This window comes from Oncorhynchus tshawytscha, linkage group LG12, assembly GCF_018296145.1.
Source record: "Oncorhynchus tshawytscha isolate Ot180627B linkage group LG12, Otsh_v2.0, whole genome shotgun sequence".
Taxonomy (NCBI): domain Eukaryota; kingdom Metazoa; phylum Chordata; class Actinopteri; order Salmoniformes; family Salmonidae; genus Oncorhynchus; species Oncorhynchus tshawytscha.
In genome coordinates, this window is record NC_056440.1 from 33,353,659 (window position 1) to 33,497,837 (window position 144,179).

The 144,179-nt window shown below is 42.7% G+C and overlaps 2 protein-coding genes and 2 long non-coding RNA genes across 4 annotated transcripts; 1 reads left to right on the plus strand and 3 right to left on the minus strand.

Annotated features, from left to right (window-relative positions):
• Window positions 1-2,949: 2,949 nt before the first annotated feature.
• Window positions 2,950-70,066, minus strand: LOC112262988 (transmembrane protein 132D). Its single transcript, XM_024438909.2, has 9 exons — window positions 69,548-70,066; window positions 60,498-61,383; window positions 33,781-33,918; window positions 13,668-13,857; window positions 10,410-10,553; window positions 6,009-6,214; window positions 5,413-5,680; window positions 5,080-5,271; window positions 2,950-4,977 (listed from the first exon to the last, which is right to left on the minus strand). Exons 1-9 carry the CDS (start codon window positions 69,618-69,620, stop codon window positions 3,595-3,597), a joined length of 3,480 nt encoding a protein of 1,159 aa, XP_024294677.2. The 5' UTR covers window positions 69,621-70,066; the 3' UTR covers window positions 2,950-3,594.
• Window positions 70,067-87,028: 16,962 nt separating this feature from the next.
• On the plus strand, window positions 87,029-92,964 carry LOC112262991 (E3 ubiquitin-protein ligase TRIM39-like). Its single transcript, XM_042331602.1, has 2 exons — window positions 87,029-90,767; window positions 91,489-92,964. Exon 1 carries the CDS (start codon window positions 87,309-87,311, stop codon window positions 89,100-89,102), a length of 1,794 nt encoding a protein of 597 aa, XP_042187536.1. The 5' UTR covers window positions 87,029-87,308; the 3' UTR covers window positions 89,103-90,767; window positions 91,489-92,964.
• Window positions 92,862-94,093, minus strand: LOC112262990. The gene is made up of 2 exons (XR_002955432.2): window positions 93,962-94,093; window positions 92,862-93,575 (listed from the first exon to the last, which is right to left on the minus strand). It is a non-coding gene; the product is annotated as an uncharacterized LOC112262990 (long non-coding RNA).
• Window positions 94,094-96,087: 1,994 nt separating this feature from the next.
• On the minus strand, window positions 96,088-97,287 carry LOC121847939. The gene is made up of 2 exons (XR_006084823.1): window positions 96,488-97,287; window positions 96,088-96,155 (listed from the first exon to the last, which is right to left on the minus strand). It is a non-coding gene; the product is annotated as an uncharacterized LOC121847939 (long non-coding RNA).
• Window positions 97,288-144,179: the final 46,892 nt, after the last annotated feature.

A 144,179-nucleotide genomic window follows, 5' to 3' on the forward strand; every position in this document is an offset into this window, starting at 1 on the left:
AAGGAAGACCCAGAGTTACCTCTGCTGCAGAGGGTAAGTTCATTAGAGTTAACTGCACCTCCGATTGCAGCCCAAATAAATGCTCCACAGAGTTCAAGCAACAGACACATCTCAACATCAACTGAAGCCAGGCCTTCATGGTCAAATTTATGCAAAGAAACCACTACTAAAGGACACCGATAAGAAGAAGATACTTGCTTGGGCCAAGGAACACGAGCAATGGACATTAGACCGATGGAAATCTGTCAATTTTAGATTCTTGGTTCCAACCGCTGTGTCTTTGTGAGACGCAGAGTAGGTGAACAGATGATCTCTGAATGTATGGTTCCCAACTTGAAGCATGGAGGAGGAGGTGTGGTTGATGCTTATTTATAAAACTCCTCTTAGGCCTCACTCCCCCCTATCTGCAGCCCTCATCCTCCATATACAACACTGTTCTGCCAGTCACATTCTGTTAAAGGTCCCCAAAGCACACACATCCCTGGGTCGCTCGTCTTCTCAGTTCAATTGCAGCTAGCGACTGGAACTAGCAGCAAAAAACACTGAAACTGGACAGTTTTATCTCAATCTCTTCATTCAAAGAGTCAACCATGGACACGCTTACTGACAGTTGTGGCTGCTTTGCGTGATGTATTGTTGTCTCTACGTTCTTGCCCTTTGTGCTGTTGTCTGTGCCCAAAAATGTTTGTACCCTGTTTTGTGCTGCTACCATGTTGTGCTACTGCCATGTTATGTTGCTACCATGTTGTGTTGCTACCATGCTGTGTTGTCATGTGTTGCTGCCATGCTATGTTGTTGTCTTAGGTCTCGCTTCATGTCGTGTTGTGTTCTCTCTTGTCGTGATGTGTGTTTTGTCCTATATTTGATTTATTTTTTATTTGTAATCCCCCGTCCTTGCAGGAGGCCTTTTGCCTTTTGGTAGGCCGTTATTGTAAATAAGAATTTGTTCTTAACCGACTTGCCTTGTTAAATAAAAAAAATGGTGTGGTGGTGCTTTGCTTGTGACACTGTCAGTAATTTATTTAGAATTCAAGGCACACTTAACCAGCATGGCTACCACAGCATTCTGCAGCGAAACGACATCCCATCTGGTTTTTGCTTAGTGGGATTTTTATCATTATCATTTGTTTTTCAACAGTACAATGACCCAACACACCTCCAGGCTGTGTAAGTGCTATTTTACCAAGAAGGAGAGCTGCATCAGATGACCTGGCCTCCACAATCACCCAACCTCAACCCAATTGAGATGGTTTGGGATGAGTTGGACTGATGGATGAAGGGAAAGTAGCCAACAATTTCTCAGCATATGTGGAGACTCCATCAACTTTTGGAAAAGCATTCCTTATGAAGCTGGTTGAGAGAATGCAGAGTGTGCAAAGCTGTCATCAAGGCGAAGTGTGGCTTCTTTGAAGAATCTCAAGTATAAAATATATTTATTTGTTTAACCCTTTTCGGTTACTGCATGACTCCATGTGTTATTTCATAGTTTTGATGTCTTTACTATTATTCTACAATGTAGAAAATAGTAAATAAATAAATAAGAAAAACCCTTGAAGGAGTCCTGGTACTGTATGTTTAATGAAAAATCATATCCGACATTATCAAAAATCAAATCAAACAAATGTACACAATATAAAGACAAACAGTGCATATACAAAAATTCCTTGTTGGGTTGCTTCGCTGTCGGATGAATCTCTCATATCCAACAGAAATGTTTCAGGAAATTGAAAAAAGTAATATTGTCCCATTAACAAACATACAGTTATGAAATGATTGAGGCTGTTTTGAATAAATTTTATTGTTCCTAGAGTACTTTCAGAATACATTGAAGGGAGTACTGCTTTCAATACATGTCAAATTGAGTTATGAGGTTTTCATCAGACAGCGCTGTTATGGTTGTTTACTGGCGGCCCGCAGGTGATTTTTATTTCCAAAGTACTCCCACGCATTATAGATTGACACTATATATATATACACAAAGGTATGTGGACACCCCTTAAAATGAGTGGATTTGGCTATTTCAGCCACACCCATTGCTGACAAGTGCATAAAATTGAGCACACAGCCATGCAATCTCCATAGCTTAACATTGGCAGTAGAATGGCCTTACTGAAGAGCTCAGTGAATTTCAAAATGGCACCGTCATAGGATGCCACCTTTCCAACAAGTCAGTTTGTCTTTTTTCTGCCCTGCTAGAGCTGCCGCGGTCAACAGTAAGTGCAGTTATTGTGAATTGGAAACGTCTAGGAGAAGGAATGACTCAGCTGCGAAGTGGTAGGCCACACAATCAGAATGGGCCCGCCGATTGCTGAAGCGAATAAAAATGGTCTGTCCTCAGTTGAAACACTCACTACCAAGTTCCAAACTGCCTCCGGAAGCAACGTCAGCACACAAACTGTTTGTTGGGATCTTCATGAAATGGGTTTCCATGACCGAGCAGCTGCACACAAGCCTAAGATCACCATGTACAATGCCAAGCTGGAGTGGTGTAAAGCTCACCGCCATTGGACTCTGGAGCAGTGAAAACACGTTCTCTGGAGTGATGAATCACGCCTCACCATCTGGTAGTCTGATGGACGAATCTGGGTTTGGCGGATGCCAGGAGAACGCTACCGGCCCCAATGCATAGTGCCAACTATAAAGTTTGAGAGAGGTGGTCTGGGGCTGTTTTTCATGATTCGGGCTAGGCCCCTTATTTCCAATTAAGGTAAATCTTAACACTACAGCATACAATGACATTATAGACAATTCTGTGCTTCTTCCAACTTTGTGGCAACAGTTTGGGGAAGGCCCTTTCCTGTTTCAGCATGATAATGAATTGGAACGCCGACTGCGAGCCATGCATAATTGCCCAACATCAGTGCCTGACCTCACTAATGTTGTTGTGGCTGAATGGAAGCAAGACCCCACAGCAATGTTCCAACATCAAGTGGAAAGCCTTCCCAGAAGAGTGGAGGTTGTTATAGCAGCAAAGGGGGACCAACTCCATATTAATTCCCATGACTTTAGAATGAGATGTTCGACGAGTGGTCATGTAGTTTATGTGATTGTGTACAAATGTAAGCAAGGTTTGAAATGATTATGCTATAGTCAAATATATCTGTTTCGGCTTCTTGAAGTCAATTTGCATTCTACCAAGAAAAGAATTGGCCGGTGGCTGAATCTAGTTGAAGATCCCTGCTTTAGGGCGTACCACCATGTGAGTGTAAAAGGTAAGATAATGACATTTTTCACATGCAACAAGACCCTCTGTTTTTTTGTTTAAAAAAATGATATTTCAACTGGCCTGAGTCAAACGTTTTATCCTGTCCACCACACAAAGTGCCATTAGTCGGTTGATGAGAAGCATCCAACACGTATTCACAGTGTTTTCTCTAATATCTAATACAAAAAATGTCTCTCACAAAGCATTTAAGATATTTACATGTAAGACGCCTTGACAGATATTTAAAACTAACCACAAATAATGAATAAGTATAACCACTTGCGGTGATGCTCCTTATGTTATGTCTGCTTTTATCCATAAATAAAGGCATTGAGGAAATCAAAGCCACATACACACCCACAGTTGGGGTGAAACGGTCCCTTTATGTATTATAAATGGTCCACAGGTTCTGTGATGGGCACTTGGGGTTCAACATAGTTCTCCTCCTTCCCCACCCAGTGGATGCCATGACCGTTCTCTCTGGGGAGGTGTGGGGAGTGCTCACGGTCCAGAGAGGCAAAGGTGGTGAACTGGACCCTCTTCCTCTTGCTTGTGGGGGAGTGGAGGGACTCAGTGCGGTTCATGGGCTTGGCCCCGAGGGAGCCCCCACAGACCAAAGGAGAGGAGGGTCTAGAGGAGGCTAGGCAGCTGGGCTGCCTGGGCAGAGAGGCAGTCTTATCAGGCCCAATGTCTATGACTGTTGTGGTGCTGTGGTCGTCTTGCTGGAGGGGAGTGCCAGGCACATTCATCACCAGCTCTGCATCAGTGCCCAGCCACACCCAGTCGTGCCTGTGCCCTGTGGGCTCCTGGCCATGAGAGGAGGGATGTTTGTGCCTGAACTTTACTACGTAAGAGATGCAGTTCACCAAGAAGACCAGGATGGCCAGGCAGAAGACCCCCAGCAGAGCGTACATGCCGATCTCCAAGTCTGAGAGAGGCCGGTTAGACAGCATGTCCTCATTGCCCATGTCCACCTCGACTCGCTCCTGGTCAGGCACCTCCACCTGAGAGGGGAAGTTATTGTAGTTGATCAGGTTACCAAGTGTCTTCATAGTGCTACTGACTGCAACACTACCTATACCTCCAATTAGCCCATTGTCTGTCCCCTCAGCTGTGCCATAGTCACTAGGGCTGCTAACATCACTGTCATTGATGGGGCTGGCAGGACTGTTGATGGTTGCAGCATTTAAGAAACTTCCTGATTCCCTCGCCCTCCCCATTCCACCGTAGCTGCTGCCACCGCTGGACATGCTCCCCGGAGCGACGTCTGGCTCACTGGATTTGGTTGTTGTGGTGACCTTGCGCATGGCGCTCTCCTCCCGCTCTGAGGTTGAGCTGCTGGGCAGGGGCTGCTGTGGCTGCTGTTGCTTCCTCTCAGTGTCCACCTCCTCCCCATCATTCCCATAGTCACTGCTGCTGTCCTTACTACTGCCACTGCCAACCCCACCTCCACTACTGCTGCTACTGTTGCTGCTACTATTGCTGGAAAAGCGCCGGCTGTTGACCTGGAACTTGACCTTGAGGCTGCCGCTGCCCACGGCCAGCGAGCTCTTCCGTTTGGACTTCTGGCAAGCCTCACAGATGGCCATCTCCACCCTGACCAACACACCCTGTCCCTCGCCCTCTGCCACCACTGCAGGCGGGGAGCCCTGCACCGACACCACGCCCTGGTCCAGAGAGGTCAGTGTCACGCGGTAGTAGGCCGGGTCATAAATGTCCAGAGGGGTCAGGGAGCCATCGCTGAACTGGACCCAGGAACTAACCACAGCCTTCTGAGGAGACAAAATGACAAACAATATTTAATATCATTAAACTCAATCTAAAGTATACCTGTGTCTGATCTGATTGTCATTCAAGAAGATCATAAACAGCACCTGTTTGGGGCTCTGCAACACTTCCTGTATGGTTGCCGTGGCGAGGATGGCCCTGTTGCTTCCTGGGCTGAGCTGCAGGGACAGAGCCAGGCCGGTGACCAGTTGCACCCCCAGCTCTGTGATGGTCACTTTGTCATTCACTACCGTCACGGTCTTCTCTGCCAAGATGGAGTCTGAGAGGGGGGAGAACACCTTCGCGGGCACAAAAAAACAGAGTGAATTAAATATCACAATGTAAATATCACGTCATGATAATATCGAATGTCGCCTCTATAGTTAAAGGCCCATTTAAACATGCAGTCAGTCAGGCTTCCCACCAGGCCTGATGGTTACCTGGATGGAGGTGGTCCCCATGTCTTGTCCTGACAGCACCCTGCCTGCCTGCAGTCTGGCGATGCGAGGGTCCTCCACCTTGAGGAAATGGCGCACAAGCCTGGTGACGTCCACCTGCCAGTCTGAGCCCAGAAAGTAGACCTGGGGCTCCCGGGGGTCCGACTGCTCGGCTATGAAGTGTGTGATCACACGCACAAGGGCATGCTGGAACTGCAACATGCAGCCTTTACCCTTCTTATCCTCCTCCTCATCACTGTTCCAGCTGAGCCTAGGGAATTAATAGAAACACTCTGAATTAGGCTACAGCACACGTCACACCTGTCACAAAACACACACGCAAGCATTCACACACACATATCCTGTGCCCTGTCCCTAATCACTGTTTCCCATTTTAATTCTCTCACTCTGTAGATTGGATCACATTGAGTTATTTTAATACATTATGTAATGGTATTAAAACACAAGCCTGATCTCGTTGAGAAATATTATTTGTGATAAAAACATACACTAATTTTAGAGTTAGGGCTTCCTTTTAAGCCACTAGACTTCACTGTGTGCCAGGAATGGGGGTGGCTGGTGGGTGGGCTCTACTGTACCTCTTGCTGGTCATGATGGGCACCCTCCATCCCTTGATTTGGCTGAGCTCTGTGTCAGACACCTCAATCTGGAGGGGCAGCTGTGGGATCCACACATTCATCTCCAGCTGGGCACTCAGGTAGCTGTAGGTGAAGTTCACCATCATCCTCACCTTGCCCTTCATCTCCTTCCCATTCACAAACACGTAGTCACACCTGTCTGACACCTGGACAGGGGACGAGCACAAATAACAGCAATAGTTAAACATCAGAACAGGCCTTACCAAAACATCCATTCCCTGTCATTTATGCTATTTATGGGTGAATATGTTATACTATATATTCAGATTAAGCATGTGACCAGCTTCTAAATTAAACTACTGTATGTACAGATTTGTTCTATTAAACATTAAATATAGCATTTATTTGTAAATCAGTGGTGTGAAAGTGGGACTCTCTTGGTCTTTAAATGATAGAGAGATCTTATATGATGCTAAATTACACCAATGAAAAGGAGAGATAATGAAACCAGACATTAAGTTATCCTTAACCGAGGACAAATAGTTCCCAGAGCTTTAATGAACTCAACAAATGGTTCTGCCGTATCTTAGCAGTGCATGCCCCACTATGGTAATATAGTCAAACAGCTGTAAGAAACTGCTACACTGAACACAAGGCGAAGGCCATAATAAGATATAACATTGAAATGTATGTTAATCCAATAACACACTGTGCTACATTGGACAGAAATCCTTCACAACCTTATCCAAGAACACATTCATTACATTTTAATTTCTTATGTAACCTTGGTAAGCAGTTTCTGTCAGCCCATTAAGAAATGTCATGCATTTTTTTAAACCATGGAAAACATACTGCAGGTTCAGCCCGGTTCTATCAAAGTTCCTTGCTTGAAGGAATTGGATCATTTATGGAGCATTGAAATTCCGTTATCATTGGCTCCCTCCTGTAAGTGCTCAGGGGGGTAAAGAAAAATGGCCTTGACTTTGACAGACTCAAGGGAGGAATGCAAATAGAAGAGATTCCTACTCTACCTATCCATGCACTCAGCAGTTAGAAGATGCATCGTCAGAGTAATGTCCTGTTTGTTGTGGGGGATCCTGTGATATCATAGTCAGCAAGTAGCTGACAACAATTACCTTGCACACTATCTAAAACTCTGTTTTTGTTAAAAGACTATCGAATGTTCCACATGGCAAATTGAGTTGGAAGGGGAGTAAAAGTGTTGCTGCAGTTTCTCATCCAAGCAAATGTATGAACAATTGTACAACGGGTGGTTCTAATCCTGAATGCTGATTGGTTAAAACCATAATCCAGCAGGTGTCTATTACACAAGTTACCACCGGCTAAATCTATGATGTTAAAATGTCTATTTACTCTGTTCCATCTGACGGAGCAATCCACTGTCTCATCAGCCCAGCCAAGCAATTAATCAACTTGATCTCCACTATAAAAAGCATCTAGACATAATCTCACATTTCTTTAAGACTAGGATTTAGTTTTCAACAGTGGAGATTTGCATAAACCTTGCTGTCTGTCTCTCTGACATTAGCAACATTGTTTCAATATTCAAATTCGATCTCCAGCTGTCCCATAGTAATGAAAGTGTCGGGACGAGACAGGCAGCGTTTCTCGGCCAGTCGAAATCATTAATCAATTGCCATAATTTTTAAGGATATATACAAAGAAATGTCAATTGAAAAAGGGTCAAATGAAACAACTTGCAGCTAGTTTGCAGTCTTTCCATCTTCAGTTTGAAGTGATTATGTGTTGTTGGCTAGCTCTTCTGAACAACAGTGTCCTGACGAGAGAGCACATTTTCTATGCCAGGCAAAATCGCACCTCATTAGCTGATTGTTATGGATGTATCCAAATAAATGTCTCTAGAAAACAGATCAAACAAATGCAAAGGCAGCTACTGTTGTTATTCTGGCTGCACTGTTTGACTTGACTGTAAATTAGCCATTGTTGGCTGGCTAGCAAGCATGGGATAGGAACGTTGCCAGCCAGTATGGCAATCGAACATTTAGAACGAATGACTGGGTCATGTCCATAGATACAGAACAAAAAGACTGAACGACTGGTTTGCGTCCAAAGATACAGAACAAAAAGACTGAACGACTGGTTTGCGTCCATAGATACAGAACAAAAAGACTGAACGACTGGTTTGCATCCATAGATACAGAACAAAAAGACTGAACGACTGGTCGCGTTTCTGGCAACCGAACCGATAGAACAAACGACCAGCCAGCTTGGGTAGCATTCTTAGATTTGTGTCGGGACTATATCTTGTGGAAGGATGAAATAAATTCATCAAAATAACATTTTGTATGAAAATATGTCAATCATTATTTGAATATGTTGGTAACTTCGTTTTGGGCCTAACACCTGTGCTGATATATCCTCCAGACACCGTCTTTCCAGGCATTATCACTTAATTGCCCGTGCCAGTATGCACTGATCTTTTTCCAATAAGGTCATGAAGAGTTTTCATGAATAGTTTTCATCCAGAGACAGTAGACAAGGTCAGACAATCATCCTTAATCTAAGAGCCCAGTTACTTTCTTAGGTAAGAGCTCTCTTCCTCCCATCTCCAAGCTACTCCATATTAGTTCAATCTCACTGACAGCCTCAAGCTCTTCCATGTTTACATGGCAACATAACTAAATCATTTTCCAAAGATATTTACTTCAAAAGGTGTTTTGAAGTGCTGATCCAAGTCTCTTGCAAGTCTCCAAAGACATAATCTCAGCATGGAGCACATAATATCACTCAGTGTTCTACCATGAAACCATGTCTGAAATGTACGTTTCATTTGATCTATGCCATTTGTCTTTCATCACTTCATGCAGTATCAAGGCAGAGTGAGAAAATCTCTCTTTCAGGTCAACAAGATTCATTTCATTTGCATCTTTCTCTTGACTCACAAACATTTATCAGTAACTGTGCTGACAGAGTGAATACCAACTGCATGGATAAGTGATCTCCACCCCCAAAAATCTAAGGTTGCAGTGAGTATACTGTATTCATTACACAAGAAGCTACAAATTGACAGAGAATATACTTTTATTAATACCCATTTTAAAGCTAACTGTTTTTTAATATTTGACGTGCCAGATTCATCTTAATCTCAAGGCATTTCACACAAGTACCCAAGTGTCCATTACTCACAACTGACAAAGCAAATGTTTCTATACCTCTGAAAAGCCTTTTCATCATGGCAGATTTGACTTTGTTTTAGCATTTCAGACCAGAGAAAATAAAATGGAATAAAGCCTTGCCATTTATCATCGGCAGATTTCATACTCTTTTCATATGCGTCATAAGAGCAAAGATATCTGAGTGGAGCTGCTAAACTAAGAAGCTTAGGGAGAATTTTTGCTACTAAAGCTTACTTATACATCTGATCAGCAAACAAACACTATAAGCTTTAAGTCTAAGCTTGGGCCAACTATAAAGGGTCATTCATCTTTTAAATGCATGAATAGTGATTTACATTTTGTTGTCACTATCATAATCCCAATGATCTCATATCTATTCCATTACTTTACAAAACAGACATCACTTATTTCCTGTGGTCATGTACTAATGGATTTCTTCAAATACAAAACAACAGACAAATGGGTGGATAAGCCGTTGTTTATGTTAAACTTATGTAAGGAGGTATGTTAGTACACAGAGCAAGTTGCATAATTACACTTACATTGACCGAATGTAGATTAATGGCTGTAATAAAGGGATATTGTGCAACAACAACACGCACTGTGAAGTGTTTGTTCTTCCTTTGTTTCCCTGTCATGTCCTGTTGTGTTCATTACAGTTCAGCAGCTGATGGGCATGATGGAGGACGTCACTGGAGCGTCACTCACTGTTTGTTTTGTGATGTGGAAGAGAGCATGTGCAGAGGTGACTTTGGTACAACTTCTTTGCCTTTAGCAGTCACCCCCCCCCCCTCTTACACCCACACTAAATGGCCCTCCTCCTGTCTCATAGTCTTGGGGCAGCTAGACAGGACACACACTCTACCGGCACTCTAACCACAGTCAAAACAGGCTGGTAACCACATGACTAGAAATCTTCTCCTTGGTTGTTGGACATGTTTATTCACACCACAGATCTGCAAAGTATCCTGGCAGTGACACCTGTGTAAAGTAAGGAAGCTTTCAGTAAAAGAAGTGAAGGTGAATGTTAGAGTAGCCCCATAATCTCGGTGTTGCTCTGTGTTTAGCAACGGAGTCTGACAGCTTCATATCAACACCTTAGAGAAACACACTCACCTTATTTCTGTGTTAAAGCTCTAAGTACCTCCATCACTAAGCCATGGTTTTAACACACATACACCCTTTACCCAAGGATAAATTCCAGGGGACAATGTGGCATCAACCGGCAGGCAGCCGGCAGTACCTTCAGGATGTCCTCATCAGTGGAGCTGCAGTTGGTGAAGTCTGAGACGTCAGTGACTGACCCGTCCTCCTCCACAGCCACAGTCCTGACAGGCAACACCACCTTCTTCCCAGTCAGCACCGCCGTGTTCAGGATCTCTGTGTCCTAAAGGGAAGACATCATCAGTCTGGAAATAGGTTTAATAAGATATCAACCTAATGTAACCACTCATGGTTAAGATATAAACTTGTTGTAGGCAGGGGGAGCAGGGGAGAAATTGTGAGTGGAAACAACATGACCTGAAGTTCTCAATTCCCATCACCTGTACAAATACATATTTGATTAATTAAACGGTCAAATTGAATGCTATTAGTCACATGCTTCGTAAACAAAAGGTGTGGATTAACAGTGAAATGCATTTCCCAACAATGCGGAGAGAAAGAAAATAGAGAAATAATAGAAGCAATAATCAATACACAGTGAGTAATGATATATTGGCTATACATGAGGTACAAGTACCGGGTTGATGTGCAGGGGTACGAGGTCATTTAGGTAGATATGTACAGTACCAGTCAAAAGTTTGGACACACCTACTCATTCAAGGGTTTTTCTTTATTATTACTATTTTCTACATTGTAGAATAATAGCGAGACATCAAAGCTATGACATAACACAGGTGACTACCTCATGATGCTGGTTGAGAGAATGCCAAGAGTGTGCAAAGCTGTCATCAAGGCAAAGGGTTGCTACTTTTAAGAATCTTAAATATAAAATATATTTTGATTTGTTTAACACGTTTTTGGTTACTACATGATTCCATATGTATTATTTCATAGTTGTGATGTCTTCACTATTATTCTACAATGTAGAAAATAGTACAAATATAAGAAAACCCCTTGAATGAGTAGGTGTGTCCAAACTTTTGACTGGTACTGTAAATATATATAATTCTTCTTTTATTGGCAATATAAATGTAGCTCCAACCAATATTTAACCATTTTCAGCAGCTCATAGTGCTGAGTGCTAGATCAGTACAGACCTAATGGCCCTCTTGCCAAACATCTATTATCCTCATGTTTGGCTCTCAGCCTGAGGTCACCATCTAATCCGTGATTGAGATGAAGGAAGTCAAAGTCCTGAAAAAAAATCACAGTACCAGTGCCTTCATATTTTAATGCCTTTTATCTGTATTATATTTTCAGATACTGTTTATTGTATGATACGACAAGATTTATTGAAAGACAATCAAGGTTTTTCCTGTTCACAAACATTAATTTACATGAAGCCATTAAATACATTTATGAACAAAATGGCCAAAAGATGTATCACAAAATAAGATTTTTTTTTTTTGGAAGAAATGGTTTTGAAAAAATTATTACTACACAGAAATGCTAAATCTCCCATGACAACAAACAATAGTGGTTTAAGAGGTCAGCAGGGCCTCTTGATTGCAGTAGCACAAAGGGCTAAGAGCAGATAGAGTATTGTAATGACAACTGCTCATAACATTTCTTATTTAGTTACGGTATAGAGATTATATGATGTATTAATTGCAGAGATCCTATATTAAGAGGAAGAAAACACACACAAAAAACAACAATAGTGAAGCATCGGTCAGAGACTGGCAACCTCCTTGTACATCATTATGACACAAAGGCATCAATGTCATGAGTGCACAGTGAATTAGGTCCCGTTACCAACAATAGATCTCATAGATACAATTGTTGTTGGAGGCCTCGTTCAAGGCAAACATAATTTACAATAGCACATTTCACAGGTGAAAATAATACATGTATATTCAAATCAGGTATAAAATCATTGGCACGCTTGATAAAGATGAGAAGAAAAAAAACAGTATAAAATTATACAAATACTGAGCTTTATTGTACGCTAAGGCTTCGAGTTCCTCCTTAACCTTATTTAATGGTGAGAAAGTGGAAAATATCTGTACCTTTTTTATGAAACACCATTTTCTACCACCATGCTAGAGTGGCTAAACGCTAAATACATCAAGGATTAGCATTTAGCCACTCTAGCATGGTGGTGGAAAATGGGGTTTCATAAAAAAGGTACAGATATATTCTATCTTCTCGCCTTGTCCTGTCTTCTTTTCAGTCTTCTGTCTTCTCGCTGCAGCTGTACATAGTCCATCGGTATATAGCCCACCCAATTTACCTACCTCATCCCCATACTGTTTTTATTTTATTTACTTTTCTGCTCTTTTGCACACCAGTATCTCTACCTGCACATGTTCATCTGATCATTTATCACTCCAGTGTTAATCTGCTAAATTGTAATTATTCACTCCTATGGCCTATTTATTGCCTACCTCCTCATGCCTTTTGCACACAATGTATATAGATTCTTTTTTTCTACTATGTTATTGACTTGTTTATTGTTTATTCCATGTGTAACTCTGTGAACTCTGTGTTGTTGTCTGTTCACTCTGCTATGCATTATCTTGGCCAGGTCGCAGTTGCAAATGAGAACTTGTTCTCAACTAGCCTACCTGGTTAAATAAAGGTGAAATTAAAATTTAACATTTTTAAATTAAATAAAGTTAAGGAGGATATCAAAGCCTTTGCAGCCTGAATGGAGATTATTTTAAGTACGAACTGGTCGCCGGGGCGAACAAGTGTATTATTGGCTGGCCACATCAAGCCCAGACGATAGTTGAGATCCATGAAGCCCACTCGGGTCTGCCCATGCTAATTGGGAGGGATCTTAGACCATTCCTTCATACAGAATCATACATATCTTTCGTCTGCACTTACGGACTACCCTCTTCAAATGAAACCACAGGTTTTCAATGGGGTTTAAGTCCAGAGACTGAGATGGTCAAAGCAAAATGTTTTGCAATGTCCTTTTCAGTCTCCGGACTTTGAATACCTTGGAAAGGGCAGTCCATAAGCACAGATGAAGGATATCAAGGATCTAGAAAGATGTATGAAGGAATGGTTTAATTTCCCTCCCAACGTGTTCTCCAATCTCATAAAACCTTTTAGAAAAAAGTCTCAATAGCGTATTGAGAACAGGGGTGCCAATAATTCGGAACCCTATCTTTTTTAGATTTGTGTTACTTGTTAAACAAAATATATTTCTCTGAGCAATTGTATTAGTATTAAATAATATAATTTCTTCAATTGTTTTGCACACATTATACCTTACTATTTGAATAATTTATTTTATACAGTCTTTTTTGCTAATCTTTATCAATGGTGCCAATCATTTTTTGGCCTGACTGTAGATGCTAGAGATGAGTTGTCAGTCGGTGCTCACCATGACGAGTGTGGCCAGGCCCACAAAGTCTCTCTGGGTGGTGTAGATCTCCATGGAACCCTCCTTCCCCCCATCCCTGGTGTCTGCGAGCAACTCCAGGCGCCATGTGATGACCTGGCTGTCTGATTGGCTGCTCTGCTCCTCCACCTGAAAGTCCATCTGTAGGACCTCCAGTAGACTGCTGTCCAGCCTGAGAGAAGATAGAAGAAACAGGATCAGACTGGGACTGTCACTGCCAGAGGAACTCATTCAGCGCGTCTTAACTCAAGCTATTATATGTGGTTGTTTCGGTAAGCAGAGATAAACATTATTCATGGCCGGGAAGTAAACATTTTTAAAAGAAAGGAGATGAATGGTGCTACCATAAACAGTCAAGGTAGGACAGCAAAGCCTAAAGTAATCAAGATGACACAGCAGTGATCCTGACACAGCAGCCACAGTGTAAACAGAGACAAGAAAAGCAATAAAGAATTGATAGAGGGTGGGAGGATCTGGGTTCCTCAATCAAATATGCCCTGGGACACTAGGAGGCTGTTATCATTAGTGTATGGATAGCATTGTTTACACTCAAGAGAAATAAGGAAATACTCATTTGATTAATGTCTGTTTCATCATGCAATAATAATGATTTAATTCCTTGGTATTTTGCCCTTCATCAAAATAACAACAAAAACGTATCTTCCTTCCAAAGTCGGCAGAAGCATAAAACAAGATTATCCACACAAGGGGGTCATTTAATGTTCTTTCCCACATTCATTTCCTGTAGGGCATGACCAGCGGAGCATGACAAACGAGCATCAGGGATTTGATTGTGTGTGAGACACCAGATTAATGAGATGAACAATCCTCCTCCCCTGTAACCTATTATCTCTAAAAAGACACATGTGCCACTGCAGGCGCCAGGCAGAGGGAGGATGGACGCATGAGCTAAATAGGATAGATACTCAGCTCATACCTGTAAAGTTCTCTGATAGCCTGATGCTCGCAATGTACACTAGAATGCCTTGAATAGGACTAGGATAGGATCCCCTCTAATCTGATGAATCTGTCCAAAGTCTCTAAAGTGAAACATCTGTAAAGCATTACAGAGAGAGTGTTAGGCCTGTTTTAACTGAAAGTATGTTAGATCATCATCATTAACATGGGGATTGACAGTAATGGGTGAGTGCAGTGAATGGGTTTAGACAGCTTTTAACTATGGACTTTGAACACAGAGTCAAGTGAGGTGTCATGAACTCATGAGATCTCACTTGACTCATAATATTGCACAGCTGGAACTTTGACAATACAAAGTATAATTTCTATTCCTTTGCAACTCCCTATGAAACACACTACTGAATAGAACCTGCTCCACTCACTCTCAAGGCAGTCCTGTATCCAGCACACCCCCTTCTTCCCCACCTCAAGCCCTTATATTTGCACACAACCAACTGTCAAATATTTTCAAATGTACCGTGCGTGTTGCCTTCAAAGTTGAATGCAAGCACAAAGCACCTTCTAATGAGTTCTCTAAGAGCTTTTTAAAAATTCTACACACCATATGTAAAGACATAAAAAAATAGATTTACTGTAATTAAATAATATTAGCAAATTAAACAAAAATAGAGACACAAACTACAACAGTATTTTAATGTGAATACTTTATGTAAATGAGATATTTCTTTATTTCATTTTCAATACATTTGCTACAATTCCTAAAAACATATTTTCACTCTGTCACCATGGGGGATTGTGTTTAATCAATTTTGAATTGGGGCTGTAACACAAAATGTGGAATAAGTCAATAGGTATGAATACTTTCTGAAAACACTTTACGCCCCCCCCCTCCCAAAAAAGAAATAATAATTATGACTTGGGTGGCCAAATAAAACCTGTGGACCAAATTTTGCCCGTGGCCCGCCAGTTGGGGCACTCTGCCCTAAAGTATACATTAAAATGGATTACATTGAATTGTACACATTACAATAATTGTACCAATTACAGAAAAAAGATCAGCATTGTCAAAGTGTTTTCATACATATTGTTAAGAAACCATGAACCATCCTGTTCATATGGTTGCACTCGCAAAGTCTAGAGGTCTTTGTCCTATTTAACTGCTCTGTAACCTGATTTAAGATGTGCAGCTATGGGGGAAATCAGCGTATGTGCCTAGGTGTTCAATGTACATGTTCCCAGGGAGACAGCAACCTTACATTGGTCCAGGGCCAGCCCTGTCTCTGTTGATCTCTTGGTCGGTCAGTCCAAGCGGATTATTATTTGTTCAGCTGGTGACAAAACATAAATAGTGTATGTACAAAAATGAAAAAATATCAAAGGCATGCACAAACTAAAAAACAAACAAACTACCAGCCTGAGGCTGTGGGATGCGATGGATCCCAAATGAATACAACCACTAACATCAAAAAAACTTTTTTACGCAATGTGGCTGAGGCAACAGATCAGAACGTTTAGATTAAAATGTTGATAAACTATTCAGTTATTTCTTCACATTATAAGGGCAGTAATGCACACATAGTAAGTAGTAGGCTATAAGCGTGATTGTTTCATTAGCAGAAAACACCATTATCAAAAGTGAAAGCAAATGCAATTATGCATGTAATGCTTCCAATATAAAGGTTCATTTTTACGGTGAAAAGGATCTTCCTAAACTTGAACCTCACGCGCTGCTTATGTATGCCAGTTAGGCCCAACACCCCTTCTAAAGCCGATTAATGTGCTTATTTTTAAGAAGTTATTTGGCCACTTTTAGTTGTGATACAAACCTTATTAAAACATATAGGCCTATGGGCTAGGCTACATGAGGTGTGTGACTATGATTCATGAGGTGTGTGACTATGATTCGAAAAAGTTGCACAAAAAAAGGCATTGTTTCTTATGACGGGCATCATTCACAAGTGATAATATATCATTCACAAGTGATAGGCTAATATTTTCACCCATCAGACTATTCTTGATTTAATCTTGTCTTTACATATACTAAATAATATATTGTATGTTTAAAATTTGTTTTGATTTAGAATGGACCATTAACATGCACCTGTATCGAAACATGCGTGTCATTTCTGCACTTAAATAGCTAATGGAGTACGCTTTTCCCGTGGTTTATTTTCCTGCCAGCCAGGTAGGCTATACTCCTGTTGTAAAGACAAGCAATGTGATTAATATTAGGAAAGTTGAGAAATAAATATAGTAGGCCTAGTCTATAGAAAGCTGATCCTTCTCTTTTTAGTAGAGGCCATCACTGTTTTCTCCTGCAATTTCATAGCCTATAGAAATGTAGCACAACATGAGCTCATGGGTTCTCATGAAGTGTTTGATTAGATTTTCAAATACATTTTCATTGATGTCATAGTGATAAGAGGGACAATAGAGTGCTGAGTACCAGGCAGTTATCAAGTTTGGTAGGCTACTAATGACCATCAGCAGCATCAAAGCTTGGAGATGCCTAATTACAGTGACTAAACGGTCACATGGAATTTGAGTGCCTTCATGACTCATGACCGCCAATGTGGTGGTAATACCGTCACCGCAACAGCCCTAGCAGGCTCATGGCTTGTAAGCTGGGACACTGACTGACGAACACCTATTTTGCAGCACCTGATGTGCTTATCAACCAGGCTCACCACCTGGACAAGGTTGGAGCTGCCCCCTGGGGGAATGAAGTGTGGAAGTGGTTGTGAGCTGTAGTGTGCTGTCTAAACTACATATTCCTTAACAATATGGATAATAAAAAAACACTCATTTAATTGTTGTCTCGTTCGTCATGCAATAATAATAATGACTTAATTCCTTGGTCTTTTGTCCTTCATCCAAATAACAACAATGATGGGATTTTCCTTCCAAAGCCATCGGTAGCATGAAACAAGATTATCCACACCGAGGGTGTCAATTAATGCTCTAACATAAATGTCCTGCTACTCTAAAGTAATCACTTTGTTTGTGCACATGTAAGGTATGACCAGTCGAGCATGGCAATTGAGCATCGGGGATTTGATTGTGTGAGACAACAGATTAATGAGATGAGCAATCTCCCTCCACTGAAACCTATTAACTCTAAACAGACACACGTGCCCCTGCAGGCGCAAGGCTAAAGGTGGATGTACGCATGGGCTAAATAGGACAGCTCATAGCAGTACATTTTTCTGATAGCCTGATCCTCTCAATGTACACTAGAATGCCTTGAATAGGACTAGGATAGGATCCCCTCTAATCTGATGAATCTGTCCAAAGTCTCTAAAGTGAAACATCTGTAAAGCGTTACAGAGAGTGTTAGGCCTGTTTTAACTGAAAGTATGTTAGATTATTATCATTAACAGGGATTGACAAGAATGGGTAAGTGCAGTGATGGTGTTAAGATAGCTTTTAACTATGGACTTTGAACTCAAGAGTCAAGCGAGCTGTCATGAACTCATGAGATCTCCCTAAACTCATAATATTGCCCACCTGGAATATTGTGCTGCTGGAACTTCGACAATACAAAGTCTTAATTTTATTCTTTGTCATTGCAACTCCCTGTGAAACACACTACTGAATAGGAACAGGCCCACTTACTTTCAAGTAAGGCAGTCCAGTAGAGATGTTGGATCTTAACTTAATCACTCTTGTCACAGAGAATTTTCCTGTTGCATCAGAAAATTCAAATGAGTCTCACGAATGAGCAGTTCTCTTTCTCTCAATGCGGGGGCAGTCAAGACATTGGGAATAGGCCTGATATCAAAATAATGTTCTCTCTCGCTCTCTCAAATGCTAGGCCTAGATTTACATTTAAGAATGTGAAATGTCAGAATAATAGTAGAGATAATTATTTATTTCAGCTTTTATTCCTTTCATCACATTCCCAGTGGATCAGAAGTTTACATACTCAATTAGTATTTGGTAGCATTGCCTTTAAATTGTTGAACTTGGGTCAAACGTTTCGGGTAGCCTTCCACAAGCTCCCCACAATAAGTTGGGTGAATTTTGGCCCATTCCTCCTGGCAGAGCTGGTGTAACGGAGTCAGATTTGTAGGCCTCCTTGCTCGCACATGCTTTTTCAGTTCTGCCCACAAATGTTCTATGGGATTGAGGTCAGGCCTTTGTGATGGCCACTCCAATAGCTTGACTTTGTTGTCTTTAAGCCATTTTGCCACAACTTTGGAAGTATGCTTGGGGTCATTGTCCATTTGGAAGACCCATTTGCGACCAAGCTTTAACTTCCTGACTGATGTCTTGAGATGTTGCTTCAATATTCCACATAATTTTCCTGCCTCATGATGCCATCTATTTTGTGAAGTGCATCAGTCCCTCCTGCAGCAAAGCACCCCCACAGCATGATGCTGCCACCCCCGTGTTTCACGGTTGGGATGGTGTTCTTCGGCTTGCAAGCCTCCCCCTTTTTACTCCAAACATAACGGTCATTATGGCCAAACAGTTCTATTTTTGTTTCATCAGAGAAGAGGACATTTCTCCAAAAGTACGATCTTTGTCCCCATGTGCAGTTGCAAACCATAGTCTGGCTTTTTTAATGGTGGTTTTGGAGCAGTGGCTTCTTCCTTGCTGAGCGGCCTTTCAGGTTATGTCGATATAGGACTCGTTTTACTGTGGATATAGATACTTTTGTACCTGTTTCCTGTTGTTCTAGGATTGATTTGCACTTTTCGCACCAAAGTACGTTCATCTCTGAGCGGTATGACGGCTGCATGGTCCCATGGTGTTTATACTTGCGTACTATTGTTTGTACAGATGAACGTGGTACCTTCAGGCATTTCAAAATTGCTTCCAAGGATGAACCAGACTTGTGGAGGTCTACAATTTTTTTCTGAGGTCTTGGCTGATTTCTTTTGATTTTCCTATGATGTCAAGCAAATAGGCACTGAGTTTGAAGGTAGGCCTCGAAATACATCCACAGGTACACCTCCAATTGACTCAAATGATGTCAATTAGCCCATCAGAAGCTTCTAAAGCCATGACATCATTTTCTGAAATGTTCCAAGCTGTTTAAAGGCACAGTCAACTTAGTGTATGTAAACTTCTGACCCACTGGAATTGTGATTCAGTAAATTATAAAAGTGAAATACTCTCTCTGTAAACAATTGTTGGAAAAATTATGTGTGTATATGTAAACTGTTTATGTAAACTTCAGACTTCAACTGTGTATACTATTACAAAGGCAGACAGCCATTAAAGTGTAACTTACCTCTGATCGCATCTGACTACAAACACCCCAAAAATTGTCAGGAGTGAAGATGTGCTCTTCACTTCAAGAGCGGTGGTGGAGATACAGGGTTCGAACACATTTCATTGGTCAAGGGGTCATGAAACATTTATAGAGACGTGAAGGGGAACCAATAATATCGATCCATGTTCAAAAATGAAATAATCCGACAGCGATGATATAATTATATAAATTTATGTAACTGAAGTGATTGGTAAAATGTAAGTCAGTTCCTTCAGAAATTACTTGAGTAACTTGCTAACCAAACTGCTCGTGCCGTGAGCGTGCAAAATAAACTTAAATCTACGTAATTGAATTATTGGACCCACACTCCTCGCGCGCGCCAATGAGCGTCTGCGTTGCCAAGCACTAAAATAGAAGTCAGTTCTACTTGTGACGCTGAACGCGGTGCAAGTCCTGCCTCTCCCATCTCCTCATTGGTTCATAGAAGCAGATACCCACGTGCCATCTCCCCATTGGTTATACCCACATGAGTGATTGAAAGATGAACTGAGTTTATTCAGTCTTCGTGGTAACTATGAAAGTTAGATGCCAATCGCCATATAAAGTCCAAAGAAGAAAATGCCTGGAAGGAGGAGAGATGACAAGAAACGATTCGGTTGACCGTTTTGTGTGTGGACTAATTGTCAGAGTAGAGGACCTTGTGCGTTTCAGGTAAAATAACAACTCAACGTTTAAATCCCAGAACAAATTATCTAGCAACAGCAAGCTAGCTAAATAGGCCAAATTAGCTAGCAACTGCAAGCTAGCTAGCTAAATTGCCATAAATGGTTAATGCTTTTCGACCTGTCCCCAAATTAATCTAATTGGTTCAGAGTTTGTTTTGATATTTTAATCATTTGATCGCATTTGGTGTGGGGGGACAAAATGAATTTGTGCATGATGGCGCGTGAACGGTTTGGCTACGGTGTCAGTATGCGTACAAGTACAGCCCACGGAGAGTAACTAAAAAAGTACTAGTTCCTCCAAAAATTCAAAAGGCAGTGTCTGGCATATGTCTTTCGGGGTCAGCAGCTGTAACCACTGAACCACACAAGCACTGAGATTTAAATCGGCCTATTCCCTGACTTGAACATATAATGCAAGAATATATCAAAAACATTTTCCCTAACAAAAAATATCTAATGCATACAAATATAAGAATTCACATGAGACGTGCCATAGCTTGCATGTAGCCTCCTATTTGAACTGACAACCAAAGGACCTGTAATTATAGCCTACAAACACCACTTCCAGTTGCCCCTGACAGTGATTCTAACTGTTCAATATTATTAAAATCCTCCTGTTGTAGGATTATTTTCCTGCTGCTATGAAAGGGGTCAAATTAAGATCTGACATCTTTATCTGGCACACACCCTCCCTTTTACACATCAAGCACTCACAGGACCTTCAGAAAGTATTCACAACCCTTGACTTTTTCCACATTTTGTTGTGTGACAAAGTGGGACTAAAATTAAGAGAGCTGGCCGCCTGGCCAAACGGAGCAATTGGGAGAGAAGGGCCTTGGTCAGGGAGGTGACCAAGACCCAATGGTCACTCTGACAGAGCTCCAGTTCCTCTGTGGAGATGGGAGAACCTTCCAGAAGGACAACCATCTCTGCAGCACTCCACCAATCAGGCCTTTATGGTAGAGTGACCAGACGGAAGCCACTCCTGGTGGCAGCATCATGCTGTGAGGATATTTTTAAGTGGCAGGGGCTGGGAGACTAGTCAGGATCGAGGGAAAGATGAACTGAGCAAAGTACAGAGAGATCCTACAAACCAGTTATTGCTTTGTCATTATGGGGTACTGTGTGAAGATTGATGAGGAAAAAGTCATATTTAATCAAGTTTAGAATAAGGCTATAACGTAACAAAATGTGGAAAAAGTAAAGGGGTCTGAATACTTTCCAAATGCAATTTGATTAGATACTGTAAGTATATAACCCCCTCTGTCAGTACATGTTAGAATCATCTTTGGCTGCAATTACAGCTGTGAGTCATTCTGGGTAAGTCTTTAAGATCTTTGCACACCTGGATTGTACAATATTTGCATTATTATTATTTTAATTATTCAAGCTCTGTCAAGTTGTTTATCATTACTAGACAGCCATTTTCAAGTTTTGCCAAATTAAGTAAAAACTGTAACTAGGCCACTCAGGAACATTCAATGTCATCTTGGTAAGCAAATGAGTGTACCGCACATTAGGTAACATCAATAAGGGATCATAGCTTTCACCTGGATTAATCTGGTCATTCTACGTCATGGAAAGAGCAAGTGTTCCTAATGTTATGTACACTCAGTGTATATTTGGCCTTGTGTTTTATGTTATTGTTACATGCGCCAAATACAACTGGTGTAGAGTTTACCGTGAAATGCTTTCTTATGAGCCCTTCCCAACAAGAGAGTTTAAAGGAGGAATAAAATAAAATGGAGGACACTAACAAACTTTTTTAATGCTACAAGAGCTGTGTTTATTTTTGCTTTCTTCCCGGACAATGTGGACCACCCAGACAATCAATGTTTGCTTGCAGAGGACTACAGGAGATAAGTGACTACACTTAGCAAACAAGTAGTGAACTTAGAAGAAAAGGGTCTGAGTCTCATAGCAAAGGGTCTGAATACTTTGGTAAATTAGGTTTTCTGTTTTTGCAAAAACTTATGGGGTATTATGGGGTATTATGTGTAGATTTTTTCAAATCCATTTTTAGAAGACTGTAACGTAACAAAATGTAGAAAAAGTCAAGCGTTCTGAATACTTTCCGAAGGCACTGTATGTGATATTAACAGAACGGTATATTTTCTGGGTGACCTTAATATTGACTGGCTTTCATCAAGCTGCCCACTCAAGAAAAAGCTTGAAACTGTAACCAGTGCCTGCAACCTGGGTCAGGTTATCAGTCAACCTAGCAGGGTATTTACAAACTGCACAGGAATGAAATCATCAACATGTATTGATCACATCTTTACTAATGCTGCAGAAATATGATTTATTATTATTTTTTTAAATGTACCCCTTTTTCCTTCCCAATTTCATGATATCCAATTGGTAGTTACAGTCTTGTCCCATCGTTGCAACGCCCGTATGGACTCGGGAGACGGGAAGGTCGAGAGATATGTGTCCTCCGAAACACGAACCTGTCAAGTAGAGGTCGACCGATTAATCAGAATGGCCGATTAATTAGAGCCGATTTCAAGTTTTCATAATAATCGGAAATTGGTATTTTTGGGTGACGATTTTGCCAAGTTTTAAAAAAATTTTTTTTTTTACACCTTTATTTCATCTTTATTTAACTAGGCAAGTCAGTTAAGAACACATTCTTATTTTCAATAACGGCCTAGGAACGAGGCAGAACGACAGATTTTTACCTTGTCAGCTTGGGGGATCCAATCTTGCAACCTTACAGTTAACCTTACAGTCCAACGCTCTAACCACCTGCCTCACGAGGACCCCGCATGTTACGCGAATGCAGTAAGCCAAGGTAAGTTGCTAGCTAGCATTAAACTTATCTTATAAAAACAATCAAATCAATGACTGTCGTTGCACCAATGTGCACTTAACTATAAACATCAATGCCTTTCTTAAAATCAATACACAAGTATATATTTTTAAACCTGCATATTTAGCTAAAAGAAATCCAGGTTAGCAGGCAATATTAACCAGGTGAAATTGTGTCACTTCTCTTGCGTTCATTGCACGCAGAGTCAGGGTATATGCAACAGTTTTGACCGCCTTGCTCTTTGCGAACTAATTTGCCAGAATTCTACGTAATTATGACATAACATTGAAGGTTGTGCAATGTAACAGGAATATTTAGACTCATGGATGCCACCTGTTAGATAAAATACAGAACGGAATAAACGTTTTGTTTTCGAGGTGATAGTTTCCGGATTTAACCTAAGGCTCGTATTTCTGTGTGTTTATTATAGTTAAGTCTATGATTTGATATTTGATAGAGCAGTCTGACTGAGGGGTGGTAGGCAGCAGCAGGCTCGTAATAGTCAAAGGTATATGGTTTAGAGAGAAAGAGAGAGAAACGCGTTATAATTCCTGTAATAACTTGCGGTTGAACTTGAAAGGGGTTCCTTCGTTATTTTACCGTTCATGTCTTCCATACAGAATGTCTTGATCTACTTCAAATAAGGTCTGTGTTTCGTGCTTAAACCGCCTCAGCGTTTTGAGACCCGTGTAAATCTCACTAGGATAAGGTAACGTTTGTCAAAACCTTTTCAGAAATCCACTCTACAAAATATATTAGCCAATATTGATCAGAGTTACCTTGTCCTATGGATATCTACACAGTTATAAAATTGGCAAGGTGGTGTAAGCCTACACGAAACACAGACCTTATTTTAAAGTGAATCTAAAAATATCCTATGGAATAAATTAATGAAGGAACCGCTTTTCAGATTTTGCTAGGTGTCATGGGAATTATGACTCGCACTTTTGTAGTCAATTCTTACCATGTCCATTATTAAAATAGGATTTCCTGCATATAGAAATTACAGTTTTTGTTTTCAACATTCATCACAGGTAACTTAAACTCTATTTTTATTCAAACAGTTGAGAGTATTTGTCTTCTAAGCAGACTCTTCAGTATAATTGTCACTTCAGAGCTGTGTGTGTGTTTTACAGATGGCAGAGAAAAGCAGAGCACCAGTGTGAGACTATTACATGGAATTGGCACCGGGGAAAGCAAGGTGTCTTATTTGTGATAAATATGTAAGCATGGGGTCAGCAACGGCTAAATAAAAAAATACCACCAACCTGTGGAATCACCTTAAGAACACCCATCCAAAAGCCCATATGTATTATATTAAGTTAAAATAAAAGTGGTCATTGTTCATTCAGTATTGTTGCAATTGTCATTATTACAAAAATGTGTGTATATGTGTATATGTGTGTGTATATATATATGTGTGTATATGTTAATGTGTGTATATGTGAACATGCTAAAAATTGGCTGATTAATCGGTATCTGCCTTTTTGTCCTCCAATAATCGGTATCGGCATTGAAAATTACTGTAAAAACTGTTAAATCCCCGAGGATTGATGAGGAAATAAACAATGGTATGGTTGAGAAGGATGAGGCAAAAAGGAATGGCAAATAAGTCTGGCTGCATGACTGATTGGCAAACGTACTGCAAACTGAGAAATCATGTGACTAAACTGAATAAAAATAAGAAACTATACTATGAAACAAAGATAAATTATATAAAGAATGATAGTAAAAAGCTTTGGAGCACCTTAATTGAAATTTTGGTGAAAAAGACAAACTCAGCTCCATCATTCCTTGAATCATATGGCTCATTCATTCCAAATCCCACTGATATTGGCAACTAATTTAATGATTTTTTCATGGGCAAGACTAGCAAACTTAGGCATGACATGCCAGCAACAAATGCCGACACTACACATCCAAGTATAACTGACCAAATTCTGAAAGACAAGCATTGTAATTTTGATTTCCGAAATGTGAGTGTGGAAGAGGTGAAAACATTATTGTTGTCTATCACCTGGGTCTGACAACTTGGATAGAAAACTACTGAGGATAATAGCAGACGTTATTGCCACTCTTATTTGCCATATCTTCAATCTAAGCCTACAAGAAGGTTTGTGCTCTCAGACCTGGAGGGAAGCAAAGTAATTCCGCTAACCAAGAATAGTAAACCCCCCTTTACTGGCTCAAATAGCCGACCAACCAGCTTATTAACCCTTAATAAGTCAGATATCAATTTGTTTACCGTAAAATTGAATTGTAACAGACTTTCAGCGCACTTATAGGGACAGACATTCAACATACCCACGGCACTTACACAAATGACAGAGAAATTGATGATAAAAGATTGTGGGAGCTAATTTGTTAGACTTCATTGATTATGGGAGCTGTTTTGTTAGGCTTTTAACATTATCGATCACAGTCTGCTGCTGGAAAAATGTAGGTGTTATGGCTTTACACCCCATGTTATATTTTGGATAAAGAGTTACCTGTCTAACAGAACACAGAGGGTATTCTTTAATGGAAGCCTCTCCAACATAATCCAGCTAAAATCAGGAAATCCCCAGGGCAGGTGTCTAGGTCCCTTACTTGTATGCGGATGACTCAACACTATAAATGTCAGCTACTACAGCGAGTGAAATCACTGCAACACTTAACAATGAGCTGCAGTCAGTTTCAGAATGAGTGGCAAGAAGTAAGTATTTCTAAAACTAAAAGCAGTGTATTTGGGACACACTATTCACTAAACCCTAAACCTCAACTAAATCTTGTAATGAATCATGTGGAATTTGAGCAAGTTGAGGAGACTAAACTGCTTGGAGTAATAACTGCCTGGATTGTAAACTGCCATGGTCAAAACATGAAAACCACAGTTGCTAAGATGGGGAGAGGTCTGTCCATAATAAAGCGCTACTCTGCCTTCTTAACAACACTATCAACAAGGCAGGTCCTACAGGCCCTAGTTTTGTTGCACTTGGACTACTGTCCTTTTGTGTGGTCAGGTGCCACAAAGAGGGACTTAGGAAAATTCCCAATTGCCTCAGAACAGGGCAGCACGACTGGCCCGAACTGTCTCAGTACTTTTTTTGTAAGAGGTATTGGCATGCTGAATGCACCGAGTTGTCTTTAAACTACTAACACAGCTCGGACACCCATACATATCCCATAAGACATGCCACCAGAGGTCTCTTCACAATCCCAAAGTATAGAACAGACTATGGGAGACGTAAAGTACTATATAGAGCCATGGCTACATGGAACTCTATTCCACATCAGGTAACTGATGCAAGCAGTAAAATCAGAAGAAAAAAATACACCTTATGGAACAACGGGGACTGTGAAGAAACACACACAGGCACAGACACATGATAAGACATGCACTCTACACACATGTACACATGGATTTTGTATTGCAGATATGTGGTAGCAGAGTAGTGGCCTGAGGACACAAATTCATGTGTTGTGAAAAGTAATATGAAATGTAATGTCATGTAATATTTTAAATTCTGCCTTAATGTTGCTGGACCCCAGGAAGAGTAGCTGCTGCCCTGGCAGCATCAAATGGGGATCCTTAATAAATACAAATACTCCACAATACTGACCTCAATGACAGAGTGAAAAGAAGGAAGCCTGTACGGAATAAAATATTCTAAAACATGCACCCGATTTGCAATAAGCCACTTAAGTAAAACTTTAAAAAATGTGGCATAGAAATGTACTTTATGCCCTGAATACAAAGTGTTATGTTTGGGCCAAATCTAATACATCACTGAGTACCACTCTTCATATTTCTAAGCAGGCTGTAGGCTGCATCATGTTATAGGTATGCTTTTCATTGGCAAGGACTAGGGAGTCTTTTAGGATAAAAAGAAACGGAATAGAGCTAAGCACGAGCAAAATCCTAGAGGGAAACGTCCTTTAGTCTGCTTTCTAACAGACACTGGGAGACAAATTCACCTTTCAGCATGGCAAGAACCTAAAACACAATTCCCAGCATACACAGGAGTTGCTTACCAAGATAACATTGAATGTTCCTGAGTGGCCTAGTTACAGTTTTGGCTTAAATCGGCATTAAAATCTATGGCAAGACTTGAAAACAGCTGTCTAGCCATGTTCAACAACCAACTTGACAGAGCTTAAAGAATTATAAAAATAATCATGTGCAATCCAGGTGTGCAAAGCGCTTAGAGACTTACCCGGAAAGACATACAGCTGTAAGCACTGCCAAAGGTGATTCAAACATGGGTGTGAATATTTATGCAAATTAGATATTTCTGTATTTCATTTTCAATAATTTTTCTAAATTTTACGCAAAAATCTTTTTAATGTGTTTTTAATTCAGGCTGTAACACAAAAACAGGTGGAATAAGGCACTGTACAGTGGGGCAAAAAAGTATTTAGTCAGCCACCAATTGTGCAAGTTCTCCCACTTAAAAAGATGAGAGAGGCCTGTAAGTTTCATCATAGGTACACTTCAACTATGACAGACAAAATGAGAGAAAAAAATCCAGAAAATCACATTGTAGGATTTTTTATGAATTTATTTGCAAATTATGTTGGAAAATAAGTATTTGGTCACCTACAAACAAGCACGATTTCAGGCTCTCACAGACCTGTAACTTCTTCTTTAAGAGGCTCCTCTGTCCTCCACTTGTTACCTGTATTAATGGCACCTGTTTGAACTTGTTATCAGTATAAAAGACACCTGTCCACAACTTCAAACAGTCACACTCCAAACTCCACTATGGCCAAGACCAAAGAGCTGTCAAAGGACACCAGAAACAAAATTGTAGACCTAGACCAGGCTGGGAAGACGGAATCTGCAATAGGTAAGCAGCTTGGTTTGAAGAAATCAACTGTGGGAGCAATTATTAGGAAATGGAAGACATACAAGACCACTGATAATCTCCCTCGATCTGGCCCTCCACGCAAGATCTCACCCCAGGGGGTCAAAATTATCACAAGAACGGTGAGCAAAAATCCCAGAACCACACGGGGGGGCCTAGTGAATGACCTGCAGAGAGCTGGGACCAAAGTAACAAAGCCTACCATCAGTAACACACTACGCCGCCAGGGACTCAAATTCTGCAGTGCCAGACGTGTCCCCCTGCTTAAGCCAGTACATGTCCAGGCCGTCTGAAGTTTGCTAGAGAGCATTTCGATGATCCAGAAGAAGATTGGGAGAATGTCATATGGTCAGATGAAACCAAAATATAACTTTTTGGTAAAAACTCAACTCGTCGTGTTTGGAGGGCAAAGAATGCTGAGTTGCATCCAAAGAACACCATACCTACTGTGAAGCATGGGGGTGGAAACATCATGCTTTGGGGCTGTTTTTCTGCAAAGGGACCAGGACGACTGATCCGCGTAAAAAATGAACGGGGCCATGTATCGTGAGATTTTGAGTGAAAACCTCCTTCCATCAGCAAGGGCATTGAAGATGAAACGTGTCTGGGTCTTTCAGCATGACAATGATCCCAAACACACTGCCCGGGCAACGAAGGAGTGGCTTCGTAAGAAGCATTTCAAGGTCCTGGAGTGGCCTAGCCAGTCTCCAGATCTCAACCCCATAGAAAATCTTTGGAGGGAGTTGAAAGTCCATGTTGCCCAGCAACAGCCCCAAAACATCACTACTCTAGAGGAGATCTGCATGGAGGAATGGGCCAAAATACCAGCAACAGTGTGTGAAAACCTTGTGAAGACTTACAGAAAACTTTGACCTCTGTCATTGCCAACAAAGGGTATATAACAAAGTATTGAGATAAACTTTTGTTATTGACCAAATACTTATTTTCCACCATAATTTGCAAATAAATTCATTTAAAATCCTACAATGTGATTTTCTGGATTTTTTTTCTCATTTTGTCTGTCATAGTTGAAGTGTACCTATGATGAAAATTACAGGCCTCTCTCATCTTTTTAAGTAGGAGAACTTGCACAATTGGTGGCTGACTAAATACTTTTTTGCCCCACTGTATATGGTTTGTATATAGTCTAGTACAGGTATTCCCAAACTGGGTACCCCCAGGGGTACGCGCAATGCCGCCGGGGGTACGCCAAATACAAATGTGATTTTGGGGATTTTTTTTTCTTCTCACATTTTCAAACAGTCAATTTATATTTTCCAACGGGGCTATACATTTGGGCAAGTTTTTTTCCCCGCCTGGGTAGCCTCGTTTCACTGCCAAAAATAAAATGAAACCATCTAGTGTTCAGCGAAATAAGAACACAATGTCAAATACAGGTAGCCTAGTCAAATAATTAACATCCAATCACATTAACCGTTACTCTCTCACCGGAATTCTACTACTTATGTAGCCAAAAGTAGCTGCTGCTCATGTTGCACAAAAGCCATGACAGGGAGACATAGTGGAGTGGTAACGCGCATGCAAGAGGTTGCTCCCGACGCCACTTGGGTACACTGCAGCATCCACTAAGAGGCTCTTGCTACCAAGGGAATGCCTGACAGCATGAAAGGCGTTTTGGACACTACAGTGAAAATGGTTAACTTTGTTAAAGCAAGCCCCTGAACTCTTGTGTATTTTCTGCACTATGCAATGATATGGGCAGTGACCATGTAACGCTTTTACAACATACATAAGGGAGCTGGTTATCAACGGGCAAAGTATTGACACGTTTAAAAAAAAAATTGAGATACGAGCTTAACTTTTTTTACTGACCATCATTTTCACTTGTCATCATCCAAGCGGTCAGACGAGTTTCTAACGTGACTGGCCTATCTGGGTGATGTTTTTTCTTGCTTGAATGATCTGAATCTAGGATTACAGTAACTCTCCGCAACAATATACAATGTACGGGACAAAATTGAGGCTATGATTAAGAAGTTGGACAACAAACAGGTCTTTCCATCATTGTATGATTTTTTTTGTGTGCAAATGAACTCAAGCTTACGGACAATGTCAAATGTGATATAGCGAAGCACCTGAGTGAGTTGGGTGCGCAATTACGTAGGTACTTTCCCGAAACGGACGACACAAACAACTGGATTCTTATCCCTTTCATGTCCTTCCTCCAGTCCACTTACCGATATCTGAACAAGAGAGCCTCATCGAAATCGCAACAAGCGGTTCTGGGAAAATTGAATTTAATCAGAAGCCACTGCCAGATTTCTGGATTGTGCTGCGCTCAGAGTATCCTGCTTGGGCAAATCGCGCTGTTAAGACACTGATGCCCTTTGCAATCACGTACCTATGTGAGAGTGGATTCACGGCCCTCACTAGCATGAAAACTAAATACAGGCACAGACCGTTTGTGGAAAATTATTTAAGACCGAGACTTTCTCCAATAGAGTTATGTGCATCCTTTCAAGCACACCCTTCTCATTAACCTGTGGTGAGATATTCATTTTTCAAATAGCGTTTTATATGTAAGATGGTTAAATAAAGAGCAAAATTATTGATTATTATTGATTATTATTCTATTATTATTTGTGCACTGGTCCTATAAGAGCTCTTTGTCACTTCCCACGAGCCGGGTCGTGACAAAAACTCACACTCATTCCTATGTTTAATATATGTATTGTATAGTGTGTGCAGGCTTCCAATGATGGCAAAAAGTAACATTTGAGAGTGTGCTGACCCTGGTGCTAGAGGGGGTATGCAGCTGGAGGTTAAATGTTTGAAGGGGTATGGGACTATAAAAAGTTGGTCTAGTGAGTGTGCGTAGGGTCAGTGCAGATAGTTTGGTAGGCTCTTTGAAAAAAGGGTTCTTCAGCTGTCTCCATAGATAACCTTTTTTTGTTTCAGGTGGAAGCCATTTTAGGGGTTTGCCTGAGTATAGCAGAGTGAACAGTCTATGGCTTGGGAGTCTTTTGCAATTTTTCGGGCCTTCCTCTGATACTGCTTGATATAGAGGTCCTGGATAGCAGGGAGCTCGGCCCGTGTCATGTACTGGGTGGTGCATTTGCCATACCAAGCGGTGCTGTAGCCAGTCAAGATGCTCTTGACAGTGTAGCTGCAGAACTTTTTGAGGATCCGAGGGCCCATCTCAAAACTTTACAGCCTCCTGAGGGGGAAGAGACGCTACTGTGCCCACTTCATGACAGTGTGGGTGTGTGTGAACCATGTTAAGTCCTTAGTGATGTCGACGCCAAGGAACTTGAAGCTCCGTCAATGTGGATGGGGGCGTGCTCTCCCCTCTTTCTCCTATAGTCCATGATCAGCTCCTTGGTCCTACTGACGTTGAGGGAGAGGTTATTGTCCTGGCACCACACTGCTAAGTCTCTGACCTCCTCCCTGTAGGCTGAGTCATCGGCGTCTGTGATCCGGCCTACCACCGTCATGTTGTCAGCAAACTTCAAGATGGTGTTGGAGTCGTGCGTAGCCACGCAGTTGTGGGTAAACAGGGAGTACAGGAGGGGACTAAGCACACAAAGTCAAATGCAAGCACAAAGCTAATCTGATGAGTTCTCTATCATTTATTCTTTGAGATCTTCTTTAATTCTGCACACCATATCTTAGTATATTGCACAAAAACACTGAAACACAAACAAACCATAAATGTTTTAGTCAAGTATCAAAACAAGATGTGCCCGATTAAAAGACGGTCTCTATCCCACATTAAAACAGATTTTGCCGGTTTAATCTGGCATTACATTGAAATGGGGGACACCATTGTAGCCTTCTGCCATTCTTGTGGGTGAAGCAGTGAAGTACTCCAACCCGCAGATTATTAAAGGGACAGCACTCTCACTAAGCAGCTGTTTTAAGTCAGAAGATCCATTGCAGTCTATTGTCAAACAGAGGCAAAAAATGTCTTAATATCCAGATAGCTGCATAAACACTCACGGTACTTACTGCCACTATAGGAAACTGAGAGACAAAGTCCATGAAATCCCCAAAGTGGTGTGACATTAGACAGCCCCTACAGGGGGTCTAGTAAATTATGACATTTTAAGATGGATTAGCCCTAACAAATGATTTTGCATCCACAAATATGTTCCCCAAAACGGGTTTGATAAACAATGAACTAATACCATCACATAGGGAAAACAAGAAAATGAGGTCAACCCAGCTCAATTCAATAATGGACACCAAAATGCTTCAATTAAAATTACAAACGACAAATGAAGTGCCACATTTGATTTCAGGGGAACTTCTCATAGACTATAAATACCTGGAGCCACACCAGATCATCTAAAGGTCATCCTAGCCACAGAGTTGGCCAGTTACATGGAATGTCAATTGAAGGTCATGTTCCAGCATGGACAGGTTCCTACATCTGGGGTATTGTCCTCAAGCAAGGAAAAGGTTACACTTCAGAAAGAGGACCATGACTCTAGATATATTTGTGACAGCAGCAATGGTACCAGAATAATATCCCACAGACTTAAAAGGACATACAAGTTTAGCTTCTAGGAACGAAAGGGGTATTATCAACAAAGCTACATCTTCACATTGACTGGGGCTAGCTAATGTTTAATGTTAATCATTGTTTAATTGTTTTCCAAAAGCACTAACATAATGTAAGGGATACAAAAAAAAACTTTAATATTCTAAATAGGGGACAGAAATACTTTTCAACGATTTCATGTGAACTATAGATAAGCAATTAGAAAAATATCCAGAGATTGACGTAGCCCTTTCCTGCAGTCAAATTACCAAATTGCCCTCTGGTGGCCTCATTGGTGGAATGTTAATATTTTTCATAATTTCATAATTAATAAACATGATACATTTTTTTTTAACAACGGTGTTCCTATGTCAAATGGTTTTGTTATATTTCAGTCTTCTGTGATTTATATAGTCTCATATTGAGATGCAAACTCAAAATGGAATACAATTCAACTCTACTGTATATCTGACATTGTACAGGTGTCTTCATTTTTTTCTAAGCCCATAACCATGTGTGTGAGGTGTATACTTTTGTTTCAAATTAGATTTGTTTAAGACTACCAAGAAACACTCTGTGTGACCCTGATTTAGCCCACTGCATAAAAGGTTAAGAGGTAGCTCTACTTAATAAGGTGTGAGGACAGTGGCCTTTTTAAAAGCAGATTTACTTAAGCTTTTCCCAGCAGCAGTTTTGTGCTTGGATAGCATACGGTGTCTTGTCAGGTCAGATAGGCTAAGCCTCGGTCAAAATGGCATCGTGTGTGGGTGGTATTTATTCTGAGGCATTATCCTACTCATACTACTTTGCAGAATTTTTTTCACTCCCTCAGGCAAAATTGAAATCATTAAGCCCCAGTAGCATGTACACTATTATCACAATACATTATCTAACAACCCATGACATAATATCACTTCTTAACATTCAGAAGTGTGTTTAAAGTTGTCTATGAGCAGCCAAACCCAGACGTGAATGGTCCATCCATGATCCAGTGGTTGAACACGGTGAGTTTAATGGAGTTCACTGATAGTAAATTGAGGGATTGTTGTGTATTTTCAGCAGACTTGCCTTTTTCCCGGTATGGCAGATTTCCTCTGACAAACAACAGCGATGGTGCCATCTGCTCCAGCGTCCAGAGTGATATCCCACAGCAACGAGTTACTAGGTGTTGCTGTGCGAAACGACACTCCCTTCTTTACAATCGCTCTGTGAATGAAGACAAGAAGAATGTATAAGACAAATACCACCAACTCTAAAAATTGTACACCTACCAGTAAGTCCATCTCCACTGGACCTAGCTAGTATGACGTTGGCCTCCCATAGCTTGGGGCCATGAAATGATTCATTCCTAAGCCCTTCGGTCAATCAAAGACCACTTTGCTAGTAGCAAATCCCTATCATTTAAGAGGCTTGAGCAAACCCCATAGGATAGGTTTCAATAGCCAGAGGAAAAATGCATTTTGAGTGTTTAGTATTCCTCATATACTATGGGCATCTTTGGTCCTGTCTTGTACACAAATTATTCGTAGTGTACTAATGGCTTGTTGGCCTGCTGGCCTCTCATTTGTAAATGATAAGCATTATCTAATGCAGCTGAACACAGAGTACAACAACAGAGAGCCTAATGCTAATTGAAAATATTACCCTGGTATTAATGGCTAGTGTAAAATGTCCTACCGGAAGTTAGCGTAGCGTATGAGGGGAAGAGGTCAGATATATACATGAAAACATCCATAGTGTTGTACCGGAGAGGCATCCTACTTTCCATCCTCTACCAATGTACAGGATAACAACACTGCACTCGTTGATCTTTCTTTAGAGCCACTCAAAGTATTTTTCAAATACAATTCTTCCAGCTTAATGATCTATATAAACGGAGCACCACCAAGTTGTTTCTTCATAAAAATATTCCTAATAGTGCGTAACATCGTCCGTGTAGTATTATCATGTGCATGCATGTCATGTGTAGCCTAATGCTGCTCATGGGTTTATCCCTGACTCTTTCAGACATACATTCTGGCAGTAAAACAACAGTGAGCACATTATGTGTCTCTGGGGAGAGGTAATCTATGATATGAGCATCCATCTGATCCTCTCTACTCCCCCTCCTGTGGGACATTCAAGGTCATATGGACAGATGCTATACTCATGCTACTGCCATGCGTATGTACTCATCCCGTTTAAAAACGCATTTGTTTTAGTTAATGTTATTTGCCTATGTGTGTAGTTGTGGGTGTTTTGTAAGTGTGCATGTGTGGTGTGTGTTTGTATATGTGTGCGTGAACATCTGCACATACAGCTCTTCCAAGATGTAATCAGGAGTACTGGTTTGAAGGCTCAAGGGAGCACTAATCTTGGCATGGAGGTTGCTGAAATCGTCCTGTGATGCTGCCACATGGCGCACAGAAATGACCCAATGCCTTCGGCTCTCCCTCTGTCTCCTCTCCCTCTCCCTCCTCTCCCTCTCCCTCTCCCTCCTCTCCCTCTGTCTCCTCTCCGTCCTTCTCTCTGTCAACATGAGGGGACATACTTGTGGCACGTGTGAGACAGGGACTCAGACATTTCAGTAAGATTTCACTGATCCTGCCATGTTACTGCTACAATCTCTATTCGACAAAAGTGCTAACAGTACTTACTAGACTGGCAAAGGAAAATTTGGCGATCACAGGAGAATTACACATCCCCAAAGGGGCTGGATGGATGTAAATCAGGAAATATCTTGGGATAATCTAAAAAGAGTTGCAAGCAGTAGAAATGTCAATTCCGGGCAGTACAGTAGTACAGGCTGATAGTGGAGTAACTAACACCTGTGTGTGTGTGTGTGTGTGTGTGTGTGTGTGTGTGTGTGTGTGTGTGTGTGTGTGTGTGTGTGTGTGTGTGTGTGTGTGTGTGTGTGTGTGTGTGTGTGTGTGTGTGTGTGTGTGTGTGTGTGTGTGTGTGTGTGTGTGTGAAGGTGAAGGTGACCTGCCTCTCTCTGTACTGTTCATCCATTAGAGTAAGTGGCACAGAGGGGACAGGGAGGGGCCCTCACTATATTGTTAGCAACAACCAGCAGGTTCCCAGGGGGAAAGCAGGAGCAAATGCACAGGAGACGGACAGGCTCTGAGGGGAGCAGGACTGACAGGCTCTGAGGGGAGAGCGGGAGTGGAGCAGCAGCCACAGATTAACAGGGGGACAGGGACTGTGAGTGGGGGTGAAGGTGACTGGGTAGAAGGGGACATGCCTGTCACCACCCATCTCTCCTGACCACAACAACACTCCTAGAGCCAGGATGTCAGGTAACCTTGAGGCCTCTACAACCTCTGGGATAAAGGTATAGTAATATACCAACAGTACCAGGAGATGTTATAAAAACTATAACATCCTGTCTTCACATGAACTTCCATTAGTTTAGCAGTTACTATAGGGGCAGGTCACAGCATAATCCTTATTCTGACTCATAAGGATTTGCTGGGGTCATAGTGGTAAACAGAACAATGCTATTATTTGCCATCAATGAATTGGCATCTGTAATGAAAAAAGGTGTAACCCTGATGACACGCTTCTTGTAATAAGTAATGAGAAAATATCTGAGAACAGTTCATCTGGTAATGGAATTCTAAATATACCCACTCATGCTAGTGTTGAGCCTGGTGGTGTGGGGTTTACCTAATCAAAACTAACTGTTACAAGAGTACCTATCTGCCTTTTCTCCCCAGGCCCTCTGGGATCTAAGGGGGAAACCCCACGGTGATGAGAGGGAGGAGGGATTTTTCTTAACAGTGGTTCAGAACAAGAACCATAGCGGTCAGTGACTGTGCTTAGGCAGTGCTGGCTGGGGAGGCAGGAGGAGGAGGTATCGAGGCACCAGGGCAGGGAAGATGGATTGGCCCAAAGACTGGAGCTGACAGTGTGTGAGAAAAGCAGCTCTCAGGTGCTGCACCTGCCATCCATCTCACTTCTCTCCAGGCAAGGTTTGAGTGTCGAACTAACGTGTATTTTGCATACCAATGCCCCACCACCTGACCACCTCCACCCCACACTGCCACAGGAAGCCATGGCCTCTCTTACTTTTGTCACACACACCCATGGCAGCCCTTGCCCCCTGGCCCGCTCCAGTCAGCAACCCCCCTGTGCTTGTTTGATCTTCTCTCTAAGCCTTATTTTTTCAGTCATAACTGAGTGAGTGAATAATGGCAGACCATAAAAATCAAGTAAACAGTGTTAAATGTAGATTAGCCTGACTTTAATTCACCATATTAGTGCATTTTCTGTGATAATAAAATACTATTTGTGGACAAGTACCACTATGGTTGTTAAAATATATTTTAAAAATCATCCAATGTAAAGTGAATGATTGTATCGATGATTGTATGAAGATGAAAAATAATTCCACGGATAATAAAGGGAAAACCAGCCATGTCATGGACCCAGATTTTAAAGTGAAAACCAGCCATGTCATGGACCCAGATTTTAAAGTGAAAACCAGCCACATCGAGGACACCAACACCTTGCTCCCGGACAAGCTAAACACCTTCTTTGTCCACTTCGAAGAAAACATAGCGCCGCCGACACGGGCCACCGCCACCGACGCGGGCCACCGCCGCTCACGAGAACTGACCTCTCATTCTCCCGGGCCGACATGAGTAAGACATTTAAGTGTGTTAACCCTCACAAGGCTGCTGGCCCAGATGGCATCCCTAACCGTGTCCTTAGAGTAGAGATCGACCGATTAATCGCAATGGGCGATAAATTAGGGCCGATTTCAAGTTTTCATAACAATCGGAAATCGGTATTTTTGGACACCAATTTTGCCATTTTTTTTCACCTTTATTTATCTAGGCAAGTCAGTTAAGAACACATTCTTATTTTCAATGACAGCCTAGGAACGGTGGGTTAATTGCCTTGTTCAGGGCCAGAACGACAGATTTTTACCTTGTCAGCTCGGGGATTCGTTTTTGCAACCTTACGGTTACTAGTCCAACGCACTAACCACCTGCCTTACATTGCACTCCACGAGGAGCCTGTGTGGCAGGCTGACTACCTGTTACGCGAGGGCAGCAAGAAGCCAAGGTAAGTTGCTAGCTAGCATTAAACTTATAAAAAACAATCAATCTTCACATAATCACTAGTTAACTACACATGGTTGATGATATTACTAGTTTATCTAGCGTGTCCTGCGTTGCATATAATCGATGCGGTGCCCGTTAATTTCTCATCAAATCACAGCCTACTTCGCCAAACGGGTGATGATTTAGCACTGTCGTTGCACCAAACCTAAACATAAACATCAATGCCTTTCTTTAAAACCAATACACAAGTACATATTTTTTAAACCTGATAATTTAGTTAATATTGCCTGCTAACATGAATTTCTTAGAATTGGGGAAATTGTGTCACTTCTCTTGAGTTCCGTGCAAGCAATCAGGGTATATGCAACAGTTTGGGCCGTCTGGCTTGTGGCGAACTGTGTGAAGTCCATTTATTCCTAACAAAGACCGTAATTAATTTGCCAGAATTGTACATAATTATGACATAACACTTAAGGTTGTATAATGTAACAGCAATATTTAGACTTAAGGATGCCACCCGTTAGATAAAATACAGAACGATTCCGCATTTCACTGAAAGAATAAACGTTTTGTTTTCGAAATGATATGTTTCCGGATTCGACCATATTAATGACCATATTTGATAGAGCAGTCTGACTAAGCAATGTAGGCAGCAGCAAGCTCGTACGCATTCATTCAAACAGCACTTTCGTGTGTTTTGCCAGCAGCTCTTCACAATGCTTCAAGCATTGAGCTGTTTATGACTTCAAGACTTTCAACTCCTGAGATTAGGCCGGTGTAAACGATGTGAAATGGCTAGCTAGTTAGCGGGGTGCACGCTAATAGCGTTTCAATCGGTGACGTCACTCGCTCTGAGACTTGGAGTAGTTGTTCCCCTTGCTCTGCAAGGGCCGCGGCTTTTGTGGAGCGATGGGTAACGATGCTTCCAGGGTGGCTGTTGTCGATGTGTTCCTGGTTCGAGCCCAGGTAGGAACGAGGAGAGGGACGGGAGCTATACTGTTACACTGGCAATACTAAAGTGCCTATAAGAACATCCAATCGTCAAAGGTACAGTGGGGCAAAAAGTATTTAGTCAGCCACCAATTGTGCAAGTTCTCCCACTTAAAAAGATGAGAGAGGCCTGTAATTTTCATCATAGGTACACTTCAACTATGACAGACAAAATGAGAGAAAAAAATCCAGAAAATCACATTGTAGGATTTTTTATGAATTTATTTGCATATTATGGTGGAAAATAAGTATTTGGTCACCTACAAACAAGCAAGATTTCTGGCTCTCACAGACCTGTAACTTCTTCTTTAAGAGGCTCCTCTGTCCTCCACTTACCTGTATTAATGGCACCTGTTTGAACTTGTTATCAGTATAAAAGACACCTGTCCACAACCTCAAACAGTCACACTCCAAACTCCACTATGGCCAAGACCAAAGAGCTGTCAAAGGACACCAGAAACAAAATTGTAGGCCTGGACCAGGCTGGGAAGACGGAATCTGCAATAGGTAAGCAGCTTGGTTTGAAGAAATCAACTGTGGGAGAAATTATTAGGAAATGGAAGACATACAAGACCACTGATAATCTCCCTCGATCTGGGGCTCCAATGTTTAGCCTTGTGTAATAGGTTTTGTGTGTTTTGACACTCTTATGTAGGTGTCATAACCAGCCATAAATTAGAGCAATATATGTCACAACAGGTGTAAGTATATGGGTCATGACAGTGTTATGACAATATTATGACAGGTTAGGACAAGTTATGTCAGCTGTTACAACATATTATGACATGGTTATGACCAGGTGTCAAGTAAAGTGTTACTGTATTCTTTTTATTTGGGGGATTTGCGTGAATTGTTAGGTATTACTGCACTGTTGGAGCAAGGAAGATAAGATTTTCGCTACACTCGCGATAAAATCTGCAAGCTATGTGTACGCGACAAATAAAATTGTATTTGATTTGATAATACAGCCGTCGGCATTGTCATGAGGCTCCCCATCCTAATTTGACCTGGTTTTGAGGGCAACCCAGTGCCCTATTCACAGTAAGACCCACTCCACAGGCAGGCCCACCTGTTCAGGGGTTACAATCAGGCCCCTGATCCACTTTTCCTTCACATCTCTGGCTCAGTACAGACGAATCACTGCAGAGACATGGCACAAATACTGAAAACTGTAATACCATAAATGCAATCTCAAACAGATGCAATCTTTCATTATGTAAGCAAATAACCATCGTTCAGCGAGTCTGATGTTCCGCCATTCATCAATGACATGCTTGTCATACTTATGTGTCAGTTTAGGGAGTTCTTTAGGGCAATGCTAACGCCAGATGTCCTCCCAGCAAACAGGAGATATCATGAGGACATTCAGTGACGTTCCCATTAGGTCTCTTAAGGGTTTTTGCGCAACGTTATCCCACTGAATTTCTGAGAACATTCTAAGAAGGCTGCGTGATTGTCCCAAGGGAACGTTCTCTAGGGGACCTTTGTCTTGTTCCCTGTAAATTCCCAGGATGCCACTGAGGACCACGTCAGGTAGGGATTCATATTTTCCAGAAAATCTACCAAGTTTCCATAGTGGGAATGATTCAGAATTATCCAGAGAGTCCCGGGAAATACAAAATTCGGTAGTGCCCATTTAAAGCATTTAAAACCAAGGTCACTATGCCAGGGTTCTCCCAAAATAAGATTGACGCTGCTCCACATTGCCTGTTTGTCTGTGCTACTATGTAAAGATTTCACAGCATGTGAAACTGATATTTAGTAATGACAGGAGGGGCGTTGTTGGGGCTGTGTTTCTGGACCTAAGGAAGGCTTTTGATACTGGTAACCATGAGGTTATCAGCACAAAATTGTCCAAGTTCAACTTTTCCCCCGATGCCTTGAGATGGATGAAATCATATCTTGAAGGCAGAACTCAGTGTGTCAGAGTGAGCAATGAGCTGTCACTTACTCTTAGCTATGATGTGGGCGTGCCCCAAGGGTCAATACTGGGGCCCCTCCTGTTCAGCCTGAACATTAATGATCTGCCTTCTGTCTGTACTGGGTCTGAAGTTCAAATGTATGGGGATGACACAGTGATATATGTGAATGCAAAGAGCAAACAACAAGCTGCACAAGAACTCACGACTGTAATGGTCCATGGTTACAAAGTGGCTCAGTGACTCGTGCTTGCATCTCAATGTGAAAAAAACTGTCTGCGTGTCAGATGCTACTGAGCCAGATGTCTACGTGTCAGCGGAGAAGCTCCAGGTGGTATCTGATTTTAAGTATCTTGGCATCATACTTGATTCCAACCTCTCTTTTAAAAAGCAGGTGAAAAAGGTAATTCAAATAACCAAATTCAACCTAGCTAATTTCCAATTTATACGAAATTGTTTGACTACATAGGTAGCAAAACTATACTTCAAATCTATGATACTCCCCCACTTAACATACTGCTTGACTAGTTGGGCCCAAGATTGCTGTACAACATTAAAACCTATTCAGTCTGTCTTACAAACAGGCTCTTAAAGTGCTTGATAGGAAGACCAATAGCCATCATCACTGTTACATCCTCAGAAAGCATGAGCTCCTGAGTTTGGAAAATCTTGTGCAATACACCGATGCATGTCTTGTATTCAAGATTCTAAATGGCCTGGCTCCCCCTCCGCTCAGTACTTTTGTTAAACAGAAAACCCAAACATATGGCAGCAGATCCAGAAGGTCTGCCATGAGAGGTGGCTGTATAGTTCCCATAAGGAAAAGCACCTTTAGTCAATCTGCTTTCTCTGTGAGAGCTTCCCATGTATGGAAAACACTGACATCAGACACACATAACTGCACCACCTATCACACTTTCACATGAAGACATGGCTAAATGTCCATCAGATTTGTGAACATAATCCCTAGCTGTGTATTGCTGCTTTCCAATGTTGTCTGTTGTCTGTAGGAAAAGCTAAAAACATTTCTCATAAGAAACTAGCTCCCTGGTACACAGAAAATACCCGAGCTCTGAAGCAAGCTTCCAGAAAATTGGAACGGAAATGGCGCCACATCAAACTGGAAGTCTTCCGACTAGCTTGGAAAGACAGTACCGTGCAGTGCCGAAGAGCCCTTACTGCTGCTCGTTCATCCTATTTTTCTAACTTAATTGAGGAAAATAAGAACAATCCGAAATTCCTTTTTGATACTGTCGCAAAGCTAACTAAAAAGCAGCATTCCCCAAGAGAGGATGGCTTTCACTTCAGCAGTGATAAATTCATGAACTTCTTTGAGGAAAAGATCATGATTATTAGAAAGCAAATTACGGACTCCTCTTTAAATCTGCGTATTCCTTCAAAGCTCAGTTGTCCTGAGTCTGCACAACTCTGCCAGGACCTAGGATCAAGAGAGACGCTCAAATGTTTTAGTACTATATCTCTTGACACAATGATGAAAATAATCATGGCCTCTAAACCTTCAAGCTGCATACTGGACCCTATTCCAACTAAACTACTGAAAGAGCTGCTTCCTGTGCAGCTGAACATAATAAATGGCTCTCTATCCACCGGATGTGTACCAAACTCACTAAAAGTGGCAGTAATAAAGCCTCTCTTGAAAAAGCCAAACCTTGACCCAGAAAATATAAAAAACTATCGGCCTATATCGAATCTTCCATTCCTCTCAAAATTTTTAGAAAAGACTGTTGCGCAGCAACTCACTGCTTTCCTGAAGACAAACAATGTATACGAAATGCTTCAGTCTGGTTTTAGACCCCATCATAGCACTGAGACTGCACTTGTGAAGGTGGTAAATGACCTTTTAATGACATCAGACCGAGGCTCTGCATCTGTCCTCGTGCTCCTAGACCTTAGTGCTGCTTTTGATACCATCGATCACCACATTCTTTTGGAAAGATTGGAAACCCAAATTGGTCTACACGGACAAGTTCTGGCCTGGTTTAGATCTTATCTGTCGGAAAGATATCAGTTTGTCTCTGTGAATGGTTTGTCCTCTGTCAAATCAACTGTAAATTTAGGTGTTCCTCAAGGTTCCGTTTTAGGACTACTATTGTTTTCACTATATATTTTACCTCTTGGGGATGTCATTCGAAAACATAATGTTAACTTTCACTGCTATGCGGATGACACACAGCTGTACATTTCAATGAAACATGGTGAAGCCCCAAAATTGCCCTCGCTAGAAGCATGTGTTTCAGACATAAGGAAGTGGATGGCTGCAAACTTTCTACTTTTAAACTCGGACAAAACAGAGATACTTGGTCTAGGTCCCAAGAAACAAAGAGATCTTCTGTTGAATCTGACAATTAATCTTAATGGTTGTACAGTTGTCTCAAATAAAACTGTGAAGGACCTCGGCGTTACTCTGGACCCTGATCTCTCTTTTGAAGAACATATCAAGACCATTTCAAGGACAGCTTTTATCCATGTACATAACATTGCAAAAATCAGAAACTTTCTGTCCAAAAATGATGCAGAAAAATGTATCCATGCTTTTGTCACTTCTAGGTTAGACTACTGCAATGCTCTACTTTCCGGCTACCCGGATAAAGCACTAAATAAACTTCAGTTAGTGCTAAATACAGCTGCTAGAATCCTGACTAGAACCAAAAAATGTGATCATATTACTACAGTGCTAGCCTCCCTACACTGGCTTCCTGTCAAGGAAAGGGCTGATTTCAAGGTTTTACTGCTAACCTACAAAGCATTACATGGGCTTGCTCCTACCTATCTCTCTGATTTGGTCCTGCCGTACATACCTGCACGTACGCTACGGTCACAAGACGCAGGCCTCCTAATTGTCCCTAGAATTTCTAAGCAAACAGCTGGAGGCAGGGCTTTCTCCTATAGACCTCCATTTTTATGGTATGGTCTGCCTACCCATGTAAGAGACGCAAACTCGGTCTCAACCTTTAAGTCTTTCTGAAGACTCATCTCTTCAGTGGGTCATATGATTGAGTGTAGTCTGGCCCAGGAGTGGGAGGGTGAACGGAAAGGCTCTGGAGCAACGAACCGCCCTTGCTGTCTCTGCCTGACCGGTTCCCCTCTTTCCACTGGGATTCTCTGCCTTTAACCCTATTACAGGGGCTGAGTCACTGGCTTACTGGGGCTCTTTCATACCGTCCCTGGGAGGGGTGCGTCACTTGAGTGGGTTGAGTCACTGATGTGATCTTCCTGACTGGGTTGGCGCCCCCCCTTGAAGATATCCCTCTAGTGGTGTGGGGGACTGTGCTTTGGCAAAGTGGGTGGGGTTATATCCTTCCTGTTTGGCCCTGTCCGGGGGTGTCCTCGGATGGGGCCACAGTGTCTCCTGACACCTCCTGTCTCAGCCTCCAGTATTTATGCTGCAGTAGTTTATGTGTCGGGGGGCTAGGGTCAGTTTGTTATATCTGGAGTACTTCTCCTGTCCTATTCGGTGTCCTGTGTGAATTTAAGTGTGCTCTCTCTAATTCTCTCTTTCTCTCTTTCTTTCTCTCTCTCGGAGGACCTGAGCCCTAGGACCATGCCTAGGACCATGCCTCAGGACTACCTGACATGTTGACTTCTTGCTGTCCCCAGTCCACCTGGCCGTGCTGCTGCTCCAGTTTCAACTGTTCTGCCTTATTATTATTGGACCATGCTGGTCATTTATGAACATTTGAACATCTTGGCCATGTTCTGTTATAATCTCCACCCGGCACAGCCAGAAGAGGACTGGCCACCCCACATAGCCTGGTTCCTCTCTAGGTTTCTTCCTAGGTTTTGGCCTTTCTAGGGAGTTTTTCCTAGCCACCGTGCTTCTACACCTGCATTGCTTGCTGTTTTGGGTTTTAGGCTGGGTTTCTGTACAGCACTTTGAGATATCAGCTGATGTACGAAGGGCTATATAAATACATTTGATTTGATTTGATTTGTAGCTTGTGAGGTGTGGAAACACTTTGTTGCTTTTATGGATTTTGTCTTGTTGCTTTTTGTGCTATGTTGCTCTGTCTGAATGCTATGTCTTGCTTGTCCCATGTTGCTCTGCGTGTGCTCATGTAACCGATGTGAAATGTCTAACTAGTCAGCGGTGGTGCGCGCTAATAGCATTTCAATCAGTGACATCACTTGCTCAGACCTTGAAGTAGTGGTTCCCCTTGCTCTGCAAAGGCTGTGGCTTTTGTGGAGCGATGGGTAACGATGCTTCATTACAGACAACAGTCACCCACGAAGCATCGTTACCCATCGCTCCACAAAAGCCGCAGCCTTTGCAGAGCAAGGGGAACCACTACTTCAAGATGTCACCGATTGAAACGCTATTAGCGCGCACCACCGCTGACTAGTTAGCCATTTCATATCGGTTACACTCACTGCTCATTAATTATCTGTATTGTAATTGTTTTTAATAAGCCTGCCCAGGGACTGCGGTTGAAAAGTAGCCGGCTGGCTAAAACCGTCACTTTTACTGGTAAGTATTCAGACCGCTTGACTTTTTCCACATTTTGTTACGTTACAGCCTTATTCTAAAATTGCCAAAATAGCTTTTTTCGTCATGAATTTTTCGTCGTGACATAGCAAAACAAAAAGGATTTTAAATGTCTGCTAATTCAAAATAAAAAACAAAATATCACATTTACATAAGTATTCAGACACTTTACTCAGCACTTTGTTTAAGCACCTTTGGCAGCGAATAAATCCTTGAGTCTTCTTTGGTATGACTCTACAAGCTTGGCACACCTGATTTGGGGGAGTTTCTTCATTCTTCTCTGCAGATCCTCTCAAGCTCGGTCAGGTTGGATCGGGAGCATTGCTACACAGCTATTTTCAGGTCTCTCCAGAGATCGGTTTCAAGTCCGGGCACTGGCTGGGCCACTCAAGGACATTCCAAGACCTGTATACAAGTTCTGTGTGGTCTTGGCTGTGTGCTTAGGGTCGTTGTCCCGTTGAAATGTGAGTCTTTGCCCCAGTCTGAGGTCCTGAGAATTCTGGAGCAGGTTTTCATCAAGGATCTCTCAGTACTTTGCTCCGTTCATCTTTCCCTAGATCCTGATCACTGAAAAACATCCCCACAGCATGATACAGCCACCACCACGCTTCATCAGAGAGATGGTGCCTGGTTTCCTCCAGACGTGACGCTTGGCATTCAGGCCAAAGAGTACAATCTTTGTTTCATCAGACCAGAGAATCTATCTTGTTTCTCATGGTCTGAGAATCCTTTAGGTGCCTTTTGGCAAAGTGGGCTGTCATGGGTGGCTTCCGTCTGGCCACTCTACAATAAAAGGCCTGATTGGTGGAGTGCTGCAGAGAATGTTGTTCTTCTGGAAGGTTCTTCCATCTCCTCTGAGGAACTCTGGAGCTCGGTCATAGTGATCATCTGGTTCTTGGTCACCTCCCTGACCAAGGCCCTTCTCCGCAGATTGCTCCATTTGGCTGGGCGGCCAGCTCTAGGAAGAGTCTTGGGGGTTCCAAATTTCTTCCATTTAAGAATGATGGAGGACCTTCAATGCTGCAGACATTTTTGGTACCCTTCTCTAGATCTGTGCCTCGACACAATCCTGTCTCGGAGCTCTACGGATATTTCCTTTGACCCCATGGCTTGGTTTTTGCTCTGACATGTACTGGCAACCGTGGGACCTTATATAGACAGGTGTATGCCTTTCCAAATCATTTCCAATCAATTGAATTTACCACAGTTGGACTCCAGTCAAGTTGTAGAAACATCAAGGATGGTCAATGGAAACAGGAGGCACCTGAGCTCAATTTTGAGTCTCATAGTGAAGGGTCGGAATACTTATGTAAATAAGGTATTTCTGTTTCCGCTTTGTCATTATGTGGTATTGCATGTAGAGATTGATGAGGAAAATATAATTTAATCCATTTTATAATAAGACTGTGACGTATGAAAATGTGGAAAAAGTCTAGGGGTCTGAATACTTGCCGAATATCCTATTTGGCAAAGTTGAGTGACTGATTATACAGATAGCAGATCAGCTCATGAATAATGGGGAGTCGAAGAGAGGAAATTGTTTAAATATCAAGGTATCTTAACTGGGCCAACCCTGTATAAAAAACAATGTCCATATATCTACTCTCATATCGTTTGTTGACGTCACACCCTGATCTGTTTCACCTGTCTTTGTGATGGTCTCCACCCCCCTCCAGGTGTTGCCCCTCTTCCCCATTATCCCCTGTGTATTTATACCTGGGTTCTCTGTTTGTCTGTTGCCAGTTCATCTTGTTTGTTCAAGTCAACCAGTGTTTTGTGTCTCAGCGCCTGCTTTTTCCAGTCTCTCTCCCTCCTGGTTTTGACCTTTGCCAGTCCTGACTCCGAGCCCGCCTGCCTGACCACTCTGCCTGCCCCTGAGCTTGCCTGCCTGCCGACCTGTACCTTTGCCCCCTCTCTGGATTACCAACCTCTGCCTTACACTGACCCTGAGCCTGCCTGCCGTCCGGTACCATTGGCCCACCTGGTTTGCTGACCCCTGCCTGCTTGGAACTGTCTATTGCCTGCCCCTGTTGAGATATTAAACTATTGTTTATTTGACGTGGTCTGTATCTGGGTCTTACCTTCATACCTGATAATTGATCACACATTCTCTACCAAAGCTCTCAGATGGGCAGCAATACGAGACAGCGCAGAGAAGTGGGGTATATTTTATAGCGGTGTTTCGACATGCATAGGCGAGACGTCCTTTGATAATGCTACCAATAGATTACATAATAAAGTTAGGAATTTTCGTGAGTCAGGATTTGGAGTTTCAGTGGGATTGGGACATTATGAAAATAGCCTAGGCTCTATATAAAGCTACTAGATGAGTCAATAGAACAAAGAATACACTTGATTTAGGCTCAATTATTGCACACTAAATGTTTCTGATCAGTGATAGACGAGCAAATGAATAAATGAGCTACCACTTCCACCTGTCCAGCTAGAGATCAATTAAACAAATATACAGACAGAGATTCCGTGAAACAAAATCACATTGATTGATTATCAGCCAAGTCAAAGGTTTTTGGTCGGGAGTAGGACAGGCTGAAGAGAGAACTCCACTTGTATAACATACTAGCAAAATGTTCTTATCAGCTAATGTATAAGCAAACTAAAATAAAAATGGTCATTAGCACTCACCTCAACTTAGCTAACATTTCCCCAGCCTAATTTTTGCCAAATATCCAAATGGAGATTCAGTGAAAACAAAAATCTGACATTGATAGACGAGTCCCCCAAGCTTGTCTCAAAGCAGCACAATGGAGCTGTCCCAATCAAAACTGTGCTGAAATGATCATCTAGGTGACCACACACAACTATTGCTTTAAATTAGTATAGCGATTGGATATGACTTTGGGAGTTTCGGTATAAGCGAGGATTTGATACATGCCTTGTATTGAAATAATGGTGCCGGATGGGATGGCTGCTGTTTTACGGGCTCCTAACCAATTGTGTATTGTTTGTAACTTATTTTGTACATAATGTTCCTGCTACTGTCTCTAATGACCGAAAAGAGCTTCTGGATATCAGAACAGCGATTACTCACCTCGAACTGGATGAAGATTTTTTCTTTAATGAGACTGACGTGAAGGATATACTGTTTCTCACGGACCAGGCCCAAATCCCCATCATTCGCATGAAGAATAGATGAAGATACAGCAGAGATCCGGGTGCCTTGCGAGAATTAGTACCATCTGTTCTATTGACCAACATGCAATCCCTGGAGAATAAACTGGATGAGCTCCGTTTGAGACTATCCTACCAACGAGACATTAAAAACTGTAATATCTTATGTTTCACAGAGTCGTGGCTGAACGATGACACAGATAATATAAAGTTGGCTGGGTTATCCGTGCATCGGTAGGACAGAACAGCTGCGTCCGGTAAGACGAGGGGTGGTGGTATGTGTCTATTTGTCAATAACAGCTGGTGTGAGATGTCTAATACTAAGGAATTCTTGAGGTACTGCTCACCCGAGGTAGAGTACCTCATGATAAACTGTAGACCACACTATCTACCAAGAGAGTTTATCTATATTTTTCGTAGCCGTCTATTTACCACTGAGACCGAACTCAACAAGCTGTATAAGGTCATAAGCAAACAAGAAATGCTCATCCAGAAGCGGCGCCCCTAATGGCCGGGGACTTTAACGCTGGCAAACTTAAATATGTTTTACCTCATTTCTACCAGCATGTGCAACCAGAGGAAAAGAAAAACTCTAGACCACCTTTACTCCACACACAAAGACTCATACAAAGCTCTACCTCGCCGTCCATTTGGCAAATCTGTCCATAATTCCATCCTACTGATTCCGGCTTACAAGCAAAAATTAAAGCAGGAAGTACAACTGACTACAGGTGTCACGCCCTGGTCAAAGTATTTTGTGTTTATCTTCATGTATTTGGTCAGGCCAGGGTGTGGCATGGGGTTTTTGTAATTGTGGTGTGTTTGTCTTGGGGTTTTGGTGGTGGTATTGGGATTGTAGCTTAGTGGGTTATCTAGCAAAGTCTATGGCTGTCTGGAATGGTTCTCAATCAGAGGCAGGTGCTTATCGTTGTCTCTGATTGGGAACCATATTTAGGCAGCCATATTCTTTGAGTTTGTCGTGGGTGATTGTCCTTAGTGTCCTATGTGTACTCTCGGTTAGTTTGCACTAGATAGGCTGTTTCGGTTTCGATTACGTTTATTGTTTTGTGTAGTGTTCGTGTTTCTTTATTTTATTAAACATGAATCTCAATCGACACGCTGCAGTTTGGTCCGACTCTCCTTCATCACCACTAGAAAACCGTTACAGAATCACCCACCAACCAAGGACCAAGCGGCGTGGTAAACAGAGGCAGCAGCAACAGCAGCAGCAGGAGAAGCGACAGGTGCAGCAGGAGCAACAGCAGCAGCAGCAAAGGCAGCAGCAGGAGCAAAGGCAGCAGCTGGAGAAGCAACAGAGGCAGCAGCAGCATTGGGAGAGGCTGCACTCTTTGGAAAAATGGACTTGGGAGGAGATCCTTGACGGACAAGAACCCTGGGGGCAGAGCCATGGATGGAATTGGAGCTGTCGGCGAAGCAGAGTGCTGAGTCTGAGAGTGTGGAGGATGTATTGGACAGAGTAGAAAGAAAGGTGTGGGCTTGGCATAGCATGCACGGCATACCAGTGCCAGCACCACGCATCAGGCCTACAGTGCGTCCCACCTGTTCAGCGCTGCCGGAGCCTTTCTCCTCTACAGCGCTGCTGGAGTCTCCCGCCTGTTCAGCGCAGCCAGAGCCTTTCTCCTCTCCTGCGCGGCTGGAGTCTCCCGCCTGTTCAGCGCAGCCAGTCTACAAGGAGCTGCCAGTCTGTAAGGAGCTGTCAGTCTGCACGGAGCTGTCAGTCTGCACGGAGCTGCCGGTCTGCACGGAGCTGCCGGTCTGCACGGAGCTGCCGGTCTGCACGGAGCTGCCGGTCTGCAAGGAGCTGTCGGTTTGCACGGAGCTGTCAGTCTGCACGGAGCTGCCAGTCTGCACGGAGCTGCCAGTCTGCACGGAGCTGCCAGTCTGCACGGAGCTGCCAGTCTGCACGGAGCTGCCAGTCTGCAAGGAGCTGACAGTCTGTAAGGAGCTGCCAGTCTGCACGGAGCCGCCAGAGCTGCCAGTCTGTAAGAAGCCGCCAGAGCTGTCAGCCTACATGGAGCAGCCAGAGCTGTCAGTCTGCATGAAGCAGCCAGAGATGTCAGTCTGCATAGAGCAGCCAGTCTGCATGGAGCAGCCAGTCTGCAAGGAGCTGTCAGTCTGCAAGGAGCTGTCAGTCTGCAAGGAGCTGCCAGTCTGCACGGAGCTGCCAGTCTGCACGGAGCTGCCAGTCTGCACGGAGCTACCAGTCTGCAAGGAGCTGCCAGTCTGTAAGGAGCTGCCAGTCTGCACGGAGCCGCCAGAGCTGTCAGCCTACATGGAGCAGCCAGAGATGTCAGTCTGCATAGAGCAGCCAGTCTGCAAGGAGCTGTCAGTCTGCAAGGAGCTGTCAGTCTGCAAGGAACTGTCAGTCTGCAAGGAGCTGTCAGTCTGCAAGGAGCTGTCAGTCTGCAAGGAGCTGTCAGTCTGCACGGAGCTGTCAGTCTGCACGGAGCTGTCAGTCTGCACGGAGCTGTCAGTCTGCAAGGAGCTGTCAGTCTGCAAGGAGCTGCCAGGCTGCAAGGAGCAGCCAGTCAGCATGGAGCCGCCAGAGCTGTCAGTCTGTAAGAAGCCGCCAGAGCTGTCAGCCTATATGGAGCAGCTAGTGCCGCCAGTCTGCCCAGCGCCGCCAGTGCCCCCCGTCTGCCCAGCGTCACCAGTCTGCCCAGCGCCGTCAGTCTGCCCAGCATCGCCAGGCTGCCCAGCACTGCCAGTCTGCCTAGCGTCGCCAGATCTGCCAGTCAGCCAGACTCTTCCAGATCTGCCAGTCAACCAGACTCTTCCAGATCTGCCAGTCAACCAGACTCTTCCAGATCTGCCAGTCAACCAGACTCTTCCAGATCTGCCAGTCAACCAGACTCTTCCAGATCTGCCAGTCAACCAGACTCTTCCAGATCTGCCAGTCAATCAGACTCTTCCAGATCTGCCAGTCAGCCGGGATCTGCCAGAACTGCCAGTCGACCAGGATCCGCCAGTCGACCAGGATCCGCCAGTCGGCCAGGATCCGCCAGTCGGCCAGGATCCGCCAGTCAGCCAGGATCTGCCAGTCAGCCAGGATCCGCCAGTCTGCCAGGATCCACCAGTCAGCCAGGATCCGCCAGAAGTGCCAATCAGCCAGGATCTGCCGGAACCACCAGCCAGCCAGGATCCACCAGTCAGCCAGGATCCGCCAGTCTGCCAGGATCCGCCAGTCAGCCAGGATCCACCAGTCAGCCAGGATCCGCCAGAACTGCCAGTCAGCCAGGATCCGCCAGTCAGCCAGGATCCACCAGTCAGCCAGGATCCGCCAGTCTGCCAGGATCCACCAGGCAGCCAGGATCCGCCAGAAGTGCCATTCAGCCAGGATCCGCCAGTCTGCCAGGATCCGCCAGTCTGCCAGGATCCGCCAGTCTGCCAGGATCCGCCAGAACTGCCAGTCGGCCAGGATCCGCCAGTCTGCCAGGATCCGCCAGTCTGCCAGGATCCGCCAGTCTGCCAGGATCCGCCAGAACTGCCAGTCGGCCAGGATCTGCCAGTCGGCCAGGATCCGCCAGTCTGCCAGGATCAGTTAGATCCGCCATTCAGCCAGGATCCGCCAGTCAGCCAGGATCCGCCAGTCTGCCAGGATCCACCAGTCAGCCAGGATCCGCCAGAAGTGCCAGTCAGCCAGGATCTGCCGGAACCACCAGCCAGCCAGGATCTGGTGGATCCATCAACCTGCCTGAGCTTCCTCTCACTCCTGAGCTTCCTCTCACTCCTGAGCTTCCTCTCACTCCTGAGCTTCCTCTCACTCCTGAGCTTCCTCTCGGTCCCGAGCTTCCCCTCGGTCCCGAGCTTCCCCTCGGGCCCGAGCTTCCCCTCGGTCCCGAGCTACCTCAGTCCAGTGGGGCCCGTTGTTAGGTTTCCTAGGCCAAGGTTAGCGGCGAGGGTCGCCACTCAAGGGACACTAAGGAGGTGGACTAAGACAATTATGGAGTGGGGTCCACGTCCAGCACCAGAGCCGCCACCGCGGACAGATGCCCACCCAGACCCTCCCCTACAGGTTTAGGTTGTGCGTTCGGGAGTCCGCACCTTAGGGGGGTTCTGTCACGCCCTGGTCAAAGTATTTTGTGTTTATCTTTATGTATTTGGTCAGGCCAGGGTGTGGCATGGGGTTTTTGTAATTGTGGTGTGTTTGTCTTGGGGTTTTGGTGGTGGTATTGGGATTGTAGCTTAGTGGGTTATCTAGCAAAGTCTATGGCTGTCTGGAATGGTTCTCAATCAGAGGCAGGTGCTTATCGTTGTCTCTGATTGGGAACCATATTTAGGCAGCCATATTCTTTGAGTTTGTCGTGGGTGATTGTCCTTAGTGTCCTATGTGTACTCTCGGTTAGTTTGCACTAGATAGGCTGTTTCGGTTTCGATTACGTTTATTGTTTTGTGTAGTGTTCGTGTTTCTTTATTTTATTAAACATGAATCTCAATCGACACGCTGCAGTTTGGTCCGACTCTCCTTCATCACCACTAGAAAACCGTTACAACAGGACTGTTTTGCTAGAACAAACTTTTTTATTTAAGCATTACCAAAACACAAAGAGCTGTGATTGAATCAGTGGTTCACCTATCACGGCCTTGATGGACTTAGCAACAGTAAAAAGGGATGATGTGTAATGAAACTAGAGTGCACGTCCCTTTTTTTGCGACCATCAGGTGACGTCCCCGTGACAAACCGGAATTAGACAAATACCTCCAGTGCAGCATGACACAACATCCCAAGAAAGTCCTAAAAACGTCCTTGGGGACATCTCCGGGAACTAGATAAAACCTCCAGGGGACCATGACATAACGTCCCAAGAACGTCCTAAAAACGTCCCCAGGGACATCCTCCGGACCTGCCAGGAACTAGACAAAACTTCCACAACGTCCAGATGACTACAGGTGACCATTTCGCGACGTTCCGGGGACATCCTTACAACTCATTGTTTGCAGAACAGGACTAAAAACACATCAAATGGGATGAAAAAGTTGTGTTTGTCACATGGATGAATGATCAGACTTCTTGGCAGTAGCCCACTGACACAGTATCCGGCATATAGCAAAGCTTATTGGTTTTATTCATGATAATGTCTGTGATTAAAACAAATGTTATCAGAGAGAATTGAATTAACTACAAATGGTGTTTGATCAGATATCATCACGATTTAATAATTTAATCGTTGCTTAAAAATTGAGGCTGTGATCTGGGGTTTTGCAAACTCAATCTGTAACACTAGCCAGCTAATGGTGCACAGACTAAACACATTTTCTACAGCAATCTGATTCCCCCTCATGTAAATTTACCATGCAGTATACGGAGGTGATGGCACTACATTGTCAATATGAGCAGTAATACATCTGTAATAGAGAATGAAACCTGCAAAAACAATCTAATGGAAAGCTAATGAAACTATCAGGTGTGGCTTGACCATGTTATCACACTCTGACTGGATCTCTGGTCCCCTGGTCACTAGCGATCACCACCACTTGGCTCATTATGTTGACGACTAAGCGTTAAGCCTAACTTAATGGTACACTTGAACAGTGATAAAACAGCCAGACAGCTGCTGAGGCCCAGACCAGAAGAGACACACAGGACCCCTTAATTAACTGGCCGCATGGTGGGGAAGAGGAGGGCTAGAACACCGGCTGTGTGTGTGGGCAGGGAGGTGAACAGTACACAGATACTGAACATACACACAGATGTACTCCTCTGTTTATGAGAGGCAAGGTAATAACTTCTTGAGGAGAGGAGATCCTGCCATCAATCCTCTTCCTTTGCTTTCCTTGTTGTTATTATGTGGTCATTGACCCCATGAGGCAGAGCGACTGAGGAGAGACTGTGAGTGAGAGGCAATTTCAAATGGATTTAAAGCAACAGCGATTAAGATACATGGGCACTGAGGTGACAGATGAAGAGAGCCAAGGGAAAAGGCTTATTTTCAGCCCCACTGCTTAAGTAAACATAAATTCCAACACAGGGGAGTGGAACAGGAAGAGAGAAGGCTGCCAACTTGATCTCATTCAAATAAGTTGCTACATAAGTTGCTACATATTCTTGTACTTTATCGAAATTTGATTGAAAACATGAAAACATTTACATTACTAAGACACACAGCAAACACTGTTGGATGAGAAGCTACTGTATAGCCTGTTGACGGTGAGAAATCCTAGCTAAAGCATTAAATCAGAACAGTGCATGTGCCTGCCAGTGTGCTCTGGGAATAGCAGCACTGTAAGCGCAGATGGACCTATTGAGGTTGAGGGAGAGACCAGCTCCTTCAGCTAGACCTTCCATCTCCACTTAATTTGATATTCTCAAAAAAGGAGGTGAGGTGCATCCATGCAACGCTCACCACTGACTGACTTAATATTGGTCTCCTCCAGGTACCATTCTCATTTGGGTATACGAATGGCTGAACAAAGGACATGCTGAATAATGCATTCCGGCTGTCCTGCTTTTTGGGTCATCCCCTTTTTAGACTATTGAAGCCCACCTACAGAATAGACAAAGCCCCTGTGACTGTGGCACCTGTGTTTGCAGAGTTTACCTTTCAACTTCAGGGGGAATAAGATCTCTAGGTAAGAGATGTACAGTATGTCATAAAACGATAGGCAATTTGATATACATTTCTTCCTGATACCATCAAATGGATAACAGAATACATGCAAGCCAAATAAATAATTGCGGCATATAGAGAAAATTGATTCTGGAACCCCAGACAAGACAATCATTCACCACATACAGTAGTTTGGAGGAAATATAGTAGCAGTAGAACAAGTATTATCTCTAAGCAAGACAACATAAATCTCCACCTGTCTGTTGAAGGCAAAGGAAACACCAACATAACGTTTCTTAATAGGGCATTAGGCCATGACGAGCTGCAAGAACTGCTTCAATGCTCCTTGGCATAGATTCTAAAAGTGTCTGGATCTCTATTGGAGGAATGTGACACTATTCTTACACAAGAAATTCCAGAATTTGGTGTTTTGTTGATGGAGGTGGAAAAAGCGGTTTCAGGCGCTGCTCTAGAATCTCCAATAAGTGTTAAATTAGGTTGAGATCTGGTGACTGACACACACACACACACACACACACACACGCACACACACGCACACGCACACACACGCACACACACCCTTTAACCTCCCTATACTCCTGTTGGTTCAGCCCTAATTGATGTGCTCTTGATGTGTCACCTCCGGCAGCATGACAAATGGCCCAAGAATATACCCAAGGACCAGTCAGCCCTTCCCCCATCAAGGGGTCAACATGTATCTATCTCTCTACAGTATGCAGAGGACTGACTGTTAAATGTGTGATAGAATAACACTATTGCAGCCACGTTTGGTATTTATCTAAAACTTGTCCTCTGAATAGAACTCCGACGCTATCTATATGGATATATGAACTCTGTGGTTACTTGTAGTTGTTCAGAGTGAACTCTGATGACACTGTATGCAATTGTCCTACCCAGCCAACCCTCTAAGGCCATCACACATTGATGTGACCCCCTTCCAAGAGGATGTTTCTGGTTTGATATGATTGGATATCTTAGTTTATCTATCTTTGGTTTGGTTTGTGGATTGGTCAAAAATAGATTTTGAACACAAACAAATAAGTCAGATCTGGTATAATAGACTGATCTCATAGACTAGACATAACACAGTAAACATAAATCTAGGACTCTCAAATTAGTATGATATGTTACGTTTGGTATTGTTACATAAGATAGAAGGTTACTTAAGGCAAACATGAAAGGAGGGTGGTTGGTTGGGGTGAATGGATAGGTATATAACATGAACGTCTAGTACCCAAGTGTTGTGTGTTCAAATCTCATCAAAGACAACTTTAGCATTGCAGGAACTTTGAAACTACTTACTGCTTTTTAGCTACTTTGCAACTACTTAGCATGTTAGTTAACCCTTCCCATAACCCTAACATTAACCCTTGAACCTAAGTCATAACCTTAACTATAATCGTAAATTCAGGGAGTGTAGGGCTGGAGGGTAGGGCTGCCGTCTTATTGGCTCTCAACCAACCATGCTAATTAGTTTTTTTTGGGTTGTTCGTAACTTGTTTTGTACATAATGTTGCTGCTACCGTCTCTTATGACCGAAAAGAGCTTCTGGACATCAGAACTGGGATTATTCACCTCAAATTGGATGAGGAGTTGCTCTTCAATGAGTCAGACTCGATGGATATACTGCAGACACCCGACCAGGCCCGATCCCCGTTATTCGCTGGAGAAGGAAAAATAAATTTAGGCAAAATCAGGCGACGAGTGGCTAATCTGCCCTTACCCTCCGTTCTGCTAGCTAACATTCAATCGTTGGAAAATAAATGGGACGAACTGAAAGCACATATATCCAACCAACGGGACATTAAAAACTGTAATACGTTATATTTCACTGAGTCGTGGCTGAACGACGACATTAAGAACATAACGTACAGCTGGCGGGTTATACACTCTATCTGCAAGACAGAACAGCAGCCTCGGGTAAGACGGGGCTGGGGCCTATGGATTTATGTAAACAACAGCTGGTGCACAATATCTAAGGAAGTCTCAAAGTTTTGCTCACCTGACGAAGAGCGTCTCATGATAAGCTGTAGACCACATGATCTACCAAGAGAGTTTTCATCTGTAATTTTTGTAGCGGTCTACATACCAACACAGAGCGAGGTTGGCACTAAAACCACACTCAATTAGCTGTATTACGCCATAAGCAAACAGGAAAACTCTCATCCAAAAGCGGCGCTCCTAGCGGCAGATGTCTTTAATGCAGGAAAACTGAAATCAGATTTACCGAATTTCTATCAGCATGTTAAATGTGCAACAAGAGGGAAAATAATTGTAGACCACCTTTACTCCACACACAGAGACGCGTACAAAGATCTCCCTCGCCCTCCATTTGGCAAATCTGACCATAACTCTATCCTCCAGATTCCTGCTTACATCAAAAATTAAAGCAGGAAGCACCAATGACTGGGTCGATAAAAAAGTGGTCAGATGAAGCAGATGCTAAACTACAGGACTGTTTTGCTAGCACAGACTGGGATATGTTCCGGGATTCCTCCGATGGCATTGAGGAGTACACCACATCAGTCTTTGGCTTCATCAATAAGTGCATCGATTACGTCATCACCACAGTGACTGTATGTACATACCCCAACCAGAAGCCATGGATAACAGGCAACATACGCACTGAGCTAAAGGCTAGAGATGACACTTTCAAGGAGCGGGACTCTAACCCGGAAGCTTATAAGAAATCCCGCTATGCCCTCCGACTAACCATTAAACAGGCAAGCGTCAATACAGGACTAAGATCGAATCGTACTACACCGGCTCTGATGCTCAGAGGCAAAGAACACTGAAACATGCATGAGAGCGCCAGCTGCTCCGGACGACTGTGTGATCACGCTCTCCTCAGCCGATGTGAGTAAGACCTTTAAACAGGTCAATATTCACAAGGCTGCTGGGCCAGACGGATTACCAGGACGTGTACTCCGAGCATGCACTGACCAACTGGCAAGTGTCTTCACTGATATTTTCAACCTCTCCCTGTCTGAGTCTGTAATACCAACATGTTTTAAGCAGACCATCATAATCCCTGTGCCCTAGAAAACGAATGTAACCTGCCTAAATGACCTGTAGCACTCACGTCTCTAGCCATGAAATGCTTTGAACGGCTGGTCATGTCTGTAGCCATGAAATGCTTTGAAAGGCTCACATCAATGGCATTATCCCAGAAACACTAGACCCACTCCAATTTGCATACCGCACCAACAGATCCACAGATGATGCAATCTCTATTGCACTCCACACTGGCCTTTCCCACCGGGACAAAAGGAACACCTACGGAGCGCCAAGTCTAAGTCGAAGAGGTTTCTAAACAGCTTCTTCCCACAAGTCATAAGACTCCTGAACACCTAATCAAATGGCTACCCAGACCATTTGCATTGCTACTCTCTGTTGTTATCATCTATGCATAGTTCCTTTAATAACTCTACCTATATGTGGATATTAACAGACCGGTGCCCCCGCACATTGACTCTGTACCGCTACCCCCCTGTATATAGTCTCGCTATTGTTATTTTACTGCTGCTCTTTAATTACTTGTTACTTTTACTTATTATCTGTATTTTTTTTTACTGCATTGTTGATTAGGGGCTCGTAAGTAAGCATTTCACTGTAAGGTGAACCTGTTGGTACACCTGTTGTATTCGGCTCATGTGACTAATAATGTGACTAATAGAATTGGATTTGTTTACTCTGATTTCAGAGCACTCGTCTTGAGTGTGCCAGAGTGCAGAATAAATGGCAAATTTACGAACACTCAACACCTGTTGAATATGGCCAGTGTCGGTAAACATTGCCAAAAAAGCTTAAATTGTTGCCAGCAGCACAGTTGCAGTTGCCAACGTTCTGGATAACATATTAACAACCTAACCAGCTCTACTAGGACGAGTAAAATGGTCAGTGAACTGTTCTCTCACGTTAGCCAGTTAGCTTGAGTGCTTGACTGTTGTTGTTAGGACAGAACGCTCAGATCAACCCTAAAGCATAAGAGGGTGTGAACGATGCTGAATGGGTGTAGACAAAGAAGAGGTCTTCAGTAGGTATTGTACTAAAACATTCAAAGGCCATTTTCTCAAAAGTGAAGTTTATCAACTTTAAAGCAGAATTACTTTCCAATTGTTCCTCAAATGCTGTGTATGATATACCATTTTGTCGCTCTGTGTCTCTGCTTTTATCCAATGTTAAAAAAACACAATTTCAAATTTTCACATATGGACTTGGTCTTTTACCAAATAGGGCTAGCTTCTGTATACCACCCTTCCTGATTGCCTAAAAACACATTGAGGAGGAAAGAAATTCTACAAATTAACTTTTAACTAAAACTTTAGTTAACACATCTGTTAATTGAAATTCATTCCAGGTGACTACCTCATGAAGCTGGTTGAGAGAATGCCAAGAGTGTGCAAAGCTGTCATCAAGGGAAAGAGTGGCTAGTTATAAGAATCTCAAATATAAAATATATTTTTATTTGTTTAACACTTTCTTGGTTACTACATGATTCCATATGTGTTATTTAATAGTTTTGATGTCTTCACTATTATTCTACAATGTAGAAAATAGTAAAAATTAAGAAAAATCCCAGAATGAGTAGGTGTGTCCAAACTTTTGACTGGTACTGTATATACATTTTTAGATAGAAAATATTTCCGTTGGTGTAAAATTACCGGGAAATGACCAAATTTCCCCCCAATGTTGCACTAATGCAATTCCACAAAATACACAATATGTGCAGCAGAAAATTAGCCAAAAATAAAATAGCACTTTATCCAAACAGGTTGTCTCATGGAAGCCGTTGGCCTAGCGTATTTACTTCACACAAAGTCACCATGAATTCAAAGCACATGCATAATTGGCACTGCCTTTCTCAGTTCTCATCAGAACTTAACATTTGATCCCAGTCAGACCCAAGCCCGGTGAACTGAACCCCGAGCCCAGACCTGGTACGACATTACAGAAGTTAAGCCCGAACCTGAAAATAGCCAGAGTGAGTGAGGAGAAGAGGAAATTGCAATTGGGCCTAGAAAAATCGCAGAGAGAGGAAAACTCACCTTAGTTATGATTAACTGAAAGATGAAAATACTGGAATATAGTAGGTTAATGCAAAAGCAATAGTTGCTTGATGACTGCAAGGGAAGTTGAAATAGCTCTGAATATCATTACTCTCAACTAGCAAAGACATGTATTTTTCAATTTAACATTAATAATCTGCCTCAATTCCCAGTAAGACTGCTAACATCTATGATATTTTCTGAAAAATGCTTTAATCCACATCAAATCTAATTTCCTACAATATTCCCTTATTTCTAATGGACAGTTTGGGAACGAGTGGCTAAATGTAGAAGATAAGTTGGGCTACTGTGCAATACATCGGAAAATAGGGTTAGTTGTTAACCAATTATAACCACAGTGTGCTACAGGACAGTTATTGGTCTGATAAAGCACTTCACTATAGTTGTTTCCTATATGTCATAGGGAAATAGTGGCATTTGGAATTATGCATTTTTAAGATAACTTATTGTTTTAGAATACGTGACTTGACATAATAAAAAGTAAAGTAGGTTAAGTATGAGTGAAAACATCAATCATGTCATATGAGACTCACCGCAGAGTGAAGTTCTCCAGGGAGGAGGAGCTGGCCGTGAGGATGTTGAAAGTGGCGATATCTTTCTTCAGGGGTTTGGAGGAGGTCTGAATGACAACGGCCTTTCCCAGCTTGAGTTGAGACACAGATGCAGCTCCCTTGGGCACCTGAAGGAGGCGTACACTGCCGATTCTCTGCATTGGAGTAACAGGGACGTACTCAGCCTGCTGCTGCTGCTCTGGGCTACCCCAGCGGCCCCCATCCCACTCCCTGCACTTCCCATAGGCACTGGGCCGGGCCTGGTAGTACAGCTCTACTGTGTTGCCCTCTGTTAGGTACAGCCTCTCCCGGCTAGAGCTCTCTGCTGCGGGACTAAACCAGCTGGCTACAGGCTCCAGCTCAGCCATGCAGGTGCCCCTCTGACCTCCAAGGGCACAGGAGCCCCTTACCTCCTGGGTCTGCCAGAAGGCAAACAACATCACACAGGGCAACTCATCATTTAACCCCTCTGCTCCCCTGTCCCAGTCCCTCCCAGCCACATAGAACAACACCTGCACCTTGGGCATGGAGGAGTAGACCCGGGGGGTCAGCACAAAGAACTGGACCTTCCAGTTATAGGTGAATACCCCCGGGGCCCGGAACAGCTGCACAGACTGGATCAGGTCTAGAGGGACAGGCTGCTCTTTGGACAGGGGCCCATAGCTGGCGTTGACAATAGGCGGCCGGCTGGCTCTCAAGATGACAAATGGCTGTGTCTGTGTCTGCAGGCTGGAGTTTCTCATGATGTCCTGACCGGTCTCCTTCAGGAAGAAGCAGTCTGCATCTCGCACCTGGTAGTTGACTGGAAGGAACACAGGGAATGGCAGAGAGCTCTTGGTGTTGTCTGACATCTCCTGACTGTCCAACTCTGTGGGAAAGCAAGAGACAAAACATTACCCCAGGTTAACAGACATTGTTGTTTTGAAGACATGTAGAGGAAATTAATGTTTATCATTTTGGATGGACTAGTGAGTCACTAGACCCTTAGCCTCTCCTAATAGCCTACGCCTTGGAATTTACAACCTTCTGGCTACTCTCCTGCTTCTCTAAACTCTATCTAACACCCCTTCATGATCAGGGTCAGGAGTTCTATAACATGGTCCATTGTTTCTTGGTTATATCAAGAGGTCAGGAATAATTCATGGCCTTTATCATTATTAATCTGAACACAAAAATATCCTATAAAAATATTGGTTCAACAGGAAATACTAAAAAGAAACCATGCAGAAAAGTCCAGGAACTAGACTTGAGGCAAGCTGATCAACTGGATGTGACCTCGTCATTAAAGTGAAAGGGCTAGCACTGACCTTTTACTTAATCTTTGAATTCCCATGACACAGTAGACAATAGGGCCTTTATATTACAAATTATAGCAGGAGCAGCTTAAGGTTATTACAGTGTGATGCAGTGGCCCGGCACACTGGTGGGACAGCATCAGAACAGACTCCATTGCCATTATATCATCCATCATCTAGATCAAGTCAATCCCATTATCAATGTGATTTCAGCTCAAACCATTAACGTAAAACAAAATGGCAAAGTAGCAAGCAATAACATCTACATGATCTGATGACGTGAAAACAGAACAAATTATACTGAACAAAAAAACTAATGCAATATGCAACAACGTCAATGATTTTACTGAGTTACAGTTCATATAAGGAAATCAGTCAATTGAAATAAATAAGTAAAGTCCAAATCTATGTATTTCACATGACTGGGCAGGGGAGCAGCCATGGGTGGGACTGGGAAGGCATAGCCCCACCCACTTGTGATCTGTGGATGTGAGGCTGGTTGGATGTACTGCCAAATTCTTTAAAATTACATTGGAGACAACTGTGGCATTGTGTTGTGTTACAAAACTGCACATTTTATAGTGGCCTTTTATTGTTCCCAGCACAATGTGCACCTATGTAATGATCATGCTGTTTAATCAGCTTGTTGATATGCCACACCTGTCAGGTGGATGGGTTATCTTGGCAAAGGTGAAATGTTCACTAACAGGGATGTAAACAAATTTGGCAATATTGTATTTCAGATCATGAAACATGGGACCAACACTTTACATGTTGTGTTTCTATTTTTGTTCAGTACAGTTACTGCTTTGTTTTCTGTATGTTATTGCCTTTGTTTCCCACACAGGGCAGAATTGTAATTTTGGGTGTTTGGAGTAGCGTGAGGATGTCGAAAGAGACAACAGCATGAGAGCCCTTTGATCCGGCCTAAAAGCATGAGGGTTGCGGCATGTCTATCTCTCTGGAAGTGAACTGGGCACAGGTCGCAGGCCAGCATCCACTCTCATTTTGCGGCCATTTTGATAGATTACACAGATTATGGCAGCTGACCTGAGGCTGCACTGTCAATGGGAGGCTAATTGGCCTACTTGGTGTGTGTGTGTGAGTGAGAGAGTGAGAGAGAGAGAGAAAAGCACCAACTGCCTGGTATGTGCTCATTACCCGGAAATTATCTCACAAACTGTCAGTTAATAATTAACTGTCTGTTAAAAAATAATGAAACCAAGTCTATTATCCTCTTAAGGGTAGGCCTATAGTTTGCATTGCAGAATAAAGTCAGATGCTAGTTCATGAAAAATGGGCACATTCGGTTCTGCCAAGAGGACAACCTCATCCAAAGACTAGCCTATGAGCCCTGCAATGTAATGTGATTCTATTCATCATGAACTATGACAAACTAAGAATACACAATGCATGCATCACAAACCACTGTGACAAGTCAACTATTTGTAGATATCATCAACAATGTCCATCTTGACAACTATTCTTGATCCCATAACTGTCATAAACTTGTGCTTACCACAGAGTTGACTAAGATTACAGACATAATTATCTGCATCTGTAGAGACACATATGTTTTAGTTCCATTTGTCAAATCATGACAAAAGATGACAGAGAGAACGGCACATCTGTCACTGGATTTTTTGATGGCTTTTTTCCTGAGGAGGAGGAGTGTCACGCCCTGATCTGTTTCACCGGTCTTTGTGATTGTTTCCATCCCCCTCCAGGTGTCACCCATCTTCCCATGTGTATTTATACCCGTGTTCTCCGTTTGTATGTTACCAGTTCATTTTGTTTGTCAAGTTTACCAGCATTTGTCCTGTCAGCGCCTGTCTTTTCCAAGCCTCTGTTTTTCTCACCCTCCTGGTTTTTGACCCTTGCCTGTCCTGACCCTGAACCCGCCCGCCTGACCACTCTGCCTGCCCCTGACCCTGACCCTGCCTGCTGTCCTGTACTTTCGTTTCTGTTGAGCTTTTCGTAAATTTAACTGAGTCTTGTCCCTCATGGTCTGTGGCGTGTGACATCATCCCTCCTTCGCCTGCTTTTATCACTGAGCAGCCATCGTACAGAGGCTGTGGACTCGTTGGAAAGCTTTACAAGGTCAGGGAAACACAACGGAGCCATGTCTACGTAGCGACAATCCAAAGAGAAACACAAATGGAGTTTTTTTTTCTCTCCCACATACATGTGTCTCAATCATTTTCTGTAGGAGAAGGCTGGGTCTGGGGCCTGGGCTTGGGCTGTCTCCACCAGTGGCCACTGACAGACAGATGTGCTGTTTAATACCAGAGCTGGCAACATCTCCCACCACTGTGAATAAACACTCACTGGGCCTTTTCTGCTTCTGCATCTTTGCAGGAGGGAGATGTGCTGCAACTGTTCTTCCACACCGATCTCGACAAACCATTTCTGTATGGACATCGCTTAGCGCACTGGGGCATTGTCATGCTCCAGAGCTCCCGTGTGGCACAGTGTTCTAAGGCACTGCATCTCAGTGCTAGAGGTGTCACTACAGACCCTGGTTCGATTCCAGGCTGTATCACAACCGGACGTGATTGGGAGTCCCATAGGGCGGAGCACAATTGGCCCAGCATCATGAGGGTTTGGCCAGGGTAGGCCGTCATTGTAAATAAGAATTTCTTCTTAACTGACTTGCCTAGTTAAATAAAACATTTGAAACATGAAAGAGCCTTCCCCAAACTGTTGCCACAAAGTTGGAAGCACAGAATCTTCTAGAATGTAATTGTATGCTGTGGCATTAAGATTTCCCTTCACTGGAACTAAGGGGCCTGGCCCAAATCATGAAAAACAGTCCAGACCATTATTCCTCCTCCACCAAACTTTACAGTTTGCACTATGCATTCTAGCAGGTAGCGTTCTCCTGGTATCCGCCAAACCCATATTCGTCCGTAAGACTGCCAGACGGTGAAGTGTGATTCATCACTCCAGAGTATGCATTTCTACTGCTCCAGCGTCCAATGGCGATGAGCTTTACACCACTCCAGCCAACGCTTGGCATTGTGCATGGTGATCTTAGGCTTGTGTGCGGCAACTCAGCCATGGAAACCCATTTCATGAAGCTCTCGACAAACAGTTATTGTGCTGACGTTGCTTCCAGACGCAGTTTGGAACTCGGTAGTGAGTGTTGCAACCGAGGACAGATGTTTTTTACGCTCTACGCGCTTCTGCACTAGTCGGTCCCGTTCTGTGAGTTTGTGTGGCTTAACACTTCGTGGCTGAGCCACTATTGCTCTTAGACATTTCCAGTTCACAATAACAGCACTTACAGTTGACCGGGGAAGCTCTAACAGAGCAGAAATTGAAAAGCTGGCATCCTATGATGGTGCATGTTGAAAGTCACTGAGCACTTCATTCTACTGCCAATGTTTGTCTATGGAGATTGCATGGCTGTTTGCTCGATTTTACAGTATACACCTGTCAGCAACGGGTGTGGCTGAAATAGACGAATCCACTAATTTGAAGTGGTGTCCACATACTTCTGTATATATAGTGTATATGCTGCGCCTATACTGTATATCCATCCTCACTACCCATGATGAAAGCATTGCATCCAGCTGATAAACACAATGCCAAATCCCTCCACCAGCTGTTTCAGCACAGAGCTGCGCCAATCCCTCATCTTGGAGACAGACCTTTCACTTTTCTATTTTCCTGTCCACCTAAACAATATCTATTCTGGCCTACAGAAATGCACTTCTCTAATGTCTCCATTGACATTGTTGTTTTCGTTCTTACAAGGATCAACTGCTTTGCTCTTCAAATGCAAAAGGAAAAATAATGCACAACTGAATCCATAAACCGAGCGCAAAATGATATGCTGTTAATCAAATCTATTTTCCAAATTCTCTAGGTGATTCCAAATGAAAATATCTGTGAATAGGTAGATGTGTACAGTGTGAGTCTATCTTTAGGGAATAAGCCCTTGCATTAAGCAATAGTAATAACAATTTAATAATAATATATTAGATATGAAAAAGCAGAGAGAGAGATTTTCAGAACTGATGAAATAAGACTAAGGTAACCTTTAAACATAATGAGTCTCTTTTCTCAGAATAAGTCACTACTTGTGAGCCTGTTAGATAAAGCAAATAATAAGGGCATCAGAACGCTAGGAACAGGGAGCCTGAAAGGACTACATATGGTCCTGTGTTCTAATGTTGGGGGTAAAAACAGTACCACAGTAGCATTAGCATCACTGGACACAATGAAACATATAAGGTTGATTCAAAAAAAGTGAGGAGGCTAAGGCAAAAGCTAATTAATGACATGGCTATAAGTGTCTTTAGGTCTTGGCATTGTTCCCAGTAGAGGTAAAGCTGTCAGCTGACCAATTTCTGGACAGCACAGTACTGCTCAGTCATGAGAACAAGGTATCTTTACTTACAGTACTATTACAGTAGGCTATTGGTTGTTACTAGGAAACAAAACATTACCCATGCTGTCATTGTATGCTATTGTCAGTATTATATTGAGACAACTAGCATACAATACATTGTCTCTTTTAATACAGAATTACAAATCACGCTCTGAAAAGTTATTCAACTTGAGTTTGTCTTGATGAAACCCACTGAATTGGGTTGACCACACACCAAACAAACCTGGCCTATGATGCATGGTGTTTGAATGACCAGTAACAGTTTGCCTGTTCCTTTTCTTCTGCAATAACATCATGTTTGTATGCAGATAAGTGTCTGTTCCTCCATCACTAAGTACATTGTGTGTGCAACCCCCATGCATTTTAATGTGCTAAAATACAATTAAGTAATTTAGCAGACACTCTTATCCAAAGTAACTTACAGTAGCAATTATGGTTAAGTGCCATGCTCAAGAGCACAAACAGGTTTTTAATCTAGTCAGTTTGGGGATTTGAACCAGCAACCTTTCGGTTAAAATAAAATAAACAGCCTGTAAGTGATCTGGTTCCCAATGACTTGACTGAGCCATGACACAGATATCTCACTTATTCCATATGAAGTGGTGAAGAGAGCCTGTGTTTAGGTCAAGATGTTGTTTACTTCCATAATGGCAGTGTCCTCTCCCCAGGGCAAAGGTCAGGCATGACCTAAGCATTTCAGGGACAAAGCTCTCCTAACAGAAATGGTGGTTTACTCTTGAAAAGACCCTATGTCCCTGCAACTGCTACATAAACATACAAACGAGATAGAGCACTGATCAGATTTGTACAGAAAGGGAGGGGAGGGAGGGAGATGCTTAGGCCTGTGTGGGGATTGGTAGAGATTGCTATATCCAATGAGACTCTTAAAGCTGCTTTTAAAAATCTGTTTTATCAGGATTTCTCCCTTTTTATTATCTCTTTATCCAGTCTGTTTATTATAATTCAGGAGGGCCACATCGCCTGGAAATAGCAGTCTTTGAGGCAGTTTAAAGCTTTTTAGCAAATGCCTTTGTGATGTGGAATATTGCTGGGTTTGTAATTAAAGTCCACAGGGTCTTGTCCATTTCCTTACTGAGGTGATGTGAATGAGCACAATGATGAGTTCTGGACTAGCTCTGCTGGACACTGTCACTACACTTAGGGAATGAAAGCAATTTAAATGTTTCATGTGTGTCCGTTTCATGAGTGGAACTTGCTAAATAGTTAATCAAATAGCTACCTGGACTATCTGCATTGCCCCTCCCTTGCACTAACTCGTTTGACTTATCACATATGCTGCTACTGCTTATTATCTATCCTGTTACCTCGTCACTTTAACATTACCTATATATATATATATATACACCTCTATTACCTCGTAACCCCTGCACATTGACTATGTACTGGTACCCCATGTCCATAGCCAAGTTATCATAACTCATTGTGTATTTATTTCTCATGTTATTGTCCTTCTATTATTATTCAATTGTTTTATCTGCATTGTTTGGAAGGGCAATAAGTAAGAATTTCACTGTTAGTCTACACCTGCTATTTATGAAGCATGTGACAAATAACATTTTATATGATTTAAAGTGCACAAACTGGTGATACTCCAATGTAACAGAGGTACACAGTACATCCAACACATACTCTAGTGCTCTATTTTAACAAACCTAACATAATGGTAAATCTCAGCGCTACTTAACGCAATAGTAAATCTTAGTGCTGGTGGTATAGGTTCAGGGGTGTCTCAGGCTTCAACATAGAAGCAATTGGCTTTAACATGAAAATATTCGTCTACACACATAGCATTCGCATTTCGAGAATGCACTGCATGTTAGAGCCATGGGCAATTGGACATTGGCCAAACATTATAATAAGATTAGCTTACAGTACCATCGCCTGATATGGCCTGTTAGTGACTTTGGACTTTGCCACGTGAAAGATAAACAAATGAACAGGCAAATAGCCTAAACTTACAAGACGATTCAGCACCAAGGCCAGGGATCGGAATTCCCGCGATTTTACAGTTGGGTGCAACAGATGAACGCAGAAGATGCATTTTTTGTAAATGATAAAAGGACAAACAAATAAGCAGTCTATTGTTATAAGTTTATGTTCCTAAAAAGCCTTCCGACAGTCACTGACACCTTTCATTCAATGTGCATCACAGATAGGCCTAATGAGTCCATACTTTGCACAGAAGCTGCATGGACAAATAATTACGTTCAGCATAAAGAATAAACAGGAATGTCTGTTGACTGTTTTGCTGCGAATTATATTGGAATAAAACATTGGTTATATGCTACTGATTAGGCTATTGTGCTCCTCTGCTGGCAAAATCGATGGCATAACTAATTGCATTACTGCTAAGACCAGTTTAAATATCACCAGTAGCACTGCTTGAAATTGGCACATTGGCGCATGTTTTTAAGGACACACCTTTCCCACCTAGCGCTATTGAGTTTATATTAAACAGGCAAATTACCGACCCTGGCGCCACCATTGGAAAATAGCAGAGTGCTGGCTTTTACAAGTCGAAATTGCCAGAGCATGCATTTGGCGCTGCCATAACGCCAGACAGAAATTGAGGTTTGCAAAAAACAAAATTCACATAGGGCAATGTTACATCAGCACAAATCAATAAGATCAACCCCAAATAAAATAAAATAAAACGTTGTTTACTATGCTCTTTGGAGTAGGCTAATTACGCTAAAGTGAACCTACTGTAACTTGGTAGGCCTACTGTATCTTGGTAGGCCTACTGTATCTTGGTAGGCCATTTGACTGATGGCTTGGTCAGTGTGTATGTCGATTGTAGTCATAAAAGTAGGGTATATAATTTAAGGAAACTATAAGTTAAATACATTTTGAACCACAAGGGTAACAGTGGTTATTTCGTTTCACAAACTCGGTCCAGGGGAACCCAAGGGGTGCACGTTTTGGTTTTTGCCACAGCACTACACAGCTGATTCAAATAATCAACTCATCCTCAAGCTTTGATTATTTGAATCAGCTGTGTGGTGCTGTGGCAAAAACCAAGACGTGAACTCCTTGGGGTCCCCAGGACCGAGTTTGGGAAACGCTGGTCTATGTTGTGTCATCAACATCTCGGTCATAATTATATTATAAAGAGACAACACAAACACTTAAGAGGCTAAGAGTTTGATATTATTTTATAGGACATAAACTAGAATACACGTCTAGACTACTCGAACAACACCATAAAGAGTCTATAATTAAAAACATCCATGGAATAGAGCAAAATATAATCTAAATTAATATAGGTATATGCAGACAATCACTCAGGCTAGTTTTCACTTCCAATAAAAGGCACATACCTTGGGTGACAACTGTGACAATCGTCGCTAGGAATATCTGTAAAAACCTCCAGATATGAGAGTAAATGCTCATTTTGGCTGTCACTTTATTCCATGTAACTTCCAGTCTCGGAGTTTCGTGAGTTTCAACAACCCAAGAAGAGTAGCTTGACTAGTGTAGGCTACAAAATCGCACCTGTACGAATACAGCCTTGTCTTGTGCACTCCGTGCGTCACATAAACTATACATTGAGCTATCATAAACTGTCTCGATGGTGGAAAGGTTTTGCTTAACGAACTTGGAGACGTCCCGTCCCGTTAATCAGATAGCGATCAGCCAAGTTTCGATGTGCTTTTCTTTTTTCTTTTATTCCTTATACCGCCATACCGAATATGATTATTTGATACAGCAACTCCATCTGATTCATTTTGAAGTCCTTGCATCAGCTCTCAGACATTTACCCAACTTTGACCATCGTTGGGACTGACTGCGCTGAAATGTTCCATGTGTGTTCACAGATCACCGACTGCCTTGTGCGCAACCCCTTGGGGCACTAAAGTAATCATCTGTCACAACTCAATCCGGCCAGAGCACGTCTCGTCCAGTAAATTAAGCAGGAGACCATCACGATTTCATGTGATTCTAAATCCAGCGTAAGGAAGAGATGATAAGAGGATGGTGTAAACAAACAGCCACTACTGTACATGCTGCTAATTATAGTGATTAGTTGGCTATAGTTTGTGTTATTCCAGAACATATGTAATTTATTTGAGGCTCTCAATGTACATGGGGCATTTTAAAAGTGTTTAGGGTAGTGTACCCGTTAATTTAAATATGCTCACGAATGTAACTTTTCTCCAGTTATTGTGGCTCATGCAATGGAATGTATTTTTTGTAATGTCAGTTGAGTTTAATCAAATCACAGCACAGCACAGCACATATTGATCGTTACTCTTCCTGCTTTTACGTTGCTCTATGGGTACACTCGCACCCATTATGCCACCAATGACCACATTGACATGAACACCAATATCCCGTTATTATTCTAGATACGCAATTATTCTGTTTGAGTTGACACATATAAACATCATATCCAGTTTACAATAACACGAAAAAGCTTGTGTCCCGGATATAAGAAACACAGATCAGATGCCTGGGTTATGGTGATCTAAGACAGGATACATGTAAATATCTTATCTTATTTACAGTCTGTGCAAGCTCAGTTTCGCATATCATGGGTGTTGTGTGATTATGTTTGGTCCAGTGCAAAATATCTAAATGTCATCAGTTTGACCGATTTTAAGGAAATTAAAAGCTGAGAAAACATGTTTATGATAACACTTCAATTCGTCTTGGGTGTATATTTTGTGTGGTTGAAATACTGTCTGCTTGCATAAAAGTGTAAAAGATAACACATTACACAAACAATGCATTTTGACAAGAGATGCTGAAAGAAAGAAATCATATCTCTCCACTCCTGTTCCCGAAACAAAATTGACATTTGTTGTATAATTTCACTGCAAGAAACGCATAATTCTGCAGGAGTTAATATTAAATTACGCTACATGTCAGAAATGATAGGCCTACAGTCAGTGTCCACATTTCAGTTACTATTCCTATGAACCCATATTCATTTAAATGTGGAATATTCTGTTTATTCATGAATACAGGGATACTCATGAGCGGGATATCAAAGGTGCATGATTTTGTAAGTGACAGCAAAACGAATATGATGGGCATGGTGGATATGATGCTCTCCATCTGTGATTGGCGCAACTATAAATTGGCATTAGGTAAATGAGGCTGAACCCTTGTTGTTATGAACACCTACTGTTAAAGTTAAAGGGGTGGAATTCTAGTGCCCCCTGGTGGCTAAAGATAAGGAATTATACGAACTCTACTGTATGTTGGTGGATTTGGAGTCTTTTAACATCCATATATTTCTTGCAGCAAGTTAAATAAGAAATGATCAGTGTCTGTACCTCATTGTGAAAAGGGTTCTCATATCATTAGAATGAAAAGTTGTCAAGAGTAAGAAAATGTCGTTGCCATAATGCATGGAATTTAAACATTTGTATCAACAACAGTAAATGTTCATATTCCCCTTCTAACACTTTCGCAAGAGTTTCAAACTGAGGATGAACTCAACAAACAGTGTGCTCGGGGGCGTACAGGTATTATGTTTGACTCAAGCCCCAGTGTCCGGTCTGTAGCGTGAAGTCACGAGCTCTGCTGGTTGGCAACTGCTTAGCTACCCTACAATAGCCGTGCCAAAAGCCATATCTGCCATAGAAAGCCTATGTAAATTGTTTGTGCTACAAATGCACAAACATCTCGTCAAAGTAATGATGTGTTTGTTTGGTTAGCTTTTGGAAATTGTAGAAATAAAACGTATTTATTCAAAGTTCCATCTAGTTCCATCCATTAGTTAGCTGTCATACAGTAGGCGTATATATATTAATATTTATATAGTTAATTTAATTAGAAATGCAATCATAATTGACTGTGGCACATGAAAACACACCCGTGGGCCAAATTATTTTTTATTTTATTTTTATTTAACCAGGCAAGTCATTTAAAAGGAGCTTGGGGATTCGATCCAGCAACCTTTCCATTACTGGCCCAACGCCTTAACCACCTGCCGCACCGAGCGCCGACCTAATGAGTGACGAATTTCCGGGAAAGGGCGGTCCATTTTAAAATAAATTAATTCCTCCCTTCCCCTGCAAATTTAAACTCGTCAAACATTCTCAGAAGTGTCCACTTAATCTGATGGAAGAGGGTGTTTCTTTTAAGTGTTTGGAATTCAGCCCTGGCCTTCTTTGGATTTTATATGGTGGTTGGCAACCAACGTTAAGGTGCATTACCGCCACCAACTGGATTGGAGTGTAGACCAGAGGCAGTGAAGGTCTAAATCCTACCGAAAAATCTTGTCTCCCTAAGGAAACGAAATACATAATTAAATACTACATCCCCTGAAGATTTCCCCAGAAGTTTACTTAATCCTGGCTCTTCAACCCCATTACTCCTCAAATCTAATAACAATTGCTCAATTTCCCTCACATATTTCTGGCACTGAAAGATAATATGTTCCACTGTCTCCATCTCCTCCTGACAATGATCACACCTAGTTGGATGTTTCCCCCAAAATTTCATTGTACTATTGAGCCTGGTGTGTCCCAGTCTCAGCCTTGTGATTACAGTTTCCTCCCTTCTCTCTCGGCCTGAGGACCTCCCTGCCTCCACCTTTTCCTGGATCTTATTCAGGTGTCTACCCTTTCTCTCCCTGCTCCACAACTATTGCCATTTGTTTTTAACCATTGTTCTTATTAACCCCTTGGCATCTGCTTTACTGATTGAAAATCCAATTTCAACATTAGGATGTTTAAGAGCCTGCTTGGTGATAACATTCACCACCTCATTCCCGTCTACTCCCAAATGAGCTGGTACCCAGAGGAACAGCACAAATACCCCCATCTGATTCACCTGATACAAGCACTGCAAAATCTCATACATGACATATTTTCTGCTCTGAGACACACGTTAATTTATGCTCACCAGTGCTGCACAGGAGTCAGAGCAGATTACTACTGTCTGGCCTCACCACCTCCACCCACTCTGCAGCCGTATGTCCAACCCACTCTGCAGCAGTATGTCCAACAAATCATCTGTTGCTCTTTTCATCACTGCCCCCTTAAACTAAAAGCTGCACCTGCCCTCCCTGTTTTAGGGTCCTTGGATCCATCTGTGAATATATTTAAGAAAGCATAGTATTGTGTTCTTAGATGTTCATTTACAACCAAATCTACTCCTTTGTCTCTTAAACTCATTACAACTAGACTACATCTAGTTTATTTTTGTATTTTTTATCTGGCCTTAATGGCCATGTAACGTAAACTCGCCCCATTCCGTGCAAATGTGCATAGCCGCGACATTCTAACGAGGCTGCAATGAAAACGAATGGGACTGTAGTGACTGTGTTGGCATCAAAATCCGGGGTGTGAACTACATTTCGATTCAGCGTTGATTGACTTGGTAATGGACTAACAGTATTTGAGAAAATATGAAAAAAAAACGGACCTCTCCGACGCTGTATGTTACATCGTGACGTGTCACACTACGTGACGTACAGCGCGCATTTGCAACTAATTTTGTGCAGTACAGCATCTTTCCACCAGGGGTAGCCCTTCTCTCGCAGATTAAAATCATGCTTAACCATATACACGTGTAAGAAAACTGAATTATTCATGACTTTTGTCTAAATTAATATAATTATTGCTAATATTAAACTAATATTTCATGACTAGGGTGCCAATTGCATTTTTTGCGCGTCATTACTGCGAGCCATCATGACACTCAAAAGCCGGAACAGCTGCAGTTCACTTGTGAGGCTAACGTTAGCGCAGCCCTAAACCCCTCTTCAAATTCGCCACAAACCTCCAAAAAGGTATGTGATGAGACGTTACATAAAATCTTTGTGTTTAATTTACATTTTAAAGTTGATTAGTTGGACAAATCGGGTGAAAAAAACATTGCGCTACATATTTCCCCTTTTCAAGATCACTTTGTAGCCTTCGCTCCCCACCCGCCATTTTTAAAAAGACCCGATGGAGCACATTGCCTTGTTGAATTATGCAGAGATGGGCATCATGAAGGTCTCGTCATTAATTTTGTTAGAAAGGGGAGAAATTGTGCTTTACATTGGTATTGACATTACAGTTGATCTGGAAGTATTCCGTTTTTTGAGCGCAAAAATAAGGTCAATTGTATGGACCAAGGAGATGTACAAAAGTGAGTGAGTTTACATTACTCTTCTAATCTCCACCTGGCATAGCCAGAAGAGGACGGACTCCTCAGAGCCTGGTTCCTCTCTAGATTTCTTCATAGGTTCCTGCTTCTCTAGGTAGTTTGTCCTAGCCACTGTGCTTCTACATCTGCATTGCTTGCTGTTTGGTGTTTTAGGCTGAGGTTCTGTATAACCATCAGCACTGCTGATGTAAAACAGGCTTTATAAGTATATTTGATTTGACTGTCTGAGACAGACTACATCAACAATAATCCTTTGCTAGTTACGGCCACTTTCACCATGATCCTTTGGTGCCATTCAACAATATGCACCTATGCCTTCTTTGGCTTTGTTTACAAACTGTAAACTAGCCAGCTCAAGCAGAACATATGTACAACCAAATATAGGCTACTAGTAATCTTAGGTCTGTGGTGTGACTGTTAACTAGCAAGCTATTTATCTGCATGCCGGAGAAAGTACACTGTTATGACCGGATACCATAGTGTATATTTTATTTTCCCGAAGAGAAGACACCCGACAGCAGTGGCTGCTTTTCATTTTGAGTGGACAGGCTTCACTGAAATGTTTAATCATGTCACGCATGTGCAGTGGACATTTCAAGCAAAGTTGCTCTATTGGGGAGAACATTCGATGGGTCTTGCCAGAAAGCCAATACTGAAGATGGGTGTTGTACCATCATTGACAGTGGATCTTGCAAGCGCTAACCATAAAGTATGAGATTTTGTTGAGTCTGACACGCAGACAACATTTTGGGAAAATCAGGGGGCTAACATCAAATCAAATGTATTTATATAGCCCTTCGTACATCAGCTGATATCTCAAAGTGCTGTACAGAAACCCAGCCTAAAACCCCAAACAGCAAGCAATGCAGGTGTAGAAGCACGGTGGCCAGGAAAAACTCCCTAGAAAGGCCAAAACCTAGGGAGAAACCTAGAGAGGAACCAGGCTATGTGGGGATGCCAGTCCTCTTCTGGCTGTGCCGGGTGGAGATTATAACAGAACATGGCCAAGATGTTAAAATGTTCATAAATGACCAGCATGGTCAAATAATAATAATCACAGGCAGAACAGTTGAAACTGGAGCAGCAGCACGGCCAGGTGGACTGGGGACAGCAAGGAGTCATCATGCCAGGTAGTCCTGAGGCATGGTCCTAGGGCTCAGGTCCTCCGAGAGAGAGAAAGAAAGAGAGAAATAGAGAATTACATCAAATCAAATCAAATCAAATTTTATTTGTCACATACACATGGTTAGCAGATGTTAATGCGAGTGTAGCGAAATGCTTGTGCTTCTAGTTCCGACAATGCAGTAATAACCAACAAGTAATCTAACTAACAATTCCAAAACTACTGTCTTATACACAGTGTAAAGGGATAAAGAATATGTACATAAGGATATATGAATGAGTGATGGTACAGAGCAGCATAGGCAAGATACAGTAGATGGTATCGAGTACAGTATATACATATGAGATGAGTATGTAAACAAAGTGGCATAGTTAAAGTGGCTAGTGATACATGTATTACATAAGGATACAGTCGATGATATAGAGTACAGTATATACGTATGCATATGAGATGAATAATGTAGGGTAAGTAACATTATATAAGGTAGCATTGTTTAAAGTGGCTAGTGATATATTTACATCATTTCCCATCAATTCCCATTATTAAAGTGGCTGGAGTTGAGTCAGTGTCAGTGTGTTGGCAGCAGCCACTCAATGTTAGTGGTGGCTGTTTAACAGTCTGATGGCCTTGAGATAGAAGCTGTTTTTCAGTCTCTCGGTCCCAGCTTTGATGCACCTGTACTGAGAGAGCATACTTAAATTCACACAGGACACCGGATAGGACAGGAGAAGTACTCCAGATATAACAAACTGACCCTAGCCCACCGACACATAAACTACTGCAGCATAAATACTGGAGGCTGAGACAGGAGGGGACAGGAGACACTGTGGCCCCATCTGATGATACCCCCGGACAGGGCCAAACAGGAAGGATATAACCCCACCCACTTTGCCAAAGCACAGACCCATACACCACTAGAGGGATATCTTCAACCACCAACTTACCATCCTGAGACAAGGCCGAGTATAGCCCACAAAGATCTCCGCCACAGCACAACCCAAGGGGGGGGGTGCCAACCCAGACAGGAAGATCACATCAGTGACTCAACCCACTCAAGTGACGCACCCTTCCTAGGGACGGCATGAAAGAGCACCAGTAAGCCAATGACTCAGCCCCTGTAATAGGGTTAGAGGCAGAGAATCCCAGTGGAAAGAGGGGAACCGGCCACGCAGAGACAGCAAGGACGGTTCGTTGCTCTAGAGCCTTTCTCTTCACCTTCACACTCCTGGGCCAGACTACACGCAATCATATGACCCATTGAAGAGATGAGTCTTCGGTAAAGACTTAAAGATTGAGACCGAGTTTGCGTCTCTCACATGGGTAGGCAGACCATTCCATAAAAATGGAGCTCTATAGGAGAAAGCACTGCCTCCAGCTGTTTGCTTCGAAATTCTAGGGACAATTAGGAGGCCTGTGTCTTGTGAATGTAGCGTACGTGTAGGTATGTACGGCAGGACCAAATCAGAGAGATAGGTAGGAGCAAGCCCATGTAATGCTTTGCAGGTTAGCAGTAAAACCTTGAAATCAGCCCTTGCCTTGACAGGAAGCCAGTGTAGGGAGGCTAGCACTGGAGTAATATGATACATTTTTTGGGTTCTAGTCAGGATTCTAGCAGCCGTATTTAGCTCTAACTGAAGTTTATTTCGTGCTTAATCCGGGTAGCCGGAAAGTAGAGCATTGCAGTAGTCTAACCTAGAAGTGACAAAAGCATGGATTAATTTTTCAGCATAATTTTTGGACAGAAAGTTTCTGATTTTTGCAATGTTACGTAGATGGAAAAAAGCTGTCCTTGAAACAGTCTTGATATGTTTGTTGAAAGAGAGATCAGGGTCCAGAGTAACGCCGAGGTCCTTCACAGTTTTATTTGAGACGACTGTACAACCATTAAGATTAATTGTCAGATTCAACAGAAGATCTCTTTTTTTCTTGGGACCTAGAACAAGCATCTCTGTTTTGTCCAAGTTTAAAAGTAGAAAGTTTGCAGCCATCCACTTCCTTATGTCTGAAACACAGGCTTCTAGCGAGGGCAATTTTGGGGCTTCACCATGTTTCATTGAAATGTACAGCTGTGTGTCATCCGCATAGCAGTGAAAGTTAACATTATGTTTTCGAATGACATCCCCAAGAGGTAAAATATATAGTGAAAACAATAGTAGTCCTAAAACGGAACCTTGAGGAACACCGAAATTTACAGTTGATTTGTCAGAGGACAAACCATTCACAGAGACAAACTGATATATTTCCGACAGATAAGATCTAAACCAGGCCAGAACTTGTCCGTGTAGACCAATTTGGGTTTCCAATCTCTCCAAAAGAATGTGGTGATCGATGGTATCAAAAGCAGCACTAAGGTCTAGGAGCACAAGTGCAGATGCAGAGCCTCGGTCTGATGCCAATAAAAAGGTAATTTACCACCTTCACAAGTGCAGTCTCAGTGCTATGATGGGGTCTAAAACCAGACTGAAGCATTTCGTATGCATTGTTTGTCTTCAGGAAGGCAGTGAGTTGCTACGCAACAGCCTTTTCTAAAATATTTGAGAGGAATGGAAGATTCGATATAGGCCGATAGTTTTTTATATTTTCTGGGTCAAGGTTTGGCTTTTTCAAGAAAGGCTTTTTTACTGCCACTTTTAGTGAGTTTGGTACACATCCGGTGGATAGAGAGCCGTTTATTATGTTCAACATAGGAGGGCCAAGCACAGGAAGCAGCTCTTTCAGTAGTTTACTTGGAATAGGGTCCAGTATGCAGCTTGAAGGTTTAGAGGCCATGATTATTTTCATCATTGTGTCAATAGATATAGTACTAAAACATGTGAGTATCTCTCTTGATCCTAGGTCCTGGCAAAGATGTGCAGACTCAGGACAACTGAGCTTTGAAGGAATATGCAGATTTAAAGAGGAGTCCGTAATTTGCTTTCTAATAATCATGATCTTTTCCTCAAAGAAGTTCATGATTTTATTACTGCTGAAGTGAAAGCCATCCTCTCTTGGGGAATGCTGCTTTTTAGTTAGCTTTGCGACAGTATCAAAAAGGAATTTCGGATTGTTCTTATTTTCCTCAATTAAGTTGGAAAAATAAGGTGATCGAGCAGCAGTAAGGGCTCTTCGATACTGCACGGTACTGTCTAGTTTCTTATGAGAAATGTTTTTAGTTTTTAGGGGTGCAACTGCATCTAGGGTATTGCGCAAGGTTAAATTGAGTATCCTCAGTTAGGTGGTTAACTGATTTTTGTCCTCTGACATCCTTGGGTAGACAGAGGGAGTTTGGAAGGACATCAAGGAATCGTTGTGTTGTCTGTGAATTTATAGCGCGACTTTTGATGTTCCTTGGTTAGGGTCTGAGCAGATTATTTGTTGCAATTGCAAACGTAATAATATGGTGGTCCGATAGTTCAGGATTATGAGGAAAAACATTAAGATCCACAACATTTATTCCATGGGACAAAACTAGGTCCAGAGTATGACTGTGATAGTGAGTAGGGTCCAGAGACATGTTGGACAAAACCCACTGAGTCGATGATGACTCCGAAACCCTTTTGGAGTGGGTCTGTGGACTTTTCCATGTGCATATTAAAGTCACCAAAGATTAGAATATTATCTGCTATGACTACAAGGTCCGATAGGAATTCAGGGAACTCAGTAAGGAACGCTGTATATGGCCCAGGAGGCCTGTAAACAGTAGCTATAAAAAGTGATTGAGTAGGCTGCATAGATTTCATGACTAGAAGCTCAAATGACGAAAACATATATTTTTTTGTAAATTGAAATTTGCTAACGTAAATGTTAGCAACACTTCCGCCTTTGCGGGATGCACGGGGGATATGGTCACTAGTGTAGCCAGGAGGTGAGGCCTAATTTAACACAGTAAATTCATCAGGCTTAAGCCATGTTTCAGTCAGGCCAATCACATCAAGATTATGATCAGTGATTAGTTCATTGACTATAATTGCCTTTGAAGTAAGGGATCTAACATTAAGTAGCCCTATTTTGAGATGTGAGGTATCATGATCTCTTTCAATAATGACAGGAATGGAGGTCTTTATCCTCGTGAGATTGCTAAGGCGAACACCGCCATGTTTAGTTTTGCCCAACCTAGGTCGAGGCACAGACATGGTCTCAATGGGGATAGCTGAGCTGACTACACTGACTGTGCTAGTGGCAGACTCCACTATGCTGGCAGGCTGGCTATCAGCCTGCTGCCTGGCCTGCACCCTATTTCATTGTGGAGCTAGAGGAGTTAGAGCCCTGTCTATGTTGGTAGATAAGATGAGAGCACCCCTCCAGCTAGGATGGAGTCCATCACTCATCAGCAGGTCAGGCTGGGTCCTGTTGGTGGGTGAGTCCCAGAAAGAGGGCCAATTATCTACAAATTCTATCTTTTGGGAGGGGCAGAAAACAGTTTTCAACCAGCGATTGAGTTGTGAGACTGCTGTAGAGCTCATCAATCCCCCTAACTGGGAGGGTGCCAGAGACAATTACTCGATACCGACACATCTTTCTAGCTGATTTACACGCTGAAGCTATGTTGCGCTTGGTGATCTCTGACTGTTTCATCCTAACATCGTTGGTTTCGACGTGGATAACAATCTCTATACTCTCTACACTCGCCAGTTTTAGCTTTAGCCAGCACCATCTTCAGATTAGCCTTAACGTCGGTAGCCCTGCCCCCTGGTAAACAGTGTATGATCGCTGGATGATTCGTTTAAGGTTTTGGACAAGTGTCTTTTATACTGACAACAAGTTCAAACAGGTGCCATTAATACAGGTAACGAGTGGAGGACAGAGGAGCCTCTTAAAGAAGAAGTTATAGGTCTGTGAGAGACAGAAATCTTGCTTGTTTGTAGGTGACCAAATACTTATTTTCCACCATAATTTGCAAATAAATTCATTCAAAATCCTACAATGTGATTTTCTGGATTTTCTTTTTCAAATTTTGTCTGTCATAGTTGAAGTGTACCTTTGATGAAAATTACAGGCCTCTCTCATCTTTTTAAGTGGGAGAACTTGCACAATTGGTGGCTGACTAAATACTTTTTTGCCCCACTGTAATACATCGATACAATCAATATAGCCTCAAAGAAATAATGAAACATGTTCAATTTGGTTTAAATAATGCAAAAACAAAGTGTTGGAGAAGAAAGTAAAAGTGCAATATGTGCCATGTAAGAAAGCTAATGTTTAAGTTCCTTGCTCAGAACATGAGAACATATGAAAGCTGGTGGTTCCTTTTAACAGGAGTCTTCAATATTCCCAGGTAAGAAGTTTTAGGTTGTAGCTATTATAGGAATATTTCTCTCTATACTATTTGTATTTCATATACCTTTGACTATTGGATGTTCTTATAGGCACTTTTGTATTGCCAGTGTAACAGTATAGCTTCCATCCCTCTCCTCGCCCCTACATCGACACCAGCCACCCTCGAAGCAGCGTTTACCCATGCAGAGCAAGGGGAATAACTACTCCAAGTCTCAGAGCGAGTGACGTTTGAAACGCTATTAGCATGCACCCCGCTAACTAGCTAGCCATTTCACATCGGTTACACCAGCCTAATCTCGGGAGTTGATGCGCTTGAAGTCATAAACAGCACAACGAAGAGCTGCTGGCAAAACGCACGAAAGTGCTGTTTGAATAAATGCTTACGAGCCTGCTGCTGCCTACCATCGCTCAGTCAGACTGCTCTATCAAATCATAGACTTAATTATAACGTAGTAACACACAGAAATAAGAGCCTGAGGTCATTAATATGGTCGAATCCGGAAACTATCATCTCGAAAACGAGACGTTTATTCTTTCAGTGAAATACGGAACCGTTCCGTATTATATCTAATGGGTGGCATCCATAAGTCTAAATATTCCTGTTACATTGCACAACCTTCAATGTTATGTCATAATTACGTAAAATTCTGGCAAATTAGGCGACTCAAACTGTTGCACATACATGGACTCTGCGTGCAATGAACGCAAGAGAAGTGACACAATTTCACCTGGTTAATATTGCCTGCTAACCTGGATTTCTTTTAGCTAAATATGCAGGTTAAAAAAATATATACTTCTGTGTATTGATTTTAAGAAAGGCATTTATGTTTATGGTTAGGTACACATTGGAGCAAGGACAGTCATTTTTCGCGAATACGCAACGCATCGATTATATGCAACGCAGGACACGCTAGATAAACTAGTAATATCATCAACCATGTGTAGTTAACTAGTGATTATGATTGATTGATTGTTTTTTATAAGATAAGTTTAATGCTAGCTAGCAACTTACCTTGGCTTACTGCATTCGATGAACAGGCAGGCTCCTTGTGGAGTGCAATGAGAGGCAGGTGGTTAGAGCATTGGACTAGTTAACTGTAAGGTTGCAAGATTGAATCCCCGAGCTGAAAAGGTAAAAATATGTCGTTCTGCCCCTGAACAAGGCAGTTAACCCACCGTTCCTAGGCCGTCATTGAAAATAAGAATGTGTTCTTAACTGACTTGCCTAGTTAAATAAAGGTGTATAAAAATTTAAAAAATCGGCCAAATTGGTGTCCAAATATACTGATTTCCGATTGTTATCAAAACTTGAAATCGGCCCTAATGATTCGGCCATTCCGATTAATCGGTCGACCTCTAATACAGTGAGTTTTGGTGACTCTATTATGTATTATTCTGCAAGATGGCGCCGACAGAGATGGTCGCCTCGCTTCGAGTCCTTAGGAAACTATGCAGTATTTTGTTTTTTTTAAATGTATTATTACTTACATTGTTACCCCAGGAAATCTTAAGTCTTATTACGTACAGACGGGAAGAACTATTGGATGTAAGAGCAATGTCAACTTACCAACATTACGACCAGGAATAGGACTTTCTCGAAGCGGATCCACCCAGGAAAATGGATCTAATCCCAGAAGCCGACCCAAAACAACGGCGCAGACGGAGCGGCCTGCCGGTCAGGCTCCGTAAACGTGCACATCGCCCACCGCTCCCGTGTATACTACTCGCCAAAGTCAAGTCTCTTGACAACAATTCAAGTAAGGGTTGCCTTTCAGAAAGACAGAGATTGTGATATTCTTTGTTTCACAGAAACATGGCTCTCTCGGGATATGTTGTCGGAATCGGATCAGCCACCAGGCTTATCCATGCATTGCGCCTACAGAGATAAAAAAAAAAACTCTGGGAAGAGGAAGGGCGGGGGTGTATGATTCATGATTAACGACTCATGGTGTAATCACAATCACATACAGGAACTCAAATCCTTCTGCTCACCCAACCCAGAATTCCTTACAAGAAAATGCCTGCCATATTACTTCTCGTCAGTTATCATCATAGCTGTGTACATTCCCCCTCAAACTGACACCAAGATGGCCCTCAAGGAACTTCACTGGACTCTATGTAAACTGGAAACCATATATCCTGAGGCTGCATTTATTGTAGCTGGGGATTTTAACAAAGCAAATTTGAGAACAAGGTGATCTAAATTCTATCAGCGTATTGATTGCACGAAGTGCGAGGGTAATACCCTCGATCACTGCTACTCTAACTTCCGCGATGCATACAAAGCCCTCCCCTGACCTCACTTCGGCAAATCCGACCATGACGCCATCTTGCTCATACTGTCTTATAGGCAGAAACTCAAACAAGATGTACCAGTGAATAGAAACATTCAACGCTGGTCTGACCAAACGGGTTCCTACGCTTCAAGATTGTTTTGATCATGCGGACTGGGATATGTTCCGGTCAGCCTCAAAGAACAACATCGATCTATAAACTAATTCGGTGAGTGAGTTTATAAGGAAGTGTATTGGAGATGTTGTACCCACTGTGACTATTAAAACCTACCTTCACCAGAAACCGTGGATGGATGGCGACATTCGCGCAAAACTGAAAGCGTGAACCACCGCAATTAACCAAGGAAAGAGGTCTGGGAATGGCTGAATATAAACTGTGAAGTTAATCCCTCCGCAAGGCAATCAAACAAGCGAAATTCTGGTACAGGGACAAAGTGGAATCGCAATTCAACGGCTCAGACACAAGACGTATGTGGCAGGGTCTACAGGAAATCACGGACTACAAAAAGAAAACCAGCCACATCACGGACACCGATGTCACGCTTGCAGACAAACTAAACACATTCTTTGCCTGCTTTGAGGATAATACATTGCCACAGTCTCGGCCCGCAAACAAGAACGCCCCCCCACCTCCCCTTCTCTGTGGCCGACGTGATTAAAACATTTAAACGTGTTAACTCTTGCAAGGCTGCTGGCCCAGACGGCATCCTTAGCCGCGTCCTCAGAGCATGCGCAGACCAGCTGACTGGTGTGTTTACGGACATATTCAATCGCTCCCTATCACAGTCTGCTGTCCCCACATGCTTCAAGATGGCCACCATTGTTCCCGTACCCAAGAAGGCAAAGATCACTGAACCAAATGACTACCGCAAAGTAGCACTCACTTCTATCATCATGAAGTGCTTTGAGAGGCTAGTTAAGGATCATATCACCTCCACCACACAAAACACCCTTGACCCATTACAATTTGCATACCGCCCCAACAGATCCATGGATGATGCAATTACCATCGCACTGCACCCTGCCCTATCCCATCTGGACAAGAGGAATACCCATGTAAGAATGCTGTTCAACAACAACTGCTCCGGGTGCCAATGACGTGGACGTCTATTAAGCCAAAAGGGCTTTGAGGGCATTGAGAATCTAGTCAAGGATCATATCACCTCCACCTTACCCTAGACCCACTTCAGTTTGCATACCGCCCCAACAGGTCCACAGATGCATTCGCCGTCACACCGCACACTGCCCTATCCCATCTGGACAAGAGGAATACCTATGTAAGAATGCTGTTCATTGACTACAGCTCAGCATTCAACACCATAGTACCCTCCAAGCTCATAATCAAGCTGGTGGCCCTGGGTCTCAACCCCGCCCTGTGCAATTGGGTCCTGGACTTTCTAACGGGCCGCCCCCAGGTGGTGAAGGTAGGAAACAACATCTCCACTTCGCTGACCCTCAACACTGGGGCCCCACAAGAGTGCTTGCTCAGCCCTCTCCTGTACTCCCTGTTCACCCACAACTGCGTGGCCATGCAAGCCTCCAACTCAATCATCAAGTTTTGCAGACGACACAACAGTAGTGGGCTTGATTACCAACAACAACGAGACATCCTACAGGGAGGAGGTGCCAGGAAAACAACCTCTCACTCAACGTTAACGAAACAAAGGAGATGATCATGGACTTCAGGAAACAGCAGAGGGAGCATCCCCCTATCCACATCGAAGGGACAGCAGTGGAGAATGTGGAAAGTTTTAAGTTCCTGGGTGTACACATCACAGACAAACTGAAATGGTCCACCCACACAGACAGTGTGGTGAAGAAGGCGCAACAGCGCCTCTTCAACCTCAAGAGGCTGAAGAAATTTGTCTTGTCACCCAAAACCCTGATAAACTTTTACAGATGCACAATCAAGAGCATCCTGTTGGGCTGTATCACAGCCTGGTACGGCAACTGCACCGCCCTCAACCGCAAGGCATCACAGGGGGCAAGCTACCTGCCCTCCATGACACCTACAGCATCCGATGTCACAGGAAGGCCAAAAAGATCATCAAGGACAACAACCAACCGAGCCACTGCCTGTTCACACCGCTACCATCCAGAAGGCGAGGTCAGTACAGGTGCATCAAAGCAGGGACCGAGAGACTGGAAAACAGCTTCTATCTCAAGGCCATCAAACTGCTAAACAGCAATCACTAACTCAGAGAGGCTGCTGCCTACATTGAGACCCAATCACTGTCCACTTCAATAAATGAATCACTTGTCACTTTAAACAATGACACTTTAAACAATGCCACTTTAATAATGTTTACATATCTTACATTGCTCATATCATATGTACAGTTGAAGTCTGAAGTTGACATACACCTTAGCCAAATACATTTAAACTCAGTTTCCCTGTCTTAGGTCAGTTATGATCACCACTTTATTTTAAGAATGTGAAATGTCAGAATAATAGTTGAGAGAATGATTTATTTCAGCCTATATTTCTTTCATCACATTCCCAGTGGGTCAGAAGTTTACATACACTCAATTAGTATTTGGTAGCATTGCCTTCCTTTAAACTGTTTAACTTGGGTCAAACATTTCAGGTAGCCTTCCACAAGCTTCCCACAATAAGTTGGATGAATTTTTGCCCATTCCTCCTGACAGAGCTGGTGAAACTGAGTCAGGTTACTAATTTTCAGTTCTCCCCACAAATGTTCTATAGGATTGAGGTCAGGGCTTTGTGATGGCCACTCCAATACCTTGACTTTGTTGTCATTAAGCCATTTTGCTTCCATATTGGAAGTATGCTTGGGGTCATTGCCCATTTGGAAGACCCATTTGCAACCAAACTTTAACTTCCTGACTGATGTCTTGAGATGTTGCTTCAATATATCCACATAATTTTCCTCACTCATGATGCCATCTATTTTGTGAACTGTTCCAGTCCCTCTTGCAGCAAAGCACCCCCACAACATGATGCTGGCACCTCCATGCTTCACATTTGGGATGGTGTTTTTTGGCTTGCAATACCCTTTTTCCTCCAAACATAATGATGGTCATTATAGCCAAACAGTTCTATTTTTTTTCTCCAGACCAGTGGACATTTCTCCAAAAAGTACGATATTTGTCCCCATGTGCAGATGTAAACCGTAGTCTGGCTTTTTTATAGTGGTTTTGGAGCAGTGGCTTCCTCCTCGCTGAGCAGCCTTTCAGCTTATGTCGATATAGGACTCGTTTTACTGTGGCTAAAGATACTTTTGTACCGGTTTCCTCCAGCATCTTCACAAGGTCCTTTGCTGTTTTTCTGGGATTGATTTGCACTTTTTGCACCAAAGTACGTTCATCTCTAGGAGACAGAACACATCTCCTTCCTGAGTGGTATGACGGCCATGGTGTTTATACTTGCGTATTATTGTTTGTACAGATGAACGTGGTGCCTTCAGGCGTTTAAAAATTGCTCCTGAGGATGAACCAGACTTGTGGAGGTCTACAATTTTTTTCTGAGGTTTTGGCTGATTTCCTTTGATTTTCCCATGATGTCAAGCAAAGAGGCACTGCATTTGAAGGTAGGCCTTGAAATACATCTACAGGTACACCTCCAATTGACTCAAATGATGTCAATTAGCCTATCAGAAGCTTCTAAAGCCATGATATCATTTTCTGGAATTGTCCAAGCTGTTTAAAGGCACAGTCAACTTAGTGTATGTAAACTTCTGTCCCACTGGAATTGTGATACAGTGAATTAAAAGTGAAATAATCTGTCTGTAAACAATTGTTGGAAAAATGACTTGTGTCATTCACAAAGTAGATGTCCTAAACGACTTGCCAAAACTATAGTTTGTTAACAAGAAATTTGTGGTTGAAAAACGAGTTTTAATGACTCCAACCTAAGTGTATGTAAACTTATGACTTCAACTGTATGTATATACAGTACCAGTCTGTTATACGCAATATATTTATGTCAACATTCATCAATGTGTGCCATGCTGATTGCAGCCTTGGCTTGCCAATGTCCCACCTCTTATTTATCTGTCATTCAGAATGGGGAAGAAAACTGTACACCACTTTTATGTGACCTAGTTCCTCTAAGCTCCACCCCTTGACTTGTTATCTGAATACAGGAAGACAAGCTCGTCTCTCACAGGCGTCAGGTTTCGTTACGGTTGTTCATTGTTTCTGACACACAACACAAGACTGGGATTTACATTTTTAGTAGAAACAGATAGAAATTGGAAACGCCAATAACGGACTGTTAGAAGGGAAAGTTATTAAAAAGGCAATAAAATCATTCTGTAGTCCTGTATCTGCAGATCGATGATGGAAACACCCATTCCTGTTCCTGAGCTGCTGTTAGCCATTTTAGAAGAGCTAATCACTGAAGACCTTAAGACATTCCAGTGGTACCTGACTCAGGTTGTGCTCAGCGATTTTCCTCCCATCCCTAAGAGCAGGCTGGAGAACACGGACAGGCTAACCACTGTGGATAAGATGATCAAGACCTCAAGCTATGAGGGAGCTGTGAAGGTGTCACTAGAGATCCTGAGGAAGATGAACCACAACAATCTCGCTGAGAAACTACAGAAAGACAGCCAAATATCCTGTCCTGTGTGCCACGACATCCTCAGGGATCCTGTTATACTGTCATGCCTCCACAAAGTCTGCACAGTCTGTCTACATGAATGCTGGAACCAGAAAGATTCTCGGCAATGCCCTGTGTGCAAGAAGAGGATCTTAATGGATACAGCAAGGTCTGAGGTGCTCTGCAGTTTGCACAGTGAGAAATTCAAACTCTTCTGCCTGGAGGATAAAAAGCCAATCTGTGTGGTATGTCAGACTTCAAAAAAACACAAAAACCATAACTGTAGCCCCATAGATGAAGCTGCACAGGATCAGAAGGAAGAACTCCAGACAGCACTGAATTCCTTAAAGGAGAAGCTTGGGGTCTTTAGTAAAATTAGCCAAACCTGTGCTGAACACATCTTGAGCCAGGCCCAGCACACAGAGGGTCAAATTAAGGGGCAGTTTGAGAAGCTTCACCAGTTTCTACGAGAGGAAGAGGCAGCCAGGATAGCTGAACTAAAAGAGGAAGAAGAGCACAAGAATCGAGTGATGAAAGAAAATATTGAAGAAATGAGCAGAGAGATATCATCACTTGCAAACACAATCAGATTCTTAGAGGAGGAGCTGAAAGCTGAAGACCTCTCATTTCTGCAGAACTATGAGTCCACAAAGGAAAGAGCCCAATGCAAACTACCAGATCCAATGCTGATCTCAGGAGTGCTGATAGACGTGGCTAAATACTTGGGCAACCTGCAATTTAGAGTCTGGGAGAAGATGCATGAGATTGTGAAATACACTCCTGTGATTCTGAACCCCAATACTTCCCAACCACATCTCATCCTGTCTGATGATCTGACCAGTGTGAGACACCGTGATGAAGACAGCATCAATGACAGTGATGAAACACGGCAGCTTCCTGACAACCCAGAGAGGTTTGATACCTTTAGAATGGTCCTAGGCTCCGAAGGCTTTAATTCAGGGACACACAACTGGGACATTGAGGTTGGGGACAATACTCACTGGTCACTGGGTGTGATTACAGAATCTGTCCAGCGGAAGGGAGAAGTAAAGAATGGATACTGGCAAATCCGATTCACTGGTGGTAAATATGATACACATTCTCCATCAGGGTCAGACACTCTCCTTACTGTGAGACAGAAACCCCTGAGGATCAGAGTGCAGCTGGACTGGGATGGAGGTAAGCTGTCATTCTCTGACCCTGATAATAAGACAGTTCTACACACATTCACACACACTTTCACTGAGAAAGTCTTTCCTTTTTGCCTTAATGGCTGTAAACTCCACCCTGTGAGGATTTTGCCAGTGAAGGCCTGTGTGACAGTGGAAAAGCCCAATGAGACCTTCTTACAGGACACAAGTGTCAGAGGCTTAACAGTGAACACCCACAATGATTATGATATGTTCGATGAGGACATTGATGAATTTGAGGAGGAATACGATGACTATGCAGACCCCGAAGATGAAGATGATGTAGATGAAGAAGATGAAGAAGGTGAAGACGAAGAAGAAGAAGATGATTATTCATAAGATGACAAATATGATACTGTCTCGATCTCCAACAGTGGAACAACAGTTAAACTATAGTATAAGTACAATATATGCAGGGTGTGGGAATGGATTTGGATGTTCTTATGAAAAAACTAAAATGACTGTAGGTCATTTTTTTTATGTAACTGAATATTATTTCTGAAAATCAACAGCATGGAATAATCATATTTTTACTATATTTTTTTTTTTATATGACTCCAAATATGTTTTAACTGTAATATCAATGGCTGAGTCTATTCACTTTAATTGTTAATAAAAACATTGGTTTGGAAAAGTAAAATCTAACTCAGTGGCCAATTTAGTTAAGAACATACTTTACAGCCTATGGAAGCATTTAGTTGCTGAAACTCAATTGGTAATTCAAATGTTAAATCAATATGTTTGCAATTCCTTTGTGACAAAATTCAAATTGAATTGCAAAAAAATATATTGCATTTTCATGATTGAGTATGATCCATTAATTTCCATGGTACTATCCTGTACAACACTCACACATTTAAAAAATAAAACGTAAAAGCTTATTACATTTCTGGGGTTGCAGGTAGCCTTGTTACATTTGGGGCGGCAGGTAAGCTAGTGGTTAGAGTTTTGGGCCAGTAACTGAAAGGTTGCTGGATTGAATCCCTGAGCTGACAAAGTAAAAATATGTTGTTCTGCCCCTGAACAAGGCAGTTAAGCCACTGTTCCCCGGTAAACTGTCATTGCAAATAAGAATTTGTTCTTAACTGACTTGCCTAGTTAAATGACGGTAAAAAAAATATATAAATAAAAATACTCATGATTAACTTGTTGTAATAGCAATAATTGTGAAAGAAAGAAAAAATAATCGCCAATTACTGTGTGTGGTTTAAAACTGTCAAATTTCAAATGATCAATCAAATTCAATAAATCTATCACGATGCTCCATTTTGCTATTTCGTTTCCTCATTGCACCGTGGCGTTTTCGATGTGTTAGACCTGTTTGCTAACATGAGGCGGAAGGGGTATAATAAGACCTGCTGGCAGCAGACTCTTTCGGTAGTAGCTGTATGGATGTGGCGTGTTTTAGCTGCCCGGGCAACAACAGACAGTATGAAAAATTGTATGCCTAGACTTGACAGAAAGTAGCAAAATATGAATGTTGATTTTTTTTTGCACACATATTCAGTAAAAATGTGCGATTACATAAAAAGTTTGATTGCGTAATTTCTTCAAATTTTTTATTAATTTATTTGCCAAGTATATGATTTATTCGATGACATCCACAAATTAATTGTGAGAGCCTATAATATAATTTCCCTTCAAAAGGCAGTTTTGGAGCGAAATGCAATAATAAATAGTCAAGATAGCAGAGTAGGCTCTTTCAACAATGAGACCAACGTTGAGGAAGGTGGTCTTGATCGCACTGTTGGGCCGGGACCAGCCCCGCCGAAAGCGCAGGTCTGTGTGGGTCCAGAGATGGTTAAAGTCCCGAAAGCAGGCAGGGGAGTTCCACCGTCTAATTCAAGAGCTTCGACTGTTTGGAGAGGAATTCCGAAGTTACTTTCATCTGGACCGAAGCCAGTTCGATCACCTGCTCCAGATGGTTGGAGCCAGGATCACCCGGATGAATAACAACTACCGGGAGTCGATCAGCCCAGTTGAACGCCTGGCGATTTGTCTCCGGTAAGCTACATTCTAGTAGTTTTAAAGCCTTTGATACCATAATTGATTGATATTTGATACATTGTTTTTATGTGCAACCTAGCTAGCTAAAGGGCTCTAGTTAATAATCCCTATTTCACATCAGATGTACTTTTACAGAATGTTCATTGGGACTATAACTTTTCCCAAAGTTGGTTTATAATCATTTTTTAATTATGTTACCAAATGAAAAGAAAGGTGCCTTCTGCCCTGATGAAGGTAGGCTAGTCTTCTCCAGGACCCATTGTTGTTCAAGACAGTTACTGTCATTACATTCTTATTGGACTCACATACACTCTTAGAGAAAAAGGTTCCAAAAGTGTCCTTCTGCTATCCCCATAGGATAACCATTTTTGGTTCCAGGTATAATACTTAATACATGGAACTCAATAGGGTTCTACTTGGAACCAAAAAGGGTACTACCTGGAACCTAAAAGGGATCTCCTATGGGGACAGCCAGAGAACCCTTTTAAGTAGAAAGTACCATTCTTTCTAAGAGTAGAGTTGGCCTGGACCACAGTTTATTGATATAGTCATAGACTGAATTGTACTGATTCAAGGCATTGTTAATGATGGTTGATGAGTATTACAATATAATTAGTAAAGCATAATAAACAGTCATGAGGTAGCTATATGACTACATATAATATGTGGGTGGAATTCAAGTTATACACAATATTGATTATTTTGAATTATATTTTAGATTCTTGGCGACAGGGGACTCCTACAGGACCATAGGATTCAGCTTCCGAGTTGGACGGTCCCCTCTGTGGCACAAGCCAATTGGGACTGTCTGGTTGGTGAAAACATGCCTGTCCCCAAAGAGGATGACTGGAGGGCCATCGCTGCTGAGATCCTGGAGAGGTGGAATTTCCCAACTGTCTTGGCTCCATTGACGGGAAACATGTAGTAATCCAGGCTCCACCGTGCTCAGGTTCGCAATTCTACAACTACAAGGGTTCATATTGATGGGAAACATGTAGTAATCCAGGCTCCACCGTGCTCAGGTTCACAGTTCTACAACTACAAGAGTACATATTCAGTTGTACTCTTGGCTGTAGTAGATGCCATCTACTGTTTCCGTGTTGTCGATGTTGGTGCTTACGGCAAGGGAAGTGATGGTGGGACCCTCCGGGACTCTGCCTTTGGCCAGGCACTTCAGGATGGCACCCTGGATATTCCACAACTTGCATCACTCCCTGGGGCTGAAGACCTGGGACCTGTTCCCCACGTCTTCGTCGGCGATGAGGCCTTCAATGAGGCCTTTAAGACCCAACCTCATGAGGCCCTGCGCTGGACGCCAGCTGCCATTGCCAAAGCCTGTAAGGATCTTTAACAAATGACTGTCCAAGGCAAGGTTAGTTGTTGAATGCACCTTTGGGATTCTGGCAGCCCGATGGAGAATGTATTGGAGAGTGCTTGGTCTTAGCACCTCAAATGTCGATGCCTGTGTGAAGGCCACATGTCTTCTCCACATATACCTGCGGAGGTCATTCCAGGAGCCGCTCCGGATGGAGATGTGCACGCCAAATGGTCACCTTCCTGATGTCACCAGGGCAGGTGCCAACAACGCCCCCAGACAGGCACTCCAGGTGAGGGAGAAGCTGACCACCTACTTCTCATCGCCAGCAGGTGAAGTCCCATGGCAGTATGCCGTGGAGTGAAACGGCTCTTCTAAGAGCCCCATAACACAAAGGTTATTTTAAGAACCATCCACCGTTGTCCATAAAATTGCATTTTTCAATTTGGGAGTAAAGACCATCCCTTAACCCCTTCCTTCTCCCATTAACGTCAGTATTATACACACCTGGCATGGTACCTCAGGTGAGCAGGAGCACTGATTAAGGTTATACAACATACAGTTAGTATGATAACAAAGGGAAAGGGTAACCTAGGGTCCATACAAATAGTACAGTTTACCACCATGTTCACTGGCCTGAAAAAATACAGGTGGAAAAAAAACTAATTAGGAAGAGAATGTGTTTTTACTTTCATCTTGTTTTAGATCAGCAAAGGTGTAGGGAAGAAATAAGCAGATTAAGTCTAAATTAGATATTAATAAACAACTGAAACAACTGACTATGAAAACATAATTTAATAAGTATTCAAGTACAGGAAAGAACATGACAGGTATGTGAGTTGTAAAAATGTTTAAAAAAAATAAAACTATTGAAAGAGGTGTGTGCGTTTATTTTGTTTTGTTAAATGAATGTGTAGCCTGTAATCTGTAAGAGAACAGCAAGCGCATGTATTTTGGGCACAACTGCAGACCGATACGGGGACTACTCATAAAGCCTAGACGTAGTAGGGGAACTTCAGACATGGCCATAAAGAGAGAGAGGGCAGGGCACTGGAGATCTGAGGTACGAAGAGGTGTGTGTGTGTCTCTGTCTCTGAGAAAAAGGGAATAATATGTAGCCATAACACAGCTAAACAAACAAATGGCCCCTGGACGTCACGGACCAGTCGATGGAACAGAACTTCACAAAAAGTTTCAACACCCTGGTTTTCAAGTGGTTTTAAATGAAAGAAATATATTGACCTTTAGTCTCGTAAGAGACCAAGAGCATCTGTGAAAACTCCGTATGAGTTTCAATTCAGAAATCTATGTAACACTAATAATGAATGCTATCCTAAGACTTTATAAACAAATTACTTTATGAATTGACTGAATTTAAACGGAACTGACGAGTGTGAAAAGAAAGGTACAATGAGGGAGGTCAAAACAACAACCAGACAACTCCTCTTCCTGTCCTTCCTGTGAGCTGGTTGGCTAAATTGACTCCATTTCTGAAAGGGAAGAGAAAAACAACACATACAAGCTTAACATAATATGACACCATAAAAGGTGAGATTTATGTTAACTAAATACTGCTTGCATAGTGTAGTTAGTGGTATAAATATAGGAACAGTGTGGTAAAGTTGGTAATACTTGCTGTTTACTCATGGAATTTGTATTTCAGATCAAAAGATGAATATGACAGGCAGATATTTTGACAGCAAACTGTTTTAGGATATTTTCTAACCCAGAAACAACAGCTATACATTTGCCTCATATTAATACTCTGATCTGAAATACCAATTAACCTACATGACGATACTGTAAAAATGACCTACTTTACTTCACTGTCACACACTTATGAGACTACCTGTGATGTGGAGAAAAAAAAACGTACCATTGAACTCGGCTTCGATAAGCAGCTGATACAGTGGGGCAAAAAAGTATTTAGTCAGCCACCAATTGTGCAAGTTCTCCCACTTAAAAATATGAGAGGCCTGTAATTTTCATCATAGGTACACTTCAACTATGACAGACAAAATGAGAAAAAAAATCCAGAAAATCACATTGTAGGATTTTTAATGAATTTATTTGCAAATTATGGTGGAGAATAAGTATTTGGTCACCTACAAACAAGCAAGATTTCTGGCTCTCACAGACCTGTAACCTCTTCTTTAAGAGGCTCCTCTTCTTTAAGAGCTGTCAAAGGACACCAGAAACAAAATTGTAGACTTGTACCAGGCTGGGAAGACTGAATCTGCAATAGGTAAGCAGCTTGGTTTGAAGACATCAACTGTGGGAGAAATTATTAGGAAATGGAAGACATACAAGACCACTGATAATCTCCCTCGATCTGGGGCTCCACGCAAGATCTCACCCCGTGGGGTCAAAATGATCACAAGAACGGTGAGCAAAAATCCCAGAACCACACGGGGGGACCTAGTGAATGACCTGCAGAGAGCTGGGACCAAAGTAACAAAGCCTACCATCAGTAACACACTACGCCGCCAGGGACTCAAATCCTGCAGTGCCAGACGTGTCCCCCTGCTTAAAGCCAGTACATGTCCAGGCCCGTCTGAAGTTTGCTAGAGAGCATTTGGATGATCCAGAAGAAGATTGGGAGAATGTCATATGGTCAGATGAAACCAAAATAGAACATTTTGGTAAAAACCCAACTTGTCGTGTTTGGAGGACAAAGAATGCTGAGTTGCATCCAAAGAACACCATACCTACTGTGAAGCATGGGGGTGGAAACATCATGCTTTGGGGCTGTTTTTCTGCAAATGGACCAGGACGACTGATCCGTGTAAAGGAAAGAATTAATGGGGCCATGTATCGTGAGATTTTGAGTGAAAACCTCCTTCCATCAGCAAGGGCACTGAAGATGAAACGTGGCTGGGTCTTTCTGCATGACAATGATCCCAAACACACCGCCCGGGCAACAAAGGAGTGGCTTCGTAAGAAGCATTTCAAGGTCCTGGAGTGGCCTAGCTAGTCTCCAGATCTCAACCCCATAGAACATCTATGGAGGGAGTTGAAAGTCCGTGTTTCCCAGCAACAGCCCCAAAACATCACTGCTCTAGAGGAGATCTGCATGGAGGAATGGGCTAAAATACCAGCAACAGTGTGTGGAAACCTTGTGAAGACTTACAGAAAACGTTTGACCTCTGTCATTGCCAACAAAGGGTATATAACAAAGTATTGAGATAAACTTTTGTTATTGATCAAATACTTATTTTCCACCATAATTTGCAAATAAATTCATTAAAAATCCTACAATGTGATTTTCTGGATTTTTTCCCTAATTTTGTATGTCATAGTTGAAGTGTACCTATGATGAAAATTACAGGCCTCTCATCTTTTTAAGTGGGAGAACTTGCACAATTGGTGGCTGACTAAATACTTTTTTGCCCCACTGTACATTTGAACCTTGACTGCTGCTTTTCTTTGCTGAGGCAGCCTCTTCAGTGTTGGCACCAGGCTCATGGCAAAGAGGGTCTCTTAATCCTCCTTCCTGTGAGCATCAGGTTGGGCTGCATCCCTCTCGACGGCTTGGAGGAGCCTCTGCTGAAATGAGTTGAGTGGATCTGGTACCTCCGATGATGCCTGGTGTGACGTTGTTCCTCTTCGTTTCTCTCTGTTTCTCTCCACGGCCACATCCTGTTCAACGAGGTCCTCAGTGGTCACTTCCGTGAGGTTCATAATAATCTCAGGTGGTCCTAGATCCAGAGGTGCTTCCTCCATTTCATCATCTTCCATGGCTGCACCGGTGGTGGTCATACTCGTGGATGATGTTGTAGAGGGTCTCACTCCTCCGGTGGAGGTGATGGTCGCATTTGTAGGTGACGTTGAGGGTCTTGATACACCGGTGGCAACAACACTTGTGGATGACGTAGTAGAGGGTCTGGCTGTAAAATTGCCACTCGTTGCCCGAGGCACAATAAATGGATCCAGAAAAGAAAGAATGTGTCAGAAGTGCCAAGGCTGCTGACCTGAAGCTGCTGACCCAGACCTCTTCTTCTCTTTCTCTGCACTTCTCTCCCTCTGATACCTGTCCCTGAGTCCTCTCCACTTCCTCCTACATTCTTCTTCTACATAGACATGAACATGATAAGCCAAACCATTACCTAGCATAACTATAGTTATTAGATAGCTATCATGGACATGTCACCTACTGTACACATAGACACACACACACGGTTATCTGACCAAATTATCAGGGGTACAGTAGTATCTACCATTTCTATTACTATTTATATAGCATACACACTCTCACTCTTTCAAACATTATTATTTGGTAAACGTTATCAGGGGTAGTAACTAGCATAATTTATTTGACTATTTCTTTCACACACACACCTCATTGGCTAGGCTAGCTAACGCTAACTAGCCACATCTAGCACAAGCTCACTACTAAACTGACCTGGCAATCCTACTATCGTGGACACTTGTCTCCAAGCAGCATTTTTTTGTGTTTATGTCCCTGTAGCTATCAGAAGTTGTGTCAAAAGCACACGGTTTTGAGGATACTGCGAAAATGATTCTCTCCTCCATGTGTCCAACCGCATGCGACCATTTGCAAAAGGTACCTACGTCAGTATAGTTGCCTAGCTGCGCAAAATGTTGTGCAGCAGTGACGCACCGGTGTGTTCGAAGCGTAAAATCAAAGAGAGCGCAGATGACATGAATTTGGTGAAAAATAACACTTTTCGATTGATTTCAATGCTGAGGAAGTAAAAACTCGGAAGCAGCAGAACGCAACATTGAAATTTCAGGTTGCAAAGCAGGAGAAGAAGCTCACTGAAATTGAGTCAAAGGTAAACGAGAATGACCGGATAGTCGGAGATGGAATCTTTGAATTTATGGAATTGCAGAAAAATCTGACAAGGACATTGAAAGCAAGAGTGAAGGACATTTGCAGGGCAATAATGTTGTTGCAGGTTCTCTGGATGTAGTGCACCGCCTGGGTAGGCTGAGAGATGGGGAAAACGACCAGTGATCACGAGATTCATCTCCAGGACTGCGAGGGATATGACATGGAAAAGTGCAAAGAAAAATGACTATTTAAAGAAGAACAACCTGAAGTTCAAGGATGATCTGACAGCATTTGACAAATAAGCTCGGAATCGTCTGTGGTCGATGATTTAGAGAGCAAGGAAGGTAGGGAAAAGTGCATACTTTGCGGGAGTCAAGGCTTTTGATAATCGAAGGGAAATTCACGCTGATGCCTAGCTTGTTGACTGCTGGACTTATCAAGTGAGTTGTGCTGGACTGGGTTTTATTTGCATCTGATAAAACGTTATATTTCTTGAGGAATGAGCATTGTTTGTGTGAGCCAAACTTTATATATATATATATATATATATATATATTATTCGCACTGACACTTAATGTTAGCTTGATGGCTCTTCGTTTTTGCCAATATATGGTACAATGTTATTTGCAATTTTATAAAAACAATATATATATATATATAATTTAGGTCAACCACTTGCGTGGTGCAAAGGACTGTTTTTATTTGCAACTAGTAAGAACTTTTCTTTTTGTGAGAACCTGATTCATGTGAACGTATACAAGTTTAATATTCTTCATATAGTCACTGATAGTAAATGTCCATTTCTTTTTTTTCTATTAATGCCAGGGGAATCCGTAATATTTTGAAAAGGAAATCTTTCTTTTTGTATTGTAAGGGTAAGAGTGCCGACTTTTATTTTATTCAAGAAACTCATGCATGTTCCACCGATACTGCGTTTTGGAAGTGTCAATGGAGGAATCATTGGACACTGTGCTATCTAACCTCCAAACAAGCTTCAATGCCATACAACACTCCTTCCGTGGCCTCCAACTGCTCTTAAACGCTAGTAAAACCAAATGCATGCTTTTCAACCGATCGCTGCCTGCACCCGCATGCCCGACTAGCATCACCACCCTGGATGGTTCCTACCTTGAATATGTGGACATCTATAAGTACCTAGGTGTCTGGCTAGACTGCAAACTCTCCTTCCAGACTCATATCAAACATCTCCAATCGAAAATCAAATCAAGAGTCGGCTTTCTATTCCGCAACAAAGCCTCCTTCACTCACGCCGCCAAGCTTACCCTAGTAAAACTGACTATCCTACCGATCCTCGACTTCTGCGATGTCATCTACAAAATGGCTTCCAACACTCTACTCAGCAAACTGGATGCAGTCTATCACAGTGCCATCCGTTTTGTCACTAAAGCACCTTATACCACCCACCACTGCGACTTGTATGCTCTGGTCGGCTGGCCCTCGCTACATATTCGTCGCCAGACCCACTGGCTCCAGGTCATCTACAAGTCCATGCTAGGTAAAGCTCCGCCTTATCTCAGTTCACTGGTCACGATGGCAACACCCATCCGTAGCACGCGCTCCAGCAGGTGTATCTCACTGATCATCCCTAAAGCCAACACCTCATTTGGCCGCCTTTCGTTCCAGTACTCTGCTGCCTGTGACTGGAACGAATTGCAAAAATCGCTGAAGTTGGAGACTTTTATCTCCCTCACCAACTTCAAACATCAGCTATCTGAGCAGCTAACCGATCGCTGCAGCTGTACATAGTCTATTGGTAAATAGCCCACCCATTTTCACCTACCTCATCCCCATACTGTTTTTATTTATTTACTTTTCTGCTCTTTTGCACACCAATATCTCTACCTGTACATGACCATCTGATCATTTATCACTCCAGTGTTAATCTGCAAAATTGTAATTATTCGCCTACCTCCTCATGCCTTTTGCACACATTGTATATAGACTCCCCCTTTGTTTTCTACTGTGTTATTGACTTGTTAATTGTTTATTCCATGTGTAACTCTGTGTTGTCTGCTCACACTGCTATGCTTTATCTTGGCCAGGTCGCAGTTGCAAATGAGAACTTGTTCTCAACTAGCCTACCTGGTTTAATAAAGGTGAAATAAAAATAAAATAAAAAAATGATATTTGGTTTTCATTTGGTACTAATCGGTCAGCAGGTGTCGCTATTTTAAATGGCAACTTTAAGGGTCATATATTGAGTCATGAAGCAGATAATACAGGGAGATGGATTATACTATTGGTATATGTCAACCACATTCAATTCATTGTTGTAAATACTTAGGATTCCAATAACAAGTCAAGTAACTGTATTTTATTTAGAGACATTGAGAGGAAAATAAGTAAAATTATGTCTACATTTCCATAGGCCAAAGTAATATGGGGTGGAGATTTTAATACAGTATTACATGATAATCTAGGTAGATGGCCTCCTAAGGATAGCAATTATGTTTGTGAGATAAGGAATATATGTTTAAGGTTAGGTGTTCTAGATATTTGGAGACATAAGAACCCAGATAAGATTATGTTTACATGGAGTACCAACGATTTATCTATACAATCCCATATTGATTTCTGGATGATTTTTTATATATATTTTTTTTTAACCTTTATTTAACTAGGCAAGTCAGTTAAGAACAAATTCTTATTTTCAATGATATCTGAAGATATGGCTGACAGGGTTGATACAGTCTCGATTGAACCATCTATTTTAACAGACCACAAAGGGATCTGAATAAAGATACACATGCATGGTTTGTCAACAAAAAAAAGTTAGTAAAGGTTACTGGAAAATGAACAAGACATTACTAGAGAATGAAGTATTGACGAAGGAAGTAGCATGAATTATTTATAAATACTGGAATTGTGCCTGTGTTATGAAATCGTTTGAAAGTTACTGGGAGCTAATGAAATTTGATATAAGGCTTTTGGCTATTTCAATGGGGAAAGAAATTGCTCGTGCCAAGAGAGAAAAGAATATGACACCATAAAGGGAATAATGGATTATACTAAAAAAACTGAACTAACTAATCAGGAATTACTGGAGCTATCATTGCAAATGCAGTTAGACTGTATCTACGAGGAAAAGGCCGGGGAGCGTTTGTAAGATCAAGACGAAAATGGATGGAAGAGGGAGAGAAATACAACATATTTCTTTAATTAAGAAAAAAGGGTAAGCGAAAAGACTTCCATATGTAAATTAATGATTTATAATACTTCCAATGAAAATCTAAAAGAAATCTCTCAGCATGTTGCTGTATACATCAGCCCAGCCAACTTCCAATATGGATCTTTTCTTAGACAATGTAGCAAACATTGCTAAGAAGATAGATAATGATTTTTGTGATAATGAGTTATCTGAAATTGAGATCAAATACTGTATTAAAAGCCTTAAGGACAATAGGTCCCCTGGAAATCATGGTTTAATAAGCGAGTTTTATAAAGCATGATAAATTGATTCCTTTCATTCTTGCTATGTTTCAAGAATCAATAGAAAAAGGGGAGTTACCGGCTTCCTTAAAGCAAGGTGTAATTACTTTGATTCCCAAACCTAATAAGGATACTCTTTATATAGACAACCGGGGACCCATTAGCCTGTTGAATAATGAAGGGAAATGATTTGACTTTGTATTTGCTAAGAGGTTGAAACAAGGCTTGCATCATATAATTGATGAAGAACAATGTGGTTTTATGCATGGTCGACACATTAGTAATAACATCAGGTTGATCTTAGATATGATTGACTATAATGACCTCATCCTTGATGATGGTTTTCTTATATTTGTTGATTTTTATAAAGCTTTTGACACTGTAGAACATGAGTGTATGTTCAAAGCAATACGTTTTTTGGGGTTTGGTGACTTTTTTTTTTAAAGCAGTCCAAACTTTATATAGTGGTTGTACTAGCTCTGTAAAACTAGCTCACGGGACATCCCAAAGATTTGAAATTGGCCATGGCATTAGGCAGGGCTACCCAATTAATCCATTTTTATTTTTATTGGTTACTCAAATTATGGCTCTTCATATCAAGAAAGGGAATTTTCAAGGTGTTTCAGCACTTGGCACGGAATTTAAATTATGTCAACTGGCTGATGATACCACCATATTTTTAAGAGTCAGGAATGAGGTCTCCAAAGCAGTTCCCTGTATTGAAGACTTTTCCTTAGTTTCAGGTTTGAAAATTAATATCAATAAGTCAGTCTTATTTCCGCTCAAGGACTGTGTTTTACAGGAAGTATATGGTATCCCAATTAAATATAAGGTTACTTATCTTGGAATTGTTATATGCAGGGATGAAAAACAAAGGAGTGAATTGAACTTTAACCCCATTATTGAGAAAACAAAGAAGAAATTGAACCTCTGGTTGATTAGAGATATTTCGTTATAAGGTTGTGTTTTATTATCCAAAGCTGAAGGGTTATCCAGATCGGTTTATGTCTTGTTATCACTTGACTTACCCCCTAAAATTGGACTTAGATAAGATTCTTTATAATTTTATTTAGAGGAACAAGCCTCACTATCTACGAAAATATACTGTCACTAATACCCAAGAACAAGGAGGTCTTGAGGTTTCAGATTTCAATACTCTAAATAATACTTTTAAAATAAATTGGATTCTGAAGTATGGGGAACAGTATTTGGAATGTCTTCCCTAAGTATTTATTTGACTCTGTTGGTGGTTTAGAATTTTTTGCTTCAATGTAATTTTGATGTTGATAAAATCCCAATAAAGTTGGCAAAATTCCATAAGCAGGCAATTTTAGCTTGGATGTTAGTGTATAAACACAATTTTCCCCCTCACAGATACTTTTTATGGAACAACAAAGATTTACCATTTTTTTAAAGTCTCTTTTTTTACATAACTGGTTTGAGAATAAAATGATTTTGGTTGGTCAGTTACTGAATAAGGAAGGATATCTACTCACATATGGGGAATTTCTTGATAAGTTTAGAATTCCAATAACCCCGAAAGAATATGCAATTGTTTTTGATGCGATTCCAAGGGGGGTTGTAATATATTTAAATTCCTCTCTGGTTGATGCAAGTAACATAGATTTACATGAAAATATATTCATTGGCAATATTAACATCAAAGATAAATGTAGTAATAAACAGATTGGGAATATTGTTTGTGATACTACAATTCCCTCAGCAAGATTCTTTTGGTCAAATATCTATGGTGATATAAAATGGGGAAAGCATGGAAAATTGCTAACAAATATTGTTTTGTAATATTGTTGCACATTTTCCTATCGATGAAAGATTTGATCCCAATACAGTTTTCTGTTCCCCAAACTATAATCTGTTATGAACAGAGGGGACTAAGTTTTCTAGACTGTATCCTTTGCATACTTAAAAAAAAAATTGCGTTGTTTAGGATTGGAAAGGAGAATTTATTTATTGCAGACGCGCACTTCATAGGAGGCGTTCCCTAACAGAAATATGCAGAGGATGCTAGAACACGCCTATAGGATATCGCTAGATCGTGCTTGGCTCTGCCCACCTCCTTTATCTGCCTATGTTCCCCATGGAAACGACAGGCTGTGGTCTATCTTGGTTTATAGACATCTTTGACATTTTCATGTGTGCGATAGCGATCATTGCTAGTAGCTTGCAGCAAACACTATGACCGTTCTGTCTCCCGCCAACTCCTTGCTCACAGGATGTCCTAGCCAGCATATTGAAGATTATCTATCAAAGTTAATCAGTATATAGCAGTTTCGCATCTTTTTCTCTGATCCAGAAATGAAGTTGCCTCTATTTCTGTCTGAGCAAAGCCAGCAAACCCAGGTTTCTATCTTAAATAATGTGAAGAGGGAGGGGTTTGTTCTCTGCCTACTTCATTTTATGGATAAAGAATCTTCCATGAAAGATTAACAAATTAACAATGAAAGTTAAATCAGGGTCCATATGATTTGGTTCAAAATAAAACAATATCAGAGTCTCTCAGATTAACATTAATAGTAATTTATTTTAAAATAAAATCTAACTCACTCCAAACATAAGAACAGTCCCAAAATAAATGGTCAAGAGTTTCTGGGTCACAACCACAAAATACACATTTGTTATCAATAGCTATTTTAAATCTGTGTATAATAAAGGTCTTTACAGGGTAGATTCTATGAATGAGTTTGTATGATACTTCTTTCACCTTATTAGATGTAAAAAATTTACCAGACAACAACAAAACTTTGTTCCTGTTCACTTGTCCTATGGCTGCATTCCAGTACATTTTAGCAGAGGGAATAGTAACATATTGACATAGTTTCCTTATAGACATGTTATTACATGTATAGTTTAAAATGTCAATTCCTTCTAATTGTATGGAGGCTACAAAATCCTCAACAGTTGCACTTGGAGTATTGTTATATTCTCCTAAAAGAAGAATAGCACCTTTAGGGACAGCTCTAACAACAATTTGATACTCCTCAGGAGTGAATGTTGTCAGAGAAATTGCAAGATTATGTTATAATGCTTGTATTGCATTATAATGGTTGTTTTATTCGACAGAATAGAGTATTCTGTTAACTATTGTGTGTCTGAGGATGGGCCTCTATGAGATAACACTGACAGAGGAGATTTACGATGCCTTTGAGGGATAAAACCTAAAGAGCATTCCAGAGAATAAGTGTTCATGTTTCTGCACTATAACCGTACCAGGGAGAGATGGTTCTAGTTTGGAGTCTTAACCTTGTGACCATTCTATGTATCTGTTGTTTGTCATGTAGGTTGAAAGGGGTGTATCTTGGCTATAAAATACTTTTGTACTTTTGTTTTATCACTCTCAACGGATCATTAGAAAATGGTGAATCATTGACAAATCATTGCTATTGCAAAGCTCTTATTATTAAAGATTTAGTTTAATTATAACTCTGACTTGTGTGATAAGTTTGTCTCTCCTCATTTGATAGTAAAGAAATTAACCACCGCAATGTTACATTGTGTGTTCTCATAAATTCTTGATAATCATATAGTTGGCCATCATTATTCAATACATGTTTAACCCAAATAATGTTGTTGTCAAGCCAGTTCTGGAAAAATAAAGACTTGTTTTTGTATTGTTTGTACATTAGGTTCCAAGTTAGAGGTACTTGTTCATGAAAGTTAGCAAGCTTAATAGGGCTTTTACCCATATCAAAGTTGCATTTGAGTAATCATTCTAGACCACCAATCTGTTGGAATATTAAATGAGGGATTATATTCCAAATGCAATCCTTGTTTCTTAAATAGTTCTGTATCCATTTGATCTTAAATATTATATTAGAGTTTTTAAAATCCAGAGCATTCAACCCTCCCTCACTTTGGGTGCTACATATTACCGCTTTTCTTAAATAATTAGGTTTATTCCTCCGTATGAAGTTAAATAATTTCCAAGGTAAGGAAGGTTGTCACGTTCTGACCATAGTTCTTGTGTGTTTTCCTTGTTTTAGTGTTGGTCAGGACGTGAGCTGGGTGGGCATTCTAAGTTGTGTGTCTGGTTTGTCTATTTCTATGTTTGGCCTGATATGGTTCTTAATCAGAGGCAGGTGTTAGTCATTGTCTCTGATTGGGAACCATATTTAGGTAGCCTGTTTTGTGTTGGGATTTGTGGGTGATTGTTTCCTGTCTTTGTGTTTTCTGCACCAGTTAGGACTGTTTTGGTTTTGCCACGTTTATTGGTTTGTGTTCTGTTGAGTTACCGTATTAAAATAACATGAACTCTAACCACGTTGCGTTTTGGTCAGCCTCTCCTTCCCAGGAAGAAAGCCGTTACAGAGGTATAAACTAATCTGGACAGACCAGATTTTGATGAAAGTACACATCCAGATAAAGAAAGATCTCTTAATAACCAGGAGTTAAATCTCTTTCCAATTTTCTCTACAATAGGAGAGACATTTAATTTGGCCCTTTCTTTCTGATCTTTGCTAACTTTAATACCAAGATTTGTGATCACATCTTTTACAGGGATATTACATACTGAGTTTAAGTCACATCTTTTCAACGCAAATTATTCACATTTCCTAATATTCAGAGATAAACCAGATACATGTGAGAAGGCATTAATAAACCTAATAGCTTTCCTGACTACATTATGATCTTTCAAAAAAAATGGTGTTGTCAGCCAATTGTGAACATTTTATCTCTTTGTCTTGTATCTGAATACTCCTAAAACTATCCTTATTTATATGAAGTGCCATAACTTGTGTGACCAGCAAGCACAGGTAATCTCTTCCTCCTCACGTTACCAAAACCCCGCCCACAGTGTTTGATTGACAGGTCTAACACAACGAAAACATAAAGGGAAACGAAATAGCATAATTAACCTTGCGATTGATTTATCGAATTTGATTGATCATTTGAATTTTTATAGTCAAACCACAAATAGTATGGAAAAGGGTCCTTGTGCTTATGGATAATTCGTAAATTAATTCATCTCACCAAGGCCAAAGGAGGAAATGAATCGTTTTAAACATTTTCTAGTTGATAGCCAAAAAGAAAATTGCATATCAACTCGTTTTCTCATTTATGGTTTCCAAATTTGGCCTCGAGTAAGAGAAAAAAAGTATTACAAAATGTTTGTTAATATAGTACCTGGAAGTACACTCCCCCTAATATAATATCCATGATGCATAGAGGGTGTGTTTACAGTCTGGGTGAAGCTGCAGTGTCGGTAGCACAGAGAAAGGATTAGACATTTTTATTTATTTTTATTTCACCTTTATTTAACCAGGTAGGCCAGTTGAGAACAAGTTCTCATTTACAACTGCGACCAGGCCAAGATAAAGCAAAGCAGTGCGACAAAAACAACAACAGAGTTACACGTGATAAACAAACGTCCAGTCAATAACGCATTAGAAAAATCTATATACAGTGTGTGCAAATGAAGTAAGGAGGTAAAGGCAATAAATAGGCCAATAGTGGCGAAGTAATTACAATTTAGCAATTTACACTGGATAGATATATGTGCATATGAAGATGTGCAAGTAGAAATACTGGTGTGCAAAAGAGCAGAAAAGGTGGGCTGTGTACAGCTGCAGAGATCGGTAAGCTGCTCTGACAGCTGACGCTTAAAGTTAGTGAGGGAGATATAAGTCTTCAACTTCAGTGATTTTTGCAATTCGTTCCAGTCATTGGCAGCAGAGAACTGGAAGGAAAGGCGGTCAAAGCAGGTGTTGGCTTTGGGGATGACCAGTGAAAAATACCTGCGGAGGAGCGTGCTACGGGTGGGTGTTGCTATGGTGTCCAGTGAGCTGAGATAAGGCGGAGCTTTACCTAGCAAAGACTTATAGATGGTTTGGCGACGAATATGTAGCGACGACCAGCCAACGAGAGCATACAGGTCGCAGTGGAGGGTAGCATATGTGGCTTTGGTGACAAAACGGATGGTGATAGACTGCATCCAATTAGCTGAGTAGAGTGTTGGAGGCAATTTTGTAAATTACATCGTCAAAGTCAAGGATCGGGAGGATAGTCAGTTTTACGAGGGTATGTTTGGCAACATGAGTGAAGAAGGCTTTGTTGCGAAATAGGAAGCCGATTCTATATTTAACTTTGGATTGGAGATGCTTAATGTGAGTCTGGAAGGAGAGTTAGGAGTCTAGCCAGACACCTACGTATTTATAGTTGTCCACATATTCTAAGTCAGATCTATCCAGAATAGTGATGCTAGTCGGGCGGGCAGGTGCGGGCAGCAAGAAGAGCATGCATTTAGTTTTACTAGCATTTAAGAGCAGTTGGAGGCCACTGAAGGAGTGTTCTATGGCGTTGAAGCTCGTTTGGAGGTTTGTTAACACAGTGTCTAAAGAAGGGCCAGATGTATACAGAATGGTGTCGTCTGCGTAGAGGTGGATCAAATAATCACCCGCAGCAAGAGCAACATCATTGATATATACAGAGAAAAGAGTCGGCCTAGAATTGAACCCTGTGGCACCCCAATAGAGACTGCCAGAGGTCCGGACAACAGGCCCTCCGATTTGACACACTGAACTCTATCTGAGAAGTAGTTAGTGAACCAGGCAAGGCAGTCATTAGAGAAAACAAGGCTGTTGAGTCTGCCGATAAGAATACTGTCGAACGCCTTGTAAGAGAGGGTCCAGATTGTCTAGCCCAGCTGATTTGTAGGGATCCAGATTTTGCAGCTCTTTCAGAACATCAGCTGTCTGGATTTGGGTGAAGGAGAAGCGGTAGGGCTTGGGCCAGTTATTGCGGGTGGTGCAGAGCTGTTGGCCGGGGTTGGGGTAGCCAGGTGGAAAGCATGGCCAGCCATAGAGAATTCTCTTATTGAAATTCTTGATTATCATGGATATATCTGTGGTGACAGTGTTTCCTAGTCTCAATGCAGTTTTTTGAAAGTGGCATGCTTATATAGAATGGTGAGGGAAGCACTTTTAAAGAACAACCAGGCATCCTCTACTGACGGGATGAGGTCAATATCCTTCCAGGATACCCGGGCCAGGTCGATTTGTGTGACAGGACTAATTTATCACAAAGTTAGCATGCCAACAGAAAGAATTCAACAACAACCAAACAAAATTGGCTTGTACTACCTGGCTAGTTAGCATTAGCCAGCTAACGTTACTGCTTGCTAGCGAGCCCTACCTGTCTACAGTCATGCTAGCTACTGGAAGTAAGTTGGTCCCTCATGCTAGCTAGTAGTAGCTAGCGGAAGTAAGTTAACGTTAGTCCCTCAACCTGTTATAAAATTAAGTGGCCCGGCAAGAGGTACCTGCTGCAGAAATGTGAGTTTTCTACTGTACTTTCTGTAGCTAATTTAACTAGATCTTCCTTCTGGCTTGTGTTTATTGACTGAGTAGGCTAATAATGAAGTCCAGTTAGTGCAAAATGGTTACCGGTCTGTCCCTTTGCATTGCTATTTCTTACACATTAAATACAACAATAACTACAGTCAATGTTGATATAGTGTGTGTGTGTGGGCGGGGGGGGGGGGGGGGGGTCAGAATGTGCCCGCAGGAGGACACATAATGGCAGAACTTCATCCAGTTAAATCAGCTAATACTGTATGTTAAAATCAGCATTTTTATTGTTGTGGTTATAATTCACAAGCCATCATTACTGCTCACTGAATATAGAATAACTACATGTATCTTCAAAGTAATGACTCGGAACATCGGTTATAAGATGAAAGCATCTTTTTAGTAATAATATTGGTTCGTTACATTTTATCACTTTAGATTCTGCAAAACAATAAAATAAAGTTTATAGCGAAAGCCAGGATAATCACAAGACTGGTGCTTTCTCGTTAGTTTTTTCTTACTTCCTGTCACAAGGCATTCTGGTACTTGTAGTCAGTAGTGTAATCCAATACTAACCAATAAAACAAATAAACTCAGCAAAAAAACAAACGTCCCTTTTTCAGGACCCTGTCTTTCAAAGATAAATCCAAATAACTTCACAGATCTTCATTGTAGAGGGTTTAAACACTGTTTCCCATGCTTGTTCAATGAACCATAAACAATTAATGAACATGCACCTGTGGAACAGTCATTAAGACACTAACAATTTACAGACTGTAGGCAATTAAGGTCACAGTTATGAAAATTTAGGACACTAAAGAGGCCTTTCTACTGACTCTGAAAAACACCAAAAGAAATATGCCCAGCGTCCCTGCTAATCTGCGTGAATGTGCCTTAGGCATGCTGCAAGGAGGCATGAGGACTTCAGATGTGGCCAGGGCAATAAATTGCAATGTCCATACTGTAAGACGCCTAAGGCAGAGCTACAGGGAGACAGTGCGAGAATGGAGAGCTGGTTGTCCTCACAGTGGCAGACCACGTGTAACAAGACCTGCACAGGATCGGTACATCCGAACATCACACCTGCGGGACAGGTACCGGATGGCAACAACAACTGCCCGATTTACACCAGGAATGCACAATCCCTCCATCAGTGCTCAGACTGTCCACAATAGGCTGAGAGAGGCTGTACCAACTGATCATGACCTAACTAGGTCATCTTGGCCTGGAAACAGTTCCTCCATCTTCCCTAGTTGCCAGGTTCGTCTGGGTGTGTTATCTTCTCTGATGAGTTCAACGTCACCCACTTTAAGTGGGTTGGGCTGTGGTGTGTCACAGTGGTGTGCTGACTTTAGATCCAGCAAGTAGTCTCTTCCCCAGCTGTTCCAGAAGCTTGTCACACGTCTTTGCCTGTACTTCCATCTGCTTGTCATTTCCTCCTTGTTAAGCGTTGGGTGCTGAGTGTCAGACAGAAATGGCTTTGTCGGCAAAGAGGTTAGTCTTTTACCCACCAGGAAGTGTGCTGGTGTCAGGGGTTGTGGTTCATCCACTTCATTGTGCACGAAAGTCAGAGGCCTAGAATGTAGGATAGCTTCAACCTCTGTCAGGACTGTGCACATTTCTTAAAAGTTGAGCGAAGGTTCTTGGAAAAGCTTTCTCAGGAATGTTTTCACTGACCTGACAAGTCTTTCCCAGAATCTGACCTACCAGGCTGCTCGCTTGGGGATGAACCTGCAGGTGATGCCCCTTTCTGAGAAGAATGCCAAGAGTTGGGGTTCTGTAACGGCGTTAGTCTGTTGAAAGAGGAGCGGACCAAAATGCAGCGTGGTGGTTACTCATGTTCTTTAATAAAAATGAACAAACGAGAATACAAAACAACAAACGTAACGCGAAAACCTATACAGCCTACCTTGTGACAACTAACACAGAGACAGGAACAATCACCCACAAACACACAGTGAAACCCAGGCTACCTAAATATGGTTCCCAATCAGAGACAACGAGAATCACCTGACTCTGATTGAGAACCGCCTCAGGCATAGACTATGCTAGACACCCCACAAAACCCCAAGACAAAAACGCACCACAAAAACCCATGTCACACCCTGGCCTGAACAAATAAATGAAGATAAACATAATATACTACGACCAAGGCGTGACAGAAGGTGCGGACTCCCAGACGCACATCAAAACAATAGAGAGGGTCCGGGTGGGCGTCTGTCCATGGTGGCGGCTCCGGCGCGGGACGTGGACCCCACTCTATCAATGTCTTAGTTCCTCCCCCTCGCGTCCTAGGATAGTCTACCCTCGCCGCCGACCATGGCCTAGTAGTCCTCACCCAGAACCCCACTGGACTGAGGGGCAGCTCGGGACTGAGGGGCAGCTCGGGACTGAGGGGCAGCTCGGGACTGAGGGGCAGCTCGGGACTGAGGGGCAGCTCGGCACTGAGGGGAAGCTCGGCACTGAGGGGAATCTCGGCACTGAGGGGAAGCCCAGCACTGAGAGGAAGCCCAGCACTGAGAAGAAGCTCAGCACTGAGAGGAAGCTCAGGCAGGTAGTTGGATCCTGCAGATCCTGGCTGGCTGGCGTATCTAGAAGAGTCTGGTTGACTGGCGGATCTGGAAGAGTCTGGTTGACTGGCGGATCTGGAAGAGTCTGGCTGACTGGCAGATCTGGAAGAGTCTGGCTGACTGGCAGATCTGGAAGAGTCTGGCTGACTGGCAGATCTGGAAGAGTCTGGCTGACTGGCAGATCTGGAAGAGTCTGGCTGACTGGCAGATCTGGAAGAGTCTGGCTGACTGGCAGATCTGGAAGAGTCTGGCTGACTGGATCTGGAAGAGTCTGGCAGACTGGCAGATCTGGAAGAGTCTGGCTGAATGGCTCCATGCAGACTGACATCTCTGGCTGCTCCATGCAGACTGACAGCTCTGGCTGCTCCATGCAGACTGACAACTCTGGCTGCTCCATGCAGACTGACATCTCTGGCTGCTCCATGCAGACTGACAGCTCTGGCTGCTCCATGCAGACTGACAGCTCTGGCTGCTCCATGCGGACTGACAGCTCTGGCTGCTCCATGCGGCTGACAGCTCTGGCTGCTCCATGCAGGCTGACAGCTCTGGCTGCTCCATGCAGGCTGACAGCTCTGGCTGCTCCATGCAGGCTGACAGCTCAGGCTGCTCCATGCAGGCTGACAGCTCAGGCTGCTCCATGCAGGCTGGCAGCTCTGGCAGCTCAGGCTGCTCCATGCAGGCTGGCAGCTCAGGCTGCTCCAGCAGCGCTGGCAGCTCTGGCTGCGCTGAACAGGCGGGAGACTCCAGCAGCGCTGTAGAGGAGGAAGGCTCTGGCTGCGCTGAACAGGCGGGAGACTCCGGCAGCGCAGGAGAGGAGGAAGGCTCTGGCTGCGCTGAACAGGCGGGAGGCTCCGGCAGCGCTAAACAGGCGGGAGACTCCGACAGCACTGGAGAGGAGAAAGGCTCTGGCAGCGCTGAACAGGCGAGGCGCACTGAAGGCCTGGTGCGTGGTGCTGGCACTGGTGGTACTGGGCCGAGGACACGCACAGGAAGCCTGGTGCGGGGAGCTGCCACCGGAGGACTGGTGTGTGAAGGTGGCACAGGATGGCCCGGACCGTGAAGGCGTACTGGAGGGCCTGAGAGCAGGACTGGCACAGGACGTGCAAGGCTAGAGAGGTGCACAGGAGGCCTGGTGCATGAGGCTGGCACAATCTTCACCAGCCGACTAACACGCACCTCAGGACGAGTATGGAGCGCTGACCCAGGTGCCATCAAATCCCCGACACGCTCCGTCGGGCGAATATCTTGCATACTACGCCAAATCAACTGCTTTCTCTTCACTCTCCTCCAATTCTATTAACACCTCCTCGAGTGTCTCCTCATCTCCCATCCGTGCACTCTCCTCCATTCTGTCCAATAATTCCTCGACCCTCTCAGACTCAGCCCTCAGCTTCGCCGATAGATCCGATAACATCCCTGGCTCCTTACGGTAAACAGGGGGAGTTGGCTCAGGTCTGACTCCTGACTCTGCCACACTCTCCTTGAGCCCCCCACATTTTTGGGGCTGACTCTCGGGCTTCCTTCCGCGCCGCCGTGCTTGTCTCTCCAACTCCATTCTCCTATAACCCTCTTCGCACTGCTCCAGCGAATCCCAGGCGGGCTCCGGCACTCTCCCTGGGTCGACCGCCCACCTGTCTATTTCCTCCCAAGTAGTGTAGTCCCGATATTGTTGCTCCTGCTGCCGCTGTTGCTTCTCCTCATACCAGCGCCTCTCAGCTCTCGCCGCCTCCAGTTCTTCTTTGGGGCGGCGATATTCTCCAGGCTGATCCCAGGGTCCTTCTCCGAACAATTCATCCTCCCATGTCCATTCCTCTCTTTGTTGCTTCTGCTGTCGCTGCCTGTCACCACGCTGCTTGGTCCTGGTGTGGTGGGTGATTCTGTAACGGCGTTCGTCTGTTGAAAGAGGAGCGGACCAAAATGCAGCGTGGTGGTTACTCATGTTTTTTAATGAAAATGAACAAACGAGAATACAAAACAACAAACGTAACGCGAAAACCTATACAGCCTATCTTGTGACAACTAACACAGAGACAGGAACAATCACCCACAAACACACAGTGAAACCCAGGCTACCTAAATATGGTTCCCAATCAGAGACAACGAGAATCACCTGACTCTGATTGAGAACCGCCTCAGGCAGCCATAGACTATGCTAGACACCCCACAAAACCCCAAGACAAAAACGCACCACAAAAACCCATGTCACACCCTGGCCTGAACAAATAAATGAAGACAAACATAATATACTACGACTAAGGCGTGACAGGTTCTTTGATTGCCTTCCTTCCTGATCAGCTCTCTTTAATGTTTTTGCATTGTCCAAATACATTACTTTGCATAATCCTCTTCTTCAGATGAATCTCTTCAGGAATTTCTCTGTTGACTGATCTGAAACCAGTTCCAAATGCACTGCTCTGGTTACAGCACGAGTGAACAGTGTGACTTCATCACAGAACCATTTTCTTTCACGTAGAGAGGTCCTGCAAAATCCACACATGTGACTTCGAATGGTGGGGATTCATTTATGTTGTCGTGGTGGGGATTCAGTTATTCTGTCCGGCCCTTGCCTTGAATCTCTTGCAGACTATACATCCTGCCACTGTGCTCTAGCTGCCTAGCATGCAAGATCCAGGATTTCTCTCTGATTTGTACTAATGTCTCGTCCTCCCAAATGCATCACCTTCTCATGATGGAACTGTATCAGCATTTGAGTATCTGTGAACCCATGGGTGCTGCTCTCTGAATGTGAAGTTGGACTTCCTTCTACACTGAGTAGTTCGTGTTCATCCAGGAATGTTTTCAGTTATCTGATTTTCAGTCATTGTTTACGCTTTTTCCTGCCTTCGGTAGTTTGATCTCCTGACTGAAACTCTGTTGTCGTGTTACCTTGATCCAGTACTTTTCTGCCTCAAACAGTTTGTCAGCAGTCATTTCATCCTGCATATTTGTGTTTGTACAAGCAATGGCTATGAAGCTCTTTATACAGGCGGTCACTCTGAACACTCTTTTCAGTTTGCTGTACCTTTCAAGCTCCAACACAGGTTCAGTAATGTCTGTGCTGTTTGCTGTGAGCTGTACAGTGACCTGGCGACTGGACTTAAGTTCTGTATTTCACCTCTTCTGGAACCTTGTCATCATCAGTCTCCTCCACCTGATTGTGTGATGTCAATGCTGGGTCCGTTATACCATAGCAGGCTTTTTGTCAAGTAATAGTAGTAGTAATGCCAGTAATAGTCTGTACCTATCAGGACAGAGTTCAGATCGTTGTCATCTCCTGGAAAGTATGCGAGCTGCAGTCCCTTTCTATTGAGCTCATGTTGAATCTGAATCATCACAGCTGTGCATACTTGTGGGGTTTCAATTGCCTCTATTTCAATTATCTGTTGTTTGTCCCAGACATTCTCTAAGATGACTTTCACTGTGTTGCGTTGGGACGTTGCTGGAGCAGAGGAGAAAAATGTGTGAAGAGTAAGTGACTAGCTTGAGGACCTTCACAAGGTTTTCATGTAGGAAGCTTCTCTGACTGCCTCCATCTAATAAGCAACGAGCTATCTTCCTGCCCGATGGGCCTTCTACCCTTGCCTTTGCTGTTTGTAGCAACTCAGTGTTCTGTCCGTCTGGTTTCATCTTCACTGAATGGAGAATAACTGAGGAAACAACAGCATCTGCCGAAACAGTAGGGGGTTGCACCTTACTCCTCTTACCGGTACACACAGCAATGTGATGTCTGCTTCCACATGTTGTACATAACACATATTTGACTTTACAGAATTTTGCTATGTGTTTCTGTCCTAAATATACAAAGCATATTCGCACCTTCTTTAGTTTCTCTTTGCGTGCAGCGACATTGTGGTCTGGGCAGTTTTCTGATTTGTGGTCTGCACTGTCACAGAATAGACTGTTTTGTTCCTTCTCGCTGGCTGTGTGCAGTGCTGCAGCAGATGGCATTTTGGGTCTTTTTTTTGTTTTCATTCCTTTGGAGGATCATGAGTTGTTCAATGGTTTGCTCTCTTTCTGTTGGTTGCATGGTCTTGTCATTTGTAGTGCTCTCTCCCTGCTCTGAACCTCCTTCTGTAGACACTTTCCATTCATTCTACTCCCCTCTGACAACTATAGTTGAGCTATACCCTATGGAATCATCTGCAGTAAGATTGTGTATAGTAGGCTTCAGTAGGTTTCCCGTGATTTCAAGCTCCTAATCTGAATTTCACATTTATCATATAGCTGCCTCAATGCATTTATGTCAGAGGATTTCTTCACAGGAGTGAGATTCAGGAGCTTTGACATGTGAGCACGAATCACAAGATCCCTCCTTCTAAATCTGCTCTTGAGCAGTATCTCTCAATTTCCATCATTTGAATTCCAATACAATTACTGTTGTACATATGTAAATAAGTGTAAAATAAAACATGTCTTAATGTATGTTTACTACCTTTCAGAGGAGCTGATGATCAATGATAAAGAGAATGTTTGATATTACTGATTTCCCCCACACTCTCTCTCACACAGGACCATTCACACAGTCCAGTCAGTCACACAGTCCAGAAGCTCGGGCCTACCCTACTTCCTCCTACAACACCCTGATGAGAAGCAAAAAACCTGGCCCCAGGACTCGCCCCACAGGCGAGGGTCCACCAGAAACTCAGTGGGTGGTCGGTCTGGGGGAAGCCCTGGCAGTGATGAAGGATCTCCTACCTTGACATTTTTCAAAAAAATGAACCCAGTGTGTCGAGGCACCGATCTGTGGGGACAGGTCTCTGAATGTCCTTGAGTGGCCCAGCCAGAGCCCGGACTTAAATCCGATCTAACATCTCTGGAGAGACCTGAAATCACTGTGCAGCGACGCTCCCCATCCAACCTGACAGAGCTTTTGGAGCTGTAATTGCTGCCAAAGATGCTTCAACAAAGTACTGAGTAAAGGGTCTGAATACTTATGTAAATGTAATATTTCAGTTTTCTTTCAATTTATAAATTATAATAAAAATCTAAAAATCATTTTTTCGCTTTGTCATTATGGGGTATTATGTGTAGAAAAAACAATTGAATTAATTTTAGAATAAGGCTGTGTCGTGACTCTTCTCTGATAGGACTCTTTTAGGTCTTCAGCAGTGGTGATATCAAGCTCTTTGTTACAGAGACAGTTTTCCGCCCAACAGTGAACATTGGGACAATATTTTTAACATCCGAATGTGTGGAATGATGAGCGACGGAATATGGGAAATTAATGTCTGTTTTGTGATGTCTTTAAAAATGTTAACAAAAATATTGTAACTTGAAGAGTTTTCACATTGTGTATGTCAGGTATTCATCCTTTACGTTGTGTAGGAAATACCAGGGATGAAGTGAACATTTCTGTTAAGATAGGAAGGTGATTTTAGCTTTCTAACGGGATCATAGTTCTGATGATACTTTGCCCAGTAAGTAGCCATGCCCAAGAGAGCTCAAAGAGCGTGTCAGAAACGCCCCCTTTTTACCAGAGTGTAACGGTTTTCTTCCGTTGAAGGAGAGGAGGTCCAAAATGCAGTGTGTTTACTGTTCAACATGTTTAATATAGACGATAACCGAGAACACTACAAAATACAAAACAACAAATGTGAAAACTGAAACAGTCCTATCTGGTGCAATGACACAAAGACAGAAGACAATCACCCACAAAATACCCAAAGAACATGGCTGCCTAAATATGGTTCTCAATCAGAGACAGCGATAAGCACCTGCCTCTAATTGAGAACCAATCTAGGCAACCATAGACTTACATAAACACCTAGAAAGGACACACCCCATAAACATACAAAACCCCTAGACCAGACAAAACACATAAATCCCCCATGTCACACCCTGACATAACCAAAATAATAAAGAAAGCAAAGATAACTAAAGGCCAGGGTGTGACACAGAGTGTATAAAGGATGAGTTGAGAATTAACATATCAGACCAGAAGAACTCAAGCTGCAGCTCAGGTCTCCATTGGTTATGACCGGAAAAATCAACACGAGGTGAAGATTACAAAGTAGCCTCTCTAACAATCAATGTTATGGCTAAGTAGCTGTTCTAAGTACTGTGTCTCAGAAAATGAATTTAATCAGGACCATTCTGTTGCTATCTTCAAAACATTGTTAACTACATTGCTCTCATCACCCCACTGGGGATCATCAACACGGCTGATTAGCTGTCTTCAGAGGACCACTCTTCCAGAATGGGAGAAGGATCCTGTTAGTTCTGCCTAAGACTAAAGGATAAGTCATTGAAGCTACGGACAACTAAGAAGAAAGACATTGTGACCTCTTGTGGGGAATCAGAGCTTTGCACTTGAGCTAGGGAGAAGGCCCAATGGAACCCTTTTCCTCTCTACTCCTCCCTCTTTTGATAAACAAGCAGTCATGTTGCCGGACCTGTTTCCATCGTATTAAGATTCTAATTAATAACCTATACCATGTGTGTCCTCTGTCATCATTTAGTTAGTTAGTAAATAAACAATTGAATCAATTTGTGTGGTACGGAAGGATCAGTAAAGCTGGGGTTTGTACAGATACAAGGAGTATGCGACTTTCAGAATTACAAGACTGATATGAGGTAATGATTAATAAATGACTTATCGATATACAGTTGAAGTCAGATGTTTACATACACTTAGGTTGCAGTCATTAAAACTTGTTTTTCAACCACACCACAAATTTCTTGTTAACAAACTATAGTTTTGGCAAGTCGGTTAGGACATCTACTTTGTCCATGATACAAGTCATTTTCCAACAATTGTTTACAGACAGATTATTTTACTTATAATTCACTGTATCACAATTCCAGTGGGTCAGAAGTTTACATACACTAAGTTGACTGTACCTTTAAACAGCTTGGAAAATTCCAGAAAATGATGTCATGGCTTTAGAAGCATCTGATAGGCTAATTTACATAATTTCAGTCAATTGGAGGTGTACCTGTGGATGTATTTTCAAGGCCTACCTTCAAACACAGTTCCTCTTTGCTTGACATCATGGGAAAATCAAAAGAAATCAGCCAAGACCTCAGAAAAACAACTGGTTCATCCTTGGGAACAATTTCCAAATGCCTGAAGATACCACGTTCATCTGTACAAACAATAGTACGCAAGTATAAACACCATGGGACCACGCAGCCGTCATACGCTCAGGAAGGAGACGCGTTCAGTCTCCTAGATATGAACGCACTGTAAACGACTTCCCACAAAGTCGGTCCCTCTCCTTGTTCGGGCGGCGTTCGGCGGTCGACGTCACCGGCCCTTCTAGTAATCGCCAATCCACTTTTCATTTTCCATTTGTTTTGTCTTTCTTACACACCTGGTTTCAATCCCCCAATGACTTGTTCATTATATAACCCTCTGTTCCCCCATGTTTGTTTGTGAATAATTGTTTATTGTATTGCGGTCCGTATTGTGTGGCCTTGTATTTATGACGTGTATTGTGATATATTTTGAGTAAAATTGCTTTCTTTACTCTTATCTGCTGTCCTGCGCCTGACTCATCTCACCAGCTACACACAGACGCTTTACAGATATACTCACCAAGAATGGAGTCAGCAGGAGCAGACCCCCTCCATGTGGTGATAGAGGAGCGCGTCCAGCAGCACGCGACCATATTGCAACATCTGGGAACCACCATGGATCGCGTGCTGTAGATGATGGATCGTTGGGAGAGAGGAGGAGGTCATCCAGCGCGTCCACCAGCCCCACTACAGCAGGCCCCACTGTCCACCCCTCCTTCACCCGGTCCCAGCGGAATATGATTGGACGGCTGCTGGATGCCAGGGGTTCCTCCTCCAGCTTGAGTTTTACCTGGCGACCGTCCACCCGGCTCCTTAGGGAAGTGAGAGCATGTTCGCCCTCGTCTTCTGCCTCTCAGGCAAAGCCCTGGAGTGGACCATTACGCAGAGTTCACCCGCCGCTTTTGGGCAGTTTTCGACCACCCACCTGAGGGTTGAGCGGCGGGTGAACGTCTGTTCCACCTGAGGCAGGGAACGCGGAGCGTGCAGGAATTCGCTTTGGAGTTCCGGACCCTGGCTGCCAGCGTGGGATGGAACGACAGGGCCCTGATCGATCACTACCGTTGCAGTCTGCGTGAGGACATCCATCGGGAGTTGACCTGCCGAGACACCACCCTCACATTGGACCAGCTGGTGGACCCGTCCATCCTGCTGGACAACCTGCTCGTTACCCGTGGACGTCTGGATTGGGGCCTGTCAGTTCCATCCCCCAGCACCTCCGCTCAGACACCCATGGAGCTGGGACGTGCTGCACTTAGGGCGACCGGAGGAGGGGCTATTCCCTGCACCATCTGTGGCCGCAGAGGGCACACTGCTGGTTGGTGCTGGGGGGGTTGCTGAGGGAGTCGAGGCAGCAGGCAGGGCACGGTCGTGTCACCCCAGGTGAGTCGGCACCAAGAGCCCCCTGTTGCTCACATGTATGTGTTAATTACATTTTTTCCCCGCATTCCCAGCATAAGGCGCTCGTAGATTCAGGTGCAGCTGGGAATTTTATTGACCGTTCATTTGCTTATAGGTTAGGGATCCCCTTGTTCCTGTTTATATGCCCTTCCCTGTGCATGCCCTAGATAGTCGACCATTAGGGTCAGGGCTGATTAGGGAGGCCACCGCTCCACTAAGCATGGTTACGCAGGAGGGAGAGAATCAGTCTCTTCCTTCTTGATTCTCCTGCCTTTCCCGTGGTACTGGGCCTAGCCTGGTTAACCTGTCATGACCCCACTATTTCGTGGTAACAGAGGGCTCTCAAAGGGTGGTCACGAGAGTGCTCAGGGAGGTGTGTGGGTGGAAAGTCTATGGTGGAAAGTCCAGACCAGGTACCCACCGTGTGCATCCCCTCAGAATATGCCGATTTGGCTCTCGCTTTCTGTAAGAAGACGGCGACTCAATTACCACCCCATCGATGGGGGATTGTGCGATGAATCTCCTGGTAGACGCAGCACTTCCCAGGAGTCACGTGTATCCTCTGTCACAGGAGAAGACGGCTGCTATGGAAGCATATGTCTCCGAATCCCTGGGGCAGGGACACATTCGGCCCTCCACTTCACCTGCCTCCTCGAGTTTCTTTTTTGTGAAGAAGGATGGAGGTCTGCGCCCATGTATTGACTATCGGGGTATCGATCAGATCACAGTGAGGTACAGCTACCCGCTGCCTTTCATTGCCAGTGTGATCGAGTCAATGCACGGGGCGCTCTTCAATGTGACATTTCTGTGATCCTCAAGGTTTCGTTTCAGGACCGCTATTGTTTTCACTATATAATCAAACTTTTGGTGATGTCATTCGGAATCACAATGTCAACTTTTAGTGCTATGCGGACAACACACAGCTGTACATTTCGAGGAAACATGGTGAAGCCCCAAAATTGCCTACTCTAGAAGCCTGTTTTTTACACATATGGAAGTGGATGGCGGCAAAGTTTTACTTTTATACTCGGACACAACAGAGATGCTAGTTCTAGGTCCCAAAAAACAAAGAGATCTGCAGTTAGATCTGACCATTAATCTTTATGATTGTACAGTTGTCTCAAATAGAAATGTGAAGGACCCCGGTGTTACTCTGGACCCTGATCTCTCTTTTGACGAACGTATCAAGAATATTTCAAGGGCAGCTTTTTTCCATCTACAGTGGTTCTTTCTTTAAAAGTTGCGGCATACTGCAGCACAGCTATGGCACGTTATTTAAGTGTCAGCCATTGTTGCCAGAACAACGCAATTTACCAGAATCTTTCTTATTTACTGACTTTATTGTCCCCATGTGGAAATTTGGTTGCAGTGTCATGTACACATTTAAAGTGGTGTTTAAAAACAAAACTAAATTGACAATACAACAACCTGCCACCATCTACCACAAACGGTCACGGCATGAGCTCAACATTTTCAAAGGAAGAACTACTGTATGTAACATTGCAGAAATCAGAAACTTTTGTCCACAAATGATACAGACAAGCTAATGCATGTTTTTGTCAATTTTAGATTAGACTACTGCAATTCTCTACTCTGCGGCTACCCAGATAAAGCACTAAATAAACTTAAGTTAGTGCTAAACACGTCTGCTAGAATCTTGACTAGAACCCGAAAATGTGATCATATTACTTCAGTGCTAGTCTCTCTACATTGGCTTCCTTTTAAGGCTACAAAGCACTACATGGACTTGCTCCTACCTATCGCTCTGATTTGGTCCTGCCATACATACCTACACGTATGCTACGGTCATAAGACGCAGGCCTCCTTATTGTCCCTAGAATTTCTAAGCAAACAGCTGGAGACAGGGATTTCTCCTATAGAGCTGCATTTTTATGGAATGGTCTGCCTATCCAGGTGAGAGAAGCAGACTCGGTGTCGACCTTTAAGTCTTTATTGAAGACTCATCTCTTCAGTAGATCTGTCACGTTCTGACCATAGTTCTGTTATTTTATTCTTTGTTTTAGTATGCTCAGTACGTGAGTTGGGCTGGGCAGTCTATGTTTGTTTTTATATGTTGGTTTTTGTGTTCGGCCTAGTATGGTTCTCAATCAGAGGCAGGTGTCGTTAGTTGTCTCTGATAGAGAATCATACTTAGGTAGCCTGGGTTTCACTTTTGGTTTGTTGGGTACTGTTCCGGTGTCGTTCATGTTCACGTTTATTGTTTTGTATTTTCATAGTGTTCAGTTTATATCTTAAAATAAAACGTTATGGACACTTACCACGCTGCGCATTGGTCCTCCGATCCTTCTCGCTCCTCAGAAGAGGAGGAGGAATGCCGTTACAAGATCCCCTCTCTCCAATGGGATTGTCTGCTTCTGACCCTATCACAGGGGCAGAGTCACTGCCTTTCTAGTGCTCTTCCATACCATCCCTAGGAGGGGTGCGTCACTTGAGTGGCTTGAGCCACTGATGTGATCTTCCTGTCCAGTTTTGTGCTTCCTCAGGCTTGTGTGGTGGAGAAGATCTTCGTGGGATATGCTCAACCTTGTCTCATGGTAGTACGTTTTTGGCAAAGTGTGTGGGGTTATATCCTGCCTGTTTGGCCCTGTCTGGCGGTATCATTGGATGGGGTCACAGTGTACCCTGACCCACCCTGTCTCAGCCTCCAGTATCTATGCTGCAATAGTCTATGTGACAGGGGGCTAGGGTCAGTCTGGTGTAACTCTTATCTGATGTCCTGTTTGAATTTAAGTATGCTCCTTCCCCTCCCAGAGGACCTGGGCCCTAGGGCCATGCCTCAGGACTACCTGGCCTGATGACTCCTGGCTGTCCCCAGTCCACCTGGTCATGATGCTGCTCCAGTTTCAACTGTTCTGCCTTGCAGCTGTGGAACCCTGACCTGTTCACCGGACTTGCTACCTTGTCCTGGACCTGCTGTTTTCAACTCTCTTTCTCTCTCTCTCTCCTCCTCCATCTCTCCCTCTCTCTATCTCTCTACCGCACCTGCTGTCTCATCCTCTGAATGCTTGACTATGAAAAGCTAACTGACATTTACTCCTGAGGTACTGACCTGTTGCATCGTCAACAACTACTGTGATTATTTGACCCTACTGGTCATCTATGAACATTTTTAACATCCTGAAGAACAATCTGGCCTTAATGGCCTTGTACTCTTATGATTTGCACCCGGCATAGCCAGAAGAGGACTGGCCACCCCCCAGTCCGGTTCCTCTCTAGGATTCTTCCTAGGTTCCTGCCTTTCTAGGGAGTTTTTCCTAGCCACTGTGCTTCTACATCTGCATTGCTTGCTGTTTGGGGTTTTAGGCTGGGTTTCTGTATAAGCACTTTGCAACATCTGCTGATGTAAAAATGGCTTTATAAATACATTTGATTTGATCAGAGCACAGCAGGTAAAAAGTTTCAGAAATGTGGGTGTGGGTTTAATGACTTCAAAACTGAGTAATGGCACTCATTTGCTTGATTTGGATTATAGCAGCGTTTCCCAAACTTAGTCCTCAGGACAACAAGGGGTGCATGTTTTGGTTTTTGCCGTAACACTACACAGCTGATTCAAATTATCAAAGCTTGATGATTAGTTGATCATTTTAATCAGTTGTGTAGTGCTAGGACATTTACAAAAATGTGCACCCCTTGGACCGTGATTGAGTAACTCTGGAAAATAGGCACATTTTATGAGAATTCAAGGCCTTTAGGTCTCAAGCCTAAACCCCCTGCACCCTGCTCTTGGCCCCTACTCATTTGGGCTGCTCAGTATATGATCCAGCTATCTGCTGGAGCACAAAAATAATGCTACTATACCACTCTTACATTCATACTGCTGATCACAACCATCAAAACATTTGCAATGCAAATTAAGTGCATTTCATTAATTTGGACATTTGCTCAGTACTTGAAGGGTGTCATTTCCAATGCTATTGAGTTGCCAACACTGATTGGACGGTGAGTGTTAAGCCAATATCTTCTCTGTATCTATCTGCAGATCCAGATGCATCACGCAGTAGGACCTCTGTTATCCTGGTCAAATTAATTCTGGTAGAATATTTACGTGACATTCTGATTCATAATCTAGCTTTATTGTGGCCATGGAACCTTTGGGCCAGCATAGTGCCCACCAAAATTCCAATGACAAACACCATACAAGAGCTTTTATACCTAAGCCCTACTTCCAACGTTGTACACTTTTGTAATTACTATATCTATGGGAGCAGCCAGAACATGTTGGATGCTGAGGTTATGACAAAAAATATGAATGCGTTTCCAGACTAAGGAGCAAGATTTACTACAAAAAATACTACATTGGTACACATTGTTGAAATTACGACAGAGATTGTTAGGTTTTACTGAGCCAAAACCAATTGGAAAAGCAGCTTTATTCTTCTTCTACCCTTTGAAATGTCAAACTCTATAAAAGTGTCAACTTTCAGTTAAACACTTGAAGCTATTTTAAACATTTAATAAAACCAATTTGATCAAAAGAGCAGTTGAGAAAGTTTAGAATGAGGGGGATAAAGTCATTAATGTTGTCTGGCAGCGTGGGATTGGTGCCAACAGCAAAGCAACTTCCCCTAATTTATTATTTTATTTATACCTTTATTTAACTAGGCAAGTCAGATAAGAACAAATTCTATTTTCAATGACGGTCTAGGAATAGTGGGTTAACTGCCTTGTTCAGGGGCATCTAATACTACACAACATGAGAAAGAGACACACCTTGAGAGCATCATGTTTAACAGGAAGTGTAAAGAAGGGCTTTCCTTGAAAAGAAGGAGACAAGGGTCTCAGCTGAGGTCCAATAATTATGATATGTTCTGTCCAGTTGTCCCTCAAACAGGCCTGTAGGTGCTATCAACCAGCCTGCACATAGGCCGTACCGATCTGAGTGAGTGACGTGAGGATGGCAGAGAGAGAGAGATCAATAATCACTGTTGAACATTCCATTAACAAAATTGTGTAATACTGTTCTAGATTGTACTGTCAAATTGTCTCAACACTGTAGAGTATAGCAGGTTTAGAGAGATATGCAACCTTACAGTCATGGGACCATGTTTACATTGGTGATGTTACAGGCTTTGGTTTTTCCATTTATGTTTTGAGGTTAGACTTTTTGAGGTAAGCACGATAAGCTCGTTAGCACATAGGCCACACCGATTGGTGTCACCTCGTTTGATTTCTAGACAAACAATTTTTTATTGGATTTCCCTGATTTCGTTTTGTTCCACCTTTTTGGTTTGCTTCCTATCTTTAAGTTTGATGTGAGTTTTTCTTTTGATTGCCTCTTCTTGGGCAAATTTAGTGGGCGCTCATGGTGGGTATTTTTCAGGTTCCAGTTGTTGTTGCTAGTCAACTTTCAGTTGACACCCCAATGAGTGTCTTTCAGAACCGCTCCTAAAACCCCACCTGTTTAGTTTTGGTTGTTGGTCAGTGACTCTATTAGTTCCTTCTGTTTGAGCGACATGTCTGGTTTTCTTGCTGGGGAACGTAACAAAATGGGGGCTTGTCCGGGATCTATACTTAACAAAAATATAAACACAACATGTAAAGTGTTGGTCCCATGTTTTCATGAGCTGAAGTTCTCCATACATACAAAAAGCTTATTTCTCTCAAATTTAACACAAATTTGTTTACATCCCTGTCAGTGAGCATTTCTCCTTTGCCAAGATAATCCATACATCTGACAGGTGTGGCAAATCAAGAAGCTGATTAAACAGCATAATCATTAGAGGTGCACCTTGTGCCAGGGACAATAAAAGGCCAGTCTAAAATGTGCAGTTTTGTCACACAACACAATGCCACAGATGTCTCAAGTTGTAAGGGAGCGTGCAATTGGCATGCTGACTGCAGGAATGTCCGCTCTGTTTGAGTGGATTGCCACATCCCTGAAATGAACGCGAGACATTGGGTCACTGCTCCTCCAAAGTGTTCTGGTGGGAAAAGCTCAGAAAGAGTACGTTACTTTATCTCTTGACCAGAGCTCAAATTATGACACTGTTAAAGCTGTTATGCTTCAGGCTTATGAGTTGGTCCCAGAGACATACAGACAACAGTTCCGTCAATTAAGATAGACAGAATCACAAAGCCATGTTGAGATCGCAAGGAAACAAGTATGTCTTTTTGATCAGTGGTGTGGTTCCCAAGAGGTCAAGGACCTTGAGGATTTAAAGGCACTCATACTTCTCGAGCAGTTCAAGGATTGCCTTCACGAAAGGGTTGCGACCTACATTGAGCACAAGGATCTCACTCTTGAGAAAGCTGCTGTTCTTGCAGATTAGTTTGTGTTTACACATAAAACTACTTTTACAAACAAAGCACCCAGTAGTTATCCTTACACAAAAAAAGCAATCCACAGAAATCACCTCCTACTGCGCGGTTTCAGTCCATTTCTACAGTGCCAAAAGATCGGCAGAAAACTGGGTTTTCGTATCCGCCAGTTTATTATTACTGCCGTGAGAAAGGACACATTGTCTCTCAGTGTCCTAAGTTGAAACAGAAAAATGGGAGAGAGAAAAAGCCCTTTCTTTACTAGAGATATCCCTCTAGTGGTGTGGGGGCTGTGCTTTGGCAAAGTGGGTGGGGTTATATCCTGCCTGTTTGGCCCTGTCCGGGGGTATCATCGGATGGGGCCACAGTGTCTCCTGACCCCTCCTGTCTCAGCCTCCAGTATTTATGCTGCAGTTGTTTATGTGTCGGGGTGCTAGGGTCAGTCTGTTATATCTGGAGTATTTCTCCTGTCCTGTGTGAATTTAAGTATGCTCTCTAATTCTTTCTTTCTTTCTTTCTTTCTCTCTCTCTCTCTCTCTCTCTCTCTCTCTCTGAGGACCTGAGCCCTAGGACCATGCCTCAGGACTACCTGGCATGATGACTCCTTGCTGTCCCCAGTCCACCTGCTGCTGCTCCAGTTTCAACTGTTCTGCCTGCTGCTATGGAACCCTGACCTGTTCACCGGACGTGCTACCTGTCCCCAGACCTGCTGCTTTCAACTCTCTAGAGACAGCAGGAGCGGTAGAGATACTCTCAATGATCGGCTATGAAAAGCCAACTGACATTTACTCTTGAGGTGCTGACTTGATGCACCCTCAACAACTACTGTGATTATTATTATTTGACCATGCTGGTCATTTATGAACATTTGAACATCTTAGCCATGTTCTGTTATAATCTCCACCCGGCACAACCAGAAGAGGACTGGCCACCCCTCATAGCCTGGTTCCTCTCTAGGTTTCTTCCTAGGTTTTGGCCTTTCTAGGGAGTTTTTCCTAGCCACCCTGCTTCTACACCTGCATTGCTTTCTGTTTGGGGTTTTAGGCTGGGTTTCTGTACAGCACTTTGAGATATCAGCTGATGTAAGAAGGGCTATATACATTTGATTTGATTTGAAATTTGATTTGATTTCTTGTGGGAGCACTCCAGCCCATTAAGTCTCTGGTTGGGACTGGTGAATCTCCTAAACAAGATTTTGGATCAGATGTGTATGTACCCTTTGTTTCAGATGGGTCTGCCATCTGCAGAGTGGCAATGATGTTAAACAGCCAGTGAAGATACTGCGAAACGCTAGGGCAGCCCAGTCCTTCATTTTGGAGGGTATTTTGCCTCTGTCTGACACTTCACTAACTGGTTACAGTTTGTTAGTACAAAGCGTAAAGATGGGTTGCATGGATGTTCCTTTGTATAATGTGGAATACCGGTGAAGGGTGTCTCATTCATTTTGGGTAAAGATTTGGCTGGAGGGAAGGTTGTGCCAAATCCTGTCGTTTGTAAGGAACCCAGAGTAAAGGAACCTGATGGGCTATCAGAAAAGTAGCCTGGAGTGTTCCCAGTGTGTGCCATTAAATGTGCTGTGTCTAAGAAAGTCTAGTGTTGAGGAGAATGTCAGTGATCCCAACATGGTCGATCTGTCCAAGATGGTTATGGGTGATCCTGATTTCGCTAAACCTAAGTTGATCTCTCCTTTGAAAACCCCAAAGGTGAGCGAGTTTGTAGGACCGCTGAAGGAAGAGAGGGTCTCTACAGTTGACACTTTGATGTCTAGGAAACAGCTGATTGTGGAACAGAGTAAAGATGTTTCCTTCTCTCATTTTTTATGAGATACGTCCAGTGAAGGAGTTTGAAGTTCATGTGGGTTACTTTGAGAGAAATGGTGTTCCAATGAGGAAATGGCATTCTCTCGCCACTTCTAGGCAAGACGATTGGCCCAGTGTATCTCAAATTGTCGCTCCAGTTACTCTTCGACAAGAGATACTGAGGTTGGCTCATGATGATAGTATGGCAGGCCATCTTGGGGTCAACAAGACATATAACCGTATCTTGCGTAACTTTGTCTGGCCTGGTCTGAAACAGGATATTTTGGCCTACTGTAAATCCTGTCGCGTTTGGTAGAGTTTGGGTAAACCAAACAAAGCTGTATTGGTTGTACCTTTGCAGCCTAATCCTGCTTTTTACGAACCTATCAGCAGGGTTCTGGTGGACTGTGGTGGTTCTTTGCCCAAAGCCAAGTGTGAAAACCAGTTTCTCTTAACCATAATGTATGCTGCCAGTCGTTTTCCTGAGGCCATTCCACTGAGGAAAATCACTGCTTCCAGTAGTCTTAAGGCCCTGGTGAAATTATTTTTAAAGTTTGGACTTCCGTTTTGCCATTTTGGAGATGAGTATTGTTTTGGTTGAGCTCGTTCCAAGGGGATTAGAGTTATAGAAAAATACATACTTTTACCTGTTTCTCAAACTTCAGTTTATATATATACACTACTGGTTTTAGAACACCTACTCATTCAAAGGTGTTTCTTTGTTTTTACTATTTTCTACATTGTAGAATAATAGTGAAGACATTGAAAACTATGAAATAACACAAATGGAATCATGTAGTAGCCAAAAAAGTGTTGAACAAAGCAAAATAATGTTGAAGAAAAAAAAATCTAAATTTCTCCATGAGGAGGTTCGCATGGCTACTGCTTCGACTTCCACTGCCCAGCTAGCTCACCATCGCCCAGCCCCGCCTCATCATGGTGAGCATCTCATCACGAGTCCACCTACAGATTTGTCTGCAATTGATGAACCACCCCACAACCAACAATTCCCATCCCTTATTAAAGTTTTGGACAGCTGCAGCCCTGACATTTCCCAAACATCAATAGACTACTAGGGTCATCATCAACCTTTCCTATTACTTCATGGACTGTTGAGAAACTCCACAACAGTTGGTATCAAAACTTCTGTCAGATCTTGCATGTTGACTGCAGGTCTCAACATTTAGCTCTGTTGTCCTTTGAAAGGGAACTCGGTGACTCTTGGACTATGAAATAAGCTCCATCTTCGACACTAAACCTAGGCATCTACGCTTTGTGCTGTAAAACATGAAACACACAAGAAAGGTAAGCCTGACTACTGTTTATTCATGATTTCATGCCTGCCTTGGTAGGCCAGGCCTATTGTGTTCAATTCAAAGTGAGCTACCCATCGTTTTATTAGGTTATGCATGAGGATTTCCTCTTTTCATGCCTGGCTTGGTAGGCCAGGTTTATGATTCAAGTGAGCTATTATGTATAATGATTTCATGTTTTCATGCCTGAATGCCTATACAGTAACGTTTACTTATTCAAAGTAAGCTATTCATTTCATACAGTTCAAGATATAGGCCTAAAGTTTTTCCATTGTATTGTGTGTGGCTGTCTTCATAATGAAAGCACTTCCAGGGCTTTCTATTCTTCCTTGCTTCTTTGTGCAGTATTGCAATAAGCTGTTTGTTTGTGCATATTGTGCAATCCAGTGCCAAGCTGGTGTCCGGCCGATACACTGACCATGGTCCTGAATCTACCTGCTGTGCCTGTACTGTGGATCGATCCTTTGAGTGGGAGGGGTCGATCTGATCTGATAATATGTTGATTATTTCATGAGGTTGGACTGTTGGAACAGTTCATCCATTATCTGTATTTTTGTGACAGTATAATTGTTTCCATTTTATCACTGCACTTGTCTGCTGCTGTAGAATATCTCTCTTTCTCATTCTCGTTCTCGCTCTCTTCCTCTCTGAATATTTAGATGATAGACATGTGTATTTCAGTTGTTTGTGTACTGTCGGACAGTCGGCCTGTTATGTCATCGGTGTTGTTGTAAGCGGTTGTGTACTTGCGCTGCATACTTGTCAATAATAATGGGCAAGTTTGTTGTTTTTTGTCACATTTATCCTGTGTTATGTGTTAAATTATGCAATGTGATTGCACAAATGTTCACATAAATATGTCGAGCAGTGGTGTAGGGGAGCTCATACCCACTTTTTTCAGTGCGTATACTCACTGTGTATCAAAGTAGTGTAGTGGAGGTATACGCCATATCAGTTATGTAGCAGTGGCAATTTTAGCATGCAAGTCTTGGTGGGGAAAACACAACACAACACTAAACAATCCATTAATTGCACTATAACGGTGCCAAACAGTGCCCACAATCTGTTAGAGCCTATATAAAACTGTCCCACCAGCAGTCCCAACACCTTACCACTGCTACACCTGCCAATCAGTGGAGCCTTGTCTGTCAGCGAAACAGTTCATTCAGCCTCATTTACTGCCTTTAAAAAAACATTGCTAATATGGCTTACTTGCTTATAGAAATGTGGTTTCTACTAACAGTTGAGATATACAAACTATGGCATAAGGGGACTACAAGCAGATAAGAGGCAATCTGTCATTTTGATTAAGATATTAATGAGTGAGCTAAGACGAATGTAGCCAATATAACTATTTCTTCAGTACTTTTTAAATGTACAGCGACAGAATTCAGAACATGGGCCATTCTTAGTGTTCTCCCTGCACGCCAAGTCAGAACCGTAGGATTTATAAAGTGGGCATATAAGCAGACAATGAACGCTCTTACAATATTCAATGATCACATTTCTCGAAAACAGGTTATAGGCTGCATGTGCACCAGTCAGAACAGTAGGATATATAAAGGGGGCATATAAGCAGACAATGAAAGCTCTTACAAAATTCAGTGATCACATTTCTCCAAAACAGGGTTAATGTCACGACTTCCGCCGAAGTCGATCCCTCTCCTAGTTCGGGCTGCGTTCGGCGGTCGACGTCACTGGCCTTCTAGCCATCGCCGATCCACCTTTCATTTTCAATTGGTTTTGTCTTGTCTTCCCTCACACCTGGTTTCAGTTCCATCAATTACATATGGTGTATTTAACCCTCTGTTTCCCCTCATGTCCTTGTCCGGAATTGTTGATTGTAAGAGTTTGTGCTCGTTATGTCTGGCGTGCGAAGGGTTTTGTCCTCCATTGTATTTATTTATTGATTTTGTTCACTGTTCACTTATTAAACTGCACCGTTGTAACACAGCCTTTGCTCTCCTGCGCCTGACTTCTCTGCCGCCAGTACGCATGCATTACAGTTATAGGCTACATGTGCACCAAGTCAGAACAGGAGGCAAAATTAAGAGGGGAAAATAGACCAAATTATTAGGGTGAGGCACATTGGCTACAAATAACTTATTACACAACATACACTTAGTATTACTTTGTTAGCTACAGTATACATACGTAATTGAATGTAGCCTGTGCCTTTTTTTGTAACCCATAAATATCCTCGAGCAAAACGCACAATAAATAGAGGAATCAGCAGCGTCTATAATCCAAGCCTTCAGCTTTTGTGAAGTGTAGGAGCTCCTTGAGTATCCTGTTCTCATGTAACGCACTACCACATAAATCTGTTCCATTTCTTACCTGTGCCCTTATCTGTTCCCTTAGCCTAACATGTCAGCCACAAGGGCTTATTATTTCATTCTGAATATCATGGTGGATTTTGCATTGCCATGATTTTAGGTAATTCAGAGTAGTTTCTCATTGAATTTTTCACGTTTGGGAAATTTGGGGCAAAATTAGAATATACCGACTTCTTCATGCACCACGACTAAACCGCTGATGTCTGGGTATTTTTGCTCAATTCTTGCTGGAAAATGTTGGCCCAGTCACTTTTATTCAGGGCCAGCCACAAGTCAATTTCTGCCTATGTCTCTGGTTTGTGCTGTGCAGTTTATGACCAGTTCATGACCAATGCAATAAACGAGTCCACCTTTTTAAAATGTACCATGTCAGGATTCTGTTGGCGAGGAACATTTACTGGCGTCACCAATTCAACTACCATGATTTCTTCAACGTGATCACCTTCTTCCATTCTTCTCACTGCTTCCGGATAGGAGATAAGCTGGACAGCCCTTACTCTTGCCAACTCTGTCTCCTTCACCCTAACAAGGAACTTCAGGAATTTGGGCGCATGTTCTCCACCACAAATACAGAATGTTCTCCACCACAAATACAGCATTTTTCCTCAAATGGAATACGATACTCCTTCCATCTACATACACTTGACACATGTCCAAATATTTTACATTTATCACACTGCATGGGGTTTGGGCATGAAGGCTCGTACAGGGTATCTTACATAACCCAAATATACATGTGAAGGGAGAGACTCTTCTTCAAAGAACAAAATAATGGATAGAGTTGGCTTCGTCACTCAATCAACCATACAGGTCAGTCGGTGTGCACCAACCACTCCATCAACCATACGGGTCAGTCGGTGTGCACCAACCACTCCATTAACCATACGGGTCAGTCGGTGTGCACCAACCACTCCATTAACCATACGGGTCAGTCGGTGTGCACCAACCACTCCATTAACCATACGGGTCAGTCGGTGTGCACCAACCACTCCATTAACCATACGGGTCAGTCGGTGTGCACCAACCACTCCATTAACCATACGGGTCAGTCGGTGTGCACCAACCACTCCATTAACCATACGGGTCAGTCGGTGTGCACCAACCACTCCATTAACCATACGGGTCAGTCGGTGTGCACCAACCACTCCATTAACCATACGGGTCAGTCGGTGTGCACCAACCACTCCATTAACCATACGGGTCAGCCGGTGTGCACCAACCACTCCATTAACCATACGGGTCAGTCGGTGTGCACCAACGACTCCATTAACCATACGGGTCAGTCGGTGTGCACCAACCACTCCATTAACCATACGGGTCAGCCGGTGTGCACCAACCACTCCATTAACCATACAGGTCAGTCGGTGTGCACCAACCACTCCATTAACCATACGGGTCAGTCGGTGTGCACCAACCACTCCATTAACCATACGGGTCAGTCGGTGTGCACCAACCACTCCATTAACCATACGTGTCAGTCGGTGTGCACCAACCACTCCATTAACCATACGGGTTAGTCAGTGTGCACCAACCGCTGTATCTACTTCTTCAGTTACATCCTTTGCACCCCCTTCTAGCGCCACTCCAAAGATAACCCCCTTGTTAGGCGCCCTGCTTTGCAGATCCACACACAACATATTCCAATCCAATATTTTTTCAAGTGCAAAGCACGCTCCTTCTGCTCCTTGGACAAGAAAATATATAAAAGGCCTGCTTCTTGCTATCTTCACTGACACAACCACATCCAATGCATCTACAATTTTTTTCATTGAGATGTTTCATCGAGATGAAAAGGATCTCCCAGGTAACTCCATCAGTCCAGAACCTTCACTCCAACTACAGTAACGAGTCAGAACTAGGCTTGAACTATATTCCACGACCGCTTTACATCTCTTATTTCCTTTTTTCATCCATTCCCTCTCACTCTCATCTCCACTCTACCCATCAGTTTCAAACACAACATCCACTTCCGCCATCTTCCCACCGTGTAGATGTTTTTGTCTCTTCTACAACACTTTGTTGTTGTTCTTCTTCTATGTTATTATGGCGGTCCGAAAACAATCATTTGAGGTGCATGCCTCCACCTACTGTACGGGTGGGAAATTATAGAAAAAATATCCATTGTTGGAAAGGGGGGAAAATCTAGAAAATGCTGCGCTGCAGGATGGCACACATTCTAAAGTGCAGTCGTACAGCAAAAAAACTTTGGTAGGGCTTTTTAAAATCTTTTTTGTTGTTGTTGCCTACTTCCCCAAATTCCATTTCTTGGTTTATTTTGTCCAGGTTTCGGATTTCCCCTTTTTTTCTGATTTACCTCAGCGTTTTCACACTTTTTTAATAGAAAATCAACAAAATGTGTTCACAACAATGCTTAAACCATATCAGGGGATGACTTTTGATGCTGGGGAAAAATCTAAGAAACTCCTTTTTTTGTGCAGTTTCCCTTTAGTTCAGTGAGCATGCCCTGGACTGTTGTTTGTTTAGCAAGTTTTCTATAGTGCAGTAAGCACACAAGTGATCTGATTCGGCCACCAATGGAATTGGGAGGAGTTAAAGGCCAGGAACACGACCGTAATAGTCGGAGACCCATGAAATGACACCTCATATACAGTATCTTGTTTAAATGTAGTCTTCAATCTTACTTTAAACAAATAGTGATCACCTGTTGCAGTATTGATGGTCAGGTAGTGTATGGATGTGTATCCATGGATATCACCATGGGGATGGCATGCCCTCATGGCTCACTCCACTATGGCTGACTCTGTCCCCTGGAGTGTGAGGGAAAAGCTTCTAATCTGTCTTGTCGCTTCACGCCCCGCTGCAGTCTAATCTAATGCTGCACATTTAGGATGCACACACACATCACTTATGGAGCTACTGCCAGACAGACCATTATGGGCAGAAATGGCATACTGTCATACATCTATCATGAGAATTGATCATATACAAGTGTCCTATACATAGCTTATCCCCTTTGCCTTGATGGAAAACTACACTCTTGACAAACAACCCAAGCAAGATATATTTTACATTACTGCATTAGTAGTTGAGCTTTGCCAAATCACACCATATAATGGGAGAATGATTTAAACAGATGACCTTACTGTAACCTATAGGACCAGCTTACTCTCTAGCAGCAGTCAGGAAGGCAGTTCTCTCTCCCGGTGAGAAGATTGCTCACATGTTTTAACGAATTCATGCCCCTGGCTTCACTCAGCTTTGGGTATGTGATTCCGATTCCCACCCGACAGTCCTTAATGTTCCCTATGTTCAGATTCACTCAAACCCTCGCCCTTCAATGACCATATCCCACCACTTTCAGGAGATAGCATAGTCTAACATTTATATTTCAGCTGCATGTGCTGCTGATCCTTTCTAGGAATCAAACTGTTGTACACTCTCTGTGATTTGATCAACAGATTGGAGACAATGCCAAACATAATAGTATCCTCTGGTTTTATGGTCCCACTCATTCTGAAGGGGAGGGGGGGCAGTGTAGCTTCATCTTGTGTAGACTAAATCTGGGTCCTGACCTCAGTAGATCAGTAATGAGAGAACCTACTTACTGTATCATTGTCTGACTACTGACTGGAAGCATCTGAGTCTTGCTACTGTAGTCCACAACAGAGATCATTCACTGGTGTGATGTTGTCAATGTTCTGAGGAGGAACGAGGCCATGACCTCACTTGGCATCCACATGTAAATCATCTCTATAAGGAGTGAGAGTAACACTTCATTTTAATTACACTGTAACAAGTATTGTAATAACTCATAGTCACACTGTGCTAACAAAATGTAACTGGTGGAAATTACAGTCTGTAGTTACAGACATATAACAAAGAAGGCTTGTTACCATGCTTGTTAAAAATGTTCAAGTGTTCCATTTTTCAGCCTGCACAAACCACATTATAAGTGTTAGCCAATTGAAAACAAAACGCCTCATTGACACAACTCTGCTATAAAGGGCTTTGGAGTCTGATGTCCAGGCCCAGCGTTCATTTAAAATGCATGGAAGCTTATGAGCGCTATTGTTGACCTAATTGATCCCACTTTAAATTACATTTAGCTTATAAATCGTTCATAAAGCCTTCAAAATACCTTCATAAGCACTACATAAATGTGTTACAAAGCATCTATAACCATATGGCATGCTTTATAAAGGGTTCATAAATGTGGCATAACTGTGTTACATAATCACCTATGTCAAATGTTACATAACCCAACTGTCAAATATGATTTAGACATGTGCTTTATAAAGGGTGACATGTTGTACTGAAGGAGGGCATATGCCACAGTGTCTCCCGACCCCTCCTGTCTCAGCCTCCAGTATTTATGCTGCAGTAGTTTGTGTCGGGGGGCTACGGTCAGTCTGTTATATCTGGAGTATTTCTCCTGTCTTATCCCGTGTCCTGTGTGAATTTAAGTATGCTCTCTCTAATTCTTTCTTTTTCTCTCTCGGAGGACCTGAGCCCTAGGACCATGCCTCAGGACTACCTGGCCTGATGACTCCTTGCTGTCCCCAGTCCACCTGGCCGTGCCGCTGCTCCAGTTTCAACTGTTCTCCCTGCGGCTATGGAACCCTGACCTGTTCACCGGACGTGTGACCTGTCCCAGACCTGCTGTTTTCAACTCTCCAGAGACAGCAGGAGCGGTAGAGATACTCTGAATGATCGGCTATGAAAAGCCAACTGACATTTACTCCTGAGGTGCTGACCTGTTGCACCCTCAACAACCACTGTGATTATTATTATTTGACCCTGCTGGTCATCTATGAACATTTGAACATCTTGGCCATGTTCTGTTATAATCTCCACCCGGCACAGCCAGAAGGGGACTGGCCACCCCTCATAGCCTGGTTCCTCTCTAGGTTTATTCCTAGGTTTTGGCCTTTCTAGGGAGTTTTTCCTAGCCACTGTGCTTCTACACCTGCATTGCTTTCTGTTTGGGGTTTTAGGCTGGGTTTCTGTACAGCACTTTGAGATATCAGCTGATGTAAGAAGGGCTTTGTAAATAAATTTGATTTGATTTGAATTATCCTTCCTCATTATGCCATGTATTTTGTGATGCGCACCAGTCCCTCCTGCAGCAAAGCACCCCCACAACATGATGCTGCCAACCCCGTGCTTCACGGTTGGGATGGTGTTCTTTGGTTTGCAAGCCTCCCCCTTTATTCTGCAAACATAACAATGGTCATTATGGCCAAACAGTTCTGTTTTTGTTTCATCAGACCAGAGGACATTTCTCCAAAAAGTATGATCTTTGTCCCCATGTGCAGTTGCAAACCATAGTCCAAACACCTGAAGGAAATCCAGATAGCAGATGTTCTGAAAGAGCTGCAAAACCTGGACCCGTTCAAATCAGCTGGGCTACACAATCTGGACCCTCTCTTTCTAAAATTATCCGCTACCATTGTTGCAACCCCTATTACCAGTCTGTTCAACCTCTCTTTCGTATCGTCCGAGATCCCTAAAGATTGGAAAGCTGCCGCAGCCATCCCCCTCTTCAAAGGGGTTGACACTCTAGACCCAAACTGTTATAGACCTATATCCATCCTGCCCTGCCTTTCTAAAGTCTTCGAAAACCAAGTTAATAAACAGATCACGGACCATTTCGAATCCCACTGTAGCTTCTCCGCTGTGCAATCCGGTTTCCGAGCTGGTCACGGGTGCACCTCAGCCACGCTCAAGGTACTAAACGATATCATAACCGCCATCAATCAAATATTGTACTGTGCAGCCGTCTTCATCAACCTAGCCAAGGCTTTCGACTCTGTCAATCACCGTATTTTTATCGGTAGACTCAACAGCCTTGAGTTCTCAAATGACTGCCTTGCCTGATTCACCAACTACTTCTCAGACAGAGTTCAGTGTGTCAAATCGGAGGGCCTGTTGTCCAGACCTCTGGCAGTCTCTATGGGGGTGCCACAGGGTTGAATTCTAGGCCGACTCTTTTCTCTGTATATATCAACGATGTCGCTCTTGCTGCTGGTGATTCCCTGATCCACCTCTATGCATTCTGTATACATCTGGCCCTTCTTTGGACACTGTGTTAATAAACCTCCAAACAAGATTCAATGCCAACAAGCTTCCTTCCGTGGCCTCCAACTGCTCTTAAATGCTAGTCAAATTAAATGCATGCTTTTCAACCGTTCGCTGCCCGCACCCGCCCGCCCGACTAGCATCACTACTCTGGACGGTTCTGACTTAGAATATGAGGACAACTACAAATACCAAGGTGTCTGGCTAGACTGTAAACTCTCCTACCAGGCTCATGTTAAACATCTCCAATCCAAAATTAAATCTAGAATCGGTTTTCTATTTCTCAACAAAGCCACCTTCACTCACGCCGCCAAACATACCCTAGTAAAACTGAATATCCTACCGATCCTCGACTTCGGCAATGTCATTTACAAAATAGCCTCCAACACTCTACTCAGCAAACTGGATGCAGTCTATCACAGAGCCATCCGTTTTGTCACCAAAGCCCCTGATACCACCCACCACTGCGATCTGTATGCTCTCGTCGGCTGGCCCTCGCTACATATTCGTCGCCAGACCCACTGGCTCCAGGTCATCTATAAGTCTTTGCTAGGTAAAGTTCCGCCTTATCTCAGCTCACTGATCACGATAACAACACCCACCCGTAGCACACGCTCCAGCAGGTATATCTCACTGGTCATCCCCAAAGCCAACACCTCCTTTGGCCGCCTTTCCTTCCACTTCTCTGCTGCCAATGACTGGAACGAATTGCAAAAATGGCTGGAGCTGGAGACACTAACTTTAAACATCAGATATTTGAGCAGCTAAACAATCGCTGCTGCTGTACATAGCCCATCTGTAAATAGCCCATCCAATCTACCTACCTCGTCCCCATATTGTTTTTATTTACTTTTCTGCTCTTTTGCACACTAGTATTTCTACTTGCACATCATGATCTGCACATCTATCACTCCATTGTTCATTTGCTAAATTGTAATTACTTCGCTACCATGGCCTATTTATTGCCTTACATCCTCACGCCATTTTCACACACTGTATTTAGACTTACTTTTTTCTATTGTGTTATTGATAGTACGTTTTGTTCCATGTGTAACTCTGTGTTGTTTGTGTCGCACTGCTTTGCTTTATCTTGGCCAGGTCGCAGTTGTAAATGAGAACTTGTTCTCAACTAGCCTTCCTGGTTAAATAAAGGTGAAATAAAATGTTAAAAATAAATAGGGTCTGTAGAATGTACCGTATGTAAGAGCATACTCTAACTCTCTTGGTTCCTGTACTGCTGTGTAGATATGTGTTTGTCATCTGCAGGGATTCCTTGTCATTGTCAGCAACACAAACAGGATGGAAACATTGCAGTTTTTAATTTGAAATAAACTGGACTCAGAGTTACAGTAGTACTGTATGGGTTTCATGAAACATATCTGGATGTCGATATAGGACTCGTTTTACTGTGGATATAGATACTTTTGTACCCGTTTCCTACAGCATCTTCATAAGGTCCTTTGCTGCTGTTCTGGGATTGATTTGCACTTTTCACACCAAAGTACATTCATCTCTAGGAGACAGAACGCGTCTCCTTCCTGAGAGGTATGACGGCTGCGTGGTCCCATGGTGTTTATACTTGCGTACTATTGTTTGTACAGATGAACATGGTACCTTCAGGTGTTTGGAAATTGCTCCCAAGGATGAACCAGACTTGTGGAGGGCTACAATTGTTTTTCTGAAATCTTGGCTGATTTCTTTTGATTTTCCCATGATGTCAATTAGCCTGTCAGAAGCTTCTAAAGCCATGACGTAATATTCTGGAATTTTCCAAGCTGTTTAAATGCACAAGTCAAGTTAGTGTATGTGAACTTCTGACCCACTGGAATTGTGATACAGTGAATTATAAGTGAAATAATCTGTCTGTAAACAATTGTTGGAAAAATTACTTGTAGATGTCCTAACCGACTTGCCAAAACTATAGTTTGTTATTAACAAGAAATTTGTGGAGTGGTTGAAAAATGACTTTTAATGACTCCAACCTAAGTGTATGTAAACTGCCGACTTCAACTGTATATAAGACCTTGTTCTAGAGGGCTTACCAGTATTCTTCTGTCCTCCATGGACCCTGTTCTGTAGCTGTGATGTATATTCACAAACAGAGACTAGTGGAGCAGGGAGAGGCAATGGCCCACTGGTCATCACTGTTCCCTGGATGTCCAGGGAACAGAGATGCCCCTGAGCTGAGCCACACACTGTCTTCCATCCGTCAGCTAGGCAGCCACCCAGGTGAACCAGACAGGCAGGACAGAAGATGAGCAGGCTAGAGATTTAGAGCCCCCATCTCTTCTCCTCCCTTCACCTCCTTCCAGACCATCACTCAGGTTCTCTTGGGTTAAGAGTCATGGGCACAGACTTTAAGAACCTGTGAAAGGAAAAACAATGAATGATGAGAACATGCAATGCAGCAGCCTATCTATGGTCAGCGTAGAGATAGATCCAACAACACAGTGTGGCACAAAACAGTATAGGACAAACCCCCAGGATAATCCCTAACAATAAGAATAAGAACCCTAACAGAGGGCCCCACTGGGCTGAGGGGCAGCGCCGGACTGAGGGTCAGCTCGGGACTGAGGTAGCTCAGGACTGACGGGTAGCTCAGGACTGACGGGTAGCTCAGGACTGAGGGGTAGCTCAGGACTGAGGGGTAGCTCAGGACTGAGGGGTAGCTCAGGACTGAGGGGTAGCTCAGGACTGAGAGGAAGCTCAGGACTGAGAGGAAGCTCAGGCAGGTTGATGGCTCTGGCAGATCCTGGCTGACTGGCGGCTCTGACAGATCTTGGCTGACTGGCAGCTCTGGCAGATCCTGGCTGACTGGCGGATCCTGGCTGAATGGCGGATCCTGGCTGAATGGCGGCTCTGGCGGATCCTGGCTGACTGGCGGATCCTGGCTGACTGGCGGATCCTGGCTGACTGGCGGCTCTGGAACATCCTGGCTGACTGGCGGCTCTGGAAGATCCTGGCTGACTGGCGGCTCTGGCGGATCCTGGCTGACTGGCGGCTCTGGCTGCTCCATGCTGACTGGCGGCTCTGGCTGCTCCATGCTGACTGGCGGCTCTGGCTGCTCCATGCTGACTGGCGGCTCTGGCTTGGTGAGGCAAGCTAGAAACTGCTTTATAAACAATTGTACCCTCACGCTGCAGCATAGAATTTAAATCTCTTTGAAACAATACCAAATGTGGCAAATGTCTATTTTCGTTTTGATGAATAATGTGCTCATCTGAGTAAATGCAACACCCAGTTATGAGCAGTCGGGCAAGTCCATGGACCAGTGAACTGTACTGACATATTCTCTCTGGCCGGTGTATTCTCACACAACTCTGAGCACAGCTCATGACAGAGGGAGAGGGACGGAGGGAGGGGGATAGAGGAGGGTTGGTGTGTTGGTGCTGGACAGGTACATATGTCTGATGTGATTTATTTCCACAGTAGCTTGGATGTGGACGGTGCATGGGCAGGTCAATTTGATTTGGAGAGAGGAAGAGCGGCCTCTCTAATTTATAAGAGTTGGGGCCCTACGTGTTCTCCACGCTTCACTCCCTCTCCATCACTGGTCCTGGTAGAGCCAATTAATCCACTGAACATAGAGAGGCACTGAGGGGAGAGCAGCCTGAGTTTGCTGCTGCAGCGTCAGACCAGCCAGCCAGAGACCGGGCCACTGCTGCTCAATGAGCCCAGGAGAGGCCTCACTCTCTGCCAGAAGATCAGCTGATGGAGTGAGACTTTGTGTGAGCAATCATGTAAGGAAGGATCCTCTTTTGTTTAAACAAGTACAAGAAAAGTAATACATCATGGTCAATTTCATCCTGCAGTCCAGTAGGCTACTGGCTTCTCCCATGACTGTACCTTTTGCCCTTATCTTACCGATAGAGCCAGTTTCCTGGCTGTAAGCCATATGTCACCTTAGATATTGTAACGGTTCTCTTGTGGTGAAGGAGAGTCGGACCAAAATGCAGCGTGTAGATTGCAATCCATGTTTAATCAAACAAACGTAACACGAATACACACAAAACACTACAAAACAATAAACGTAACGAAAACCGAAACAGCCTATACTTGTGTCAACTAACACAGCGATAGGAACAAAGACACTAAGGACAATCACCCACGACAAACTCAAAGAATATGGCTGCCTAAATATGGTTCCCAATCAGAGACAACGATAAACACCTGCCGCTGATTGAGAACCACTCCAGACAGCCATAGACTTTGCTAGATAACCCCACTAGCTACAATCCCAATACATACACACCAAAACCCCAAGACAAAACACACCACAATACAAAAACCCCATGCCACACCCTGGCCTGACCCAATACATGAAGAAAAACACAAAATACTTAGACCAGGGCGTGACAGATATCCCTGTTTTTCTATATATTTTGGTTAGGTCAGGCTGTGACTAGAGTGGGTAATCTAGTTTCGATCATCTAGGTTTTTTTGTATTTCTAGTTGGCCTGATATGGTTCCCAATCAGAGAGAGCTGTTTATCGTTGTCTTTGATTGGGGATCATATTTAGGTAGCCATTTTTCCTCTTTTGGGTTTGTGGGATCTTGTTTATGTTTAGTTGCCTGTCAGCACTATTTGCATAGCGTTTGGTTGTTTGTTGTTTTGTTAGTTGAGTTTCAGTTTATTAAAATGATGTGGAACTCTACTCATGCTGCACCTTGGTCCGATCCTTACGATGAACGTGACACCATAACCCTAACCATGGGTTTATGTCCACACCCCGGCTCGACCCAAAACCTAACCCTAGCCATAGCACATCTTTTGTTTTATCATGATGATGTGGCAAGTGACACTTTGCTTCTTGAAAGTCCAATATCTTGAAAATTTGACTGCTGACATGCAAAACATTTTGGGACTGTATTAACAGCGGACTAATACAAAAATACAAATAGTTTTTGAGGGAAATTTTGCTTTAATGTCTACAACCCGACTAGACCCTAGCCGTAATCCTAGCCATAACCCTATCCCTAACCATAATAATATACACAGTTACAGTTGAAGTTGGAAGTTTAATACACTTAGGTTGGAGTCATTAAAACTCGTTGTTCAACCACTACACAAATGTCTTAACAAACTATAGTTTTGGCAAGTCAGTTAGGACATCTACTTTGTGCATGACACAAGTAATTGTTCCAACAACTGTTTACAGACAGATTATTTAATTTAAAATTCACTGTATCACAATTCCAGTGGGTCAGAAGTTTACATACACTAAGTTGACTGTGCCTTTAAACAGCTTGGGAAATTCCAGAAAATGATGTCATGGCTTTAGAAGCTTCTGATAGGCTAATTGACATCATTTCAGTCAATTGGAGGTGTATTTGTGGATGTATTTCAAGGCCTACCTTCAAACTCAGTGCTTCTTTGCTTGACATCATGGGAAAATCAAAAGAAATCAGCCAAGACCTCAGAAAATAAATTGTAGACCTCCACAAATCTGGTTCACACTTGGGAGCAATTTCCAAATGCCTGAAGGTACCACGTTCATCTGTACAAACAATAGTACTCAAGTATAAACACCATGGGACCATGCAGCCATCATACCACTCTGGAAGGAGACGTGTCCTGTCTCCTAGAGATGAACGTACTTTGTTGCGAAAAGTGCAAATCAATCCCAGAACATCAGCAAAGGACCTTGTGAAGATGTTATAAAAGTATCTATATCCACAGTAAAACAAGTGCTATATCGACATAACCTGAAAGGCCACTCAGCAAGGAAGAAGCCACTGCTCCAAAACGTCCGTAAAAAAGTCAGACTACGGTTTGCAACTGCACATGGGGACAAAGATTGTACTTTTTGGAGAAATGTCCTCTTGTCTGATGAAACAAAAATAGAACTGTTTGGCCATAATGACCAGGAGGAAAAAGGGGGAGGCTTGCGAGCCAGAGAACACCATCCCAACTGTGATGCACGGGGGTGGCAGCATCATGTTGTGTGGGTGCTTTGCTGCAGGAGGGACTCGTGCACGTCACAAAATCGATGGCATGATTAGACAGGAAAATTATGTGGATATATTGAAGCAACACCTCAAGGCATCAGTCAGGAAGTTAAAGCTTGGTCGCAAATGGGTCTTCCAAATGGACAATGACCCCAAGCATACTTCCAAAGTTATGGCAAAATGGCCTAAGAACAACAAAGTCAAGGTATTGGAGTGGCCATCACAAAGCCCTGACCTCAATCCTATAGAGAATTTGTAGGCAGAACTGAAAAAGTGTGTGCGAGCAAGGAGGCCTACAATCCTGACTCAATCCTGACTGTCAGGAGGAATGGGCCATAATTAACCCAACTTATTGTGGGAAGCTTATGCAAAGCTACCTGAAATGTTTTACCCAAAAACCACTGAAGCTGGCGTCTTATATCTCCCTCTCTAACTTTAAGCATCAGCTGTCAGAGCAGCTTACCGATCACTGTACCTGTACATAGGCAATCTGTAAATAGCACACCCAACTACCTCATCCCCATATTATTACTTACCCTCTTGCTCTTTTGCACCCCAGTATCTCTACTTGCACATCATCATCTGTACATCTATCACTCCAGTATTAATGCTAAATTGTAATTATTTTGCCTCTATGGCCTATTTATTGCTTATCTCCCTACTCTTCTACATTTGCACACACTGTACATAGATTTCTTCCTATTTTTTATATATTGTGTTATTGACTGTACGTTTGTTTATGTGTAACTCTGTGTTGTTGTTTTTGTCTCACTGCCTTGCTTTATCTTGGCCAGGTCGCAGTTGTAAATGAGAACTTGTTCTCAACTTGCCTACCTGGTTAAATAAAGGTTAAATAAATGAAAAAAATTAAACCATTTTAAAGGCGATGCTACCAAATACTAATTGAGTGGATGTAAACTTCTGACCCACTGGTAATGTGATTAAAGAAATTATAGCTGAAATAAATCATTCGCTCTACTATTATTCTGACATTTCACATTCTTAAAATAAAGTGGGGAGCCTAACTGACCTAAGACAGGGAATTCTTACTAGGATTAAATGTCAGGAATTGTGAAAAACTGAGATTAAATGCATTTGGCTAAGGTGTATGTAAACTTCCGACTTCAACTGTATGTATACACCTAGCAACACGTACAGGGCTAAACCCTTACCCATTTCACTCGTATGTGCATACATGAGTAAGCACAGAGAGCTTGCAGTCATTTTTTGCCACCAGCCTATCATAAAATATGTTAAATTAAATTTCATAGGGTAAAATGCCATTTAATTACATTTAAAATAAATATATTTGGAATGCAGTAATAAAGAATATTCAGTAGTGGTTTTGTATAAGAATGTAGTTATTCATGTAGAGCTCTTCATATGTTGTGTAATACATTATTAACACCACCAGATGGCAATAAGATCCAATGAACAGTGGAAGAAAAACAAAAGAGGGGCTGCATCATATAACACTTACCTGGAGATAAGTTTGAGACAGGTGTGGGTTCTTAGCATCAAATAAATGTGTGGGGGAAATGTATTCTGGCTTAATGATTTAACTTTACTCTTTGATTAGGATCACAATGGGGAGAGGAACATAAAAATAAACCAAATACAAAAAATAACATTGACAGATATGCATCATGAACCATATTTCACAGTCACAGTCACACAAACACAGTCTTTGATGCCTCCTGGAATTGGACATCCTTTGTCTAGTTTAAAGCCCTGTTCTCGGTGGTGGAAGGGTTGCACTTTTGAATCTCTCTTCATTATTCATTTAAAAAAATTAAACCCGCTGTCTGCTTGAAAAAAAAAACACACTCAGAGCTCCTCCTTCCC

Bases quoted from the DNA above. Each gene is read 5' to 3' on its own strand.
- LOC112262988 (XM_024438909.2), bottom strand. From the start codon at position 69,620: ATGAGCATTTACTCTCATATCTGGAGGTTTTTACAGATATTCCTAGCG. The intron at 13,858-33,780 runs GCAAGTCTGCTG...ATCTTCTCTCAG, and splicing joins TCTGCCATACCGGGAAAAAG to GCTGGACAGCAGTCTACTGG. The intron at 10,554-13,667 runs GTGAGCACCGAC...TCTTCCCTTTAG, and splicing joins GCCTGGCCACACTCGTCATG to GACACAGAGATCCTGAACAC.
- LOC112262991 (XM_042331602.1), top strand. From the start codon at position 87,309: ATGATGGAAACACCCATTCCTGTTCCTGAGCTGCTGTTAGCCATTTTA.